A 144179-nucleotide genomic window follows, 5' to 3' on the forward strand; every position below is an offset into this window, starting at 1 on the left:
ACCACGGTCTGCATGCTGACGCACTGGCCGACAACAGTGCTGCAGAGGGGGGAGACACGATGTAGCGCAGTTTACCTCACACTCAAGTCAGTGCAGGACATACACCCAAAGCTACGGGAGAAGCTGGAGAGGCATAGCTTTCTCCCCACCGAATAAGGCTTATAAAGTAATGATTAAAAAAACACAAATGCTTGATCAAGGGCCCGGCCCGGCCCGGCCTGACCCGAGAATAGTGTCGTAAAATATCGGGTTCGGTTCGGGCTCGGGCAGAGAATTTAAACTCTAGCTGACAGACGCTAAAATGCCCTGTAGAGCTGAGGGGGACTGCATATTTGGGTAATAATTCTCATTATGAGTGACCCCTTTCACATAAATGTAGTATTATTAAAATATTGATTGTAGCTGCTTTAAATTACCTTAAAATCTGAAAGGGTGAGGAATATTTAACAATCTAAAAAGTCATCGGATTTTGTACAACACAGTCAGCAGAAGACATCCATCCAGGGTCAAACCTTACAGTCATTTACTGTATCCATCAATAGATTTGAAGCATTGCAGAGAGTGATTGGTACAGACAGACAGTGACGGAAACTTCTTCCCTGATGTCAGCAGTGATTTGTGTTTGCCTCAAGCAAGGATACTCTGTACCAACATAGATCTCTGCTGCTGTTGGTATTGCTGTTGTTGCTTAAGTAGCAGTAGTTGTTGTGGGGGGAATCACAGTTTATGTTTTAAGAGCGGTGGTCCCTCATACAAACTGGCTTAAATAATAAATACAGAGCTATAGGGGGTCTTGACCCGGACATATCAAATATGCATAACCACTACAGAGGAGTGAAGTACTGAGGATCTCTCTCTCTCTCTCTCTCTCTCTCTCTCTCTCTCTCTCGCACGCACGCATGCACGCACGCATGCACACACACACACACACACACGCACACGCACGCACACACACACACACACACACACGCGCACACACACACACTCACACACTGTGTATTCAACAAAACAACCATTGTACATCATGTACCCCTTACCCATTTCTTTAGTTGAACTTAGCACCAGTTCCCAAAAACACTTCAGCCATTTCCACAGTGTGGATATATGACTGTGTCTGTGTATTGAGTATGTGGCACAGTATTCTACTTCTTTCTTCCTACTTCTCTCCATCTTTCTCACAAACAAACTTATCGATTTCTATTTGGTTTGCCTATCTTTCTTTAGTCCTTCACGCCGCAAACAGCACCCACCACCCTTCCTCCTCCTCCTTCTCCCTCCTCTCTCTAATTCTGGTATTTCCCAGCGAAGCCCCCTCCTCACCTCCCTCCTTCCTCTCCCTCCCCTCTCTTCTCCCCCCTCCTCTCCTCAGATGGATTCTTCAGTCAGCCGAGTGGAACTGGTGCGGCTACTGGAGAGATAGGCAGAGAGGCAGAGAGGCTGTGGTGAACAGACGCTGGGTCAGAGCGCTCAGTTGCTTCAGACAATCACAGGGGAGCGAGAGACAGACACAGGAAAAGAGAGAGAGAGAAAGACCACATAGAAAGATAGATTGAAAAGAGAGAAAAGGGAGGGAGAGACAGGGGAGGGAGGTAAATATGTGACAGGATGTGGTTTCCCTGAGCTTGCAGAACATCGTTATACAGGCATACTTTGAGCATGACCTAAACACACCGAGCTTACAAGTGTGTTTGAGCTCCGTTAGGTGGCGAGGGGGAAGACGAAGCAAACCGCTGGAGCTGCTGCTGAGTCTGTAGACGCTCTGGTTTCTCTGTTGCCTGCCGGAGGATTGTGTTTCCTTTAAGCCAGCCAGCTCCACAACAACCTCAGTCAGCGTATCGGACAGGATCTGAGCCCGTCCTCCATCCTCCTTCCAAGTAGAATGCGTTTCTCTGCTAGAAGCTCTGGTCCAGTTGCTGCATTCGTGTCCAAGCAGTGAACTTTTCAACGTGATTTGTGAAACAGGTATGTTTGCTTCCTGTTTGTGTCCCAGCTTCTCAACATGTGTATGAATTTGAGCTTCCGAACAGATGTGTGACAGTACTTGCGCCTGATTCCCTGGGCAGCAGCCAGTGTAAACTTGGACTGCATGGTGGCAATTGTTTACCACAGAGAGTTGATTCATTAGACCCTGCCGCAAGCCACAAGTTTGGCTTCTGAGCAGTGTGTTCAACAACAAGCTCTAAATCCAGCGCCACCCCCACACACACACACACACACACACACACACACACACACACACATGTTCACATATTCACATGCTTGCAAGCACGCACACACTCTGACCATTCATCATGCACATCAATAGGTCTGGTTGTTTTGAAGTCACATGCGTGATGGTTGGTACAGAGCAGGGCTGAGAATGCCAAAAATGTCTACCTGGATCCAATCATAGACCCTGACAGTATTTCAAGATGTGTCCGGCACACCACTCCCACTAGTGAGGAGACAGGGGGAGTGTGTGATTTGAGCTACTGTACTGTACTGTACATATAAAGGGTAAAAGTCTGTCTGTCTGTGCAATTTGCGTGCTTATGTATCCGTATCCGTCAGTACAAGTGAATGTTTACATGCTTAGAATCAGTTCTCCGGTACATGAGTTCACCCAAGCATTCATGTTTATACGGAAGAAGGAGGTTTAAAGGGAAAAACAAGTTGAGGGATGGCAGGAGGTGAAGGAAGGGCGGGGGGAGTCAGGGAGAAGGAAGACGAGGGCATTAGAGAGAGGAAAAGCTGGGGGAAGAGGGGAGTGAGTGTGTGTGTGTGTGTGTGTGTGTGTGTGTGTGTGTGTGTGTGTGTGTGTGTGTGTGTGTGTGTGCGTGTGTGTAAGATAGAGAGAAAGTGAGTGAGTGAGTGAGTGAGTGAGAGAGCTCATTCTGACAGAACTGCTGTTAATTATTTCCAGCTGGTGAGCAGTGGAGCATCGGGCTGGGTTCGTTAACGCTACAGTGTTGGTGGGTCAGGAGTTGCCTCTGTCTCAGTCTGTCTGTTTCACACACACACACACACACACACACACACACACACACACACACGCACGCACGCACACACACACATGGAAAACATACACAGGTAAACACACATCCAGAAAAATTACAAAAAAAACACATAAAGGCAAAAAGCATATGGGCAGAACTGTGAATACAAACACTGAAACATAAAACTAACAGACACTAAAAGACACTAACAGATGTGACATGACAACACATGACATACAAAATACACAAATACAAATAAAAACACAAACACATTTATTATTCACTGACAAATGCACACTGTCCACACAAACGCACACATGCACAGGCAGTTGGCACAGGGTTAAAAACAGCCTTCTGCAGTATGTCAAGTTTGCATATCAAAGGGTTAATGTAGTGAACACATGTAACATGCAATAAACACATGCAGTACCACCACCGTGAGCGTGCATACACGCTTCACAAACGCAACATGATCACATAGGCACACACACACAGACACACTTAAAACGCACACACGCACGCACGCACATACACACACACACACACACACACACACACTTAAAACGCACACGCACGCACGCACGCACACACACAGGAAAACACAATAGAAACCCAATATGGCTGCACTATACACTGCTCTGCAGCTTGGCTGTTGGAAATGTGGAAGTAATTGTGGTTTGGGCTTCGCTACGCTACAATGTCATGTCAAAAAGAGAAACATTACACAGGGCAAAAGGTGAAGAAATAATTACCTTAAAGGCCTAAGTCACCCAAATTACAAAAAAATAATTTTCTATTACCTCTAGTTATATGTTGCTATCCAGATAGTTTGGGTTTCATTTGCTCAGGTTTGAAATATCTGTATTAGAGATTTATGTTGCTCTAATAAGGCTCCCTTAACAAAGACTTTATAAGTTCTAACTAATGACTTAAGGCTATTATTAAGAACACCAAATTTCCTATTTTTGGTAATTTTGGCTAGCTCTTTAGCTCAGAAGGAAGACCCCTCAAATGGATCATTCAACCACTCACATTCTGGAAATAGCTTCAGGGCATCGGAACCAAAATCCATTTACTAAAAAGTTATTAACCTTAATGTATTATGGTAAAAGCTTTTTAATGATTTATTAACATGTGTAACTGCAAATGACTTACTAATGTTTGGTGATGGCTTATTAGACAGTGATAAAGTCATGACTCTTTATTAATGACGTACTAGCATTTACAGAGATACTGCAGTGATTTACTACTGTGGTTCTATTAAGTTTAAGGACCTACAAGAGACAGACCTGAAGCAGCAGAGGCCAAATATCTTGACTTTTAGTCTCGCTTTGCCAGACTGTCCTCCAGTCGGATTACTGCTACCATTTCACCAGGAGGCATATGCGAGGAAACCCGTTTGCGGCTGGTTTACACCTGCTTTTAAGAGGGGGACAATTTTCACCGCAAAATAGAGGTGTGCTGTCACGGGAGGTCTTTGTACATACCGCGGAATACATAATTAGGCGCACTTTACACTTCCCCTCCCATCTCTTTATGGGAAACTCCCACTTTCCCCTTCACCCTCCCGTGAATGCATATGCATGACATGGAAAAGCGCAATTTGCCATTTTCAGTTCCTGCGACAGGCAGTCTGCGCTTTTACCTCAGTGTGGCCTGTTTGTACATACCTCGCCATGCTTTCACGCGCACATTGTGAGACAAATACGCCTGAGGTGGGCGCAAAAGCTTTAGTATATGAGGCCCACAGTGTTTTAGAGAAGAATTGCAAAGAGGGCAAGCAAAGAATGTTCTATTTTTTTACCAAGTATTCCTCTCTCCTGCTTTCTTGAAATGACAAAACGTCCTTCTTTCGCCGTGTTTCTTTGGATGAAGCTTGGAAACATCCAACATCACGTTTGTGCAGGTCGGGTTGAGATAATGTTTTGCTTCTCACTTGTGAGAACTGTACAAATCCCAGCATGGATAGATTGTGCATAACATAGTCTCGTATTGCCAGACCTTCCTCCACAGAGCTGCGGAGGAGGATCTGGCTAGTTCACACAGCATTCCGGGATAGGAGAAAAAAATGCTCTGGTTTATTGGCATTTCTTTAAACCAATCACAATCGTCATGGAGGCCCGGTGCCTACATGGTTGAACATGTGTACGTTCAAAAGTTGTTTTAGTCGTGCAACAGAGAACTCAGATTGGACAGATAGTCTAGCTAGCTGTCTGGATTTACCCCGCAGAGATCTGAGGAGCAGTTAACCATAGTCCTCATGAATCCACCGAAGTTTAGAACGTGACGCGTAAGGTAACGGACATCCGGCCGAAAAGAGGGACATGCAGCGAATTTTCCGTCGGCAGCGGAGCGATCCTGGAAGTGGAAGGTCGTGGATATAGACTAGTCTCTAAAAATCACTGGATTCCACACTTCCCATGATGCAACTCAATGGCAATTTAGGTCTTTCCTGACTAGTAAAAACCCACTTCTTTAAAGCCACACACTCGCAGGCTGAGTAGTACTCCTTGTGATGATTAAACTCAGCTTCATGTATAAAATCAGTGGCGTGCCCCTTTAACAGAGGATTTTTAAAACTTTGGCACACAAAGCCAAAACTCACGGCTAAATACGACTAAAGTAAATGAGAAAATATTCTTTTTGTAATTTGGGTGGACCAACTCTTTAAAATCAGTCCAAGATTATTTTCTTGAACACTGAAACACATGTCACAAGATGTTACAACATAGAGTCATTGTGATTCAGAGTTTTACTACCTGAATCTTCTATCAGCCATTATTTCATGGATTTTCTGAACCTTTGTTGATTTTCTTCTCCAGTCTTTTAGCAAACATGTATTTTAATCAACTTCTGTTTGCTATCTGATCCGGGCACAGTGAATCCCCCTGTGCCGTGTGAAATTTGATTAAGGTAATTGGCAAGCGTTGACTGGTGTAAAAACCATAATGTGTACTCCTCTCCACTCACTATGTATAGACAAACACCCACAGACACAACAAAATACCAGAACATTTTATACTCTGAAAAATGTAGGGTATATGTAATTGAAAAGGTAGTTATTTTTAAACCATCTTAATTTAATTCACTCTGATTCTATGCTGCTCCTGTTTGATGCCAGAGAAAACCTCACCCAAGTTTCACATTTGGAACATGCTGAAATATAAAAATATGAATGATTTAATTTTAAAATAAGATGCCGGCAGGTTACACTTATGAAATCAAAGTAAGTACAATGATTAGATAATTACAGCATATTAGTCTTTGGTTGGCAGAGTTATCTGTATTTTAGAGATATTCAGTGCTTAATTCCAGGTATTTTTTTATGGTTTAGATGGAAACTCTGGTGTGATTTGTTGAACAGAAATCTGATTTGGCATCCTTATTGGCAATAATTCAAACTTTGGGCAGTAAACACGGCTGAATGACACACTGGTAGATAAGGTGTGAGTTTTGCAGTTCTTATGACAGGGTGTCATCTTGATTGCAGCTTCTGCTGCAAGTCTCACATCTTTTCCCTCTGAAATGCTCAGTTACAAGATCTCGGGCATAGATTATTTTCCCCTTACTCCCCTGCTAGGTGACAGTGATCATGCTTTTGAAGATACTAAGTTATTCAAGCCTCTGGCATTGCCCTCAACCTAAGATGGCATATTAGGATGAATCCTCCAGGCAAGAAGGAAAACAAAAGAGCCAATATTCAGCCGAATGTGTAGTAGTTTAGCCTCGAAGCAAAAAAAAAGAAGGAAAAAAACATCCGCCTTGATATTTCTATGAGGCAAATTGACTCCTGTTGTAATGGGTGGTCAAGAAAATTGCAGCAGTATTGATTGGGTAATGTTCAACACGGACATGTCGATAGGGTGTCTGAAAACCTAAAAACTTGGTTTCGGCTGGCTTTAATAAAAAATGACCTGCCTGGAGCAAGTTCAAAGAAAGCAATGAGTAACTCATGGAAAGTCTCTTTAAAACCCTCAGTGTTTTAGGGAAGAATAGCAAAGAGGGCAAGCAAATCATTTTCAAGTATTCCTCTCTCCTGCTTTCTTGAAAGGACAAAACGTCCTTCTTTCACCGTGTTTCTTTGGATGCAGCTTGGAAACATCCAACAAGTGTTTGTGCAGGTTGGGTTGACATAATGTTTTGCTTCTCACTTGTGAGAACTGTACAAATCCCAGCATGGATAGATTGTGCATAACATAGTCTTGCATTGCCAGACCTTCCTCCACAGAGCTGCGGAGGAGGATCTGGCTAGTCCACATAGCATTTCGTGATGGGAGAAAAAAATGCTCTGGTTTATTGGCGTTATTTATTATTTCTTTAAACCAATCACAATTGTCATGGGGGGCACGAAGTGCCGGTTGAAGCCACGGTGCCGCTGCAAAATAGCCTTGGGAAGGAACTTGTTTTGGTGGAACATGTGTTGGTTCAACGATTGTTTTAGTCGTGCAACAGAAAACTGTCTGGATTTACCCTGCAGAGAAAAAAGTGACGTCTGGCGGAATTTCCGGCTGTACCAGAGCAATCCTGGAAGTAGAACGTTGTGGATATAGATTATGTATAACATATCAAACTCATGACAAGTCACGCAGAGAGGATACGGAGCGAAACAGGGGGACATGAGTGTTTGCTCCTGCACATGGAGGAGTGGGAAAGAGGAAGACAGTCCTGGTGGGGGAGGAACACTGAGTTTATAGCGACCAGAAAAGGAGAAAAAGAGAGAGAAACTGACAATGAAAGAGAAAGAGATTGAGAAAGATTGGTGCCTATTATTCTCCTAAGAAGGGAATAGTCATAGAGGGGTTGGTTCCCATGGCAATAGCTTTCTCTATGCATATGTGTGTGTGTGTGTGTGTGTGTGTGTGTGTGTGTGTGTGTGTGTGTGTGTGTGTGTGTGTGTGTGTGTGTGTGAGTGTGTGTGTGTGTGTGTGTGTGTGGACTGTAACCGGGCCTTGAGACCATACAGAGACAAGGTTGGCCGAGGCGGAGCCACCCGGAGCCTTGAAACGGCGGAGAATCTCAGACAGACACTATTGTTTACTCGCCTGTTCTCTACACCTCACTCGTCATCATTTTTGTCCTGCATGCTTTTCCGTTGTGTATTGTCCTTGGGCATTCAAAGCAAATGTAACAAATTCAGTGAGTTGAGAAAGCAATTCCACCTTTGGCACCCATGGCCTCCTTGTTGGTAGTGCGTAATGGTTTAGATGTGGAGATGTCTCCAAAAAGAAATTTGAAGCTTTTCTGTGGCATCTTTAATGTACAAATGTTTCAGGGCCTCTCTTTGTGTGATGACTTTTTTACAGTACATTTTGAATTTTGACCCAGTAATGTAACAAAATGTACTTCTGAATTTAAGACTCAAAATTATAGTGACTGATTTTTCTGCTTTATAAGTAAAATAAATTATAAAAGCTATGACGGTACTATGTTTCTCAATCCACTATGATCTATGAGCACCAGGCAGTTAACGTTTTATTACCTGACCTCCTGCCCAGGGTTGCTACTCGCAAAGTGACTTAAAGGAATACTCCACTGAAATTGTGTTTTAAACATCCAGTTTTAGCCCCCTGCATGTTAAATGGTGGCTCTGGAAAGTTTGTAGTTTTCTCTGTTGTGGGTGACAGACAGGCATAGTCAACACAGATTCACAACAGTTGATGGATTACAATAGCAACAGTTGCATATTAAAAATAAAAACGTCTATAGAAGCTTTTCAAGCCACTACACCAGAATCCACTTCTTCGTCTCTGTCCATTTGTATGCTCGGTATAGTCCGAAAAGTCATATTTATACTAAAATATGCCAAAATGTTGCTAAATACTTAGTTAATACTGCTAGCTAGCTAGTATATCTTTTTATGTCTGATGCTCACAAGTATTAGCAGGTGTAGAGTAGGTAAACAGCTCACTGTGTGAGTTATTAAGCCACATGGGACCAAGCCACATTTAAATCAGGCAGACAACACTATATTCACACCATAGGTTTTTGGTGGCTTATTTCATTAAACCAGTTTGACTAAAAGGGTCCTGTACGTACATGGCATGTACAGTATGTGTAGCTACACAGTGCTGGTCCCTCACTTAAAAGGACTGTGTTACAGCAAAGGTTACCGCATTAACATCCTGTCTCAGTGTCCATTGTTTTTCTCTCTCTCTCTTGAGTCCCCCTTTTTTACATCCTCTCTGTCACACTTAGGTAAGGATTCAAGGTGGTAAGGATGGACGGATGGAAGGAATGAAGAAAGGGAATAGTGGGGGATTTCCAAATAGAGTGTTAACATTTTTAGCTGACGCTGTCACCCAAAGCAGCAGAGGGTGAGGCTGAAGCTCAGAGAGTTAGTGAAGGATAGTGAAGGAGCGCTTGTTCCAGAAAAAACAACTGATGTGACCATTCTTTTTTGCCAGCTCAATAGTTAAGGTCTGGTTAAACTCAGGCACATGGTGCTTCACATACAATCTACTTGGTTTAGTTCAATCAATCAAACCACAGTTTCTTGGTTGAAAGCTAAACAGACCAACTATGGGATTTTATGACAGTAGATATGTGATCTTAGCGTGAATTCAAATGCTAAACTACTGTTAAATCCATCAGCTGATGGTGAACTGTCTAATCTGTAGGCTGCAAGCGATGTATAGCCTATATTTATGCAAGGTCATTTGGTAACCATGGTAACTCCTATGCGAATTAGCACATCAGTGCAGGGATTTTCCCCAATACACAAAAAGGTAAAAGTACTAGCAGAAGTGTGTTGTGCATGTTTCCTATTTGAAGTTGTAATTTAGCAGTTCCCCAATAAAAAGTGAGTGAAACCTAGCGAACAAACATCTGTTTGTCACTATTTATACACAATATGATATATGAGGTCCAGTTACAGTCTTGACTAATATTACTGATGATCAATCATTTCTGTGTGACGCATCAGAGAAGATAAGGTTCAGTAAAGTGCAGAATGACTTGCTGTCAGTGTACAGAATTTGATTTCCCCACGTGGGTCCATACAGTGCTAATGAAGCAGGATGGCAGCCACCAAAATTGTCCAATCAGTTACCTGTCAGTTGATATGAATTCACGATACAGTTTTTAGTTTGTTTATAAAAAGCCAGTGTGAACACAAAATGGACCCGAGCAAAAAGGAACAATGTGTTTTTCTTGGCCTGGAACAAATGAAGTAAACTACAGATGTGAAAGCACCCCAAAACATCATGGTTAGGGAAAGATTAATCTGGATCAACGACAGTTCATTTACCGGATAATCTGGATGTCCCTCGCTTTGCAAAACTCCGTTCTTTCGGGAAACAAACTTCGAGCTAGCATGCTACACACTGAAAATGCCAGGTTTTGAAGAATATTTGGATTGTGCAACAAGGCAGGGTTGCTTGTAACCTGACTCCGCCAGATGGATTGCTTCGCATTTGCTCGGCATATCCATCTGGGAACTTTCCGTTGGAGAACTTTTGGGAAGGGGCGAAAATACTGGTTAGCTGATTGGATAAACCATCTGTCTATCACCACCTGTTACCACCCATTTTCTTCACGACTAGCGGAGCCAGTTGATATATCAAACTCTTGTCGAAACCAGTCGGGAGAAGAGCAAAAACATCTTTTCCTCCGAGAAAAGCCTGCCATGTTGTTTAGACTGAACAGTCGCTTCTTGTTGCGTCACACCTAAACCCGCCTCAAAACCAACGCTGATTGGTCGATCGTTTGGCGAACGGCTCCAAATTTTCTCTATCTCAACATGCCAGACTGATCTGCGAGTGGAAAACTGGAGCTCGCGAGATCAGGACGGTCTCACAAGGCTAGGTTGCTTGGTTCTTTCAGTGAATGATTGTGTACATTTACAAAGAATATGTTTACCGTTACGGCATTTACCATCTAACTGAGACGTTTTGGGACAGATTGTGGCAGGATTGCTGTGGACGAAGTAACGTTTCACAGGGCAATACATAATGACGTTTAACCATGTATCCAGCTAATTTAAAAAGCTCACGTTACTGTATTGTGTGAACAGTTAACTTCATTTAATATTGTATGTGGCGTATTCTTTTATCGGGGTGCAAATCAATTCACCAAAACAAAAAAAAACATGTTCCTACCCGAGAACATTTTGCAGATCCACCGTCACTGTGTCCAGAGCTTACCGGCGCCCAAGACGATTGTGATTGGTTTAAAGAAATGTAAACAACCCAATCCTGGAATGAATGTGTGGAAGAGCCAGATATTACTCCATAGCGCTGTGGAGATCGTCTTCATGAATATTGCAAATGAGAATATGAGAAACCAACATTTGATCCAAAACTGGACTGACGTAATAGTGTACTGACCAGAGGATTCTCCACTGTGACTCTGTGTTTTGGATGAAGAAATATTGTATTAGCACACAACGGCCACTCAGACAACTTTTTGTTATGATATCATATTGTTACAAACACAGACTGAAATAGAAATACCAACACATTCCAAGCAGTCACCATGACTATTAATACATGACCAGCTGATCTGAGAGCTGTGTGGGAGAAGTGAGCTGTACGTTCTGTTATAACAACTGATTATATGTTTGCTATGTGATCACAAGCAACAGATGCCAAAATACACAATGCAACATATTCCCATTTTAAAGAAGTTATAAGACAAAATAATGCAGTCGGAGCACCTCCTTGTTGCTGAAAAGTATAAGGTGAATAGACCCATGATCCTCCCGACCCCTTCCCTGTTTTGCGGCAGTATGTCATGTTACCTCAGCCTCTTTTATTGGCCTCTTGAATGCCATTTCAAAAAAATTATTGAAATATATTTCTCAGGAGGTTGCTTGTCAGGAAAACATATGGCAAACAATGTGAAGCATTTCAACCGCTGCTGTGGTTTTTCCTGTGCGGTCAGTCTTGTTCTCTCATTTACATGATGGTTTCTCTAACCACTCTGGATTGGAGAGCCCTCGACTCTACTCTACTCCTCACAATAAACTACGGATGATACTGAACCAGTATCCACCACCAACATACGCAGCCTGGCTAGCGCTCCACTCTACTTGTCAGATTAAGAAGATCAAAAGTATGAAAAAGGCAAAGAGGGCTAGGGAGATAAAATGTGAGAGAGGAAGAGAGCGGGCTTAAAAGGGAGACTACATGGAGATGAACACAAGAACACAGTGTCCTAATTAATGTCCTCCTCCATTAATCCAATCTGAAGCTTCCCATGCTGCTGGTTTTGATCACAACAATGGTGCTATCAAAGCCTTGTAACATGGTCTTGTAATATGGGGGAGATCTCAGTCAGATAGCATTAAAATCATTCAGTGCAGTTGCTTTTTGTTGCTGATGCTGTGATGTCTGTAAGTGTAGACATCAGGTGGGGTTTTGTATGATCATCTTCTACATTGGTGTAAAAGGCATGACTATAAAGTCTCAATTCCACATAAGAATAATATAAAGCGCCAATACTCAGTAATTTAATGAACAGTGGATCAAATGAGTATGTGAAGACTATCGCTTGTAGTGACAAACCTACAAAGAACACAGTCTGCAGCTCTCTAAGGCAGACCTAAACCACGCCCGTAGCTGCCAGTAGCTTCTCACGGGACGCTGATTGGTCTGAGCCACTGGTGGATCGGACACAAACGCATTACTTGTGTGATCTTGTGACATAGCGAGAATCCAACTGCCGTGCAAGGTAATTAAAATTCGGCTCTCACCCCAGAAAGCTCCAACTGTACGCTGCTGGCTGAGCACCAAACGGGAGACAGACAATATTAGGGTCTAGCTTCAGCAGTTAGACAGGTATTTTTCTCAAGACAGTCACTAGGACCTGTTTTTAGCACACAAAAAATTCTGATCAACCCACTGTACGCTACCTGCCTGGCACAAAACAAACTAAGTCAGCGGCTAGCTAGTGAACATTGTGAAGCATTTAGCATCTAAAAAGCCTGATATGTCCCTTAGGAGTTGATGGTGACACAAACAGAGCTAAAAGGAGAGTGAATCTTAAACTTAAATTTGCTATACGTCAAGGCTTTGTGATTTTCAGCATGCAGTAGAGTTATTCTGCCCCAAAGTGGTCAATTATTTCAGCTTCAATAATGTGCTAAACCCCTTGGAGAAGCAACATGGCAATGACCCCAGTGATCAATGTGAGCACAGAAGACAAAGGAGTCCTTGGACTCACAAAATGTTGTTGACTGACAGATAGAAAACATTGCAGTGCAAGACAATCACTTCCCTGATGTTACCTTTCACATTCAGCACAATACAAAGTGCTGTGGGATGTTTTGGTTGCAAGGGCCAAAGCTAAGTGCATCTCAGCTACAACAAAGCTCTGAAAGTCAATCGGGGCTCACGAATAGAGAATCCTATCGAATAAAACCTCTTATCAAATAAAACCTCACAATGCCATTAGCAATAGAGAAAAGATAGAACAAAATGGCAAGAGGATCATTGCTAATTCAGCAAAAGGGAAATCGATGGCCCTTTTCCTGTTCTTTATTTTGTAGCTACCCAGAGTCTGTCTACCCTGTCAAGCATCCTTGACTCCCTGCCTGTCAATCTCTGGGTGTTGTGGGGGCTGCAACTGCCCAAAGCTCCCACCTCAGAGGAAAGGTTTGAGGCAACAAACAGTGACTCAAAAATCATAAACATTGCACATTTCCTCTGTCAGTTCAGCTCTAAAAATACTCCTGCTCGCCTTCGCCTCACATCTCCTCCTCCCTGGTCTCAAGGAGCTATGCAAATACAAGCCCCTCCATTTTTTTTCTCATCCAATTTGTTTTTTTTTCCACACCCCTCCCTCAAAGCCCTCCATCCTATTGTTCTGACTACCACTTCTCCAGCTCTTGTAGACTACATGACAGAGCCTCGCCTTCCCTCTTGTTGTTCCTACTTTCTCCAGGGTAGGGGGAGAAATGATAAAAGCTATTTACAAGTAACTGTAGGCAACAGTGTAAAAATCCAAGACTTGGAAAAATTCAAGCTTTTTTTTATTTAAAGACATTTGTGAAGCTGCTTGGTGAACTGCAGCACAGTGCAGTCCTGAGTGACAATTTAAGGGGGGACTGAAGCGCTTTTAGGGACTTTGACTATGCCAGCTTCTGCAGGTTGTGTTTGGCTTTTTTGTTCTTGAAAACGGAAGCAAGACATCAGTCGTGCTCGGCACGTGCAGAGAGGCGAAGACACAACTCCTCAGTATATCTAAGACACGTACAAACCTTTTAGAAGGCTTTTTGAAGTTTCAAGGCTTTGCAGCACACCGGATTGGAGTGTGTCAGCCCGTCGTCCATTTCAGGGAGCTGTTCTGAGACTTGTAGAGATATGATTGTGATGCACGTTGAGATTCATAAAGCCCAACAAAGACATTCATGTAAGTGTCACTGGAAACACTATGCTTTCATGACAGCCGTAATGAATCTCCAGCCTCATCTTTCACACTTTCTCTCGCCCCACTCCCTCGATGTGTTGATCACCCCTTTCCTTTTTAACTGACTCTAATTGCACGCCCTTTTTTCTCTCCAGACTCTACTTGCCATGCATTACCCGCTGCACCCCCCCCCCCAACCATTTTTCGACAAACAATCTCTAACACGGCCACCCCCATTTCCTCTCTCTCCCTTGATTGATTCTCACCTTTCCCATTCTTGCCGTTCACCTCATTAACGGAGACCCCGTCTGCTCGTTTCCTATTTCGTCTCCCACTCCTTCCTACATCCCAGCCCCCCGCCCCTCCGCACTTCCTGTCCTGTCTCTGAAGCGACGGCCGGCTCGGATTCGTAGTTTCCAGCCAAGGCCCTGCAACATTCTGTAATTAGTAAGGAGCATAATAGAGAGGGTTCCTCATCAGCCGAGGTGGGAGGGGGTGGGCAGGGTACCACTGCTATATATCCATCCATCCATCCTTGAGTTTAATCAGTGGCACACAATAGAATGTCACCTGCTCCCAGACGCAGTCGCTGAAGAGAGGCAGTGATGCTGTCACAAACCATTTGGAGTGAATCAGCGTCCACTTTAAGGCCTCCTCTTCTTCCACGGTTGTCTCTGCTAATTTGGTCTCCCTGGGAACGAGAGAGAGGGAACCCGTGAAAAATCAAGCTCATTTACTTGTGTTTATTTATTTATTTACAGACGCTTATCCAGCATGTTCTTCTTTATTGGTTTTCCTTCTGAAATCCCTGAGGAATCAGAGTGCATGGATGTTTGCTTTCATATATGTGTGTGTGTATATACATGTCTGTGTGTGTACAGTATGTCACAAAGAGGCTAATCTGGCTCACAATCAGTCATACCCGGTGGGGGGAAAAGAATAAGTACATTTATTCAAATGCTGTTCTTAAGTACAGTTTTGAGAAACTTGTACTTTACATCAGTTTTTTTCTTCCCTTTTGTATTATTTGAAACATGTACTTCAATTATTTAACTTCTACAGTTACTAGCTACTTTGACAATTAAGATTTTACATAAAAGACGTATAATCAGTTAAAAAACTAGATTAAATGATTTAATATATCATTATTAAGAATTAATTAAAATACATAATTATAAACATTGTGCTTGACGAGTACTTTTACTTGTGATCCTTCAATTACATTTTTCGTTCACATACTACAAACTGTATTGCTACTATGCAAACTAGCATTCCCCCGCAGCCATTGGCTTCCATTCACTTTGAACCATGGCCCATTGCTTATGCAAACAGTATTATTTGTAAAAGTTATATTATTGTTGTCAGGAAAGGATGATTATTAAGATTATTATGCTCCTAAATGTACCATATTCCCATTTAATTATAATGTAATGCAGATTTGTTGTTCAATGTGAATAATTACACAGCCTGCTAATTCATTTTCATACCATACATTTTCACCTGTACACAGGATTTAGAGTTAAAGAGCGCAAATACAAAAACACCTCCATAGTTATGTAAGTATTTTTTATACCAACAATAGATACAACTTTGGAAGGAATGAATTGTACATTGTGGTAATGCTACTTTTACTCAAATAAAGGATCGGAGTACTTCTTTTCACCAAAGGTTACCTCCGATTTTGAACACCATACACACACACTTATCCGGGTGCACTTAGTCATTTACTCGCTGGATATACACACAGACACACAAGTGACAATGAAACACTGTCTCAGTCTGTTTTAACTGGTTGGCAGGGTCCGTGAACAGAGAGACAGACACACTGTGGAGCCATGGGCTGCGGGCTGCGCAAGATGAAGCCGACGTCGGAGGAGAATAGTCCCGGGAAGATTTACTCCACCCTGAAGAGACCACAGGTGGAGACAAAGGTGGGCGTGGCCTACACCTACCGCTACCTGGATTTCCTCATTGGCAAAGATGGTAAGACATGAATTTCTATTGATCTGATAAAAAACTGCTTTTATATAATCAGTGACCTTTATTGTTTTTCGACAGGGAATATATCTATTCTCCTGTTTTTCGCACAACCCCCAATCCTTTTAATTTTAGTAGTAGGCTAGTTATTATACTAAATAGAGTATAACCCACCAAAACCTGAAATCTCAGCATAGTAATAGTAATCCCCACAGCCCCCTTTTGCAGATATGTGATGGTCTTTGTGTGCTGCCGGGTCGTAAAAATCGAAATTATTGCCTCTTCCACACGCATGGCTGAAATGATATGAATAGCTTAGGGCCTTTGGCATTTTGCGGCATCATACCTCACCGTGATAAGAAGGTAATATACTTCAAGTTTTGCAAGGGGCTGATCTGCACTTCAACTACAACTCTTTGCTGTGTGTAGTATTTCACTGAATGATACTTGAGTGTGATTAATCTGTCTACTCCCCCTCTGAAAATGCTATTATACCTGCGCATCCCCAATATAAAAATATTAAGGATTCAGATGCAGAAGAAATATCACTCATGTACATGAAATAACAGCACACTGGCTGTAATTTTCATCAGGATTGTTTTGTAATGATGGAGTGTTAATTAGCGCCTGCTCCCTGTATAGCAGCCACTGTTGTAATTTCTTTTCTCACAATTAGTCAGTCATGCTTTCACGTTGTGCTAATGATATCAAATTTTCCAGCCCAATCCACGCCAAACAGCCTGCTGGCGGCCATCAATTATGTATGGCACCAAATCCAACCCACTAGCAGGGGATGCAAACAAAGTAAAGAGTGGCCTGCAGGGTAGAAAGCCTGTTTTGTTCAAGGTTACAGGTTTGATCCTCACAAAACAAAAGTTTCAGCAAGTTTCAGTATGTTTCAGTTAAGGAGATACTGGGTCAACTGGCTTTGCGCTCTGACCAGCCTGTTGAGCTGTAAACAGCTGTAAACTGTTGACTATGAAGATGTTGCTGACGGTCAAACAGAATTTCAGGCTCCCTGTGCTGTGCATGAAAATATGGAAATAAATCAGTTCCCTTATCAAAGACAGCATCCCTCCACTGATACACGCACGCACGCACCCCACGCACGCACGCACGCACGCACGCACGCACACACAGACACACACGGAAGGCCGGTAGATCCCCCTCCTCTCCTTCCTTTCCTCAGTCTGAGGTGTTTATGAGATAGAAGATGGGTGTTGCTTCCCGAGATGCCGAGACCTGAAGTAACGTCTCAGGGTCTTTGTTGTGTGTGTGTGTGTGTGTGTGTGTGTGTGTGTGTGTGTGTGTGCGTGTGTGTTTTTGTGTCATTGTGTTCTAAACTTAGATTGAGATATTTGATTTGCTGCATGCTGATATATATATATATATATATATATATATATATATATATATATCTAACATGTTCAGCTTGTCTGATGAGACAGTCAGTATGTTTACATGCATGCAAATAGGTTGTTTGCCTTGATTGTCCAGAATAAGTGTGTAATACTAATGAACTTGCAAAGCACTTTAACACATCCAGTATTCCTGATGATAGTTGTAACAGGAAAGTAATTCTGCTAATCCCCCCATAAAGTAGACCCTGTTCGTCTTCCTCCACTGCTGGGCATACCACTCATTTTTCAGACACACTGCTGTGCTTCCAGTTTACTCCCTTGACATTTTTGCAGTTTGCACGCAGAACCACAACATAGAAAAGTAATTTTAAAGAGAAATCTAACTCCATTATTTGTCTATTAGAAAGATAACCTGGTGTTTCAATGACAGTTGCAATAATCAAAAGTATTGTGCTTACACGGATTATAATTGAAGTATTAGACTGCCTGTAAACACGCTGATTTCCTTCCTTCTGCCAGGAGCATGAAGCTGCCAAATATATTGATTTGCAAAGTAGAGTGTAATGTCATCTGCCAAAATCTACAGACTTTTTGAGCAGCTGATACTGTCACAGCACAGGGTCAAAGCAGTAAATGTAAGATTAGGGTTTGGAATTAGGATTAGATTAAGGTTGAATATATAATGTAGGCCATTAAGGTGAGCATATGGGAAATGATTTTAATGTGTTCAGGGACAATTCTGTGTGTGTTTGTGTTTGCTCTATAGGCCGGGTGCTATATATAGCCATCACTCTGATATTTCTGCTCATGACAGTTATAGCTGAAATGATGGTGGGAGGGGAGTTTGGTGGCGGCGGTGGGAGGGCACTGAGGTTGGGGAGGGGGGATGGCATACGGGAAGCCAGGAGATGTAGTGTGCGGCATGTTCGCCCTGACAGTTGATTAGTCTCCATTAGTTTGTCACGCTGAGTAGACTGGATGGATGAAGGAGCCGGGGAACATGGGCGTCTGGGGACCAGGCCGCCCTCCTCATATAGGACCTGACATAAGGGCGGGGCTGGAAGAGGAGGCCGGAGGTGGACGGGTGCTTCCTTTTTGTTGAACTGTGTGTTTCTTTGGCTCATGGCCACATTATTATCTTCAAGTTGTCCCTGTAATGGTAGGGGTTGGTACTTACTGTAATCACTTTCCTCTTACTCTGTCTGTCACTGTCAGTACGCCTCTGTCTATGTTTCTCTGTTGTTCATCTCTTCAAATGTGTGTGTGTGTGTGTGTGTGTGTGTGTGTGTGTGTGTGTGTGTGTGTGTGTGTGTGTGTGTGTGTTTCCCATAAGAGCACATTAAGTTTGAGGAATCAGAGTCTGGGAGTGCAGCCCCAGTGGCTGAATCATTTCACTGCGTCAGCAGATTTTCGGGTTGAAGGATTAGCATGTTACTCATGGCTTTAATTACCTTGTATAAGGTATGTAAGTATAGGTAATGATTCATGTGTCTGGCCTTTTTTCTGCAGGAAACCTGTAAAATATTTAAGACACAGTCAAAGATTATGAATATGAAAATAGTCTCTGGTAGAGCTGTAGGGCGTGCACATAAATTCAGATACTTACAGTGTGAGCTGCTACAAAAATCAGGGATCCTTTTTAACTTGACAATTGGCTCAAATAATAATAAAAAGGGGAACTAATCATTTACATGTTGCACCATAGCACTACTAGTGGTCAAAAACTCCACATTGTACCTTCTTAGCTAAATTTAAATGTAAAGACCGCTAAACTCAACTATAGTGACGTGACCGGTCGGCGATAATTTCGTTCGATATCATTCAAACCCGTTAATGAGAATGCATTGAGTGGATAAACTTCAAGATCAGAATCAAAGCCAACGACTACCTGTTCCCTGTGAGAGACTATCTAACTTTCGAAAAAAAAAAAAAAAAAGAAGCAACACAATCTTCCTTTGAGTTGAATTCTTGAGCCAAAAACTTACTTACTTACTCAACTCAATACACTCAGGGATTTTGCTTATACAGTCTTACTTGGTCTGGCATGACCATCAGCTTATGGCGGCTAATGTTAGCAAACTTTAGATAGATATTGCCGGTCTGTTCTTCTCTACTTGTAGTGCGATCACGGTGTTTGGTGTTTTAAGCCCCCAACGTCGTCTTCCAGGCAGCGCTGCCTGGAAGGCACTAGGATTAGGCAATGGTTAGGGTTAGGGTTAGGGTTAGGGTTAGGTGCCTTTAAGTCGATCGTCGCAGCACTGCCTTGAAGTCGACGTCCGGGGCTTAAAACACCATCAAGCTGCGATTACTCTGAGTTTGAAGAGAAATTCAGTGTGCCATTTTCCGTTTTATGACTCGGATATTCCTGTCATGTATTCAGATGAGGCACAAGGAATCTTCATATCACAACTTATCTGCATCACAACACTAATGTCCTAAAGGAAAGGTATTCTTTTCTTGTTAACTTCTGATTTGGGAATCAGTATCACTGTCTAATTTTGCATAACAAAAGAAAGCCTTTCTTTAAAAAAGTTATTGTACAGAAGCTGCAGAAAAATGTTCTGCATCAGCCTTTTTAACTGGGGACAAAATTAAAGCTGACTTTTTGCTTCCTCCTCATCTCTCTCTTCTTGGGAAATATGCCCTTGTGATGCTGAGTTTACTTCACCATAACTACTGAACTGTAAATAATGTTTGTAATAATTTCTTGCCACAGTGTTAGATCAAATCTTTCTGCAACCGCCACCACAATGGCCCCACAGGCTGCTAACCAGCCACCAAAAATAACAGCTTTCACTGCAGAAACAATGATGAAAGGAAGAGTAAATCGGCGGAAAGCTGTAGGTAATAAACCTCTTCTGCACCGAATATCAGCGTCAGCCCACCAATGAGTTGTTGCCTCATGTTGCTGTATCATTTTGGAGCACGCATTCAGCTTCATGGTCACTCTGCTACCATTCACTCGCCTCTAAAAGAACTGCAGAAAAACAAAACGCAGAGTCTGTTTTATATTGAGATCATGACCCTACAGGGAGCTGAGAAAGTGCCTTGATGTTGCTGTGTTAGATGGTGTGGAAAGAAGACATTTCATCATAAACGATCTCGGGGATGTGTAGCATGAATGTTTTTAGTTTTTCTTCCCAAAATGTGATTTTCAAATGTTAAAAATGTCAGGAGAAATGAAAAATTTAAAACATTCTCAATGCGTTGCGTCTTCTCTGCCGAGCAGGTTGGGAATACTGGAAATATAAAGATGTCGTCCTTGACATCAAAGCCAGGGCGCGCACACACACACACACACGCACACACACACACACACACACACACACACACACACGCGCACACACACACACACACACAGACAAAAAGACCCAGACACACACACACACACCGTTTGATATCATCTCAGGAGCTAGACACATCATTTATATGCAAAACCCCCGGAGCCCCGAGTCCCCTTGTTAATATGAGCTGTAGCAGTGGCGGCAGGTGAGTGACACGCAGGAGCAGCCTTCCCTCCCGTCACTCCACTCAGATACAAGACCGAGCTGCAGGAGAGGTCAGCAGGAACGCCGCACACCGGAGTGGCTTTCCGAGGGGAGATTAGTCCTTGGATGGCGGGGGAGCTGGGATTTATCCTCTAGCTCCTCAGCTTGAGAGGTGGAATTGAATCGCAGTTATTGAAGGGGAGAATGACATTGAAGACTGAATTCACGGTCGTCTGGTTTTTTACATTACATTTCCATTATATTCCTGCTGCCCAGGGTGTGGCTGCGCAGCTTAAATCACAACATGATTGGAAATTAGATGCAGGCAGAAGTGAGTTGAATGGGAAATATGTTTCTGATGGTGTGACAAATCAAAATGGGCAAGTGGTGATTATGTATTGGAAAATACTGAATTAATAATCCGGACCTCCTTTGGAAAAGGTCGGTCTTTGCACACTGAGTGTTCCTGATGAATGTATTCAACCTGATTACTGGTAATTTGTGGAATCTTTTAGGAATGTGCATGCAATATGCATTAGCTGCCGTCTAAACAGCACAAATTCAGACTTGTGTCGCCGCTTCTTGTTTCTGCCTCCATCCGTAGTTAGTGGCACACTAAGTGGATGCTACTTGTATTGTTTCGAAGCCAGTCAGGCAGCAAAATGCCAAGCCATCGTTTGCGGAGATGTCAGAGCAGCATTTTAGGCGTGTGACAGAGCCAGAGCTCAGCAGGTTCCATTCGTTAAGCTTCAAACGGCTGCAACTGCTGACAAAGTTTTCAGCAACAGGAAACGCAGATTTCGGTTTGGTTCCTTCCTCTTTCTTCCTCCATCCCTCACTCCCTGTCCCTCACTCAGCAGCATGTTTAAGATTAGCTTTCCCTGTAATGCTTCGTATTCTGTGCAGACTATTTCCTGTGTCTTGTTATTGTAGTTAACTGAACTCAGTTTACAGTATGAGGGGTATGTGTGTGTGTGTGTGTGTGTGTGTGTGTGTGTGTGTGTGTGTGTGTGTGTGTTGTTGCAGCAAATGCAATTTCCTTATGATTTGATTCATGTTGTTCAGGTCTGCACGACACAGGGATTTTAAGGAATATACTGTAAGATGGAGGGTCAGACGGTCAGGAAATAAGAGAAAAACAAACAAAGATAGCAGACGTACAAACACCAAGTTTGATTCAGAGACATTTTAAAGTTTGCTAAATCACCAAGACAATCACATTCCTGTCATTACTGCACTTTCGACTGTCACAGTGCTTGAGCAAAACAACGCATCCTGAGGCTGTCTGGGTTTTATTTTTGAAATGAGAATTCTGCATGTGGGTGGGGAACCTGCGTGCGTCATTAGATGAGTAAGTGAGTGTAAGTGTCTTGAAGAGAGAGGAAATGAGGGGAGAAAGATAGAAACCCAGATAGAGACTGTGTGTGGTGTGTATGGCCTTTATGTGAGTGTGTACACATGTAGTTGGCTGAAATGTCTTTTAAGTCTCAGAACGTCTGTGTCTGACTCTGTGTCGGTTTGTCTTGTGTGTTTGTATACTGCTGTGTATTATCCAGCCTGCCTGCTTATTGCCTCTTCTAACTTGGCCTCTGCTGCCTGACAGAAAAATACGCCCGAGTACCCCCTCAAAGCTTTATTGGCTCTTATTGCCATCTCACTCAGATCCAATATGTCACTATTGATTGTGTTGAAATGCAATCAGGGTCTCCACAGCAGAGGAGCAAACAATCTAAATTTAACAAAACACCTCTGCCGGCCATCAGCCCGGCCCTGATAGCACCTCCCAAAGAGGAACAAATGTATTTATGTGTGTAGAGAGAAATAGAGGATCTTTCACGCGGTCACAGCTATTGTTAGATGCTCTCTTAAGAAGCCTGTAAGGCAGCACAAGCAGAATGTGCAGGAAGTGACCTCCTCCTTGACCTCACTTCCTGCCAAGTGGGCGTTTACAGCGTGTTGTCGAAGCAAAAGAGATTTTTGGGTTTAGCATCAGATTCCAGAAGTCAGATGGCGGACAAACTCACTATTTAACGGGAAACTCTTTGTGTGCAAACTCTGTTTGGTGACCTGAAGTATAAAAAGGCTTGATTGGAGCTTTATGGAAAATGCATACTTGGCATTCCATCAGGCGTTTTTCAAAAGATTATTTTCTAGCTGAAGAGGTCAAACAATTTTCTCAGCTCATAGAGGAACAATGTGATCTCTCAGCTGAAGTGAAAACAAACAATCATCAAAAATATGAGTTATGAGTTTTCTCCCAACAGCCAAGTAATCGCAAAATGACATTACGAGGCACACTCTCAACATTTCCATACTTTTACTTGAGAGGAAGAAAATGCTGTGAACACTGAATAACTATCATATGTCAGCTCGATAATGAAATTCTAAACTGCCTCCCCACCGCTCAAACTTATAAATTGCACCTCCTGTAAAACTCGCTGTCCTTTTCAAATCAATTAACACGAAGGTAGGAGATGCTACATTTTTTTTTATAAAGTGTTAGATATTTGTTTTAAAATGCCATGAATTCATTTTGGGAAACATGTCCAGACCTGAAATTTAGCAATTTCAATTCAAAAACGACTTTGTAAGCAAGGATGACTTATAACATCAATATTAACCAGTTTGCTTTTCACTTTCTTATGGCTGCCATCAATCATTTTGTTAGAATAGGTGTCACTTTTCAGAAGCAGTTAGCTGAATGTGAAATGAAAGTCAGTTTTTCAACATAATAGACTCTAATTCAATTCAATTCAATTCAATTTTATTTATAGTGTCAAATCATAACAGGAATTATCTCAGGACACTTTACAGATAGAGTCGGTCTAGACCACACTCTATAATTTACCAGGACCCAACAATTCCAGTGATGTGACAGTGGCGAGGAAAAACTCCCTTTTAGGAAGGCAAGGCAAGGCAGCTTTATTTGTAGAGCACATTTCAGCAACAGGGCAATTCAAAGTGCTTTACATGAAAACAGATTAAAAAATTAAAAACAGATAAAATACGAGGAAAAAAAAAAGAAGTTACAGTGCAGTATAAGAAATTAAACATTGAAGAGCAGTTAAAACAGTTAAATATATAAAAGCAGATAAAATAACTTTCCTGGACTCAGTGATCCAGTTTTTGGAAAGCCAAAGCTTTTTGACCAATATGACAGATATCTCAAGCAGTCCGGTCCATACTTTCTAACCATCTCACCCACTATGGGTCCAGATGCGTCGCACGGCTTTGAGGTTTCATTCCCCATAGTTACAGAAGCTTTTCCTTTAGTGTACTCTTATCATTTTCGATGTGGTCGTCACCGCAAAGCTTAGTTCTTTTCTTCGGCAAACCTTGCAAAACCCGGTACAGCCCTGCAGACAAAAATCTCTTAATAGTCCAGAACGTGTTCTTAAACTATTTTATTTCTTCTGCAGTCTGTCTCTAAAAAAAAGGAAGAAACCTCGGACAGACCCAGGCTCTTGGTAGGCGCTGTCTGACGGTGCCGGTTGGGGGTATGATGAACAATGGCAATAATAGTCACAATAAAGATATTGTAATAGTTATAATAGTTCATGGTGTCGTAGGGCACAGCAGGGCGCAGCAGGGCGTAGCAGGGCGTTGGCCGGACATAGCAAGTTGAAGCCGGGCATTGCAGTGCGTAACAGGGTGTAATAGGGCACAGCAGGGCGTAGGGCATGACCACAGCGACAGCTGCCACCATGATGTAGGTGCCATCCTGATCCAAGATGATGATGCTGGGCGGAAAAAGAACATAAGGACGTAAGGAGCTATGTTAGTAACAAGCATTTCTGTGACACGAATACACACAGATGGAAAGAGAGAGGAGAGAGAAGCTCAGTGTGTCCAAGGAGGTACCCCGGTAGTCTTAAACTATAACCGCATAACTAAGAGCTGCAGAGAAGGGGAGATAGGGAGGCTGTGTTCCGTGATTGTGGCTACACACCTTCCCCCGCCGGTCTAGACTAACGCTGCGACTCATTACTCCCTAAGTATATGTAAGCTTTCTATGGGGAGAAGCAGAGATAGGGTGGGGGTGCACCATGACTGTGGCTACACACCCATCCCCGCCGGTCTAGGCGAACGCTGCAACTCCTCATACCCTAAATATAGTAAGCTTTCTATGAAGAAAAGCCAAGATAGGGAGGCGGTGCGTCATGACTGTGGCTACACACCTTCCCTCGCCGGTCTAGGCGAATGCTGCAACTCCTCACTCCCTAACTATAAGCTTCATCAAAGAGGAGAGTTTTAAGTTTACTCTTAAAGGTGGTGACGGTGTCTGCCTCCCAAACCCAGACTGGGAGCTGATTCCACAGGAGAGGAGCCTGATAGCTAAATGCTCTGGCTCCCATTCTACTTTTAGAGACTCTAGGAACCACAAGTAACTCTGAATTCTGGGAGCGTAGTGCTCTAGTGGGACAATAAGGTACTATGAGCTCTTCAAGCTATGATGGTGCTTGACCATTTAGAGCTTTATAGGTCAGCAGAAGGATTTTAAATTCAATCCTGGATTTTACAGGAAGCCAATGCAGAGAAGCCAACACAGGAGAAATATGATCTCCCCTCTTAGTTTTTGTCAGAACATGTGATGCAGCATTCTGGATCAGCTGGAGAGTCCTAAGAGTTTTATTTGGGCATCCTGATAATAGGGAGTTACAATAGTCCAGCCTGGAAGTAACGAATGCATGGACTAGTTTTTCAGCATCGTTTTGAGACAGGATGTTCCTAATTTTGGCAATGTTACGAAGATGAAAAAAGGCTGTTCTAGAGGTTTGTTTTAAGTGGGCATTAAAGGATATATCCTGATCAAAAATAACTCCTAGATTTCTGACAGTAGTGCTGGAGGCCATGGCAATGCCATCCAGAGTAATTATATTTTGGGATAAAGATGTTCGGAGGTGTTTAGGGCCCAGCACAATAACTTCAGTTTTGTTTGAGTTTAACATCAACTCTGACAACAAAACAAAGATTTGCTTTGATTAAGTTCAGTGCATGCGCCTTTCCATTAACATTGGCGATAACACAACACTGCTTATGTGGGGTATTGACTTTGCAGGCTGTGTCCTCAGTAGGGACAACAACATAGAGAAGTGTGATAAAACTGTAATTAGGAGGCATTGCTTTTCGCCTCTGCATCTCTAAAAATGGCACTAAATCATAAATACAACCAAAAAATGATTCTTGCATTGATCCAAGATCCGAGGCAGAAATCTTGTCATATATTTCACTCAATGATCCTGTTTTTCCTTTAACACTCTGGCTCTTTCTGAGTGTTGTGTTATGATATCAGTCTAGGTCTTTTAGGAAGTTATGTGGTTATAAGGGTCAGAACTGATATTACATATGACACATGAGGGGGCGTGTTTGTGTGAAGCTGATTCAACCCAGCCCACTGGCAGATGGGGGAGAGGAGATTTATTCAGGAGATTGTTTCCGGAGGGAGACAATCCAGAAGCAGCGAGCTGCAGGCTGACGCTAAAAACCACACGGAAAGACTACTGAAGACTAAGACTCTGAAAGACTATTCTTGTTTTCCCACAACACAACTTTTGTAAATTATACCTTCTAAAACCTGAAGTACGACACCGAAGAGCGGGCTGGTGCAGACCCGACAGCAGAGAGGCTGGAGCGGCACATCAAAGCGTGCTGGCCATCTCGACAAGGGAGACACCAAAAGCTAGCAGGCCTGGCTCCAGAAGGTGGAATGCGAAGTCAGTTTAACACAGCACAAAGCCCTCTATAAGTAGGAAAGACATACACTCATCCAGGCCAGCTTAGTCTCCTTCTCATGTTAAATGCAGCACACAGAGAGAGGAGACAATACAGTTATTGGCTAGATTTTTAGGGATCCTTTAGTAGCGGTGTTCCTTTGTTCTACGAGCCCAGGTGACTTAGCATTGTAACAGTTGGGTCTCCTGCATAGATGAGAGACCACGAAACAGCGATTAAGAGATATCCAAACCTTCCTTTTGTTTCTCCTAGAGCTAAAAGTCTATTCCCACTCCCATTAACCAGCTCCAGCTAAGAGCTTCTGAAGTTATGCGTACCCCTCCCACCACTCTGGATGTGTTAGGGAGTTGAAAACTTTCGTTTTTTTAAGATTCCTCTAGTTAGTATGAAATGGCAGAAGCAGTGTGCCTCATTCTGCTGCACCGCCTCCCCTGCTAGACCCTCTTTACTCGGAAAGCAGCTCTACGGTGAGGCCTACCGAACTCACAGCATCAATAAGTGAAAAAAGCAGCTGTTTTATTTAAGTGTGTTTGACAAATGGGGTGATAAATTCATGGAAAGTTTTGTTAAACAATGCTGAAATTGACTCTTTTCTGAAGCTCCACTGATGAGAATAGCATCTTTAGACAGCACTGTCAATCATGCTTCAACTAGCTGTGCACACTGTGGCCTCGCAGACCTTTAATGTGATTTCATTCTTGCAAGCATGGACTAACAATTTGCCCGAAGCCATTGTCAAACGGGAATGGAGACACTTTAAACCTGCATTTTCAACCCATCACATCAAAGGGTGGCATTCAAAAATAGCGTGCTGATTGGGGTCAATTTGCGTGCACGTTACAGTTTGATTGCACTGACACCCACGTGGGATGCAGACAGCGGTTTGTTGGTGTGATGAATTTGCAGTCATGGAAGAGAGATGAGGGAAAAGCAATCAGAGTTCACCATCTCCAGCTGCAACATGGACATATAATTCTCTATTCTTCTGTGACGACTTGTGATAGCACCCTGATGGGTAGAGTTTATACTGCGTGATGATATGTCTAAAAACACACTGTGCAGACACCACATGCAGTTGTACTGGCAGTATGTTTTTACAGATTTTTTACCATTCAAGTAATTAGTAATGAGCACAATTGAGAAAATCTCCTCAGTAAAAATAAAAATGAGCTTCTAATTATGCCCCCTTAATTCCCAGAATTTAACAAAATATTGATTTCTAAGTATGCCTGATAAGCCAGTGCAGGTGCAGTTTTTCTTTCGTTTCTCTCCTAAAAACAATACATGAAGACTTTCTGAACTATGCAAATGTAAAGCAGCCATTTGTGTGTAACTGTGCATCTCTTTTTCAGTCTATTGTTATCATCATGGACAAAAGAAAGAAACTAGGTGGCACAGAGGCACAGTAGGTAGTTAATCATGAAATAGATATCGCACATGTGCACTCACTCCGTCATAATTACACGTCCGTCTCATATTTCACTTGGTTGTCTGGCTCTCTTTGGATCCACCATTGTTTTCAAGGAGTCAAATGACAGTGGTGGGATGTAGGTTCGTATGAAGAGAGAGCCACCTGTTGCTCAGCAGGGTCCCCATCTGGTGGGAGATTAAGGTGTGAGTGCGGGGGCCGACTATAATTTGACTTAATTACTTCTGAAGAGACTGGGAGATGGATTAGCACTGTGTTTCTATTAGCATACGCTCGGTCTCTGGTTCCCCATGGCCCTCCAGTGCAGCCCAGTAAAACTCTCAATTGTCTAAAAGCATCCATCCATATTCCTCCATCTCCAAGTCTGAATCAGGATTAGATGATAAATTGTATCGTAAGGCTAAAATAAATTTTCTTTTAGCCGCACCAGTAGAAATATCTCAATAACTAGCAGATGCATTGCCCTGAGAGTACAGATATTCATGGTTCCCAAAGTATGAATCCTAATGACTTATCTGTCCCTTATAGCCTACTTTGGGTTATGACTAAAACCCTGCAAAACTAATGACACTCCCATCAGCCTCAGCTGCATTTTATGTTTAGTGCTAATCAGCTGATGTTAGCATGCATTCTACATTCTAAACTAAGACGTCACCATTGTAAACATTCTACCTCCTAAACATCAGCATGTTAGCATTGTCATTGTGAGCATGTTAGCATGCTGATGTTAGCCTCACATAGCTGCTAGCATGGCTGTAGTCATGTTACAGTAAGTACTGGATATATTGACCCTTGATGTCATCCACAACCAATGTAATGGATGCTTTAAACTTGATCACAGTGACATTAAAACTTGCCAGGAAATTTCATTGTCATATTTAATTTATCAATTTTCAACAAAATATAGTTTAAATGTTTAGTCTAAATCTTTCAATGCCTAATGTATTACCTTTGGACAGGTGTCCCTGACTTTAAAGCGATGTTAACTAACTCTAATGGTGTTTTTCCATTACACGGTACCTGCTCAACTCGCCTCGACTCGACTCAACGCACTGTGCGTCCGTTTTCCGTTGCAGATTTTAGTACCGCCTCAGCGTGGCTGGTCATCATAGCAGCGCCGCAGTAACCTGCCGTGACCTAACGCAACACACACACACACCGAATGTCGAAGGTGTGTTGTTGTTGCCACAGCCAGAAGACACATTTAGTTTCAAATGAAGCTGGAGGCAGCAAAAAAAAAACACAGCTGGCTAAACTATTTAAAAATGGCAGATTTGTTCAGGACACCCCCCTCTGTCGCTTTCAAGTCACCTTTTGGGATCGCCTCAGCTCGCTTGGAACCTCGACTGAGGTGGTATAAAAAAAAAGTACCTGTTAGCAGGTACCAGGTACTTTTTTTTGTAATGGAAAACCAAAAAAGGCGAGTAGAGTCGAGGCGAGTCGAGCAGGTACCATGTAATGGAAAAGTGCCATAAAAGAATGTAATCAGCTTTTGTTTAAAACCAAAGAGTCTTTGTTTCATATGAAGGTTAAAGTGAGATTATAACATTTGAAAAAACAAATAACACAACCTTCCTCTTACCAATGAAAGTTGAATTTATAATCAATTAAACACAGCTGTGTTCAATCCAATAGGGATTAGGTGCTACGTAGAACCTGGCTTGGTCCTGTCGCTTATGGTCCTGACTTTACAAGGACTTTATTGAAGTTAACACCTGATCTAACCACGGCCTCTTTCATTTACAATTTCTGTGGCAGGTGTTGCATTTCTTTTTGCAATAAACTTCGGGATAGTCAAGTCAAGTCATCTTTATTTAGGCTATATAGCACATTTAAAACAACAGAAGTTGACCCAAAGTGCTTTCCAGTCAAGGCAGATGGTTTAAGATCTGCCTGGACTCCATAGAGAATGTGTCACTTGACAAAACTGGATTTGCTACAGCTCATCATAAACAATAAAAACTCAATTTACATTAGGATGACATGCTTTAGTAACATACTTTGTATTAATAAGCAACAGCTATCTTATTGGTTGGCATATCAACATACCATCTGCTGAAACCATCCAACTAATCTCTACTTCAAACACTTCCTGCTGCACACAACAGGAGCTTTTGGCTTGTGTTCTTGCAACACAAATTACATACAATGATGGATCAGGGGTAGCCTGAATATTTCACGTTCAAACCTTATTCTTGCAGCTTGAAGATATGTAATAAAAGAAGAAAATAATCCTATGCTACGTTTTGGCTGGTGTTTAGAGACTCCAGGCACAACAGGCACAGATACCAACTTTAAACTGCTCTGCAACAAACAGGTCACCAGAGCCCTTGTACAGTTTCACAGTCAAGAGCAGTTTGCAAGCCTGAAACCATTTCACACCTTGTTGTTATTTTTAGGCCGACTCCTCATCCAAGTGTGAAACAGGCTGACTAAGAGTTAGCTGGTGGAGTATTTAAAGAAGAGACATATTTAGTGTTACATTGAGGGTTAAGGGTGCCTTTGCTTGGATTTTCAGTGGCACTTTGTAGTTCTTTTTAAATGCATTTTAAATGACCTATGCACATTGACTCATAAACACTCTGTCCCCAAGCAGTTCAATATTGGTTATTTTGCTTTTGTTGATGTGTTTGTGCAGGGTTTGCATTTTCTTTTGCTGCTACATATTATCAAGGGGTTGTACCACACTTGAATTATTATTATTATTATTATTATACACGCTCATTTCTAATTTTGCATCTTCTTTACCTATCAACAACTCTTTTTTTGTTTTCATTCTCCACATGCTCAACAGTATAGCATCACTAATAAAAAAGGATCAGAGGAGGTATAACTACTATCCTATGTTGTAAAAGTCTGGCTCAGATGTCAGAGGAAAGAGGGGAATGTGACAAGTGAGCTCCTACATGTTCAAGTTCCCAGATGTTTCTTTGAATCTGGATCACAACACAACCAGCAGTAAATCGTGATGTCCCTCAGCTACCTTTGACACTCCCGATCACACCCACGCTCGCCTTTACTCAACACTGACACTGCACTTCTCCCAGCCAGGTAGTTTCTGCTAGCAGAGTATCAGAAGTGACATGTTGGGTTCTTCTCCCGTCAGGGTTCCTGTGGTAATTGAAGAGACAAGCACAGCTCTCACTGCAAGACATTTCAACGGGTAACTGGAGGAATATCAAGGGCTCGGGACTGACTGCAAGAGTGTTTTTAAATGTGCGTGTCCAAGTCTGCATTGCTTCGTTTGTTTCAGGTCCTGCGTTGACTTTAACCACACTTGCAAACGTTGATATGCAGACAATTACATCAAACATTATGAAGTGCAGTTATTCTACTTAAATACAGATTTGAGGTACCCATACTTTACTTAAGCTACGTTATACCTATCCTCCACAACATTTATTTGTAAGCTGTAGTTACTACTAACATTCTACCTACTGAGACAGAGATATGTAGGCTGCATCTTCCTCATAATGTGTACGTTTAAGGTATATTCAGACAGCAAGAGGTTGTTGCGGTGCTGAAAAATGAAGCCAATGGGGAAGTGGCAAAAACTGAAGTTCCTTGAGTGGCCACTTGAGGCTGGCTTCAAAAGGGAGTTAATTCCCATAGACCCATATGTTCAAATGGCAGACTTTACAGCAGAAATAAAAAAATGTATAACCTGGTACTAAACACGGTTTTGCTCTCTATAGCCCAATTTCACTGTTCATGAATACTGTGGTGGGACTTTGCTAAGCTCTCTAAGCTTTTTTAGTTAACAGAATCAATTCACAAATGTGAAACAGAAACAGGAAATAACAACCGTACACCAAGTTTGTCTCTTTCACCGACCGGAGATGAGATTAATTAACGTTACCTTGTGAACTCATCATAAAACACACTTTATTCAAACTCAAAAAAACAGGACAGAAACTAAAAAAAAAAAATCACCATCCACCTTGGTAAGTCTTTCCATTGTTCCAACAATCACAAACTGTATTTTTGTCGAAATTAATCCTTGATTCACAGCTGTGAAGACAAACAATGTAGGCGCTCATTTTAGTGCTATCTGAATTTAATTATCTGGTTCTAGCCAAAACAGTGTATTTTATTTTTTATTTTATTTAACCAGGTAGGCCGTTGAGAACAGGTTCTCATTTGCAACGGCGACCTGGCCAAGAAAAGCACAAACGTACAAGACAACATACAGTTTCACATTCAATACAATACAGGAATACAGAATACAATAGGCTACATGAAGTGCACGGTGGACGGTGGATATGCGAAAGTGATATGGTAATAACACAATATACATGAATAGACAGTCTATATCACCACTGAGATGTATTAAAGAGTCAAAATACAGTTAGTGCAAATTGTGGTTAGTGATGTAAATCAGTTATAACGCAATATATATGAATAGACAGTCTATATAAATACTGAAAAGTAGTGACGAGTCAATATACAATTAGTGCAGGTTGTGGTCTAGTTAGTGATGTAGATCAGTAATAACACAGTGAACATGAAAAGACAGTCTATATGAATGCTGAATGTAGAAAAGAGTCAATATAAAGTTAGTGCAAATAGTGGTCTAGGTAGTGATGTAGATCAGTAATAACACAATATGCATGAATAGACAGTATATATAAATGCTGAGCTGTAGTAAAGAGTCAATATACAGTTAGTGCGGGTTGTGTGCAAAAACAGTGCATGAATGATGGAGAACAGTTAGCACGTACAGTGATCGCACAGGAGCTCAGACAGACGTGCTTTAAAGGCAGTTAGTGGGATAAGGATTTTGAGTTTCAGGGTTTTTTGTAGTTCATTCAAGTCATTTGCAGCTGAGAACCGGAAGGTATGATGTTGCTTAGCTAAACTGTTTGAATTGTGTCATATTGCTAACCATTTCCTCTATTTTAAGCTACAACTTGCTCTACAGTATTTGGCTATGAGAGATTAGAGTAGGATAGCAGCAGCATGTGTTGTATGACACAGGGTGTAGCCGGTAGCCACTGCTGAAGCCATTCAAAATACTGAACACAGACGTTGCATTGCAGCAGATTCAGTTGTAGGTGCTTTCTGTGTAAAAATCCCCTTTATTTTTTAGTTGTAATGGAAGATGTTTACATTGTGGTTTTTCCACTTTAGTAAAGGACCTGAATACTTCTTCTGTAGCATTTTACAGTAAACAGGTCTTCAAAACTGTTTCAGAATTTATAGAATGCTCATGAATTAACTTTAAAATAGTTTTTTTCCTCTCTGACACTTAACCTTTTTTGCCTGAAAGGTAACAACAATACTACAACACAGGTTGTTTGCTCTGGTTGCAGTCTTCAGAGTACAGAGCTCATTATGCACCACAATCATCAGCACAAAGCATTTAATAGCAAACCCGTGCCACCAAAACATCCCACGCCTGTCAGAGAACTTAATCATCGCAGAACCCCATGTTTTAAAATTCAAATGTGCACTCTTTTGCAATGCTAATGACAGAAAAAATCAATCAAGACGACACGTCTCTGCAGAAAACGCTTCACATGTGATTTTCGACAGGAGGCAATTTCAAGGTGTACTGAAAGGAAAAAGCCCGCAACTTGTAGTTAGCAGAGAACAGGAAGTCAAAGTGGTGTGCGTAGCAGTTGAGCCGTCTGGGGGGGACAATTTCCCACCGTTTGTTTCTCAAGCAGCGTCTCCAGGCAACGGAGGGCTGTCAGCGGAGGAGGTGCCGTTGAGCGGACAAAACGCACTCTGAAGGCCTCCTGTCAGCCTGAAGACAGACAGACTGTGACAGAGCCACACTTTCATTCCTGAGAAAGAGAATAAAACAGTGGGAAACGATAGACATCTTTTTCTTTCTGTATATAAACCTTTTTACTGGCTAAACAAATTACAGGTAGTTTTCCCTTATCAAGACATCAGGCGCCTTTTCATTTAGCCGTGCGCCTACAGAATACAGTGTTCCAGTCATTTAGCGAGGGGAACAGAAGATGAGTTTGCTCGCTTTTCTCCCCATCTCCAGTAAAAGCTTCCACCGGAGCTCTGGACACAGACTGAGGGATGCATATGTATTTAGAAATTTGCCCAGGCAGCCTTAAATGCTCTGTCTAGACAAAGAGAAAGCAACTACATTAGCATTTAGCCGGCCATGCAGTCTATTTGTATTTATCTTTATTTACCCAGAAAAGCTCTGCTGTGTGCTCTTATTGAGCAACACCCTTCACACTCACTCAGCTCCAGACATTAAGACCTGGGAGCTGCCCAGGACAAACAGTCTGGTGCCAGTCAGCAGCTCCATCTGAGCAGTCGGCCGTTAAGCACCTTGCTCAAGGGCATCTTAACAGGAGTTGTTGGAGGAGCAAAGAAGCGTGTCTCATTCGCTTCCCGCATCCAGATTTTCCTCGCTCCTCCGGTCATGAGTTTGCTTTCCGATTTTTTTTGCCTCGGGGCAGATGCTCCACCAATTTTCCAGTTCCCATTTTCCTCCTGTTTTTTCTCTCCTCACATTTTAAATCCATCCTTTGGTGCCCATTACACTAATGATAAGCTGGCAATGTGAATGTGAGGGAAGGACCCATAGAAATGTTATTCAAAAAATCTATAAAAATACTTGATCAAAAACCTTTGTCATTCCATCAGTGTAATATTTTGGGAAAATACAATATGCTCAACTTTGAAAATTGTATTCATTTTAAAAATAGCTGTTTAATTTTAAGTTTTTCATGGACTGGCCCCACCTTCACTTTCTACATACATTAAACCAAGATCTGACAGAGGTTGTTGTACCAGAGCTTCATTTAGAGGAGATATAGAGATAGACATAGACATAGACATAGAAAAACTACCTTTGGACAAACTGTTCTGTCTATCAGAGGAGGTCATTTTTGGAACAGCATCCCAACAAACATTAGAGAATGTCCAACTTACTGCACATTTAAAAAGCACCTTAAACAACTTCTTAAAAGTTCCCAGTTATGTCATCATAAATAAATTTAGAGGAGAAAAACTTTGTCTTGACACCTTTCACTTTTGTGAAATGGAGTTTATGTCACCAGTGTAAATCTTAGAAATGTATGGTAGAAATGAGTGGCTCTAAAAACATATATCTAATTTAGTTCTAATAAGAAACACTTTTTCCGTTAATTAAAAGCAAAGGTCATAAGAAAGCTGCTAAACTCAATATCTACCCACAACTTAATTTCCATTGCGGCAATGATCTTATTAAATAAGGGGGCCTTTTTTTCGAATAATGTCAGACTGATATGAGTGATATGAAAATCAATACTACTATGAAAACGTGATTAAATTCTGTTTCAGTGTAACATTCATGGTTGAACCGGTTCAATAAAAGCACTTCATGGCCGTGGGATTCGACCCCTGGCAGCAGTTCAGTCCGACATTATTAGCGCAGCAAGTGTCATCATGTCCGCTCGCAGCATCTGGGAACTGAACAGGAGCAGACTGTTCTGCTCTACATGCAGGTGTGATCCCATCCGTCTGCATGTTACTGTGTGAATCCGAAGTGGGAGAGCGCAGGAGGTGTGAAGGCACAGAGTCTGTGTGTGCAAGAAATTCTGCTCTATAATATAATTTCATTGGAATAACTGCACTGAAATGTACAGTATTAGTCTTTTGGGCATGGTGCATCTGATTGCTTCTCTTCACATGAGCTGAAGCAAGTGAGTGATTGAGTGAGTGATTAAGTAGGATATAGCAATAGAAAGAAGGTAAAAGCGATTGAGTCAATACATAAACGTGAATGAGTGGGGGAAAAAACGGTGTCCAAACCGAAAACAAAAACAGGCTGCATGGGTGGAGGCTTGTTGTTTCAAGACAATGAAATATGATACAAGGAGGCCTTTTTGAGTATTAAATTCATGAGTTTGAAGGTTAATCATACCACAAAACACTGCACAGTGGTTTAAAATATGAAGAGGAATTACTTTACAACTATGGAAAGTTATCCCAGCGACATCTCAGCGTTTTATCCTCTGTTGCAATGATAGTGAGGTAAACAGTAGAAGAACTCGAACAACCCTGCATACTGTAGTCTGTTTGAACATGGCCTGAGTGAGAGAGTGAGTGTAATCATGTCTACTCTCACGGCTTGTCACAGGAGGTTGGATCTTCTGTCTCACGCGCGTCCTGCGGAACAGACACTCTTCTATTTTAATCAATCCAGCTGTCTACAGAGGCTTCGTACTGGCTTGTGTTTCCCTTGCATGTAAATGCAACTTGGAGCATATTTTAGCATAAATGTTGGTAGTGTCTGTCACTTCATACAGGTGTGGATATTTGTTTGCCTGGTTAACAGGTAGCATCTGTGAGCTATTTTATGCTTTGTCCGCCGTCTGACAGCAGGAACTGAAAAATGAGAACAATTATATTGTTAATTTTAAAACATTGTAGGTGATGACAGAGAGAGAGAGAGAGAGAGAGAGAGAGAGAGAGAGAGAGAGGAGCGAGAACAGAGGATTATCCAACTGTCCAGCTCCATATAATACAGTCAGGTCCATAAATATTGGGACATCGACACAATTCTAATCTTTTTGGCTCTATACACCACCACAATGGAGTTGAAATGAAACGAACAAGATGTGCTTTAACTGCAGACTTTCAGCTTTAATTTGAGGGTATTTACATCCAAATCAGGTGAACGGTGTAGGAATTACAACAGTTTGTATATGTGCCTCCCACTTTTTAAGGGACCAAAAGTAATGGGACAGATTAACAATCATAAATCAAACTTTCACTTTTTAATACTTGGTTGCAAATCCTTTGCAATCAATTACAGCCTGAAGTCTGGAACGCATAGACATCACCAGACGCTGGGTTTCATCCCTGGTGATGCTCTGCCAGGCCTCTACTGCAACTGTCTTCAGTTCCTGCTTGTTCTTGGGGCATTTTCCCTTCAGTTTTGTCTTCAGCAAGTGAAATGCATGCTCAATCGGATTCAGGTCAGGTGATTGACTTGGCCATTGCGTAACATTCCACTTCTTTCCCTTAAAAGACTCTTTTTGGTTGCTTTCGCAGTATGCTTCGGGTCATTGTCCATCTGCACTGTGAAGCGCCGTCCAATGAGTTCTGAAGCATTTGGCTGAATATGAGCAGATAATATTGCCCGAAACACTTCAGAATTCATCCTGCTGCTTTTGTCAGCAGTCACATCATCAATAAATACAAGAGAACCAGTTCCATTGGCAGCCATACATGCCCACGCCATGACACTACCACCACCATACTTCACTGATGAGGTGGTATGCTTTGGATCATGAGCAGTTCCTTTCCTTCTCCATACTCTTCTCTTCCCATCACTCTGGTACAAGTTGATCTTTGTCTCATCTGTCCATAGGATGTTGTTCCAGAAATGTGAAGGCTTTTTTAGATGTTGTTTGGCAAACTCTAATCTGGCCTTCCTGTTTTTGAGGCTCACCAATTGTTTACATCTTGTAGTGAACCCTCTGTATTCACTCTGGTGAAGTCTTCTCTTGATTGTTGACTTTGACACACATACACCTACCCCCGTGGAGAGTGTTCTTGATCTGGCCAACTGTTTTGAAGGGTGTTTTCTTCACCAGGGAAAGTATTCTTCGGTCATCCACCACAGTTGTTTTCCGTGGTCTTCCGGGTCTTTTGGTGTTGCTGAGCTCACCGGTGCGTTCTTTCTTTTTAAGAATGTTCCAAACAGTTGATTTGGCCACACCTAATGTTTTTGCTATCTCTCTGATGGGTTTGTTTCGATTTTTCAGCCTAATGATGGCTTGCTTCACTGATAGTGACAGCTCTTTGGATCTCATATTGAGAGTTGACAGCAACAGATTCCAAATGCAAATAGCACACTTGAAATGAACTCTGGACCTTTTATCTGCTCCTTGTAAATGGGATAATGAGGGAATAACACACACCTGGCCATGGAACAGCTGAGCAGCCAATTGTCCCATTACTTTTGGTCCCTTAAAAAGTGGGAGGCACATATACAAACTGTTGTAATTCCTACACCGTTCACCTGATTTGGATGTAAATACCCTCAAATTAAAGCTGAAAGTCTGCAGTTAAAGAACATCTTGTTTGTTTCATTTCAACTCCATTGTGGTGGTGTATAGAGCCAAAAAGATTAGAATTGTGTCGATGTCCCAATATTTATGGACCTGACTGTATGTTGTCTGTGAGGTACAGTTATGTTGTTTGCCAAATGAAAGAGGAGGAAGAAGAAAAGATTCATCAAGTTTTGCTACAGTAACGGTTTATATAAACCCTACGGATCTATCCGTTTCACGTCAGATTTAGCTGGCTTAGTGTGGATGTAGACGGAGGGACCAAACAAGCAACTGAATAAGCGAATAATTACGTGTGTGAGTGTGTAAATCAGGCCAGGAGAGAGTGAGGAGGCAAGCGATTAAGTGATTGATTGAGTGAGTGAGTGAGTGAGTGAGTGAGTACAATTGCAGTCTAGATGTGGCAAGTGATTGAATGTGTGTGTGTGTGTGTGTGTGTGTGTGTGTGTGTGTGTGTGTGTGTGTGTGTACAAATGAGTGTGTAATTAGCATATATATGTCAAAAGAAGTAAAGTGAATACAGTGTGTGTATGTGTGTGTGTGAGAGAGAGAGAGAGAGAGAGAGAGAGAGAGAGAGAGAGAGAGAGACAGAGAGAGGGAGGAAGGCACCAGCAGGCCCAGTGACTTTCCCAATGACTCATTAGGTGGGTAATTAAGGCACAAAGCTTCGGCCCCAGGGCTCCACCGAGCTGCACTCTGAGCCCCGACTGCTAATGACGCTGTCCTGGACCTCAGAGAGATGGAGGGTGGGGGAGAGAGAGAGAGAGAGAGAGAGAGAGAGAGAGAGAGAAACAAAAATATAAGCAGAGCGACATAGATTAGTCCACACAGTAGGTGCACCGACTGTTCCTTACACAGTAACATGAAAAGACGGAGGGGTCGATGCTGTTCAAACCCTGCCGGGAAGTAATGGACAGTAAACCCACCTAAACTCTGGTTTTCTCTGCAGTGTCCCCTCACCTTTGTAACCTAAACAATGAAATGTAATTTACCCCAAAGAAGCGTCTATGTTGTAGGACGGTTAGGTCCTTTGGCGGTGCAACTTGTTGCATTTTAATACCGCACTAAATTGGCAAAATTACAATAATAATTGTTACAAACTTGTGTCTTCATCTTTAAAATTTTGAAAGCAAAACTTTGTTTTCTTCTTTGTCCAACTGCTCTATACTGTTGATTTTGAACACTTAAAGAATAAAAGGGGTTTTAGCTCAATGAAATACAGTGAATCATTCCACTTGTTGATCATATTCACATTACAAATTATTTAAAAAATGTTCCCTAGCAGCAATTACAGTCTCACCATTATATTGTTATACAGGCTATTAGTATAAAATAACACATTTGAGTTTGTCAGCATCACCCAGTGCTATCACAATGTATATCGCTATCATGAAATTAAATTGCATTGCACTCGTAGTAGTGCTAAAATTTCAGTTACGATGCTACTATACCCTGGATTTTAGCTATGCTAGCAGCTGTTGGTCACCGCTTTGGTCCACAATGAAAAATCTCAGCAACTATGGGATCAATTGCCATGAAATTAGGATGTATCCTCAAGACTTGATCGCCTGACTTTTCCCTCTAGCGCCATCATACTGTCAAATGTCAATTTGTTCAATATTTTGGTTTATGACCAAATACCTGCAAAACTAATGACATTCCCATCAGCCTCAGCTTTACGTTTAATGCTAATTGGCAAATGTTAGCATGCTAACACACTAAACCTAAGATGGTAAACTTTATACATCAGCATGTTAGCATGCCAATGTTAGCATTTTGCTCAAAGCATCACCGGGCCAGCCTCACAGAGCCGCTAGCATGACAGTAGTCTTGTTATATTGTACACGGCATCGGATGTATTTTGCAGGAATAAAAAGGCAATGCAATTACTTTATGGCACAAGATACAGAATACTATTGTTTAATAAAAAACAACAACTGAATTAACACACTTTTTTGAAAATATACTAGCTAATGTTTGACCATTTTTGTTTCATTTCACCATCATACCGCTGATACCTTGGCACTGGCTTGCTCCACTGTCCTGACACTGAGGAGAGGAGATGACAGAAAAATACAGAAGATAGACATTCACGTGTAGAGGCAGTGAAAGAGGTCAAGAGCACGAGAGATCCCTTCAAAGATTTTGCTCTTCTCTACACAGTGTAGGGAATAAATGGAGAGGGGTTTTAGGAGAGGGGCGGAGGTAACAGAAAGCAGTAGTGGTAAAAGGGAGGCAGAGAGAGAGAAGAAGAGAGTGGGGCAAATTCCCTGCAGAGAACAGAGGCAGAAAAATAGGCTAAATGTGCAGAGGACCCAAGCAGAGAAACGTCCCCCTCCTGTGGCAAAGGGGTGAGAGAAATCGGAGCTAAGGGAGAGGAGAGAAAAAATAAAAGTGGTGACGGCGGGGAGGACAGACATTTCCATTTTGAGCCTGTATGAAGGCTAATGACTCAGGGCAGGCTGCTGAGACCGGGCGAGGGTTCTGCAGGTGGTCCTCACAGGAGTGGAGAGCTCCTGAGGAGACTAAGGCCATTTTAATTGGACACTGAATAACGATATGACTGCTTCACAGAGACAATAGTGGGGTGGTGCTTTCAGTTCCAAAAGGCCAATTACAGTATATTCATGTTGCATTGCTTTTATTTAAGACTGTATGAAGGTGCACAACATCAGTTTGTAGGCTATTACGATTATTCCTCATGGGTTTTATGACCAACTCTGCTCTGGGGATATACAGTGCGGCATTGCAGAGTGATTGCTTTGGGAAAGAAAATAATTAGAAGGAGATTTAGATTATAATAGCCATCACCAAATGGCGGATTTCACTAATATAGTAGGCCTTTGCTCCGATGTTTTCATGTGTTCGTACCTCATGCTTTACTCGCATTACCCCTATTTTCCACTGGGCGCGTCTGCACTGCGTTCCGGAGGGGCCGCGGGATACCCATGGGAAGGAACTTGTTTTGGTGGAACGTGTACGTTCAAAGGATGTTTTAATCGTGGAACAGAAAACTCTGATTGGACAGATAGTTTAGCTAGCTGTCTGGATTTACCCTGCAGAGATCTGAGGAGCAGTTAACCATAGTCCTCAGAAATCCACCGGAGTTTAGAATGCCAACACAAAGAAAGAGGAAGGTAACGACATCTGGTCGAAATTAGGGACATCCGGCGTAATCTCCGGCGGCACCTGAGCAATCCTGGAAATGAAATGTCGTCGATATAGACTACGAGAATATTAAAGATACAAGACGAAACTGAAAGAAGGGCGGGACTCGCAATAACAAATCCGTCTGCTACTTCAGGACACAGACAGCACCATGGATTTATCAATACACAGTTAAGCTACTGATATTTCAGAGCCATGGTCAGGGCCATAGATTCTAACTTGCTCAAACCTCAGTCAGCCCGTCTGCCCCTGCACTCTCTCTGCTACTAGGTGACAGAGGGGATGGGATGTTGTATCGTACCAGAAATAAATTCCGCCTGTCTCTAGGGGCACAGCAGTTTTTTCCTCAACTTCTTTTCATCTGAAAGAAAACAAAAACACTCTGTTCTCTAAGATGCTGCGCACCAGTGTGAACACGTCAGCTGCTAATTGAGCGATTATTATTAGCAGAAACAAACACTTTTGTTATCATGATAAGGTGAGGCAATATCTGAGATGAGGTGGATAGGAGCAGCAGGATCAGAAATCAGTTGCAGCGGGTGGATAATATATGCCGGGCTATTTTCTCCCCGATGCAAATGTGGTCGAACCATTTCTCCCAAAGGCGGTGCATGGCGCGTGTGTGTGTAGAGCCTCAGCGCTCCAATCTTTCAGCTTATTAATTTCATATTTACTCATTTATTTTTAAATGTGTTGAGTGATGGAAATGCGGCAGACTGCAGCTCAGAGGTGCTTACATGGCAGATGGGTTTAAAAGGGGAAGTGAGCCAGTGTCAGAGGCAAGATTTCAATTCAAAGTTGAATGATCTTTTTTTCTTTTATTATTCATGGGAACTAAGAATTATCCATTCTTAGTCAGTTGACTGAGCATACATGGCGTCCTACTGTGCTCCCTATGCAATAGAAAGATTACAGTTTGGGGCTCAAATGCCCTGTTCACAGGCACAGTGACAACATCTTTCGAGATGAGGAAAAACGTTTCCAACGTATGTCTTGTTCGAAGCCTTTTGAAGAGTTCAAACTGGCAGCTTTACAGTAGCAATTGTCTCGCTTTGCCAGACCTTCCTCTACAGCACTGCGGAGGAGGGTCTGGCTAGTCCACACAGCATTCCAGGATGGAGAAAAATGTGCTCTGGTTTATTGGCATTTCTTTAAACCAATCACAATCATCATGGACGGTGCCAAGCTCCACACAGAGCCGCTGCAAAATAGTCGTGCGAGAGAAAACTTAGATTGGACAGAAAGTCTACCTTTACCCTGCAGAGATCTGAGGAGCAGTCAACCATAGTCCTTATAAATCCAACTGAGTTTAAAATTCCGACACAAAGAAAGCGGAAGGAAACGGAAATCGGCGAAAATACATGTATCCGGCGGAATTTTGAAGTGGAACGTCAAGGATATAGATTAGTTTAAACATGGCCTGAGTGAGAGAGTGAGTGTAATCATATCTACTCTCAGGGCTTATCACAGCAGGTTGGGTCTTCTGTCTCATGCGCATCCTGTGGAACAGATACTCTTCTATTTTAATACAAGCGCGGTTCAATCATGCGAGGTTCAGCTGCGGCTCATCTAGAGATTCGGCATCATTGCCGCTACAGCGCGTAGCGATGTGCCCCGGCCCTGGGCAAGGTAAGGAGACAGGCGCTGTAGCGGCTTCTCCAGCAGGCTGAACCGGCTTCCTCCCTCCCTTCCTCCCTTCCCTTGCCCGGGGCCGAGGCACATCGCTACGCACTGTAGCGGCTTCTCCAGCAGGCTGAACCGGCTTCCTCCCTCCCTTCCCTGCCCGGGCCACATCGCTACCTGGATATGTGGCTAGACGAAAAAAAGGGGACACGCCGAATCTCTATGAGCCGCAGCCAAGCTGCGAGATTCAAGAATTGATTGCTTTTTTCGTCTGCTATTTCACCACTAAATTCATTTCTGAGACTGTTTTATGCGAGAAATTAACTGTGTACAGTTTGAATATGGGCAGTTTTCAGATGGCCATTTACACATTTGCTCCAATATGTTGTCGGACTTGGAAGCTCCAGTCTTAGGTGACAGCCAGCTGGCGGTGGCCGGGATCTCTTGCTTACTGGTCGGCCAGTAATGCTCACAGCCCCCGATGTCACCTGGAAGTTGTTTCAGACCCTCCCACCAGCCGTTGGGCCACGCCTCCTCATTTAAATTGACACCTGTCACTTCTAAATGAAAAGCTTAATGTTAAATCGAAATGTAAAAGGTGAATCTTAAAATGTCAATGTCAAATGTAAAACGTAAAATTAAAAAGATAAAATGTCAAATTGAAAATTATAAAAGGCAAAGGTTAAAATAAAATTATTTCTTTTTTTCTATTTGACATTTTATTTTAAGTATTTCCATTTAAGCTTTTACATTTCACATTTAATTATGGCATGATTTTACCTAGTAGCGTAGTAAAATAATACTATTTTTAATTTGATCTTGCTTCGTTTTCTCTTTGGACTTTCAATTTGAATTATGAATAAATATATCCTCCATAGATATAGACCATAAGATACTAAACTCAAAACAGTGAAATTATTTATCTATGCATTACATTTTAAAGGTTTTGTCTCACTCATAACCCAATTATGCAAGTCACCCATGTGTCAATTGCTGGTTAGTTGTTAAAATGTTCTCCAACATTTTCCCCCACTTCTTTCCTATCCCCCTCCCTCTACTTCATTTCCTTGCTCTCCTCCTCTTCTTCACATCCTCTTTCTTCTTGTCTCTGTCCTTGTTCTCCGATTCACCCGCCTTCATATTCTTCTATTTGTATCATCTTCAACTCCAGCTCTCTATGTGTATTAAATCCAACCCGGTCTCACGGCAGTTGGTAAATAGTCACGATATTTTTATTTACTGATTCGTGTACAGGTCCCGATTTTCGCATTTATTTCGTGTACAGGTCGCGATTTTCAAACGTTACCATTTCACGAACTGCCACAACACTGGGCTGCTCTGAGGGACGCAACAACGGGGAAATTAAACGCCACAACGGGGAAATTAAACACCACGTGCCGGCGACAACAACAGGACAGACCGCCACAGACGGCCATAACGGGAAAATTAATTGCCACACGCCGGCGACTACAACCACACGGGGACGCGATCCCCGGGCGCAGGGACACGATCCGCGGTCTCTGTGGCACGCAACAACGGGGACATGAAATGCCACAACAACGGGACAGTTGAGGTTAGGAAAAGAAAAACTGGGAAAGGAACCGTAACACGCAGGACATGCCGACAACAATGGGACGGTTGTGGTTAGGAAGAGAATAACGCGGAAAGGAACTGCAACACACCGGACGCCATCCCCGGTCTCCAGGGGTGAAAGTCCTGTATTGTTTGACCCATCCACCACCCCGACCAACCTCCCTACATGGATTTTCTACTTTTCATACTACTCCCTACCGTTGTCGTGTTGTGATCACGAAATATGCTTCCCATTTAAATACATTACATTAAAATTCACCACACGTACAAAACGGCATAATCGTGTCCTGTTCACGAATCAATAGATTCAATTACGGAAACATTTCACGAACTGCCATGAGACTGGGCTGATTAAATCAGATTTGGATTTTGTCCAGATATAAGACACATGGAATTTAGGGCCGCTGCTAATTCCCAGTGATGAGTCAGTTAAATATGTGTGGCCATGTGGGGAAGGTCAGCATCAGAGAAACAAACTGAACTGGTGTTTGTTATTTATTCTGCTCCTTAGATGAACTCTCTTGTGCTTGCATATTCAAACTGCATGTTTACATCTTCACTCTGAACTAAAGGCTTGTTCCCACACACACACATCCTCCCTCTTTCTCTCTTTGAACACACACACAACCTGTCTGTCACCACTGAACTCTTTCCCCACAGTATATCAAGACTATTTCAATAACCTTCTCTCCATAAATTGTGTTGTCATTTTTCAAATAAATGACCTTAGTCTTCTTTGGTATTTTCTTTTCACTCTTTTAATTTATGGGCTTTTGTCAACCATGTTTTCATCTACAATTTTTGCAACTGGATATTCAAATGTTTCAGTCTGACCGTTGTTTAGAAAACAATCTTGCCACAAGCTCCATCTAATAGCTGTTCTGGAGCTTTTGATCATATCTCACGATCTTCTTCAACAGTTTGCTCAGTTGTCGTGGAGTTTTACAATTGTACATTTTATATCCCCCCCCCCCATTGTGTGTTTTATAAACAACATGTGTTTTGTGTGCAAAAATCTTAATTAAAAAGTAAAGTAACTAGTAACTAAAAATATTTCTCCCTGAAATGTAGCGGAGTAGAAGAAGAAAGTGGCATGAAAAGAAAAGACTCAAGTAAAGTACAAGTACCTCAAATTTGTACTTAAAGGGGTGATAGAATGCAAAACCGATTTTACCTTGTCATAGTTGAATAACGACAGTTCGGTGGGTAAATAGGACATACACAGAAGCTCAAAATCCCATTGATACCCCTTTACTATGCAACTCTCACATTTTGAAACTGCCGCTGAAAACGGGCGAATCTGAACAAAGCTAAAAGTTGATGTAAGCATCCCAAATCCTAGTCTTTGTCACGCCCCAACATTTGCATAGGCTACACCACTGACCTGAGGTCAGCTTAGTCTTCTGAATCTAGCTAGGTCATGCAGATCTCCAGCGGTCCGCTATTTAATTACTAAATTCACTTCTGAGACTTTTTTATGCAAGAAATCAACTATGTAGAGGTCAAATATGGGCTGTTTTATGAAAATTGATGGCTAATTGCAAATTTTGTCCGATTGTGTATCGCAGTTCAGCAGGAGCTCAGCAGGCTACGTGACAGCGGCCGGTGCTGCCTCCCCGCCCGGCGTGTCCTACTTAATAGACTCCGGCTCGCTGTGAGCTAGCTGGATCTCCGTCACAAAGGGAAGCCCGCGGCGCTCCATACCTGCGCAAAGTCACTGTTTCTGGGTTACTGGACTACAAAATGCCGAGGCCCTGATGGAGCTCCAGGGCCTGCAGCTAGCCGCGATCTCTACCCATAGGATTGAAGGGACAGTAGCAGCTAACAAAATCCCTAATGTTCACAAAAATACATTAAATTGAAATCGGACACCATTGTTAGCTTTATAAGACCTTGGGGTAGAAGTTATATAAGTGGCGTGACGAAATTCAAACTGTAAATATACTGTAATTATGCCGAAAGTGAAGCTAACTAGCCGCGATCTGTACACATAGGATTGAAGGGACAGTAGTAGTAGACGAAATTCAAACTGTAAATATACTCTAGTTATGCTGGCAGCCAGCCAGCTCCGCAGAGCCCCGAACCCTGGTAGTCCAGTAACCGAGAAACGGTGACTTTCACTGAGTATGGAGGTTGCCATTTTCTCGTCAGACTGTGTGGAGCTCCTAAAGTCCGACACATCTTACCAAATTTGCAATTAGCCATCAATTTTCGTAAAACGGCCCATATTTGAGCTTTATATAGTTGATTTCTCGCATTAAAAAGTCTCAGAAGTGAATTTAATAACGAAATAGCAGACAAACAATGTATAACTTTGCAGTGTCTGAAATATGAGACCTGCTGTCTAGTCTCCAATGGATGTGTATGTGGTTCGCTCAAACCAATCAGCACGCAGCTCATCTAAATATTCATGAGCATACCATATTTGAAAGAAAAGCTCTTGTTACAAATAGGGCCATATTCACAGGGTAGTTAAGGACCCATAAAATAGCATTCGAGCAATTTTCAGCCCAACCAATATTACATACCCTATTAGGAGACCTTAAGGAACAGTGTGAAATACCCTATATAATCATTATATCACCCCTTTAAGTACAGTACTTGAGTAAATGTACTAAATTACATTCCACCACTGAAAACAGCTAATAAAAAAAGAACCTTGTGGTGAGATTGTTTTCTGTGTCCAACGTCAAAAATGAATGTAAATCCTCAATCTAAATGTTGATTTGATAGGTAAATCCACAAAGAAATAATTTATGGATGTTTGTACAGTGGCAAAAAGCAGCAAACATCTCAAGAGCACAAAAAAATACATCACTCTATTTGATCAGTCAGCTGTGGGAACTACATCACCACAGCACTCAGCATATTGTTGTTGTTGTTGTTGCATATTTTGATGTGTTATTCACCCTAAATGACAGTGAGCTGTAAAACTGCATGAAAACTGCAACTTACAAACTCATACAGCATAAATGTTATTCTGACCCCTGACCTGTCATCCAACATGAACAGTAAGCAACTGATCTTTCCATTAGCCTGAAGACACAGCTATCACTCCCCCTTCATACATTCATACATACATTCCCCCCACTTTTATTTCCTCCTCTGTGTTTAATGGCGGTGTCTGTTTGACGGCTCTGCGCTAACACAATTTTCCAGAAAACCAATTTGTTGGTTGTCAGCCAGAAGCCCCTCTTTTCTCATTATTTGTCACGAAGCGATTTGTTTCTGTGAGTTTAGGGCTCCTCTTTGATGATATGAGAGGGACTTTTCTTCCAGGGTAAACAAAAAGACTGAGTGAAGTAATTGGCTGCCAGTTTGCCATGTAAGGTTTACCAGATTGCCAGTGTGATCGACCACAGACTGCTTCAAAGGCCTAAATATTCGCAGTATAAAACATCAACATTGACACTCGCAGCAGTTATACGGAAACTAATTTGCTCTCATCCGCGCAAACAAAGAGATTCTCCTCGGATTTCAGGGCATAGTAAATGTCTTTACAACAGCATGAGATTTAAAGAAACTTAGCACTGGGCAACACTTTGCTCTGGGAACAGAATGATAAATAAAATTTGGTCTGATAAGTAAATGTAGAGCCTATGTATTCAAAGGCCTCTGGATGAGATTATTAGCAGCTCACACAGCGATTAAAGCCAACTTAAAAAGTTGCCAGCGGCTGTGTTCCCACTGCCTAATTGAAACCATTCCTTATTTACTCATTTTAAGGGGATCAGAGAGCAAGCAAAGACGGTTTAATTTTCCACCTAATATCTAGCGCCTCGTGAACCATGCGCACACGCAATAGCATCCCTATGGGGAAAGGACAGGGTGTTCATGTCGCACCAAAACGAAGGGGGAATGAAAGAGAAAACAAAATTACAGATCCACAGGAGGATTAATTCCATTTCTACAGGCAGCCAGCAATGGAGGAAGGGGGAGGAGGAGTGTGTGTGTGTGTGTGTGTGTGTGTGTGTGTGTGTGTGTGTGTGTGTGTGTGTGTGTGTGTGTGTGTGTGTGTGTTAAAAGAATATGTTTCACGATGGCGGCCTATTTCTTTGTGTTAATTCCTCCATGCCTTTTAACTTCTAAAGCTCCTGCATTGTGGCGCAGTAGGACAGAGTGTGATTGAAAAATTTTGAGAAGTATTTTTAGCCTCACTTGCCCTGAGGGGACAGCATATGATTTTTTTTTCCTCTTCTTCTTCCTCTACTCCTTCTTTCGTGGTTTCACAATGAACCTCTGGATTTGTGCCCAGGAGGAAGTTAGAATCCAAACTGAATCAGCTCTCTAGCTACATCACAGGAGCTGCTGCCTGATTGGCGCTAGCAGGCTTGATCCAGAAATCCCTTTTTCCCTTCAATTGCATTCCTGATGATGTAGTGCAGCACTCAAGGCACGCCACACCATTGTGTTATACTGCCTGCACGAAATGGTTGAACAATGTCACACATATGAGCTTTAGCTTTGAATTTGTCTGTCACAGGAATGTGGTTTGACGAGCTGTAAAGGCTGGGGAGTGACAGACTCAATGCAAAAGGATAAGGATAATCTCATTCTGAAAGAAGTACGTGTTGTAATCAATTAGATATTACAAAGACACTGATCAGATTAGAAATCCAACCTGATGTTTAAACAGCTCAAAGACATTTAAAGTAAACTGAAATGTAAAATTATCAACAGTTAGTATAAATTAAGCTATGTCACTTTTAGATTGAACTTGAACATTTTTCACCTCTCTTTATTCATGCACGCCATTTACGCCTTGGCGGTGTATGTGCAGAGTACCTTCGCTGTGTTTGTGTGACAGCTCAGTCCCTAATCTCAAAAGTTGTCAGGAACCTTTTTTTTTTTATTTCAGATACATCCTCTTTTCTCGGTCTGTTGATAAATTGGACTCAAAAACAAGATTTGTCGAATTTTGTAGCTCAAACTGAAATATTTATACCTTGTGCTGATGCTTCTGTGCCCAGAGCCAATTTGCAGATGTTTGTGTCCACATACGTGTTAGCATTGACTTTAAAATAAACATCCCAACCCTGGGATATGCTTTGTACTGTGTCTAAACACACTAAAAAAGCATTAGACAAAATATGCATTGAATTATAACATTATGAAACTAAATACATTGGACTCAACTGGAGTCAATCAGACTGTGATTTGTTCTGTCTCAAGGTTGGTATCCAGTAGTCTTGAGCCTGTAAGTGATGCGCATACAATTATGCTTACACAAATTGCAATTCATATTGGATCTTGTCACACCACAATCATCCCAGGTACATGAGCAATAAAACGCTTCGATAGCTTCTTAGATAAATAATGTATGAAATGACACTGTGAATGTATAGACATGCAGAACACTCCACAGTAGACAGCAGAAAAGCATGCAGAATTATACATTAGCAGCACGTTATGTGCAGCTCAATAAATCACTCACTATTATATTAAGAACAACAGATCCACACGTTACGGTCACAGTAACGCAGGAGTTTGTCTGCACTGGCCAAATGTAATAAATGACACAAATGTTTTGCAGAGCTGCTTTACACACATTAACAAGACTTTAACATCAAACAAGCGACAACACTCAGTATGTGTGAGAGCATGGTGTCAGGAGTTTAAATGTGTGTGACTGACTGAACTCAATTTGGCCTCTGATGTCCTTGTGTTTGCACTGTGGGAAAAATAACTACACTAATGTGTGTATAGCATGAACACCATTTTACACAACTCATAATTGCAACTTTTGAAAGCATTTCCAGAGTCAATCAGAAAAAGATATTATACACATAGAGTCCATTATACTGTATCTACAGTTTTGGGGTTTTCAAATATTAAGTAATCTGTATCCAAATGCTAGTCTGGCTATCACCAGACCAAGCTCAACCTTTTAAGATTGAACATTAGTCTGGGGAGTCTGCTCTGTATTTTCTACTGCACAAGAGGCGTGATCAACGGACATAGTTCAAATGACTCTGTACGCAATTGGATAGTCCTTCAACCAATCAGACCAACGATCCGGGTGACGTAGCAGTGACAGCGGCATCAACGGGTTGCTGCGTTTCTCTGGCCGCTATGTTGAATGTAAACAAGAAGCTGCTTGGTCGCTTCTCTATCGTCATTGCGTTAAACCCGCCAATAGCACACCAGATGGATAAGCCAGTTTGTGATTGGTCCCCGCAAAATTGTAACGGAAGCAGGATAGATAAACGTACAGGTTTCCAGCCTGAGCTGCAGGGCGAAATAATCGCCGGCAGATCAGGTTGGGTTTACCCAGTCTATCCAAATGCACCTTGACAGCAGCTTTTCCAAGCTTGTCATACACAATACTTCCATTATTGGAAATTAAGCATTGCGATAGTTCATGCAAGACACGGAAGTCATACGCCCGCTGATTTAATTATCATGTCTATCAGTCACATGTCAATTACAGCCCATTCTCACAAGGCAGGCAATCTATGACGAGAGTGTTCCTGACCGAAAGTCTTGTTATTGTTGCTGACTCACCTGAGACCAAACACACAAAGAACCCAGCTGGCATGGTCTCACCACTATGCTCCACCCACACTGGCCCTCTCTCTGACCTTCCATTGAACTTCTGTACTTTGACTTTTCCCATGGATCCGAACGTTTCTTTCTGTATGGTCTCATTGACTCTAATTAGCCATAGCGGCATTTCCCACGTCTTGTGACAGCTTGTACAGACAACCAGACCTCCGCTCCCTCTCTCCCTCCTCTCCTCTCCTCTCCTCTCTCCCTCCCTGGTCTCTCGTTTTGCATCCAGCTCTTTGTGTTGGCGCTCTCCCACGCGCCCCAGCTGTTTGGCCTGCAGTAAATGTCGCCTCGTACAGCACACTGCTGGGATCCCAGCCGCCATGAACCCGGGGCCAAGCACCATCTCAATCCTGGTCTCTCCAACTTTCCCTCTCTTAGTCTCTGTTTTGACCTCTCTGCCGTCTCCATTTTTCCTCTCCTTCGCATTATCAAGCTCTCCATTTTCTAATCTAATTGCGGCCATTCCCGAACCTAAACCACTCTCCCTTCCCACTCTCATTACCATACATACTGATTGGCCGATGTTGCCTGACAGAAGCTACGTGTGGCTTGTTGTAACACAGCTGGTTTGCTCCCTGAAACAGGCCGTTGCCAGCGGCTGTCTGCTGCAGGTTGTCATCCTTCAGGGAGGTGTGGGGTGGTGGCTCGGAGAAAATATTGCTGAGAAAGAGCTTTGCGCAGCAACTCCGTCCCTAACTTTCTTTTGAAACAGCTGGTCACTCACTGATTGCAGCTCATTAATGTCAGGCCCCTGTCCGCTGTACTGTAAGTTGCACTGAGAGGGAATCAAAGGAAGTGTCAGAATATAGAGAGCTGCCGTGATACAGAGCCGAAGCAATCAGCTCTGATTGGATTTTGAGCCACACTTATTAACTCCAAGATTGAGGGGACGGAGTGAAAAGCATGATGCTAATTGCCAAAACAAACAGGGAATGACTCCAAAATCAGTGTTGGTATCTGAATTGCAAATCCTCACGTGGTGTTTGCTTTTTTGTTTTTGTAAAGCAATTTTCCTTCTCTCCTCCTCATCTCTGTTGAGCTGTTGGGTATTATCATTAAAGAATAAGTATAGCTGTACCGGAACCTTTGTACAATAATAAAGACCTCACACACAAATTAAATGGAAGCAATCAAAAAGAGGCTAACTGCTGTGTCATTTACATAATTTGCAGTGTGACAGAAATAGTCCAGATAGTAAGAACTGCAGGGGAACATTTTCCTTGTGTTCCTTACATCAGTTTATTTAGGAGTCACCTGAAACTTTATGCATTGGATATTTCTTGCTGAGCTGCATGAAGACTGGAATGCTAAATCTCACTAAGATTTTTTTTAAATGTCACAATTCAGGTGCAACAAGGAAGAAGACACTAATTCAGACACTGGCAGAACAGAACTAAAGAGCCTCCAATAGAGGCTATGGTTACAAAAAATGACTGCAAAAAGAAGGCAGGTGGCCGTCTATAATGAATATATGTGTAGGAGCCATTTAGGGAACAAAGAACAGGTGTGGGTTAGCAAGACGATGAGGGTCAGCTGCAGAGAGGAGCAGGATCAGGTGATGGCAAATGTCAGGAAAGTCCAATGACAAGGTCCATGAAAAGGCAGGGGGGAAAGGGAGGTTGTGAGGCTAAAGGGGAAGAATAAGCGACAGGGCAAGAGACATCATGACAGTATATTTCCATATAAATACTCGTTATTGCCAGTTAAAAGTGATTCGTACTGCTTCTAAATGCAAATGTGTCTTTTTCCTAAGAAAACAATCTTGTTGTTACTGACTAGGCTGTGATTTAGTTTGGAATAAACAGAAGAATAGGAGCATTATCGACATGAGCAGTGACCGCCACCATAGCTGACAGACAGAAATCAGAAATCCAAAGTAACAGTCCCGCTTTCTGCAAGCAAGAAAACTGTTAACTTTCTTCAGGAAAGTTCCGAGCAAAACAACAGCACAACCATCAGCACTTAGCAGCAAAGATATGTCCAAATAAACCCCACAAATGTTCAGTGATTCCACATACAAATTGTTTTGTCTCATACACTCTTTTCCCGTTTGGTGTCTCTCAGGTGGGACGTCCACGCTGCGGCTCTCGTCGGTGCGGGAGTTGCCCGACCAGCTGCAGGAGCTTTACCAGCAGGGTTTTGTTTTGGCATCTTTTCACCCGTTCATCCACCCCTGTGGTCCAGAGTCCAACAGCCCACAGCACCAGCTCTACCGGGCCATACTGATCCGACTCAACGACGGGTAAGAGCCACATGAGAGTGATTTCTGGCCATTAAAGGTGTAATTATCTGACATGGGAGTAAGGCTCAAAACATTAGTTTGCTCCCACCCTAAGCTAATGGAAACTGAAACATCCACCTACAGTTTCTGCAGACAATTTAGTCGTTAAAGGTTTCCAGTTAAATAATTCATGCAAGAGTATTATTAGTAAAGTATTTCCATTACAGTGTTGGCTCAAAGAAGATTAAGGTCATGTACTGTATAATTGTATATACTGGTACTTGAGGCTTATTTTTTTTCTTCTTTTACAGAAATGTACTGGAAAATATTCCAAGTAAAAAACAAAGTAAATTTGCAAATTTTTCAGAAAACTGAAAGTGAAATATAATAAATACTTACAACATTTATTTACACAAGTTAACAAAAAGTATGCTTTTTACAGTAATAACCGTCACTGTCATCAGTAGGGTGAAAGGTTGTGACAATTAAAAGGAGAGGGCCCTTATTAAAAGAAATACATTTTTTTCAACTAAGGCGGAGGGGGACGGGGACGGGGGGCTGACCCAGAGGAAATCACCTTTCAGGGGCCTCAGACTTCTTAGCTACACCCCTGAGAATAAGACCTCTGTGATTATAAAATGATGCAGCCATTGTAGTCACTTAAGAAAATATGTTGAGGTTGCTAATGCACCTTAATTGGTGTCATTATGCAGAGAAACACTTGATGGAACTCAGATTTTGCTTTATTTTCATGTGTTGGGTGGTTCAAAAATGGTATGATGGCTGGATGGTAAGTGACATTAGGGTTTATATAATGAGCATACATGTTTACAGCCACTGTTTCATTTTTTTTAGAAATTATTTTTGTTAATAATGCGGGATACATCTGAGCAGAAAGATCTCCACAACAGCTACAAACTTTTTTTTGTGTTGCATTTCTTATCAGTCGCACAACCTTTCGGTGTTGCTTCAGTATCGTCATCAGAGCATCACAACATCTGTTTGTGGCTCAGCAAGCTGTCCTGTGGGCAGCTGTAATTGGACGTGAGTCAGCAATAACCTCAATCCTCTATCTCCAGCCCATTCAATGCCTGGGCCAAAACCGGCTGCATGGCCCAAAGTCACCACCGCCCCCTACATCTGCCCTCCAGCCCTGTGCCTGAGCCCCTCTGTTCTGGGAAATATGGGGGTGGGCACACGTTTTGTGTCAGGGCAGGATGCCACGTAGTGGCTCCAAGGGTGGTTGAAGGGCATGTCGGGGGAGTGATGGACAATGGAGGTGGCTTTTTGTCTGGTCAGAATCCTTAAAAGGAGATAGCTTCCTCTGGACTCCAGCAGAAAAACTGCTTTACTTTTTGGAAATATTCATCCTGGGTTTTGAAAGGGTCTGACAGCCCCAGGGGTCATGGAACCTGATTATCTTATTCAGGACCATGTACTGTAAAGTCAGTTGAAGTAAAACCATGACAATCAAAAAGATTGAAGCTTCCCTGGCAGCAGTGACATGCAGACAGCCCCTGTGGCTGCTCTGTCTGACTCTGAAGTCCAGAAAACATCCAGGCCTGTTTACCAAAACACTGTTCCCATGGGTTTGTGTGTGTGTGTGTGTGTGTGTGTGTGTGTGTGTGTGTGTGTGTGTGTGTGTGTGTGTGTGTGTGTGTGTGTGTGTGTGTGTGTGTGTGTGTGAGGATGTCTTGCCTCTTTTTGAAGAGGTTAGAGATCCAGCACTTGAAGCTTTTTCTTTAGACAAGCCGGTCCAAAACATTCTCACTCCCAACTCGTCAATTTCTGGTCTTTAACACTACTCCCTACCATTGTCGCTCTTCATACTACAGTATATAAACATATAGCCCCCTGGTCAAGCAGTTGCTCTGCCCGGTGTGTCCTATACAGACGTTAAAGGGTGCACTGAGCATCAGTATCTGAAGCTGAGGGCCACTGACTAAAGGCCCGTCCACACCAACAACGATATACTATAACCATAACTATAACGATGTGAGCAATGCATCCACACTGCTAAACGATTATCTTCTGTTAACAGTGGTGTTAAGCACGCACTGCACGCTCCAGCTGATAATAATACATAACACAGCAAACATTGCAATGTAAGATAACTGGAATGTCTGTAGGAATACCCTACATATTCGTGAATTCAGAAAAAAGTCTACCAGCTGTCCCTGGGGCGCAGACATCGCTGCCTTCTCCAGGAAACAGCGGCGCACAGAGCTCCAGAGAGCCAGGGATCAGAGCAGGCGGGCGGCTGTTAGATCTGTGCAGAGCACAGGAACAAAAACACAGACAGTGTGATTTTAACTTTCAAACACAAGATTCACTCTCATTGGTTTCTGTGACATGAGAAATACTTTCAAAGTACTAAGGTTTAAAAATACAAAAATACACAGAGCGGGAGGGGAGGAGGATCGTAGCCCTGCTGAGAGGAAGTCACGTCACGCCACTAACCGCAAAACACATCTCTTCACAGTGTCTCTCGCCGCCGTGTCATGTTGTAAACTCAGATGGGTTTTGATTGGCTGTCAGTGTTTCTGTCGTTCATCAAATCACTTTGAAAGTGATCCGAAACGTATCGTTCGCCGCTGTCGTTGTCGTTATAGATGTAGTGTGAACTCTGTTGAGTTGTAACAATTTTTAAAACTTTATTTTTATAGTTACAGTATCTTTATGGTTATTGTTCTTGGTGTGGAGTGTCAGTATGTGATGCAGGGTTTCCCCCAGTGTATTGCAAGTCTGGTGGCCAACGAGGCCTAAGCCCCTGGGAATTATTTTTACTGTATTTTTAAGACGTTTTTTAAACTACAGTGACAGTGGGGGGGCTTGGTTGGAAATGTAGATGTAGTCATATTTTCTTCTTCTAACTTTGTGATTTTTTTTTGATCTGTCACTTTTTTGGTTAAGGTCTGGTTGAGTTTAGGCAACTAAAATGGCTTGGTTAAGGTTACGGAAAGATTGTGATCATGATTAAAAGACACAAACGTTGATTGTTGGAAGGAGATGGGATCCAAAGTCAAACAAATAATAATGCACATACAGTACCATTGTCTATGCAGAGAATGAATATGACTTTTACATTTGGAACCTGGGATAACTATTACTTTGCACCTATTTTGAAAATGTTTATAAAACAGGCAACTTTACGGTACCTAATAGTGGGTTGAAAACATGGCAGCCAGCCACGTTTTAGAAGGTCATATAGTTAAAATGCATGGCACCTTATCTGTCCTACCTTCCTGCAGATTGTGGCAGTTAGTAATCACCTCCCATGCTGTTGTGTAGAACACCTCAGGTTCACTTTCGGCATGCCCAGACATTCGCACAAAGCTCTTGTTGCTGCAATACTGGACAACAGAAATATTGATTCTGTATAAAAAGGCTACAGCTGAATGGACTGCATCTCTCGTTAAAAAAAAGAAATATATAAGACATCCTTGCCTTGCTCTGGAGAAAAAGACACCATGAGGGGGGAGAGAGGAAGAAACGAAAATCACAGCTGGAGTGTGAAGAAGTAGAGAGAGGCAGACAGGATGAGGCTGAATGGGATAAGAAAAAGGAGAGAGAAAGAGAGATATTGAGTAAAAAAGGGGCAGAGAAGTCTACCATCCTTTGATGGCCACGGCCAAAAGCGGGGCCCAGACTTTATCTCCAGCGTCTGTCACCGTGGAGACAGCTGCTCGCATCAGCACCAGCCCAGGGGAATCCAAATCTCCACCAGGGGAAAATGAGGGAAGAGAAATTAGAGAAACCAAAAGAGAAGAGCATTTCTTCACCAGTTCCCTTTCGCTGTCAGACCCAGAAATCCAAAGAAGTAGAAGAAGACAGGGTGGGGGTTGGGGCGGGATACAGTGAATGGGATTGAAAGCATGACAGCGAGCAGCCATTCATCCGTCGTTTCAAAAGCGAACAGCTTTTTGCAACTGCGCTGAAAACAAAGCAAAAGTGAAGGTAGAGCAGCTGACTGGTGTACAGCAGCTCTTAATTTAGCATGCACAGCATGTCTGTGGACACAATCACAGTCAAGTCTCTACAGTATTAGCCCCAGTGTGAAAGGCTTAGCCAACAAGGCACTTTACATGGAGGAAGTGACGCTGCAGGAATCCAGTGCACAGTCAGGTAGTACACAGAGGTTGTGAACATACAGTGTCGTATCATCTGTAAATAAGACACTGTCACCTTACTGACATGTCTGGTTAAGTGGGTTATAACTTTAGAAACCCTAGTAACCCCCCCCCCCCCTCCGGTTACACACTGCTGCAGGAACGAAGAAGAAAAAAACCTGCAATGCAGACAGAATGGATTGCACCGTTTGAAAATGTAAAATGTCAACTGTCAAATTTCCCAGTGTTCAATTTGATTGCGATGGAATAGGGTTACAGTTCAGCAGGCAATGTCTGATGGGATATATTCATCATTACTGGGTAATTGCAAGGAGCTCCTGCATGCTCAGGCAGTGTAAGAGAGGGATTGAAAGAGAGCGATGGGTTGAGAGGGAGAAGTAGGGTGGAGAGTGCAAGAGGGAGATGGAGAAAGAGGAAAATAAAGAGGTACGTACTAAAAACCATTAGAGGGGATTCGCTCCAGTGAAATTATTCACAAATGTGTGAAAATGTGACATTAGGAGAGGTATGCTCTATTATTAAAGCTCCACAGTGACAGAGTGCTAAACATGGGTTCAGTAGCTCCCTGACTGTGTCGTCATAGCAATAAGCAGATGGGTGGTGGGTGATGGAGGGGGGGGTCAGAGGTTTGACACAGCTCTGCTCCTGATGCAGAGAGAACAGCAGTGAATTCACATTTTCGCTCATTCACTGACTATTATGTGACAATGGTTTTATTCAGCCTTTTTATTTAATACAGCATAAGAAAAGCTTGTATTGAATACAGTACGTGCACATTTAACTCCTCTAAAGCCATTTACTGAAACAGGTAACATTAAAGTAATAGTTTAAAACGTTTTACTGAATGTGTACTTTGCTACTTTCTGGCAACAATTACTTCAAACAATATATAACCTGATTTGATTTCTTGTGTCAGCGACATCTTTCCTGTGAAATACAGTCCTGTGTTCAAGAAGTGACGCCAAGTAAAGTCACAAGTCTTCAAAAACATTACAAGTTATTTAGGTCTCACAGCATTGACCATTTACAGCTATAGTTTCTGTGTACCCCATGAGGAATCTTTTTTTTAATTATTATTATTATTATTATTATTATTATTATTATTATTATTATTTTTTTGGGCATTTTAGGCCTTTATTTCCAACAGGACAGCTTAGACTTGAAAGGGGAGAGAGAGGGGGAATGACATGCAGCAAAGGGCCGCGGCTGCTGCGTCAAGGACTAAGCCTCTTTATATGGGCGCGCGCTCTACCAGGTGAGCTACCCAGGCGCTGTAAAGGTGCAGCAGATACTCAAGGTCCCTGGTGGATAAATCCAAATTACTTGGGTACATTTTTCCTCTAGAGCTACCAGCAGGTCAACATTTTAACTTATTCCAGTTTAATATCTGCTAGAATGGATTGGCACAAACCTTTGGACAGACATTCATGATTCACAGGTAATTTATCCAAATGACTTGGTGATCAAAATCATCAAAATTTTACTTTGTCCAGTACTTTGGTTGATAATCAAATACAAAAAAATGGCAAAACTAATGACATTCCCATCAGCCTCAGCAGGCCTACTTTGCGTTTGACTGTTAGCATGATAACAAACTCAACCAAAACTTTGAACAAGTTAAGCATTATAACTGCTAAACATTAGCATTTAGCTCACTATGCTACGCACAGCCTCATGGAGCCACCTGGTACTTTTTTTTGGTACCACCTCGGTCTAGGTTCCAAGCGGGCTGAGCCGCTACGAAAAGGTGTTAAGGAGTTAAAACACTGCAAACCACTGATTGGTCAGAGAGAACCGTCACTAGCGTGAAACGGAACAGCCTGCACTATGGCTAAGCAGACAAATGAGTCTCAAAAGAGTGAAAACTTCATTAACAGAAACACCAAAGATTATTATTGCCACAAATGGTGCCAATGGATAAATTAATAAAAGAGGGTAAAATCTAATTGAGTGTGCAGGTTTGTTCTGAGAAGGTTTCCATTTAAAAAAAAAAAAGAAAGACAAAACTGGTTGTAGACATTTTTTTACAGTTTGACTTCCAGATAAAAACACTAACATGTCAACACAATCCCTTTTAATACCCCAGTCAACACTGCGTAATTGGAAACCGCACATTTACAAATGATGTAGCAACTACAATGCTAAAACAAATCCCAAAGCAAGCCATTAACAGGTAATTCACAATTAGTTACCATGTGAACGTTCAGCTCCAGTGGGAGTGATTAGTCTTACGCAAGATGTTCTATGGCGAAACAAAGCATGCGACCCATCTGTGGGGCAGACATGAAGAAGGGGGAGGGGGGCTTCGCAGGTGTATTCACCCAGGAGGGAGCTCCAGGTAGGTGGGCAGGCAGGCAGGCATTTGACACAAGTCTAACCACACGAGACCTCAGAGGTTGACAGCCGGTGCTGCACGCTGCATGAGAAGTCATTGTTTCACACAGAGAAGATGGACTGCAGGTGATGCAGCTGCTATTTTTAACCTGAGGCGTCCCTTCAGGACTGAGTGCACTGTTTCAATTCTTGTACCCACACATCTCTCTCCCTCTCTGATGCTCCTTCCATTCTGAGTTTTATTCAAAAATTAGTTATTTATCGTTTAAAAAGAAGTAAGTAGTACCTTCTGTGCGCAAAAGCTTTCAGGACTGAATTAATTTCTGTTTTACTGATAGAATATCATTGATGTACTGGAGTTTTAATTCCTCTGCAAAGTGAATTTATATCACTATGAAAAAAGGGCTTTTCATTTCATCATTTGAAGCGGCCTCTTAACTCGCAGCAAGCAGGGACACCTGCAGATCTTTCAGTACAGTACTGCCAAACATGTTGTATAAGGTCTGTAGTGTATTAGTATAAGTATAATCGTTTAGAATGTAAGAAAGGAAAGAAATGGTTTGCAGTTCACACTGTACTGGCTGTGAAGCCTGAAGATGTGCCTGGAGTACCAAGCTGGTTGGTTGTGATCTATGTTGCAACCAACAGAGGATGCATCCACCTTCTTTGACAGCGCCACCAGGCTTCTGCCATCATGCCTTTGACTGTTCTGACGCTGCGAAAAAACGAGCGGCGGCTCTCAGCTGAATGTTTCACAGAGCGTGTGAAGTTTGTACTTAACGAGTCAGTCGGCCCAGTTTCTGTTTCGCTGTGTGCTGCGACAGCGATCGGGTGTCAGTGACAGTAGAATAGAAGTGTGACGACTGTGTTTTTTTTGTTGTTTTTTTTTGTTTGGATGGATGACATAAGTGAGGGCCATTGGTTAGTCTGTGAAGTCTAACAGAAAGACTCAAGCCGAGGTTTAAAGTGATAACGCAGTGATTTTCAAACTGTGCGATTCTGATTCATGTGGGAATAATACAAGAGTGCTTTTGCTCTAATAAGCCTATGAAGATTCAGGTTAGCAACATTTATTCAGACAGTAAAATGACATTTGAGAGTGAAATATGGGCATATTTTAACAGGGTAGAAAAGAAAAGCAGGTAAGCCTCATCAAGCAAACACTCTGAGAAAATATAAAGAAGCTTATCTTGCTCTCTTTAAATGGGGCACTCCAACTGTATATGTCAAAGTGAATTACACAGCCCGTGAATCAGTTGAATAATGTCTTTTGTAGCTCTGGAAGGAGCTTTGTCAAGTCTGAGAAAATTACGATTCATCTCATCGTGGGCATGGAGACTACACATTTTAAATAGAAAGCCTGTGTCAAAAACTGGGGGCAGAAGTTTGAAAAATGGGTGTTTATAAGGCAGAGAGGGCCTAATGAAAGAGGCTATTGAGCTGCATTATGGGAAGTGTAGGATTCAATGTTTTGGATCCTGACTTATTCCACTGTAGGGACTAAAAGTTACTGATTGTGAGCTTTCCTTTTTTAAATCTGTCTTCTGCAAATCCCCTTGCTTTATGTTTCACTACATTATTAGATACATGGAGTGTCTTTAATTTGCATTTTTCATGTGAACAACGATAACACAATATAATAAATATTAAAGGAAAATGTTAGCTGGATTACTTGACAGGGTTTTTTTCTTCAGTAAAATCACATTGAAGGAATACTTTGACATAAATGAGATTCTCTTAAATGAGAAGATTGACTTTAATATCTGTATGCTAAACATAAAAAAGTCAAGCCAACAGATTGTTATAAATAATAAGCATAAACTATTCCTTTAAACTGTTGATTTGTAACTGATTTCCCAAATGTTATTCTTAATTGATACATCAAACAGCTCATTCTGCAGCCAATGGGGGGTCATGTCAAAAGAAATCACTGTGATAAAGTATTAGTAACACACAGACACGCACACAGTGACATGTATGTGCACTCAGAGGGAGTCTTTGAGTGGAACTGGGAAGCTGTAAGCACAGCCTGTAATACACCAACCAGCATGCACGCATGCATCTCTTACCCTCCCACACATCAGGTGTCCGTGTAAAGCCAGAACTATCGCAGAGCACACACACAGCCCTCACACGCAAAGACACACACCTACTGTATATGCACAAAGACTCTGAAGCACACTGAGGAAAAGGGCGTGTGGGGCTTCTTCCCCTTGTCAACAGGATGAGAAGCAGGGAGGTGGAAGCCGGGGCATTAGTCTTCTCAGGGCAAGCTCTGGGATTTCCTCCAGAGGACAGAATAGGAAAATACAACACCATATAAATAGATTCTCCTCACTCCAAATACAGACAAGGCCTCAGCGGGGAGGGATAACGGGGGTATGGGGTGCAAGACAAGATTTGCATTGAATTTCCTGCTTTCTGTGCTCCCCATGTGTTTTCTTTCATCCATGTGGATCTTTGTCTCACTTAAGTGTTTTATTGTATTTTTCCCTCGCCTCCCACAGGGCAACAATAACGTGTAGTGTAATTTGTTGATAGGGGGTTATTTTTGTATTACAGACTGATATAGTCTGTGAATAGCACCCTGTTTGTGATGTTTTATGGCTGTAATATTTTAAATTTAGGTCGATTGTCAATGTGTGGCTGCATGTGTGAATGCATGGGTACCCTCATGTGTCGTGAGCATGGCTGGCTTTGCTGAAAGGCTGAAGCTCATTGTCCTTTCTCCCCCACTGTGGTGTCTGCAGGGTGGAAAGGAGCCAGCCTATCTGCCCGCCATACAAACTACAGCTGGAAGAGTGTCTGTCTGCTGAGCAGGTGCCCACCGCAGAGCTCATCCAGGGCTACGTCAAGAAGGTAGGGCTGCTTTATGAATGCCAAGCTGAAGGGTTTTGTCAGTTTGTGCCCAGCTGGAAGTTGAGATGCAGGGTGGAAGGGAAGGGAGCAAGAGATAGGGAGGAATGAATGCAGAGAAACTGCATATTCTATCATCAGAGTCAGAGATCCAGAGCAGACAAAGAAGAGCATGTGAAAAAATGTCCAAAATTTTCAGTACCAGAGTATCAACTCAAGTCTGCTACCAAAACTTTGTTTAGCCTGTCATCCTTCTGGAGGTTCAGAGAACACAATGTTTGTATGTTTACAACAGTATACATTGTTAAAGCTGCCTGCAAGCACACTGCTGTCACACAGTGCATGGAGGCAGTTGCCAATGAAGTACACAATGTTGAAGGAGTGACAAAAAAAGGATTTCAAAAGATAAAGAAAACACAGGGGTGGTAGTGACGTGTGTATTTTTAAGCAGAAGTTGTCAGGTATGAATTAGTGATGGCTTAGATTGTGTTGCAACTCCTTTAACACGAGCCATGTCGACAGGCTTCTACTGCTACTAGAAACGTGCTTGTGGTAGATTATTATTAACAGTTTCAGCTTGAGCCAAAGTAACCCACAGAGTGTCAACACAGTCGTCTAAAATCTTTGATAGATGGTTTGCCATGCTGCAGTTTATCCTAAGTCGAATTCAGGAAGTATGCAGTCTGACAAGACCAAAGTGATCCGTGTGTTTTGTCGTTGTGAACTGAGCTATCATCGCAGCACGTCCAGTCTGAAATACCACTTGATGGCCAAGCACACAGCTGATGCCAATTCTCCGCCTCCTCGTCAAAGCCAGGCGACAAAAGCATAAAGCAAGCCGATCCACTTTTCCATATTGATAAGAGCATTCAAATGAGAAAAAATAATTGGACAAAAACAAATCTAGGGACATTTAGAATAGATAAAAATGTGCGATTAATTGCGAGTTAACTATGACATTAATGCGAATGATTGCGATTAAATATTTTAATCGTTTGACAGCACTACTTTAAACCAATCACAATCGTCATGGGCAGCGCTAAGCGCCGGACAGAGCCACAGTGCCACTGCAAAAATGGCCTTGTACTTGTTTTGGTGGTACATGTGTACATTCAAAAGTTGTTTTAGTCGTGAAACAAAAAACTCAGATTGGACAGATAGTCTAGCCAGCTGTCTGGATTTACCCTGCAGAGATCTGAGGAGCAGTTAACCATAATCCTCATAAATGGAACAGAGTTTTAAAATTACAACGCAAAGAAAGTGGAAGGTAACGGACATCCGGCCGAAAAGAGGGACATCTGGCGGAATTTCGAGCAGCACCAGAGCAATCCCGGAAGTGGAACGTCGTGGATATAGACTAGGCAGTATGTAAAAGCTGCGTTTCCTTAATGGTTTAAGGCTGATGTTAATTAGCAAACCAAATAGCTTAACATTGCTGTATTTTCTGTAGAGGGGAAAGCAGCGAACAGAAGCAAGAATCATACTCACTGATCTGATAATAAATTGTCTCTGCACTTATTGAATGCACTGCCGTAGAAGGCCTGTTTGAAATGGCACTTAAGTTCAGATGATGTATATGAACACACCCTCCTCTCTTGTGAGCTGGTTATGACACGTCATCATGATACAACCCCCTGCCACCCCCTCGCTTAATCTGTATATTACAGACCGTTATGTCGGCCTTTGAAGCCTCGCTCCTGAACCTTTCTGTACATTTTGCCCTTCGATTAGTCATGCAACCACAGTCCTGTAGGACCTCATTACTGTTGGTTATCATTTTAATCTACTGTGCTACTACAGGCTTGCTGGAGGAGGAGGTGGAGGAGGCCATGCTAGAAAGCTATTAAAAAGGGAAGTGGACATGGATGAGTGGTAGAGGAGTGAGTGGAGAAGTCCATTCCCTTTAGCCTCTCTCTCCTTTTCCTTTTGTTTTTCTCTCTTCATCTCTTTTTCTTTTTCCCCCCATCATCTTCGTCCCCTTCTCTTCATCACCGTCTCAATCTCTGCCGTTATCCCTGTGCCTCTCCTTCTGTCATCTCTTCCCTCCACTCTCTCTGCCCCGCTCAATCTCTCTCTCCGGGGTTCTCATCTTGACCTTCAGACACCTCGTCCTGTTGCCACTTTAATAACTTACGGAGGAAATAGGAAATGTGGTCTCAAGTCAAAATTGTAATGGTTTTTTTTCACTGCAGGCTGTTGATATTCTGGTGGCAGAATAAGGGAAGCTGCTTCCAGAAAATTTTTCATCAAGTTTGTGCTCTGCGTTCTTTCGTTTAATGAAGAGAAATGATGCGAAGAAAAGTTTCCTTCTTGACCTCAAAACCTCAGTGTGTTGACCTGAGGTGGTTCCATCTAAGCCAGCGCGACGTCTGTTCATTTAGATGAAGAAGTTTAGAAGAATGCTCATTTTTATTTTTATTTTGTCCTACATGTATTCTGTATTGATTCTGCAGAAAATGTCATATGGTAGATCCCAAAAGTGTATGTGCAACTAACAATTATTCTCATATTCAGTTAGCTGCTTCGCATCCAGGTTTCTCCTTTTGTTTCCCGTTAGCAGTTATTAAAATTGTGTTATTTCTGACTGTTTGATAGTATACATAATATAAATTCTGTATCATCTTGTTTCACATTTTAATTGAAGCTATATGATGTTTATACTGAGGGTAATACTCAAATCCAAAACCATCAAATGGACATATTCATCATTTGCAATGGTACAAAACACAGAACAGTGGCACATTCTCACATTTAAGAAGCTCAAACCAACAAATGTTTGGAATTTTTGCTTAATAAATAAATTACATACATTATTATCCATTAATCTTCTGTAGTTCAGTTAAACAACATTTCAGCACTGTCCTCTTATTTAAGCAGCTATTTATTTACTATTTCCACTTCCAAAAGACAAATCAGCACTACATTTACACATTTAGTGATTTATTCTTATGTTGTCGCTTATGTGCAATTACAGTATGTTTGTGGTTTATCTGCTGTCTTTGTAATGATATTGGACTGTTGCCTCAGGAAAAAGAAATCTAATCTGAATGGTTCTACTTTGTCAAACACAGGATTTGATAAAATTATAATGATAATGGTCCTAAAATAAATTCAATTATTACAGTACACTATTCAAATCTACTTTGCTATCAACTGCACCAACATTAGACTGTCAAAGCCATTCATCTCTCTCTCTCTCTGACTGCCTGCATTACCATTAAATGAGATACAACAGTTTTCTTTTATCTCAGCAATTCCATTTCAACATATTGGTATGGGGAATATGATGTAGACGCACCCAGAGAGCGTTCACCGATATTAAACAATACGGCTGGAAACAATGTGACTGTTTTCCAATTTAATTTAATAGTGAATAACCTGTGATTTGATTTGATGGTCCGAGATAGAGACGTGCACCGTCTTTGCTTGGGTGGTGAGGGTGAGGGTGGGGGTCATTGGTGGAGGGGTGCAGAAATGGAGAATGGCATCATTAACATTCTCTGACAGTTAAAGTTTCAATCTAGCTTTGTGGCAGAATCCCAATATTGACATAAAATGCCAGATGAAAATAGGACGGAGAGAAAAAAAAGTGCTAGATATGGGATGCGGCCCATCCCTGACTAGGGTTGTGGCCGCTCCAATCTAATCAACAACTGAGAGATTTGAGAAGCTGCTGGGACGAAAAGAAACAGAGAGGGGTAGAAAAAAACAAAGATCCAAGAGATGCAGAGGTCTCCATAAAAAGTATTATGGAAACAATTCCATTTCAAAGATAATTGATCTCAAACTTATTCTGAGAGTTTGGTTTCAGTTTCAGATCTCTTGGGAAATAACTTGTTGTCTATATTCTGCTTCATATGTTGTTCTTATTTTACAGCCTGAATTTACATTTTAGGCATTTCACCAACGCTCCAAACCTAACCCTAACCCTAAAAGTAATGAGTGCAACAGCAGCTTCAAACCCAAGATCTCCAACAGCACATGCAATCAAGTCAAGGGATGCACCATGCAACTAATAATTACTTTTATCATGATTAGTCTGCCAATCACGATCATTAATTCAGGTCATTAATCGATTAATTGTTTAGTCTGTAAACTGTAGAAAGAAATAGCAAAGAAATGCCCATCACAGTTTCTCAGAGAACAAGGTGACAGCTTCGTGTGTACCTGGATAGCTCAGTTGGTAGAGTGGGCGCCCATATATAGAGGTTCACTCCTCAATGCAGCGGGTCCGGCTTCAACTCAGACCTGCGGCCCTTTGCTGCATGTCATTCCCCCCTCTATCTCCCCTTTCATTTCTTCAGCTGTCCTGTCAAAAATAAAGGCCGAAAATGCCCCAAAAAAATAGCTTGACTTTGACTTGACCATGTAACAGTCCAAACCAAAAGATAATCAATTTACTGTCATATATGAGAAAGAAACGCAGCAAATTCTCACATTTGAGAATCTGGAAGCAGAGAATGTTTAGCATTTTTGCTTAAAAAATGACTGAAGCAATTAATTGATTATCAAAATATGGTAGTTGTCGATATGTCATTTTTGGTCAGCTGACTACCTGTTTTAGCTCGAATTAGATCAAAATCAGTGAATGCATAGAAGCAACAGTGGCATTACCTGTATTTATATCATTCAAACTTTTGCTCCCGACAGCAAATCCAGGATGCAGCTGACCAGGGGGTGATGTTCGTTGGCTTTGTCCAGGAACCCTATGGGGCCCCATGCACCAGGATCAGAGAACCAGACACCCCCTCCTTTTCCCTGCACTCCAGCCCCAGCTCTGTGCTTGGTTCCCTGGGCAGCTGTAGCCCCTCGAACCCCTCAAGCCCCATTAACCACGCAGCACCTGGAGCTGAAGCCGATGCAGTGGACAAAGAGGGCCATGAGGAGGCTTCATGCGAGGCTGGGGAAGGAGCACTGGGTGGGGAGAAGAATCATAGTGAGAACACTGGGAACCATTCAGGGAGCGGGGTGGAGGGCAGTCATGGCGTGGTCTCGCCTGTGGCGTCTCCAATACCAGAGGAAGATCTGGAGCAGAGTGAGGAGCTGACGGAGGAGGAGTCGCCATGTCACAATAACAACAAAGACAGAGATGCAAAGGAGAGGCCAAGATACCGAATGCGGAGGGGCGATGGTGAGTGGTCTCTATGGTTGCTATCATAAACTCAAGCTAAAATGAATTGTATTTAAAGGCTTCCTTCCTCCCATCCAAAAACCAATTTCCGCACTTTGTTTTTACAGTCTATAAAATGTAATTTTTCAGTGAGCACCACAAACAAAATTCTGTTCACCGCCATTGTACCCACGCTTAGAGGCAGAAATCTCAAATCGTGGGCGTATAAAACCTAAAGTATTTGCATGGCTACATTTGACTGAAGGTGAGTGAGTAAATATGCTATTTTGTTATTTGGGTGAACATATCCTTTAAAAGAAAATTACACTAATTGGCCCAATGGAGGCTTCACAATTTGAATGTCAAAAATAAAAAATTAAAAAACGCTTTAGAACTTGACAAGACTCCAAATGACAGGAGACCTGCCACACAGCTATCCTTCAGATTACACAGAAAGGCCTAATGAGGGATGCTAATTAAGAAAAGGTCAAAACTTGAAAGGCTCAGTGTTGATGGGTCTGGTTTTTGCATCATATATATACATTAGCTAAATGTTTTAGCATTTATCATTTCTAAAATGTTTTGTATGCTGCATATTAATACACGTTCACACCTGTGAGCTCCCTCATCAAACCAGTCAACTGCTGGTCCCAGAGCAGCTGAAGCAGTCAGGGGTTAAATCCTGCACTCCACTGTTAACTGTAGCTTCTTTCTCACATTCACAGATATTCAAACTGGCAGCTTCTAATCTTGAGCCAATATCTGTCTAGATATCTGTGTATATTTGGGTTTTGGTTTCATTTGAAGCTATACCTTTTGGCTGTTTAACTAAAGAACAGCGTGGCGCCATAAATCCTTCTTGAAACACTTGGCAAACGCAGAGTTGTCATTGTCTTGCTATTGCCTCAATGTTACACAACAATATGCTGCCTTGGGATATAATCCTCTCTATCCGTTACACAAAGGGAATCGTCTTATAGCCGTGGTGCACACAAATTCACACTCAAACCTAGCCGATAAAGCTAAGTCTGTGACATTTCATGGCTCGCTTTCTGTCTTCCCAGAAAGTGAGGTATATAGCTACACCTCTCTGAGTTATTTACGGCAGCCCCCTTTTCTGTGGGAACGTTGTTGAAATTAGCACGGACATGTATAGTTCCGGCTTTATTTGAGCATTTCGGATTGACAGATGGAGACACACACCATTATCACCCCCCTCCTACAGTCTCTCCTCCTCTCACCGAACCTATTTGTGATATGTGTCGATGCAATGTGTAAACTGTGCACTGGACACACATCCCAGTGGGAGTGTTAACGTGTGTGTGTTTGTGTATAATGTATATTTGTATGTACAGTACATTGTACAAAGCGATTAGTTTCAAAGCACCTAATACCGAGTGTTGCATAATGAATATACTCTTCGGTGTGCACATACTTTGTGCTTTTGTTTGTGTGTCTTTATGTATATGTGTGCAGTAACACGAACTTGGCATCACAGCAGACCACAGCCCACTGGTCCATCTGGGCCTCCCTACAGTGCATTTTGCAGCGAGATAATCCCCTACTGCCTCGTCCTCTACCTCCCTCAGCTTCGCCGCTTTCTCTCTACCCCCACCTTCATCCCCCTGAATCTATGTGACAACGCCAGCAGCACTGGTAGAGTGGCCAGCCGGGGTGGTAGGGGAGCCTGCCAAGCTCCCATGTCCCTCTCTACTAATGCCCAGTCTGCCGAGGAGGCCCAAGAGTCTCGGCTACCGCTGGCTTGTCCTTGCTAATCCTCAGATCTTGAGGTGAACGCCGTGCAAGTGTTGGCAGCGGAGCTGGCGAAAGTCTGTGGCTTACGATTGAAAGATGATCACTATCCCTGAGACTTAAGCTCTGGATAGAAACTGAGCCCATAAGTTTGGAGACTCAAATTCTTGAATGGTTTGAAGGAAAGGGATTCTGTTGAAAGGACCAAACGGAAAGTATAACATTGTAGTGACAGCTGTACATTTATGTCTGGATAAGACAACCCTGTGTCTACTTTCAGATACAACTAATTTGCATGAGCAAAAACGTTTTGTAGGGAATTAAATGCCACCTGGATAATTTTACATAAACATACCGAGGAAAGATTTATACTGCACCATATTTTGTCTCTTTTCCAGCCTTACTTTTTACATTAAGGTAGGCTTAAAACCTTTCCTGGATTTGAAAAACATTACAGACAATGCAAGTCAGTAGTATATGAATGTATTTTGTAGGAGAGAGTTGGGATAAGAACGTGTGCAGGAGACCTTGTGAAACTAAAAAAAGAGGATATTGATGTGCAGTCAATATTTGACAAGCTAAGTGTTTGATTGCAGCGGTATCTGTTCCTCTGATGCTAAGATGAATTGATTGAGTTTCTTGTCATGGTATAAGGTTGATCAAGCTTTAAATTAAGAGCTTTATCATAGGTGTAATCCTAAGGAAAATCAGTCTGAAATCATCTGAGTCAATGTGCAGAGGGGAGTCTTTTCAGCTGCTTGGTTTTCAAGCCTTGAGATCAGTGTTATCTCTGCTCTGATGGGATCAGCGTCCAGCTTCTTAGATTATAGAAACAGACGTTGAAATAATGACATGTCATGTTGGAAAGCTACGCTGCTAGGATCACTTTCAGGGTTACTGCGGCCGACCTCGTCGTTTGGGCAGCCGGCCTGCCATCAGATACGTCTTTGAAGCCACATGCTCTTAACGTCCTAACAAAACCCATGCGCTCATTTTCTTGTTAGCCGGACTGCCGTCAACCACAAGACTCAGGTTAGCTGCACAGACTTTATTCTGAAAGACTAAGCAGTCGTCTGTTGATGCTATTGATTTGTGATTAGGTTCAAAGGACTCTTTGAGTCATACTCTTTGGTGCATCTGTGTGTGTGTGTGTGTGTGTGTGTGTGTGTGTGTGTGTGTGTGTGTGTGTGTGTGTGTGATACTGTACGCACTTATAGCTATAAATATCAAATTATTGGGGCATTATGTAAGATTTTACTGCCCTATAGCACAAAAATGACCATAATAATTCTCTGAAACATTAATAAAGTTATTGATCAGGACTGTTTCTAGCCTCCAAATCTTGTTGGCTGATAACACAGCCAAAACGCAAATGAAACTACAGATTTATTACAACTGCTTCTTGGTAAAATATCACCTCTCCAGCAGATCTCTGCTCTGTTTCTATTAAACAGTTATGTTTGCTTGTGTCATTTACAGACCACTGCAGCACAAGGGGGCAGGGGGAGTGGTGAGCTTGGCAAGAGACTCGTTTTAGGGATTTATGTTGGTTACTAATGGAGTTCCTTAAAGGTCAAAGAATCTTAACCTAATATTCTTCCTAACAACAAAGTATCTGCTCATCTGCAGTTTGCACTCATTTTCTCAAAGGATGTCTAAGATGTTTGTGTAGTATCTCAAGTTTGTCATAGTCATTGGGAACATGCAATTGTTGGGTCACTGGTTTGAGTCCTTACTGGGAAATCCCACAGGGAGAAAGTAATGAGGAATGCAATCTGCTTATCATTCATTTCATGAATTCTGAGCAGTGTAAATTAAGACTTTTTTTTCATCTGAAACACATTGCAGACTGCAAATCAAAGTGGAAACAATCACCAGCTCCCATTTAGAATAATAAATAAAACATTCTTCTGATGCAGCTTTAACTTGCAAAGCTCAGCTACTTTAGCAATTCAACTTGCAGCTAGCTATGGGTTTTTTTCCCCTCTATGATGCATTGCAGTGATGCACCTAGTCAATCACAGCCCACCCTGACACAGAACAGCATGTTGTTTTTGAAAAGCAAGTGAAATTTAGTGATTTTAATGCAATGCATGTCAGCAAAAAAAAACAACAAAAAAAACAGGCAGTGATTTGACAAAGTGTAAGTCAACTCAGGTGCTTCTTTACTGATTATTTGAATCATAGACGTTTAGAGGGCAGCCCTACAGATTTCTATCAAAGTGATTTCTGAAATCCGTATGAATGCCAGGTGAAAGCACGGCCTCCAGTTTGACTCACTATTATCCTGCAGTTCAGAGTGATGGATATCAGCAAGACAAATTTGGTTTTATTCCTACATATACATTTCGTAATAATAGTCCTCATATCTTCTGGTACTGCCCCCTGCCCTGTTTTGCCCTGCTGAAGTTTCCTTGAGGCAAGGTACATAATCCCTCTGATGCTCCAGTATAGAGTATCTCCTGTGAACAGAGAACAGCTGAAATTGTGTTTACAGACACAGAAAGTCTTTTCTGAGCAAATAAAGGTTAGAAGATTAGCAACCTGCCCCTCCATCTAAATTACAGTCGCCCTAGTGCCATAGCCATAGTGAAATGAGACTGTAATGAAATATAACGCATGCAAAACTCTCAGCTATTACACAGAAAACATCTAATATTGTGAGCAAAACAGAGGCAGAGCAGCATGTTTTATGGCTAGTGGCTGTTATTTATTAAGGAACAACTCTGACATCCACCCATAACAGTCCCATCAGTAGCAACGGAATCATCTGTGTCAAATATGGTTTAATGTTGTCTTATTTAATTGCATCGTGATTACAGAAAATAAGAGTTGTGGACCAAAGCTTTACTGCAAAACTTTCCAAAAGCAGTCTTTTTCATGACCTACCCAAAGCTCTCTGAGATACAGAAAAGATTCATGGGACAAACCGTAGTGATACATCATCTCAGGCTTGTGCACATAAACTGTAAACCAGTTTATATGATACAGATTGCTACAAAATCATTCACAGCGAAGAAATGTGTTGTGTTTGCTGGTCAGAGGCATGTTGAATGGGAAGTCATTTCGTTGGTGTGTGGTTGTCCAAGATTTGTTTGCCATATTGTCCTTGTTGTAACATGGGCAACAGAGAGAGGGACGAGCGGAGGGTGCGTGTGAATATTCTGCTGTGATTCAACTTTTCTCAAGAGTGACAAATGACAAGATTTCGTGAATTCGGTGGCCAGCTGTCATATCAGTCAGACGAGCCAGACAAGAAATGGTTATAAATGATTCATTCTTCCTGTTTGTTTGCCCAACGTACGGATGGACGGATGGACAGACGGAAGAACCAAAGCGACTGAGACTTGACTCCCCCTACCAGCACCCCACATCAAAGTGTGTGTGTGTGTGTGTGTGTGTGTGTGTGTGTGTGTGTGTGTATGTAGGTGGAGGGGTGGGTGGCAGTGCCAACCATTTTGCTCATCCATCTGGTTCACTTGTGCAATGACAGTCTGACATTTGCAGTTAAAAGAAAGAGGGAAATGTTACCAGACTCGATTTGAATTGCTTTCTGCCCGATTCGAACCCAGCTCACATCTCACATTTGGTGTTTTTTTTTCAAAGCTAAGCAGAGCAAATATTTCACTCACTCACATCACAACAAATAAAACCCTTTCTACTTTGATTTAGTATGATATGAGCAAGGAGCAGTGACATACGTACCGTGGGCAAATTTCCAAACCTGTTTCTCTCTCCTGAGGCCCACTACATTATGTATATTTCTGCTTGATGTGAACAACAGCTAGCTGGAGAGCTTTTAATGCATTATTCAAGGTTATACTTGGAATTAACTCAGTTACAATAAAATGGTCCCTTTTACGTTCTGCATCAACAAAGTAACGTCACTTCTGGGAAACCTTAAAAGGAATATAAGGATGACTTGTAGCACGAATATGATCAAATTGCTTTTGATTTGCTTCACATTTGTTGTTGTTCAACCAAGTGAAAAAAGAGGCAACAGCCTTGGAAAGGATTTCGAGTTTATTAGTCCAGCTCGGGGCAACTCAAATCTCATCTTGTATTACTTTTTCATTTCTCGTCTATTTTGCACCTGCCAGGTGGAACTTGTGGTTATGATAATGATGATGTTGAAGTTTGTAATATAGCATCTAGCATACAAATTTGTCCTGCCCGCACAGGCTTACAAGACTTCAGAAATTAACAGAAAACAGCTGAAAATGCATCAAATGTAGGACACAAAAAGCCCTATAACTAAAAAACACAAGTTTCACATAAGTACATAATCAGATATGTATTGTTTAATCATTAGATACTGTACAAGAAACATTTTAAAGCAAAGGCAGCTGATGGAAACATCACAATTAAACCACACAATTAGACAACTGACAAGTCAGGGTCAAATTTATTGGAGGCTCTCAGTTACTTTTTTGTATTTTAGTTTAAGGTGTATCCAATTTTAGTGTACTAATTTCCGTTTCAATGCTGCCCAATTTTATATATATAGCCTATACTTTAGATCAGCTTTCTTATCTGTCCAAGGACCCATGCAAACCATCCACTTCACTGAGCTGTTTTTTAATATCATCCAGCGACCCATTTTTCACAGGACAAGAAAATCAAGAAAAAAACTAATGGTTATTTGTTGTTGACGACCAGGAACCCTGTGGCCAACTTTTCTTGGCCAAGAAGCTTTTTGACTTTCTTCACATTGGCTGAGTTTCCCTGTTTGCTTATCTCATAGGAAATAGATGTCCTTCCAATTGGTTGTTAACACGGTGCTCACAGTGTGGTTGTGTGGAAAGTAGATTCAAGAAGTTCATCAAGAAGTCCTTCAGAAGTGGTCCATAAACCAATACTGCAGATATTTGTTTGCAACAAAAAAGTATATATTTCAAACCAAAACTCTGCTGTTTCTGAGCCAGCCGTTTACCGGTCCATTTCTTATAACTTATGGCAGCTGAAGAGGGAAAGTGCTCCTACAGACAGTGCCAAATTGCACTTTGGATTGTGGCCAACGTACAGAAGTAGTTTAATAATCATGCAGTAAAACGTGGGAGTTCCACAGAGGCTACGTCTGTATTGTCACAACCCATATCATGTTAAATCAATGGGGGGGGGGTTTGTTTTCTGTCGTTTCCCAACAGGGGTGGAACTGCTCGCTTTGTACAACCACCCGCCAGTCCGAGAGGGCCAGGTGAAGTACTACACTGTAAAGGTGCCACTGCGGGTTCAAAACTGTGATGAGGGGGTCAAAGGCGTGGAGGCCAATTGGCTGGATCACATGACCCAGCACTTCAACAATGGAGCCTCACTCGTCGATGGATACTTCCATCTGGGCAACGTGAACGGTAAGCCAGCATCACTCACTGGTACTGCAAAAGAGTTTTCCAGGGAAATAGATGTGGGGCGAAATGTCTCATGAGGAAAAAAACTCACTGCAATTTGAATACCCACATTAGAAAGAGAGGTTTGTAATGTACGATTAAAACAGCTTTAACCTTTGGTCATGGCTTCTTAGACCCCCCCCAAAAAAAATGTAAAAACATCAAGCAGAAGTCTAATTCATATTGACATCTACAACATAAAAAGCCTGGGGCAGGTAATGATGCACCTAAGTCTGTGTGCCATTAATTATTCATTGGCTGGCATTCATTTTTCAATAGGAAACAATCAGAACATATATGACTCTGATTATACTTTGTTAGTGTCAGGAAGTGGTGCAATCCTTCAGGATTTTGTACAGCAAACTGGATCAACATTCACCAGATGCACTGACACTAGCGCCACCATGAAGTTGGCATTTGTGGCTTTAAATTAAACGTCTGACCAAACTACTAGATAGATCACCATTAAATTTGGTACTGACATTCATACTTTGGTTTATGACCAAATACCTGCAACACTAATGATATTCCTATCAGCCATAGCTGTACTTTGTGTTTAGTGCTAATTAGCAAATGTTAGCATGCTACCACGTTAAACTAAAATGGTCCATTCATCCATCCATCCATCCATCCATCCTTATCATCATCATTATCATTATCATTATCCTGGGTAGGGTCGAGGGGGCAGCATCTCCAGCAGGGGATCCCAAACTTCCCTTTCCCAAACCACATTAACCAGCTCCGACTGGGGGATCCCGAGGCGTTCCCTGGCCAGGTTGGAGATATCATCTCTCCACCTAGTCCTGGGTCTTCCCCGAGGCCTCATCCATCTTTACCAGATGCCCAAACTACCTCAGCTGGCTCCATTCGACACAAAGGAGCAGCGGCTCGACTCGGAGTTCCTCACAGATGACTTAGCTTCTCACCGTTTCTCTAAGGGAGACGCTAGCCACTCTCCTGAGAAAACATATTTTGGCCACTTGTTCCCGGGATCTAGTTCTTTCAGTCATGACTTAGATGATGGATTGGGATCATGGCAAATATAATATCATATATATATAAATATACCTGGTTACCATCAGCATGTCACTGTGAGCATATTGCTGACAAAATTGTGACCCTTTCACCACCTCAGTTTGGTATTTGCACCTATAAAAATGAATTGTTTTATTGCAATTATAAGGTTGGATGAAAACATAGCTAACATCAGAAGTTGGTCAGAGTCTTCCACAATGGCTTCACATCCTACGTCCACAGACTGTTAGCGAAATGTTAGCACTCTAAATTTCTAGAGGATTTAAGGAAAATTTAGACAGGTGTCTTACAAGTGACAGAAAGTCTATTTTCACCAGTGTGCTGTGTGGCTGACATACTGATTCTTTCTTTGTGGAGGATGCTTTAGAAGCTGGAGTTTATCTCTAGTTTATGTCTGGTATCCTCTTTTAAACTATCTCCTGTTTGGGTTTTCCTCTTCCATCAGACCCCGGCGGCTCTGTGCTTCGCTCTGACACTGGAGAAATCAGCCAGCCACAGTAAATAAGAGTCATAATTCATTAATCTGGGAAAGTGAACGCCTCAGCAACTCTGAAACATAGATAATTAACCTGATAACAAATTAGTGCCTCCTTGCATATTTTATGTCCTGAGAATGAAGTAATGAATTGTTTTATTATGATTCAATTTTTTCTGCTTATTAGGGTCCTCTAACATATTTTGCATTTTTCATGCGCTACTAAGATATGCGCTCTTGAACAGTGAAATTACTGGGTAAAATTGAATTCAGATCAGCTGCATTATGAAACTGTCTCTGCCTGCACTGACTTATAGGACTGAGCTCAGCCCACAGCTTTAGGCTCAGTCACTTTAGAAAACAGACAACTTTACAGAGGTGAATGCTGTACTTTGTGGATTTTGGTCTCTTGAGAGTAGCTGGCAGTATGACATCAAAGCGGCATCCCGTTTGTTGTTAGCAGCTAATTGCATCAAACTGCCGTGCAGCTCGGCTTCAGAATTAGTACCCATTCTTGCTGTTTCCAAATTTAGCAACTTCTTTGAGACAAGCTTCATTTTTCACTCAATTCATGATGAGATGCTCGACACGATGCAGGAGACCATCTCAACCTCATAAACATCAAGGACACGTTTGACAGTAAAACAGCACACTAAAGGACATGGACTGACAGAGACGGACGCAAGCAGTAGGATGGGTGATCGTTGTGACAGTGACAGCATTGTTTTCAGATACAGCGTGCTTCAGCTTTTATGTACTGACAGAAACACGGACAGTCTAATGAGTGCAATTTTGCAAAAAGACTGACCTTCTGCCCTACTGTTTTTAGTTTCATCCCGTTGTACTAATATTGTTTTTACATTATTTAACTCTTAGAGGGAGTGTTGCTGAGTCTGTCTGCTTTTTTATTATGGATGGCAATGGTCGGTCAGTCCACCACTTTGTCCCAGACTGAAATATCTTCACAACTGAACTTGATAAAGATAAATTTGATGCTGATATCAATTGTGCCAAGAGGGTGAATACTAACGCTTTTAGTTATCCTCTGACTTTTCCTCTGGAAGCACCAGGGGGTTGACATTTGTAAGGGGGTTATAATTTTTTTGGACAGATGAAGACATGAAAGGGGAGAGAGAAGGGGAATGACATGCAGCAAAGGGGGAGTAAGTGCGTCGGGGAGTAAACCTCTATATATGTTTGCCTGCTCTACCAACTGAGCTGACCGGGCCACGACATTTGTGGTTTTGAGTGAAATGTCGCCACATCTGTTGGATGCATAGCCATGAAAGTACAGATATCCATGTGGCCTTCAAGAAGAATTGTAATATCTTAGGTAATCCCTTCCTTTTTTGTCCAGTGCCATCATGATGTAAAATTTGGTCCAAGACTTTGGTTTTTGACCAAATATCTGTACATGGCAAACGTTAAACTGGCTAAACATCAGCATGTTATTTTGAGCATGTTAGCATGCTGACGTTAGCATTTAGCTCAAAGCACCACAAAGCACTACTTTGCCCAAATACAACTCGCAGAGCTGCTAGCATCGCTGTACTCTTAGTCCTGTTTAGTGATGTGTTGCTCTACATTTTATTGTATCTGGTAGTTGGCTGTTATATCTTCAACCTGCTACTACTAAAAGTAAGTGCCTTGCTCACAGGTAAATAACCTAAAGGATGGAAGTGATCTGAGAGAGGCTGGTTCTCGTTTGAACCAGAGAATATCATTCTAAAATCAAATGCAAAAATGCAAATATGTCTGATTGGAAAGTTTTAAGCAGTTGTAATGCTGTGTAATCTGAGACAGATTATAAAATCCAATTTGGCATCTTTGAAAATGCACCAGATTTCGCGTCAGTCATCCAACCAAATACAATAAAGATCTATTTTAGTGCCTATTTTTTAAACACCGTTTTTATTGTGAGTCAACAGTAACCACTAAAAACAATAAATGAACCATACATTAACAATTATTCATAATGGCGGTATTGTTATGCAAAGCCCATAATTCAGTAATTGATTGAAATTATCCATGCAGCTCTACATCTGATGCCTACATTCCAAGTAGTAACGTCATTTATAATTACCTTGAAAGCAATCAAAGAACTGCATACCTTAATCATGTGGGGTGATGGTGGGAATGGACAATGTGACCGAAAATGAGAAAATATTTGTTGTTGTTGTTTATATTGCTGATTGTCGACCTACTGTAGAGTTCATTGATTACCTGCCTTTTGTTTGAGCATGTGCATTACTGGTCATGTTCCTACAGTCAGTGTGCGACTCTGGCCTTCCTAAATACTGTGCTACCTTTCTATCGTCTGTCTCTGACAGTCGGCTGTTTGGCATGGTCCAGAGGGATGCACATTTGCACACAAAAACGCACCGTGTCCCCAAGCTCCATCAAAAGATGGGTTTCCATGGTGAAGCTGGATTAGAAAGCATTAGGGGGCATTGTTTGCATACGAGTGCGTGCGTGCGTGCGTGCGTGCGTGCGTGCGTGCGTGCGTGCGTGCGTGCGTGCGTGCGTGTGACAGACCGCTCAGAAGCCGAAAGTCTTGTCTGGTGTGGCAGCATTGTTTGAAGTGGAGACCTCGCCTGAGCCACAGGGTAGGATATTCTAGCAATATTGAATTTACAGATCCTAAGCTGCACGCAGGCCCCACTGTCATAAGACATGCATTAAAGATGTATACAAACTGTGGCACTGCCTCCAAACACACACACACATGCACAGTAGGCCTACATGCATCCACATTTACCTTCAAAGACACACCCACATACACCCATTTACACACACATGCGCAAACACAAAATACAAGTAAGTTCTCACTCCCTCCCTGGAGTTGGAAGCAGGGTGGGGGGTCGAGTTTGTTTGATGAAGAACTGACAGTAACAGTGTTGACGGAGAGTTTGCCTTTGTTACTTGTATAGCTTAAGCTATCTCCAGAGCCACAATGAGGATTTGTAGCTCGGTTGTGAGACATTGAGCTATTCATATGCATGACAGTCAGCCCTCACTGGTTTCTAAATTTGGGCAAAGCCAATGGAGGGAGAGAAAAAAAAGGGAGAGAGAGAGAGAGAGCAAGAGAGATCCAAAGAATATGAAATTCCATTTTTTTTTCTGTGAGAAGAAATTCAGGGATGGGAAACCACGTGCAAGTGTTTCTGAGACAAACGTTGAGGAGAGGTGGAATAAGAACTGCAATGTTAATACATGTGTGCGTTAACTTACAGTGTGTGCAAATCTACAGGATGCACACGTGCTTCTAAATAAAGGTTTTGACAATATAGCATGTGTCTCTTCCACCTCTGAGTTGCAGTCAGTTCTACCACTGTGTTCACTCAGCACTGGTAGTTCAAACTACAGTCAGGTCCATAAATATTGGGACATCGACACAATTCTAATCTTTTTGGCTCTATACACCACCACAATGGAGTTGAAATGAAACGAACAAGATGTGCTTTAACTGCAGACTTTCAGCTTTAATTTGAGGGTATTTACATCCAAATCAGGTGAACGGTGTAGGAATTACAACAGTTTGTATATGTGCCTCCCACTTTTTAAGGGACCAAAAGTAATGGGACAGATTAACAATCATAAATCAAACTTTCACTTTTTAATACTTGGTTGCAAATCCTTTGCATTCAATTACAGCCTGAAGTCTGGAACGCATAGACATCACCAGACGCTGGGTTTCATCCCTGGTGATGCTCTGCCAGGCCTCTACTGCAACTGTCTTCAGTTCCTGCTTGTTCTTGGGGCATTTTTCCCTTCAGTTTTGTCTTCAGCAAGTGAAATGCATGCTCAATCGGATTCATGTCAGGTGATTGACTTGGCCATTGCATAACATTCCACTTCTTTCCCTTAAAAGACTCTTTGGTTGCTTTCGCAGTATGCTTCGGGTCATTGTCCATCTGCACTGTGAAGCGCCGTCCAATGAGTTCTGAAGCATTTGGCTGAATATGAGCAGATAATATTGCCCGAAACACTTCAGAATTCATCCTGCTGCTTTTGTCAGCAGTCACATCATCAATAAATACAAGAGAACCAGTTCCATTGGCAGCCATACATGCCCACGCCATGACACTACCACCAGCATACTTCACTGATGAGGTGGTATGCTTTGGATCATGAGCAGTTCCTTTCCTTCTCCATACTCTTCTCTTCCCATCACTCTGGTACAAGTTGATCTTTGTCTCATCTGTCCATAGGATGTTGTTCCAGAAATGTGAAGGCTTTTTTAGATGTTGTTTGGCAAACTCTAATCTGGCCTGTTATTGAGGCTCACCAATGGTTTACATCTTGTAGTGAACCCTCTGTATTCACTCTGGTGAAGTCTTCTCTTGATTGTTGACTTTGACACACATACACCTACCTCCTGGAGAGTGTTCTTGATCTGGCCAACTGTTGTGAAGGGTGTTTTCTTCACCAGGGAAAGTATTCTTCGGTCATCCACCACAGTTGTTTCCCGTGGTCTTCCGGGTCTTTTGGTGTTGCTGAGCTCACCGGTGCGTCCTTTCTTTTTAAGAATGTTCCAAACAGTTGATTTGGCCACACCTAATGTTTTTGCTATCTCTCTGATGGGTTTGTTTAGATTTTTCAGCCTAATGATGGCTTGCTTCACTGATAGTGACAGCTCTTTGGCTCTCATATTGAGAGATGACAGCAACAGATTCCAAATGTAAATAGCACACTTGAAATGAACTCTGGACCTTTTATCTGCTCCTTGTAAATGGGATAATGAGGGAATAACACACACCTGGCCATGGGACAGCTGAGCAGCCAGTTGTCCCATTACTTTTGGTCCCTTAAAAAGTGGGAGGCACATATACAAACTGTTGTAATTCCTACACCGTTCACCTGATTTGGATGTAAATACCTTCAAATTAAAGCTGAAAGTCTGCAGTTAAAGCACATCTTCTTCGTTTCATTTCAACTCCATTGTGGTGGTGTATAGAGCCAAAAAGATTAGAATTGTGTCGATGTCCCAATATTTATGGACCTGACTGTATGCAGTTCAGTGTGTTTGGGCATAGTGCTGGGCGGTATGACCAAAAATGGATATCATGGTATTTTTCAAAATTCACACGGTTTCACGGTATAGGATGATTTTTTTTCATGCATAATCAGGTGTTCACAGCATTTTCTACTGGTTGAGAGAGGAATTACTGCACTAGATTGACTTAGGATGGTCTATTTTACTGTCACGATGAGTGAATATTGTAGAATAATTCCACACTAGTAGTAATACAGGTTTGCATGGCCCCAGAAAATGATGCTGTTTACAAAGAAGAGTCACTCATGATTCTAATGAAGTGAGGAATCAGAATGCAAAGACAATTGCAGTCAAAATACAGAACTTTTACTGTGCAAATTTCACAAACATCTTTTATAAAACCAATACAAAAAGTAGTACAACTTGCAATAATTATACTTTTGCTGCGAAGTGGCGGACGGTCGCCAGGTTTCGAGCTTAGCTTTGTGCTTTTGGTACAAGTTGGGGATAGCAACTTGGCTAAAGTACTTTCTGATCCAGATTACACAACGGAAGTTCTCCAGACCTCTAGAGTGAGCAGCTAGTGGAACAGCTTGATTTTCGACCCCACGGGGAGAGAGAGAGAGAGAGAGAGAGAGAGAGAGAGAGAGAAACTGCATAGACTCTAAATATTAAGTCTATGTTTGAGATATGTTTTCTCTTGTTTGGTGGGTGTGTCTCAGGTCACAGGTGATACTCAATCAGCAGAGACGTCTGTAAACTCGTGGTGATAAAACATTTAAAACTGCATCAGCGTTTAACGTTGACGTTTGTTTAAGCCATATTACATGAGAGGGTTTAATTTCGAGGTCCGAAAGGCGCATTACTGTAGCCTACAGGCCTCCTCAAGTGTAATATTGTGATTATACAACAACGGTTACCAACAAAATAAGTGATACATTTGTATTCATATTGTGGAGCAATTCGCTCTTGAAATACAAAAAACAGACAGGATTTATAGTCCCTCCCTGTTTAGTAAACCAGCCAATTTACCGTGGGATTTATCAATCTGAATAAATCCCGCTTGCACTTATAAACACAAAACTGCTTTGCTAACTCCATCGTGTTGTAAGTAAGACATCTGCTGAAAAAGTTATTGTATTCATTAGCATGATTGCCATACTGTTTAGTTCAAAAACATCCAACACACCAAAGTACAAACACATAGCGGACCAGACGCGAGCTTTTATTTTGAAAAGCCGAAGCTCGGGGACGGCACCAGCCGGGAGGGCATGAGACAGGAGCATAGACTGTATATTATTAATAGGCTATATTATGTTATTAATAATAATAATAATATGAATTTAATATCGGTTAATAACGGTCGAAAATCAAGCTGTTCCACTTAGCTGCTCCCTCTAGAGGTCTGGAGAACTTCCGTTGTGTAATCTGGATGCTGCGTTTTTTTGTTGCATTTGTTTTCTGGGTTTGTGTGCTTTTCTTTTTGCATTGTTTCATATTTGCAGCGCGTTTTATGTATTTGGTTGTGTTGTGTGCATTTGCAGTGCGTTTGCTGAATGCTGCACATGTGTTGTCACATTAATGAAGTTGTTTTCTTAATTTGCTTGTGTTTTGTCTAATTTCTTAAGTTGCAGGGCGTTTGCCCCTGTCGGCCACCGTAGAAATGCCCGTAAAAAAATCTAAAAATTAAAAAATTGAAAAAAGTACTTTCTGCTCGGTATTTCATACCTGGGATCCATCTGATCATCTTGATCATCTGCTTGAAGCTTTCTTTTTCGACTGTATTAAGCGGGACCATGTCTTTGGCTAGGTGGATAGTGATAGAGTTTGTAATCTCGATGCTTTTTCTGTCGTAAGGAGTCCCTCTAGCAAACGCGTCTTGAAGTGACATTTGGCTCGACTTTTCTTTTGCTTTCCCTGTGTTACCTGCTGATGTGGAGGGTGCTGACCTTAACTTCATACATTCTTGATATTCTGAGACGTGCTTGCTGCTAAGGTGGTGGAGCAAATTGCTTGTGTTGCCGCCTCACTTGCCAACACTTGCATAAAATGGTTGTTAGGTCGACGTCAGATTTTTTTAAACCAAAAAACCTCCAAACAACAGACACCGCTCCTCTTTTTGGCACAAGTTCTTCTGTGGCATCATGTTCTACTAGTTCTGCAGCTTCGATTTCGGAACTTTCAATGTCTATCCTATCCATCTTCACTGTAACGTAACGCTAGAGCACTACTGTTTACCCTCACCACCCCTCGCAGTCGCACCATGCGTGTTTAGAAGCGCAACATTGAAAAAGGGTCCCGTCTGAAACAGTGTCTCGCGGCGCAGCGTAGTGTTCCGAACGTTGTGTAATCAAATACACCGGTATGGCGGTATATTAAAAATTCATATCATAACGAAAATATACACCGGTATTCGGTGTAAACCGGTATACCGCCCAGCACTATTTGTTTCATTATTTCTTTATTATAATATTTCATATTATACTATATAAGTAAATTGCAAATGCACTCAGGTGGTTAAACTTAAACCTCTCATAAGCTTGGAAAGATTTGATCGGAGTAAGAACGCAAGCCAAATCAACTACAGGAATCACTGTGCTTTAGCTGGGCTAAACATGAGCATCCACTATCACACAAACCTGTTAAATAGAAATCATGTTCACAGATGCAGGGCTTAAATGACTGTGAAGTGGTGCCATTTATGTATTGAGATTATCATGAGCACTGTGATAATCCTTATAAATCAGTACCTCAGCAGGCACAAGTCCAACAGTGTTTTTTGACAGCGTTGGTGATGATCCAGAAATGTTAATTATGCTCCATTTTGTTTTGTTTTAAACTGAAAGACCACCCTCTGTGTCCAGTGAAGGAAATGATTGCTCCTACATACACTTTAGTCACAAAAATATAGTTATCTTGAAGTTTTACCTAGTTAAAAATGTAAAAAGTTAAGTGCATAATTGCCGGTGCATGTAATTCCCAGGTTGGATGGAGGATAAATCCCTTCCACAGCTGTAAGAAAGCAAATTTCTCACCCTCAACCTCCTGGTTCACTCTGGTGCACGTGGCTGGGCTAATACAATATAAGAACATAGCTGTAACTTAGTGGAAAATGGAAATGAATGAATTTTAATACAGAATAAATACAGTTAAAATGGCTTGCCAACCTGAAGTTTTCCACCCCTGTATCTTCTGTATTCAGACCAAAACAAACAGATTATAAATTTGGAAACACACCCCTGGTATCCAATCCTATGTTCCTTCTCTACCAGCTAAAGTCTGCCTGGTAACCCACAGGTACCAGCCTGTCAGCTGCTAAACCTTTGGCTCAGCAGGGAACGGCCACATCCAATCCACACATTAGACACCCTGGTCTCTTTTTCTCTGTCTGTCCCCTCTCCTGACGTCCACTCATCCTGTTTGAAATATAGATAAGCTGTCAGCAGCCTGTCTGCAGCTCTCTGAGGCAGCGCCTGGCACACATGTTTAAATCATGTCAGCAGACATGACCTTGGTCACTTTCCGGCTCGGCAGCAGGCAGCTGGACTTGAACACATATACACTGATCTAAGGCGCATGGACTTGTGAGCACAACAATGCACATGTTGTATTATGTTTTATGTGAGTACGCTTGATTTAATTATATTAAATACGTATATAAAAAAATCATGTCTTTCCTTTTGTAACAACCTAATGCTCTAAATGGTTATTTAAAGGACCATGCCAGTGTTTTTGCAGGTTTTAACTACTTAAAACACAACAGAGTAGTTTGAACTGTATCATGTTTGCTGGAATTAGAGCTATTAGAGCTACGTTTGTTAATAATCAATTATTCAATTATATAATTTGAGTCCTTTTTGAGGATTTGCTAGTTGTCCTTGGACAAAAACAAAACATCCAAAGACATCACCTTGAGCTTTTGGAAATTGGAATGTGCACTTTTCTGATGTTTTGAAGACCAAACGATTAATCGAGAAAATAATCCGTAGATGAATAAAAAAATCAAAAGAATTATTAGTTGCACTAGCTGGAATAATAACTAATTCCAAGGTGATACACAGCTTCATGGGAACTACTTCCTGTATGCCTTCTCTGCCATTTCCTCATTCGAAACACTGTGTGCTAGAAATCCATGTGCAACAGCAGGTTTGCATAACATGTCCATGAATACTAGGAACAAACTGCTTCCAAACTAACTTGATATGTGCAGCCAAAGACCTCCCGTCTCCATTCAAACACCCACACATACCAAAGACTACTACAAACTTAACACTTTAAGTTTCAGTCTCTGTGTGTTGGCATGTTGTACGCACACTGGGTGTCTGTTGGTGATCCTTTCATCTGTCACTTTGGGTGCTGATTTCAGCTGCTGTATGTCACCGGGTGTCACTGGCTGTGACCCTGCCACTCAAGCTATCTGACTCTCCCCCTCCATTTGCATATTTGTCTTTCAGTCTCAATGCTGTCACTTCCTGTTTTTAGTGACACTATTGGCATGTCTCGCCCAGCGACCTCGAGTGTGTGAGTCACGGGGAATGGAGAGCAATTTTACTGAGGTTGCACGGTGGTTTTTGCAAGTGTAAACAACTTATTCTCAGTCGGCCCGCTGGCTGCTCGGCTCAGCTCTCAGTCAATAGGCGCAAGATAATGTTTATTCGTGCACGCAACCGGTGCATTCCCCTGACGGACTCGACGCCCGCAGCAATCAACTCCTTCTCATCCACTTCCCTCGTTCTCCCTCTCTCTCTCTCCTCTGCTCAGCCTCTGTCTGCATTATCACCAGAGACAGGCTGCTCCCTCTAGAGCAGCAAGACAGAAACCCTGTGTCGATCTCTCTCAAGTGATCCCTGTCGTGCCAGGAGGGGACCAATGGTGTGCCTTGGTGCCTCACATTTGCTGGAAATGCTTCTTTCCAATTATATGCCAAGGGCTGATGAATGAGACGGAGAAGCCATGGACTGGGGGAGGAAGGAAGTGATGGAGGGAGTGGAGGAAGAGAAAAGGCAAATGGGTGGATGGGGTGAACGACAATGTCTGTATTTGAGAGAGTAGATGTCTGAGAGATGTCTTCAATTGAGCGTGCACGGGTCCTAAATAGGTCTTCAGGGAGGGGGAAAAAAAGAGCCTGTCATCCCTCCACTCCATCTCTCCTACTGTCTCCCTCCCTCTCTGTCCACGGGCTCTCCAGCCGCCTCCTATCCCCCTATTATTAGGGCCCAGTAATGAAATGTGGAGTGTCTGGTATTGGTGCCTGGGCCCCGGCAAACTGCATTAGTGTGTAAATGGTGTGGGAGTAATGAGAAAGCACTCAGGCCAGCCGGGAAGACTGGACCATGGGGCGTGTATTGTGTCCATGTGCGTGTTTGTGTGTGTACCTGCATGTAATGTGCACGTGCATCAAATGAATAACAAGAGACGTTGGGTGGAGAGGGGTCCCAGCTCATGGGGGGCGGAGTGGTGTTTCTGTCTCGGATGCCAATCCTGCGATTGTTAGCTTCCAACAGAAGAGAAGCTTAGAATATCTATTTGGTCAGCAGCACACAATCTCACTAGTGGCCTAAAGCATCAACGTCAATGTCTTCATGTAGCTTTTTTAAGGTGAATTATGCAGGCTTAGCAAAAGGATTTATGCTTTAATCCCTTATGGACTGACTTCATTAAATCACTAGCTACATTTTGCCATCGCTAAAATCTGTCCATCTTTATTAAAGCAGATGCTCTCAGTCCTGATCCTCTGAATCCTATCTGCTATTGCATTCACCTTGTTTCCCAGCTGTAATTAGCTTTTGTTTAGCTGTCAAGCATGAAAACCAGCAGGGCTCCAGGTTCTGAAAAACACTGATGTAGCGCATAATGTCTCCTCTTCTTTTTTAACATCCCAGAAGGGGAATACCTGCTCTTTTCTTTTACACGGTCGCCTTGCATAATGTATAAGTGCACATTGCTCATACAAATGGCCCACACCACTGGCTATGTAATAAAGGGTTGTGTGTGAATGTGGCTGAGTGATATCATTCCATTTCCTCTGGCCTGGAGGGCCGAAAGGAGCCGCAGAGACAAGACAGACACGCTCCATCCAGTAAATTCTCTTTTCACGGCTGTTTTTTTTTCCTTCTCCTCTGCAGATATGCTGCCTAAGTCGGTGGAAAGTGTCTTCATCTTCCAGGAGGCGAGCGAGGGCGAGCCAAACGTGGCAACCCCGACATACGATGCCATTGTGGTGGAGCAATGGACTGTCATTAATGTGAGTAGAGAGATTTTTCTTTTCCTTATAGTTTCACAGGTTTTGTGCTCTCGTCTAAAAGGTTGCATACAAATATTCTGCTGTCCAAATTTAATGATTTCAGGCTATTTGTAACAGCTTAATATCCAAGGAATTAGACATCCAAATTACTGGTTGATTATACACCTCAGGATTCACATCCAATGCGGGGAACTAGAGTGACCTATATGGATGGGAGGGTAAGTGTGTAGAGGTTAGGTGTCTACAATAACTGTCCCACCACCACAGACCTGAGGTCAACATTAGCCACATTTTAATATAGCTGTGACCTATTAAAGATAAATGAGAGGAATGCAGATGTTTCCTACTATGCCCAAGGGCTCACTGAATGGTTGGATGACAATTAAAGCTGTGGCCTTCGCAGTCCCCACATCTCTCTAGCCAAATGAACACGAATGGGGGATTTTGAAATTGTGTGTCAGACAGTGCTTTACACCACATCAAAACACCAAATGAGCGAATATCTTTCAGAAGAATAGTGTTTAACCTGCAGTAGAGGTTCAGAGACTTATGCCAAGGGCTGTTGAAGTTGTTCTGAAGGCTTGTAGCAGCCCAACACCTTACTAGGACTCTTTACAACATGTTGTTTTTCTCTCAATTTCTCGCCAACCAATATCGCAAAAAACATTCATTTTGATATTGTGTTATTCAACAATATATTTAAGTCACATTGCCCAGCCCTGTTTAGGGCACATCCTTCTAAAAAGTCTAGTCATCTTGCATTGAAATCAGTTGTCACTCAGATATTGTGCCCTTTCACACCTTCTTTACTCTATAGCCAACCTTTCCCGCAACAACCCCAAAGGTAAATCTGGAAAATCTCAATTTATGGGACAAGTGTCGCGGTCACTTGTCTTATCGGGAGCAAACAAGCCCTTATCTGGCCACCGATTAGCGTCTCTCCTCAGCACAACTTCCAAGTTTGAAATTGATTTCTGTCTAGAGTTGAAGGGCTTGCGGCCATTTCATTGCCTTTCATCCGTATGTGTGTATGTGTATACATGTTTGTGCATGCAGCTGTAGGTGCATGCGTTTGTGTGGATAAGTTGGGTTTTGTGTGTCTGTATGTGTTCGTCGATGCTATCTCTGTAATTGAATTTAGACTTTTTTGCGGCCCGTGGCTGTCCAAGTGTGAAAGGACGCTTTTGTCCCCCAAATGTGGCTCTCTGATTGTCCATCCCAGTGCTGATGGCCACATGTGCCAATAAAAAGACTCCTGCAGTTGTCTGGCGGCAGCAGGAGAGCCTCCCTTCCTCTGAGATGGATAGTAATACTGTTACAGCCTAATGGATTTCAAGGCTTCCTCAGAAGCGTCAACAGTGAACGACGCCGAGCCGACACCCAGTGCTCCAGGCGATCCAATCAACTGTTCCACTGGGACTTTATCAAAAACTGTTTCACCCGAGCAATCTGCACCATGCCAAATCAGATTGACAACACACTCCTTCACAAATGGCGATCAGGGCCTCACATCATCTCCATTCATTGTGATAACTGCCTAAAATTGATATGCAAAGTATCCTCACAGCTCATTATTGTTTCAGTGCAAGGATAATTACAATGAAAAATAAGGCAGAATATTGATTGCGAGTGGGGTTTTTTTTCTTCTTCTTTATATACGTCAATTTTAATTTTTTTCCTAGTGCTTTACAGTTGTATTTATCCAAAGGTCTGACAGGTGGTTGGATGTATGAAGCTCAGAGAAGAAGAGGAAAACAAGCCATTTCACTGAGAGCAAGCAATCACTTCTATTGTCGTCAAGTGGGAGTGTAACTATTGTCTTAGGGACAGTGCTTGTTCATTACTGAACTAGGTTTTAATTGTTCCATGTATGAATGAGTAATAACTAATCAGAGGATTTGCATGTGAAAAGTGCTGAGTTTCTAATGGCATCAGATCTACAGGTGTTAGCAAACAGTAGAGTGGTGATGAGCTGCACATCAGATTACTACTGAATATGGACGCATAATTACTGTTTATAACACTGATATTTTAAAGTTATTTTATTTTCAATGAGATGTTAAATGTGTGATGTGTGGAGGCTTTGGAGTTGTAATGCACCTGAGTAATGAAAATGACGTATGACGACCATCCATCTGCCATCTTCGTCCGCTTATCCGGTAACGGGTCTCGGGGGTAGCAGCTCCAGCAGGGGACCCCAAACTTCCCTTTCCCAAGCCACATTAACCAGCTCCGACTGGGGGATCCCGAAGCGTTCCCAGGCCAGGTTGGAGATATAATCCCTCCACCTAGTCCTGGGTCTTCCCCGAGGCCTCCTCCCAGCTGGACGTGCCTGGAACACCTCCCTAGGGAGGGGGCATCCTTACCAGATGCCCGAACCACCTCAACTGGCTCCTTTCGACACAAAGGAGCAGCGGCTCTACTTCGAGCTCCTCACGGATGACTGAGCTTCTCAGCCTATCTCTAAGGGAGACGCCAGCTACCCTCCTGAGGAAACCCATTTCGGCCGCTTGTACCCTGGATCTTGTTCTTTCGGTCGTGACCCAGCCTTCATGACCATAGGTGAGGGTAGGAACAAAAACTGACCGGTAGATTGAGAGCTTTGCCTTCTGGCTCAGCTCTCTTTTCGTCACAACAGTGCGATAAATTGAATGTAATACCGCACCCGCTGCGCCGATTCTCCGACCAATCACCCGCTCCATTGTCCCCTCACTCGCGAACATCACCCCAAGGTACTTGAACTCCTTCACTTGGGGTAAGGACTCATTCCCTACCTGGAGAAGGCACTCCATCAGTTTCCTGCTGAGAACCATGGCCTCCGATTTAGAGGTGCTGATCCTCATCCCAGCCGCTTCACACTCGGCTGCGAACCGATCCAGTGAGTGCTGAAGGTCACAGGCCGATGATGCCATCAGGACCACATCATCTGCAAAAAAGCAGCGATGAGATCCCCAGCCCACCGAACTGCAACCCCTCTCCACCCCGACTACGCCTCGATATCCTGTCCATAAATACTACAAACAGGATTGGTGACAAAGCGCAGCCCTGGCGGAGGCCAACTCTCACCTGAAACGAGTCCGACTTACTGCCGAGAACCCGGACACAGCTCTCGCTTTGGTCGTACAGAGATTGGATGGCCCTGAGAAGGGACCCCCCTCACCCCATACTCCCGCAGCACCTCCCACAGTATCTCCCGGGGGCACCCGGTCATACGCCTTCTCCAGATCCACAAAACACATGTAGACCGGTTGGGCATACTCCCAGGCTCCCTCCAGGATCCTTGCGAGAGTAAAGATCTGGTCCGTTGTTCCACGACCAGGACGGAATCCGCATTGTTCCTCTTCAACCTGAGGTTCGACTATCGACCGAACCCTCCTTTCCAGCACCTTGGAGTAGACTTTACCGGGGAGGCTGAGAAGTGTGATACCCCTGTAATTGGCACACACCCTCTGGTCCCCCCTTTTTAAAAAAGGGGAACCACCACCCCGGTCTGCCACTCCTTAGGCACCGTCCCAGACTTCCACGCAATGTTGAAGAGGCGTGTCAACCAAGACAACCCCTCCACACCCAGAGCTTTAAGCATTTCTGGACGGATCTCATCAATCCCTGGGGCTTTGCCACTGTGGAGTTGTTTAACTACCTCAGCAACTTCCACCAGGGAAATTGATGACAATCCCCCCCCCCATCATCCTCCAGCTCTGCCTCTACCATAGAGGGCGTATTAGTCGGATTTAGGAGTTCCTCAAAGTGCTCCTTCCACCGCCCTATTACCTCCTCAGTTGAGGTCAACAGCGTCCCATCCTTACTGTACACAGCTTGGATGGTTCCCCGCTTCCCCCCTCCTGAGGTGGCGAACGGTTTTCCAGAAGCACCTTGGTGCCGACCGAAAGTCCTTCTCCATGTCTTCTCCGAACTTCTCCCACACCCGCTGCTTTGCCTCTTTCACGGCAGAGGCTGCAGCCCTTCGGGCCCTTCGGTACCTTGCAACTGCCTCCGGAGTCCTCTGGGATAACATATCCCGGAAAGACTCCTTCTTCAGTCGGACGGCTTCCCTGACCACCGGTGTCCACCACGGTGTTCGTGGGTTACCGCCCCTTGAGGCACCTAAGACCCTAAGACCACAGCTCCTCGCCGCAGCTTCAGCAATGGAAACTTTGAACATTGTCCACTCGGGTTCAATGCCCCCCCCCCAGCCTCCACAGGGATGCACGAAAAGCTCCGCCGGAGGTGTGAGTTGAAAGTCTGTCGGACAGGGGCCTCCTCCAGACGTTCCCAATTTACCCGCACTACCCGTTTGGGCTTACCAGGTCTGTCCAGAGTCTTCCCCCCACCCCCCTGACCCAACTCACCACCAGATGGTGATCGGTTGACAGCTCTGCCCCTCTCTTCACCCGAGTGTCCAAAACATACGGCCTCAGATCAGATGAAACGATTATAAAATCGATCATTGACCTTTGGCCTAGGGTGCTCTGGTACCAAGTACACTTATGAGCATCCCTATGTTCGAACATGGTGTTCGTTATAGACAATCCATGACTAGCACAGAAGTCCAACAATAAACAACCACTCTGGTTTAGATCAGGTAGGCCGTTCCTCCCAATCACGCCTCTCCATGTGTCTCCATCATTGCCCACATGCGCGTTGAAGTCCCCCAGCAGAACTATGGAGTCCCCCACTGGAGCCCCATGCAGGACTCCACTCAAGGTCTCCAAGAAGGCCGAATACTCCGAACTCTTGTTTGGTGCATATGCACAAACAACAGTCAGAGTTTCCCCCCCCCCACAACCCGCAGGCGTAGGGCGGCGACCCTCTCGTCCACCGGGTTAAACTCCAATGTAGCGGCGCTCAGCCGGGGGCTTGTGAGTATCCCCACACCCGCCCGGCGCCTCACACCCTGGGCAACTCCGGAGAAGAAAAGAGTCCAACCCCTATCCAGGAGTATGGTTCCAGAACCGAGACTGTGCGTAGAGGTAAGCCTCACCAGATCTAACCGGTAGCGCTCCACCTCCCGCACAAGTTCCGGCTCCTTCCCCCACAGAGAGGTGACATTCCACATCCCCAGAGCCAACGTCTGCTGCCCGGGTCTGGTCCATCGAGGCCCCTGACCTTCACTGCCACCCGTGTGGCAGCGCACCCGACCCCAGCGGTTCCTCCCACAGGTGGTGGGCCCATGGGATGGAGAGATGTATGCCACGTAGCTTTTTCGGGCTGTGCCCGGCCGGGCTCCGTGGCAAACCCAGCCACCAGACGCTCGCTGACGAGCCCTCCATCTGGGCCTGGCTCCAGACGGGGGCCCCGGGCTTCCTCCGGGCAGGGTCACTCCATCTCTTCCTCGGTCACTCATAAGGTTTTTGAACCATTCTTTGTCTGGCCCCTCACCTGAGACCACTTTGCCTTGGGAGACCCTACCAGGAGCACAAAGCTCCAGACAACACAGCCCTCAGGTTCATAGGGACACACAAACCTCTCCACCACGATAAGGTGATGGTTCCCGGAGAGGATGAGTAATGTGTAATGAGTAATTCATAACATTTTTCAGGTAACTTGCCCAAAACTGGTGAAAAACATTACATACACTCCAGTCTATACTGAAACATAGTTTCAATCATTCTAAACAGTTTGATAACAATTAGAGTTACAATAAGTATATCCCAAGACTGACGTTGTAAGATGGGACAATGACACTAAGAGACTGCCGTATAAAAAGGATTCATCTTATTAGGTCAAATATTGAGTTTATTGCAATGGAAATACGCATATACAGAGTGTTCAATATGTGAAAGGCTGCATATATTCTGCATAAAAATACCATCAGTGCTAAAGAGTTGATACAGACATGTCTTATAGCTTCACCATGAAAAGCAAAATAACACAGAGTTTTGACAGATGTTCTTCTGAATACGTTTGAAGATGCAGCAGTTGCGTGAAGATGACAATGACCTGAATAGGAACCATATGGAGTGGTGAAGTGCTCCAAAAGAATCACTCATCAAGGGTCTGTGCTATGAAACTCCAATTAGGACTAGCTTCGCATCTCTTGTGTCCTATGGGAAAATCAATACAGGAGCTGCCTTGAAACTAATGTACTGAAAGCCCTCTTTCCTTTCATTGAGTTTTAAAGGAGCAATAACCAAGCAAAACATGTCGTCCTTCAGACCTCAGCTAGGGTTGGTTGTAATATGTTGGCTCGATCTGCTGCAGTCACATTTTTTTTATCAATTGGGACAAAGTGCATTAGCGGGAGGGCGTTGTTTCAGTATTTCTGTACCCAGATAAAACAGTGAAGTAGCACCAGAGTCACAAAAACATCCACGTATGTGTGTTATATTAGAAGATGAACTGATATTAACCTGAGCACAGCTGACGTCTTAGAGGAGATTGAGGTTTCTTAGAAGCTTCTCATCCTCTTTTATTAATATGTTGTTTATAGCACCATTATCCACTTCAACTCTGCCAGACACAGCGACAGCGTAGGTCCATTACGACAAATCTATGTTGTGCAAAGTGCAGTATTTTAAATTCTCAAAATAATACTAACATTTTACAAATATATTGAACATGTCATGCTGAAGGGGAAATGTTTATTTGATTGTGCACTGACATGTAGAATATTTCCGATCTGATGGTGCAGCCTTCACAAACATCTAATCTCCTGTTTTAATATTTTACTCAAACATAAGCTTCAAAGAATTCTTTGCGTTTACCGGACCTCTGTAGCCTGCTACTCACTTTTTTTTTTAAGATTATTTTTGGGGCTTTTCCGTCTTTAATTGATAGGACCGCTGGGTGAGAAAGGGAAAAGAGAGGGGGAAGACATGTAGGAAATCGTCACAGGTTGGACTCGAATCCTGGACGTCTGCGTTGAGGCATAAGCCTTTCAGTATATGTGCGCCTGCTCTAACCACTGAGTCAACCCGGCCAGACCCTGCTACTCGTTTCTGCTTGAGGCTAGCAGCTCGAGGCTACAATACATAACATACTGAAAACTGTATGTGTTACGGTTGCACTGCGGATAATGTAAGAGCCAGAATTTGACAAGGAAGAAGAATGTGTAAAACAAAAGAGTTGATATATCTAATTCTACAGCAGCATTTTTTTTTTTTAAATCATTTTTTAAAAACTGTGTCCATTGTGAGTCTGACAGTGTTATACAAGTGCAATGCAGAATCAGTGGAGTACTCATTTAAATGGGCATGCAAGCAATTTAGTATTGCACCTCCATATACTTCCGTTGGGAGACATATTAAATGTAGATATCATGACGTTCAGTCACTTGTATGGGTCAAGCTTAAAAATGCTGAATCCTTAATTTCTCATCATGCAGCCAAGTATTTTCTTAAATCCTCACTGCCTCATTTTCAAGCCCCATGCTCACAGTGTGTAATGCATATTTTCTATTAAAAATTGCAGTTTCAAGTCCAAAATGAGATTACTCAAATTTTCTCAGACTTGACAGAGCCACGGAGGACATTTACAAACAATTTTTACAGGTTGTGTGGTACTCCCTACAACTAGTAAATTGACTTTGACATGTAATCTTGGTGAAGTGCTAACCTTGTGAGACCGTCCTGATCTTGCGAGCTCCAGTTTTCCACTCGCAGATCAGTCTGGCATCTTGAGACAGAGAAAATTTAGAGCCGTTCGCCAAACGGTTGACCAATCAGCGTTGGTTTTGAGGCGGGTTTAGGTGTGACACAACGAGAAGCGACTGTTCAGTCTAAACAACATGGCGGCTTCCACGGATGAGATGAGTGTAGCTATCACGCAAGTTTTATCCAAATTAGAAAGTATTCCTTCATTGAAAGAAGAGCAAAAAACGGCACTGGAGGCTTTTCTCGGCGATAAATAAAATGTATCTTTACTCCTAAATCGGATCCAAAAGTAATAATGAAAAGGTCATTTAGAAGATTCAATCAGTTACAATATGAAGATGATGTTAGAAATGCAAACTGGTCAGAGGTATTTCTGTAATGTGTAATGTGAAGTAATGTCTGTGTGTGTATGGTGTGTAATGTGATGTCGTAAATTGTATTGTCACATGACAGATTGAAGGACCCCAGGAAGAATAGCTTTTAGCTTATTCTGAAGCTAATGGGGATCCAAATAAAACCAACAAACAAACAAAACCTTTTGGTATCGCCTCAGCTCGCTTGGAACCTCGATGATACTAAAAAAAGTACCTGTTGGCAGGTACCAGGTACTTTTTTTCATAATGGAAAACCAAAAAAGGTGAGCAGAGTCGAGCTGAGTCGAGCAGGTACCATGTAGTAGAAAAACGGCATTAGGTCCATTCAATTTACTGGAGCAGTGAACAACGTTTGCATTGCATTGGAACTTATGGGATGGTAATGATTGTTCCAGGTATTAGTCCAACCCTCAGGTGTTACCAGGGAAACTGAGTTATTGTAATAAACACATGAAAATATAAATTAATGGTCTATTTTTTTTTTCCTTTGGAAACTGACCATTGTATAATCGGGATAAGGCCTTTTGCCATGTCCATAATCAGGAATTAATGGACTCCCGTTGTGCATTAATTCCTGATTATGGACACCTCGTTGGACATTATCCATTACACTTATCCAGCCACGCACATAATCTTGGGTGTGTTAAGTGCTGTCTCCTCAATAAAAAGAAGGTGAATGAAAAAGTATATTCACCTCCATTTCAGGGTGGCAGCACAAATCTCCAAACCTCCGCACATGAAACTGAAAATGTCCTGTAAGGTAACTGAACTGGAGGTAAATGAAAAAGTTTGGCTTTTGGTCCTTTTTGTTACTGGCCCTTTGAAATATTCCTTACATGGGTGTTTGTTACACTAATTAGGTACAGCAGAGATGCAGCTAGGCTTTACTACTGAACCTATAAACCTGCAAGAAAATGATGGCACTGCTTTATGTTTAACTTAGAAAAATGGTAAGCGCAGATAGCAAGACCGATTGCAAAGTAGCTCCCTGGTTACCGCAAGAAAAGCAGTGTTTATGGGTATTATTAGTGCAGCTATAACATTACAAATACTGTAACTGTTGTTTTATGAGTTTGGTGTTCACAAAATGATTTAAAGCTAGGATCTAATGGCAGATTTAATAAGGAACTGTGTATGCTTTATTTTCTCAAGATTTACAGCTTTTTGAGAATATAAAGTCACATAACACAATTTTAGATAACATAGCATATGATTGTCAGTGTTGTGCATGCGTGTGCAAGTGAAGTACTATATATGTGTGCCCAAGTGAAGTATCCATGTATGCGCAAGTGAAGTATACATGTATCTGCAAATGAAGTATTTATGTATGTGCAAGTAAAGTATATATATGTATGTGCAAGTAAAGTATTCAACTCTGGCCTAAGCGGCTTCTCATACACTCCTTGATCTTGACAACTCGTAATCCAATAGACAAACCAGAAAAGCTGCAAGAAGAGTTAAGAGAGTGTGTCTACTCCTGTGGAAAGACACCATAAAAGTTGATATCAGTGGAGTTCAAATTTAAGAAATGGCAGTCCAAAGTCAAAGCAAGTGAAATGAGCTTAATAGAGCTGACATTGTTGTCACTCATTCCAAGAATTCACTTGCATCCTCGGCTTTTAAGAGCAGCACAAGGGCCCCACAGCATTGGTATGGTAGGGAGAAGGCTTTGAAGAAATAGTTTTAGACATAGACAAGGACACTTCAGTCACACACACACATACACACACATGTGAACATACTGTATTGCGTGTGTTCAGTCACTCCTTTCTTCTTGAAATCAAATTCACACAAAAGCCACCGGATACAGAGTGTGTTCCTCTGAGTTCGCTCGAATCACTTCAGTGGTTGATGCAAAGAACACAGGATGCAGATTTGTTTTCTTTTGTTTTTTTTCTGTAACATCAAGCCTGGTGCTTTTATAACACAGAATATTATTTCTTATGTGCTCTGTGTGTGTGCATGCTGTGGCCTGAAATGTTGTGCAGAGAGCTGATCGAATGTGTATCGCCTGTCCATGATATCTCCATTGTCTCTGACTGAGGTGAGAGGAGAGGTGACCTAGATAGAAGGAGAGTAATTGGCACTGTCCCTGCAAGTGAGAGATCGCTTGCAGGGACAGATCACACAATTTTCACACAACGTGACGATTGCGCTGATAGATCCGGGGTGGAGGGAGAGATTTTGGTTTATAGGGTGTAGTTGTTTATCAGGTGTAGTACTGTGAGGTATTAGAGACAAATAATAGCATGTAAGTGGCAGAATATAGGCTTAGCACTGGTGAAAGGTATTTACTAAAGTACTGTAGTTAAGTACAATTTTGAGGTACTTGATTGTTTCCATTTTTTGCTACTTTATACTTCTACTTACTTACTTTTCAGATCAAGATTTTACTCTTTTTTTTTAAACTATGATAAGATTATTTAGTACTGTACCTTGAGTTTGTGGCTTGTGACCCATTACAAAAAAGCAATGTCCAGTTCCTTTCAGATGTTTATTAGCAGTTAAGTTATTAGCAGTGCACCAAAGATACATTTCCCCTCTAAACGTATCAGATGGTTTTATTTAATAACTGTTTGAGACCCAAAGAGGTCAAATTTATCTAAATATATCTATTTTACAAAAAAGAAGCAGCACCGATTATATAAATGTCCAGTCATCTCACTACTCCCAGATTTATCTTGTGACGCTTTGCCAGACCATCCACACGCTGTGGGGCTAGTCCACACAGCATGCCGGGATGGGAGAAAAACGTGCTTTGGTTTATTGCCATTTCTTTAAACCAATCACAATCGTCATGGGCGGCGTTAAGCTCCGCACTGAGCGGCTGTAAAATAGTCGTGCCACAGAAAAATCAGATTGGACAGATAGTCTAGCTAGCTGTCTGGATTTACCCTGCAGAGATCTGAGGAGCAGTTAACCATAGTCCTCAGAAACCCACCGGAGTTTAGAATTCCAACACGGAGAAAGCGGAAGGAAACGGTCATCGGCAAAAATACATGCATCCGGTGGAGTTTCCTGTGGCACCGGAGCAATCCCGGAAGTGGAATGTCAAGGATATAGACTACCACAAGACTAACCTGACTGTATATAAAGTAGTAAAAAATAGCTCCACCTCGACCAGTTAAAACAGTGGAATACCGCTTACGTATCAGTAAAATATAATAATATATCAGTCACAGGGGCCATTTTTCTGTAGAGAACAAATATTTCACTTTGGATGCTTTGAGTTCATTTTGCTGATGATACTTAGGCCTACATACTTTTACTTTTTAGTTTGAATGCAGAACTTTCACTAGTAATTGGGTATTTTAACATTACTGTATTGATACTTTTACTTATGTAAAACATCTGAGTATCTCTTCCACCAATGCAACCGTATCGTGGAGGTCCTCAGGAAATGGCTTAACACAGGTACCAGGCTAAAGAGACATCAGAGACGAACAGGGCCACGTTCAGCCCCAACAAAACGTAGAAACACATTTTTTAAAACTGAAACGGGGGTGCGTTGAACAAGTTTACATACACATCTCTGCCGATTGGGTACACATTGTGACTCATCCAATAAACGAGAGACACGCCAACCAAACGAGAGAAAACTTATCTCAAAGCCGTTGCACACCGTTGTTTTTGAGATTGAACGTGCTCCTGGTGTGGTGTGGGTGGAGTCATGAGCAAAAGAGGCAGATTTTTGAGTCCAAACTGAGGTTGACATGACACATAAACTGGCATGTCTTTATCTCATGCTCCTCTGTTCTCCAAAGTAGGTTGTGGTAAAAAAAAAGTCAGCTCAGTTAACCTAAAAAAAAACATCTGCGTTTTACTTAACTAGCCTGCAGGCTAATTTAACAAAGCAGTAAACAAAAAAAGGCAAGGAGGAACTCTGAGCCCTCTCCCTTTAAAAAAAAAAGAGTAAAATAATTAGAACTGCTGCTTTTAACTTGATGGTATGTCTGGTGATCTGTCTCTGAAACCCCCATTTGAGTCATCAGTTTCAATCATCAAATACTAATGTTTTACTTCCCCCTGCAAAAGTACATGATAAAAGCTTTTTCTGACACGGGAGGAACAGAAACAACTCCAGGCACTGGCTAAGCCTTTGTTTTTCTAACTACCTCACCATGTGTTATCAGGCTACATAGTTTAGTTTCGACTCAAAGGTACCTCGTAAAAGTTTGGATGCACTTTGCATGTCTGTAATTTACTATATTATTGTAGCAGCAGAGCAATTTTAGGCAGGCAAAAGGTCCCTTGATGGTCGGTAGGTGGCCTTGGAAGGGAAGGAAAACCAAAGTATTAGCTCAAGCACAATCTAAACAATCAATCAATTATCTAAACACAGAACTGATCAGATGTAACCGTGAGGAAAATATGTATATAAAAACAAATAGCACAAATTAAGTTTTTTTAAATGCTTTTGAAACAGCCAATCACACTTAGACAGGAAAGTTTATTGCACTGCTTTAAAACATAGTGGATGCTGAATTTTTTGTTGCTGTGACAACGCTCCAGGTTGAGGAAGCCTATCAGGAACAGTATCTGAATGCCCTTTTTTAAAAAAGGTATTTGCTTCATCATTACAAGGCTGTGTCTGCAAACCTGTCGACCCTGGTAGTCTGCAAAATTACAGCTATATTCAGAGCTGGTACAAAACAGAATTATGGTTTGTTATGTCTACCTTACAGAGTCTGTGGAGGGGGTTTAAAGAAAAACAACATACTGGTGTTTTTGTTGAGCTAGTCTAACTCCCAGAGTGAACTCTGAACCTCCAGTTGACCTGCAGCTGCACCCTCGTCTGCCATAGGCCTGAAAACAAATTTTGTTTTACAGGAGGTCCAAGTTCCCAAACACTGGATAATATTAGGGCTGCATGATATGAGGAAAATATCTAATTGCAATTATTTTGACTGATATTACGATTGGGATATGATCCATGATATTGGAGGGAATGATAATCATCATCATTATTCCTATTTTCATTGAAAAAAACTAAAAATTAAAAAAAAAATAATAATAATTATAGGGTGATTTGTATGAGGATCTGTACAAAACAGTTTTTCTTTAGTCTGTAGGATACAATTTGTAGGCTGGGACGTCTCTGCAGCATTTGGATATTGCAAGAGTTTTAATTAATTGTAGGAATGGGCCGGTATTTGAGTCTGACGGTTTGATAACCTTTAGCAAAAATATCACGGTATTGCAATTACAGCTTTAAAATGTATTATTTGTAAAAAATAAAAATAAAAAATCCATTGAACACAATGTATTTGATTTTTTAAGCACACTGCACACTGGCAGGGAGACGGATTACTAAACTGCAGTTTCTCTCTTTGACCACAAACAGTGGTTTTGAAATCTTGACGTTGTCAAACCTGTATGTATACCTTGAAAACAGTAACCGGCCAATGCCTAATTAATTGTGCAGCTCTAGATAATATATATCCCCATACCTTCTCTGCAAATGATAGAGGTTTAACATAAAAAATATTAAGATTTGATGTGGGTTATTGTTATTAGTTACCACCATCAGATGGGAAAACTGTGACAGTGAAAGTCACTGACATATTCTCCTCTTCCTGCGGAGATGCCCTTTAACAAGGTGGTTGGAGCCCATCACTCCAAGGTACAAATGTGTTTATCTGTGCAACGAGATGATCTCAGGGAAAACCTGGATTTAATTTAAAGTAGCTTTAACCGAGGTGGTTGAACTACAGCTCCTCTCTCTACCGTGTGGACCTCCTTCTTTATAGTCACTCAGATAACATTGAAGACAAAGATGGTGATCTGATAACTTTGTTTTTTAGGCTTACAGATTGGTGCTGGAGTGCTGATACAGCAAGGTGGCCCTGCATAATAAGTCAGGACGAGCGAGGGGAGACAGACTCCAGGGACTGTGATTAACTCTCACCTACTCCAAAGAACAGCAAGCCATTACAGAAAAATTATTTCTCAATTTTCTTTCCGGGCAGGCTTTGAAAGAGAGCCTGTTTCTGGGAGTGGTTCCAACATAAACCCCCGAAAAAATGTAGATGTGCCGCTCCCTGAAAGTAATGCTTGTGTAAATAATGTCTGGAGCGGTGTCTTGTATTCTAACGATTAGCTTTTTGCAACTTACAACTTACAACTTGATATGAGACTGCGGTATGTCTGTTTGTGCATGTTCTGTCATCCTGGTCAATAAGAATCTGCGGAAGAAAAATGAGGCGTTGTGCAGTGGAGTGGGTTTAATTGTTTTGACTTGAGGTCTGTCTCATGGCAGACAATGAGTGCTGCATGCTGATCAGTCTCTGGCTTTACTCTCGCTCTTTAGTCTCCCTGTGTGACCACCCACTGGACCCTGATGGATAATTAGTAGAGGCAATAGTAGTATAGAAGTCAAGCAGTAGTTTTTACAGTGAAGAAATGTATGTTAAAGCAATACATATATAAAACTTAGAACACTGGTAAGAGCAGAAACAAGACAAAATTAAAAACTGGCACCCTGGTTACCACAACAAAAGCTTTTCTGATCTGTGATACTTTCTACAAAAATACAGAAAGTGATGGTCCTGCTTTGCTTTTGTATTTCACTCTGAAGTGTTTATGTCACCAGATGTTCATGAATCTGTGGTGTGGCTCCTTAAGAGATGAAAAAGGGTTTGAATCTGACTTGTGGCCCTTTGCTGCATGTCATCCCCTTTCTCTGCCCCTTTCTATATGTAATATCTAATAAAAATGTAATACAAAAAGCTTAAACAAATGATCTTAAAGGTCGTCTGGGACAGGTCTGCTTGTTGTCCCCAGAGTCAGAACTAAACAGGGGGAAGCAGCATTTAGTTTTTATGCTCCACATATCTGGAACAAACTCCCAGAAAACTGCAGGTCCGCTGCAACTCTCAGTTCTTTTAAATCAAAGCTAAAGACCTATCTTTTTGATGTTGCCTTTCTTTAAATAACTGTTCATTTGTTATACTGAATATGCATTGATGACACTGTATAACAATCTATATAAGCATATAAAGAGAAATTCCTATTTGATCTGTTTTTTATATATTTAACTGTTTTAACTGCTCTTCAATGTTTAATTTCTTATACTGCACTGTAACTTTTTTTCTCGTATTTTGTGTTTTTAATTTTTTAATCTGTTTTCATGTAAAGCACTTTGAATTGCCCTGTTGCTGAAATGTGCTGCCTTGCCTTGCCTTGCCTTGCCTTAAAAAAGAGGCATACTTTTCTAATGTAGCCTCTCGGTGATAGAGGCTACATTAGAAGGCGAGTGTAAAGTATATTCTCATAAAAACCTCGCCTGGTGCAGCTTTAATTAGACAAGATTTCCACAGTTCACAGTACAGTGAAGGCTAATGTAGCGTGTGTAGGTGTGATGTATTTGCAAGTCTCTGTTCTTGTACAGTTGATCATTGCACTATGAATAGACTCACTGCCTTCCTGACTCATATCAATACCCAACGTTCTGGAATTTATGTATAAAAGGTAACGGCCTGAATACTGAGACTTACTACTCTCGTCTTTCAAAAGATTTTTTGCTTTGCATAATCCAAAAATTCAGGCATCCTTTTGGAAATTATGGCACCGCCCCTTGAGGTCTCTTAATAACTGGCAGCTCTGTGGGTGGGTGGGTACGTGTGTGTGTGTGTGTGTGTGTGTGTGTGTGTGTGTGTGTGTGTGTGTGTGTGTGTGTGTGTGTGTGTGTGTGTGTGTGTGTGTGTGTGTGCGTGCGAATGGATATGTTGTTGTAGATATGAGCAATCTGATTGACATGCTTTGTGGTTTTTCATTTTCAGCAGGTGCCTAACATGACAAGAACAGGGTGTGCTCTGAAAGTCTGTGTCTTTCAGTTTGAATTAATAACAAGCTATTTTTTACCCAAAGTCAAAATAAGCATAGAAATGTTTGTGTGTTTCATCCATTCTTGATTTAAATACTGTATGCCATTAAGAGAATGGCTCATTTGATTGTGTTTTAATAGCACAAACAGCATTTAAATGTTTACCACAAAGTGAGCAGTTTCACATGAGCAGTCTATTTGCTCAAGGACTTACTGTGCTGACAAATGCTTGTCATAAATAGAGATGGTTACCATGTTGACTCATGGCAACCAGGGAGTTTCTGCAGCAGTTTGTGTCACAGATTTTTATTCTTTACGGTGTACATTGCTTTAGAAAACAACCTCTCAGACGGCACACATTCTTCGTATTAAAGTCGTTAAATCTGATGTTTCTGTTTTTTTCTTAACTGAGATTTGAAGTGATGCTGACAGCGCTTGATTGCATCTTATACCTTGATGCTTCACAGCTGTAATCACAGTGAATGCACTGTGCTACATGATATGCATGTGTACTGTTCACTGTGCGGCGTACGTGGTGTTTAAATGGAGATGGACGGGGATTATGTGCAGGTTTCAGGTGGTTTGTGTTGATTGCAGGTTGTAATGGACACCTTGTTTTTTTCCACAGGGTTTGCAGGTGAAGGCAGATTATGTTCCTCTGCTACAGTCCCTGGCCACGTATGGATGGAGGCTCACCTGTGTGCTGCCAACTCCTGTAATCAAGACTAACAGGTAATGGCCCTCACCTGACTATTAAAGGGACATTATGGTCCATGCATGGTTCTTGTTTAATAAAGATTGATAGAATAATTCTTATTCCAATCTAATTAGGCTACTAAAAAGGGATATTAAGTAATCTATGACCATGTAATGACCCCTGTTGGCAACCAGAAGAAATTGCAACAAGAGCAACCGCAAACCTTGTTGCTTTGTGCTTGTAAAAAAGTATTCAGAACACACATCTTAACTATTCATGTGGTTTATTAAACCAATTGGCTGCAACACTGATGATATATGTCTCCTATGGGGTCAACACTTATGTACACATGTATTTTTTATTTTTAAAAAGATTTAAAAAAAAAAAAAAATTATGATTAAGATTAGGATTAAGGTTTTTAGATGTTCTAAAAAGCAAATGGAATAAAAAATTAATACAATAGAATGCAGTGAAAGGTTTGAATAAATAACCCTCAAAGTACAAGTACTTAAGTAGGTTTTACTTACTGTAGTACTTGAGTAAATGTACTTTATTATGCTCTTGAATTACTTAAAAACCCACTGGATTATCCCCAAAGTGCACAGTCACCAAGTTTGAAACAAGAGTCTTTTTTTTTTTTAGTTCATAATAAAAGTTGACATTTGGGAGTTTTCACAAGATAACAATGTTTTTTATAACTGAAGTGACAGCTCTGTCACTGCAGGGTTTACAAAGAATACACATACTTTCATGTTTTTGTTTTTCTGTGGATGAAAATTAAAATGGAAAATGTCACTACTGCCATCTTTTAGTTTTGTTGTGGGGATTCAACTCTGAAGTTCAGACAAAACCTACAAAGAGTTTCTTAAGAAATGTGAAGCTGATAACTCGGCTGAAATCTCTTAAAATCCAAAGATATTATAAAGTTAACACGCACACCTTATCTGTTCAAGTTATTGTTCAAAGAAATATGACGGCTTTTAGAAAAAATTTACCTAAATCTGTGCCAATTTAGGCTGAGCTTCAAGCCGAGCAGCAGCAGCTGTGGAAGTTTAAAAGCAGCAGCTCTGACTGTTGGTGGAAAATCTCTTCACTGAAATGTAACGGTTCCTCAGCTAAGCCTGTGCTGACTCATCACTCATGGCTGCTTTATGAGTGTACATCCGCTTATGGTCAAAGGCCTCGCATGTTCTTCAAGCACCCTGAAGAGCTTCAATTCAAGACATAATTTGATCTTCAACATGCTGATAACGTAACTGTACCAGTCAAATATGTCACTGCAGTATGGTTAAGACTCTTCAAACCAGTCTTAGAAACAACTCATGCTGTAGGTGTTTTAAAAGAAATTGTGTAAAAGATGAAAAAACAATTTAGTCAAAGGCCTCCAATGTCTAACAGAGCTACTTTGCTTTAAATGCAGTCAAATAATGTTTAACACAAGGTTAAGGGACAGCAGCTGGCCTTTGAAGTCTTTACTTGAAGGAAATGTGAAACGTTAAAAACTTTATTGGACAACAAATTCAATGATAGCCATTGCAAATCAGAAAAGAGCAGATAAACATATGTATTGTAACAATAAATTAGTGAAGTAACAAGGAAACTGGATTTACTAAGTATATGCTAGCTAGCTGTCAAATTAGTTGTATTGTGCCCCATGCTAGGAAGAAACAAAGTATCACAGGGAAAATATCAACACTAACTCCCCATGTAGGGTAGAATAAATGCCTAATTAATCTAGTAAACATAGAATTCACAAAGTAAAAGTAAAAACAGCGAAAATACATAACAGTTAGCCCAATAGTAATTCAACAGAATGTTGTATTAGCAACACATTAGCCTCTGACAGCTAATGGCTATCTTATTTAGCAGTAGACAACTAAAACTACTAAATTCTACTACACAAATCAACACAACAGGTGTAGTAAATGAGTACCCACAGATAATGCTTCAGCGCATTTAGATAAAAGATGTCTGTCAATATTTGCTTGGTCACAGAAAAAGGTGGACTTAATAATATCAGTTAGGGCGCTTTCACACCCATAGTTCGGTGGACTCGGTGCGATTCAGTGTTTTAAGCCCCCAACGTCGTCTTCCAGGCAGCGCTGCCTGGAAGACACTAGGATTAGGCAATGGTTAGGGTTAGGGTTAGATGCCTTGAAGTCGACGGTCTCAGCGCTGCCTAGAAGTCGACGTTGGGAGCTTAAAACACCATTGAGCGTGCGATTCTGGGGTGAAGTTTTTTCATTTGGTTTGTTTTGCTTTCACATTGCACTTTGTCAAACGCACCAAACACTGTAAACACTAAACTTTAGATTTTTTTTTACAAAGAACGCGGACAGGAAAGGGATCCTTTGGACAGGAGGAATGATTACAGCAACACGTAATTTAAATATACATACGGGAGTATTGTTTTAAGATAGACTTTACAAATGTGAAACTATTTTTATTATATAACGTGTCAAACTGATGAAGTGTACATGCAGTATTTCTATCAGTACACTGAGCGATTGTTTGCTCTGATCCCATCTCAGCTGGTCATGTTTACTAGTATAGCTGATTAATTACCTCTCTATTTTCATCCTTTGTTTTTTTTCTACATTCCCTCTCTCCCTCTCTCTCAAAATGCCACAACAGAACAGCACAACATGGCTAATTAATCAGAGTCGGCCTAGATACAGTACAAGACGGAGCTCATTTCTCCCCCTTCCTTGAAAATATTTTGCGCACCGAAATAATGGTTGATGATCTATTTCAGATTAGCAATACTCATTACACTTGTTTTTGTGCTGTTGACTCCTGCATTTTTAAATAGCAAAATTTGATAATGCACGCTTTTATGTAGTCTGTAGGGTTTGCAGACTGCACTTCATCTGGAGGGGTCGGATAAGTGTCAGTGATCTCAGCCGTGTCTGAAATTAATGCTAACTGGTGCTCAGCGGCTTCTCCACACAACATTAATTCATGTAGTTGTCTCAGAGCATGCATTTCTGTTTGCCGCATTCAATTAATGTAGATGGTAATTACATTTTAGAGCCATTAACAACAGTAAATGTGAATTTCTCTACATTAACGGTGGAACAAGAGAACAAGGAAACAACAAGGTTCAGACAAATTAGTTCATTATTGCAGGTATCTAAATTAGCTGGAGACAAAATAGTGATCAACATATATACATTATAGAGTCTTAATCTCAGTCGTTTCAGAAGAAAAGTTAGCATTTTTGAGTGCAGCATTTGATTTGTCAGGCTTTTCTCTTTAAAGTGTCAGTTTGCAGCAGAGGTGTGCAGTAGACTTTTTCCCTAAAGATGAAGCCGCCAACAGGTACATTCACCCATAAATAGAAACAGGACATTGCTGTTCTATATGGTTTCAGGTTATAATAGTGCGGCTGACACTGACAGCCGAGAGTAGGTTCAGTAAAGACCTGTAATTTTCTGAGCTATCCACTCCTCTCTGCCTTAATGGGCTAGGGCTTTTTGCTAGGAACTCTGGTTAGTTTTCAGCTTTGATTTGCCAGGAAGCAGTCCAGCATTCTTGACAGCCTCGAAAATGGGTTATGGATAAATGGTGGAAGGAAGAAGGTAATGGAAAAAAGAAGTTGTGGTGGGCTTTGGATAGTTTAGATAGTAAGCCTTCTGCTGGAAGAGACTCAAGTCCATTTGATGTTGAGAAAGGGAAGATTTGTAGCAGGCTTTTAGGGTTCTGTAGCGATCATAAACCTGCCATCTTTCCTCGTGTGCAAGGTTGAGCTGGCAGCTTAACGTTAGCCAGCACCTAACGCTTGTGTGTATGTGTGTTGTGCGTGCGTGTGTGCATGTGTTATTAAACTTGTGTCAGATAGCAGCACAGGACAACATATCTCCTTTTAAGCCATGTCCAATAATAGCAAAAGATAAATAGAAGGAATAAAGAAGAAACAAACAATAAAACTGTGCTGTCACCGGAGATAAAAGCAGAGAGGTAAAACTGAGCAGGCAGCTAGTTGAAAAGAGAACACTGCACTATAAAAAGGGGCTGTATGAATGACGAAGATGAGCAGACAAAGGAGTGAGAGTGAGAGTGAGTGTGAGAGACAGGAAGCCCACTCAGAAATGAACCTGCATTTTCTGCCGCGTTTAATCTGTCAGCGCGGGTACTTGTGCAGATTATCCTTCTCAGAACACAGGAGTGTATCATGTGCATGGGATGGAAGATTATGTTTGGGGAATTTAAGGAAAAGAGAAGAAATACATGTTTTAAGAAGTTGCTGTTCACAAGCTGCACAATTTGCCTCCTTGGGTGTGAAATATCGGTTTCCTTACGAGACTCAAACATAAGGGGGGAAACAGATGACAAGCAGTGAAGAGGTTGGGCCACAAACGTGAGCCTATATCCTTCAGTCAGTGTCAGATAAGAGTGTAAAGCATGAGCGGCGGCCAGCAATCATTTGACTATCTTGATGGAAGGTTGGAGAGAGAGTGTGGATCAATCTGTGTTATCCCAGGATTTAACTCAAATGAATTATACATATTCATCTTGGAGTTCTGCGGCACATTTTCAAGCAAAGAAATTAATAAATTATAAAGAGTCCGTCAATGTTTGTAACATTGTTTCTAAATGTTTAAAAGCAATTGGGGAAAGTGTCTTTCCATCTCCCATTCTCATTTTATGTTTAATCATTTCTAGATAAATAAGTACCAAAACATAAAAGTATTTGATTAAAGAAATAAAATTGTCTTGTTGAATTGACAATATTTTCCACTAATGTCCTCTCCTCTTTCCCTTTCTCTCCCTGTCCTCATCTTTTAGTGATGGAAGTTTGTCCACCAAACAGATTGTTTTCCTGCAGAGACCCGTCTTGGGCCGAAAGAGAAGGGAATCCAAGGTACACAACTTTACATTCCTCTCTGTATTTCTTGGCTAATGTGGATGTGGAGTCTCAAACCAGTCGGTCTGTCACCTGCAGAGGCGATTCCAAGATTTTTTAAGTGGGGTGGCACGGGGGGGGGACCAATAATCAGTAAGGGGGGGCCGGGGGGGTCACCTGCTCACTAGGGCTGCACGATTAATCTAATCGCAATCGAGATGTCACTTTGTGCGATTACATAACCGCAAAAATTGTGCGATTTAAGTCAACAAAAAGGTGTACTGTGTGCGTGACACTCTGTGTCCACGTCTCCACGTTGTAACACCCTTTACTTTACCAACAGTATTAACAGCAGATGGAGCCACCGTGTCTTAAGAAGCTTGGTGTTCACTGTTAACTCACTTTACATCATCTTTGCCATCTCTTTTTTCCTCTGCTTTTCCCTCACACAGCCGCTACGCTAACTCTGACACCGCTCACCGGCGGCCGCTCTCCTCGCTTCACCACTCAGGCACTGACGTCACTCACTCTCCTGCCATTCTTGCTCTCACTAATGCCTGATTTATGGTTCTATGTTGAATCTGCCCTCTGAATTACGGTACCCCAGGGATGTATTAAGCGCGCCCCTCGTAACAACGTCCACAAAAGATAACCAGTGACCAGTCAGTGTGTGTTTTTTTTCCAAGATTTTTTTGGGGCATTTTAGGCCTTTATTTATAGGGCAGCTGAAGACATAAAAGGAGAGAGAGAGAGAGAGAGAGGGGGAATGACATGCAGCAAAGGGCCACAGGTTGGAGTATAAAGTATATAAGTAAAAAAAATACACATTTCAAAATGTTAGTAGCTTATTTTCTGCATTTTCCTTGATAATCAAGAAAACTTATGATACCATTAAATCGCAACTGCAGCATCGCAATCGCAATATGACTTTTTCTCCAAATCGTGCAGGCCTACTGCTCTCCATATATCGAAGGCCAACATCACCTTTTTCCACTTCCAATTCCACAGCTGTTTTTGTTTTAAGTAGCCAAACACACACAGTGCTGGACAAATGAGAACGGACTCCTCTCTGTCTGAGATATCGGGAATTCCTCAGCAACAGACAAATGTGTTGTTTGGAGAAGCAGGCTTGGTAATGCTTTATTGGCGACCCTGAATAGTGGCGATAACCTCTAAAGCTAACCTTTATCCACAGTGGAATGAATCCATGTGATGCTTTCTGTGACCCGACTTTAAACTGCCATCACAACAACAAATTTAATAGGCCCTAAGACTCAGGGAATTGCTAGCGTTAACAAGATTTTCTTGGCCATTTCTTTGCCGTCTATCTCAGTTCTCTATGTCCTCGCAGTGTGTTGGACCCTGCAGAAGTTGTTCAAATAATTGAGGACATATTGCATAAAATTGTTTGGCCAGACTGCAGGCCTGGAGGCCACCAATAACTCCCCTCAAAATGGCCTCAATTTCCTTCTCGGCATCAATGAGACTCATTTGAATTAGCTCGTTATACCAGTGCAATATTAGATCCACTGTGATCTATTCTTAATAAAGTCTGTGCGTACTGCTTTGTGCCCAAAAGCATATTTAAAGAGTTACAATGTATTCCACTAATATGCTTACGTAAACTTTGAATATTTCAGAAATTGATCTTCAAGCCCCGAAGCAAGTCCAACAAGAACTGCATCAAAGACACGGCAAAGAACAAGAAGAAGAAGAAAACAAAAATTGAGAAGGATGCGGAGGATCCTAAGATTCTTGATGACAGAGAAACGGTTGAGAAAGAGGAAGAGGAGAAGAGAAAGGATGAAAAAGGGAACGCAACAGATGTAGAGGCAGCAAGAGAAAGTGAGACCTTGAAAGAAAGGGAAATGAGGTGTGAGAAAAATAGAATGATTGATGATGGGATTGAAATCAGCATAGAGACTGTTGAAAAGAAAGATGGAGGAGCAGAGACAGAGGACAAGGGAGCAGAAAACTGCACAGAAGAAGAGGGAGAAGAAAAGATAACACTGGATGAAGAGGGATCAAAAGAGAACGGAGAGCCTTTAGAAAACGGAAAGGTCCAGGAAGCCACGGAAATCGTTGCGACTGTCGAAACACAGAGCGGGACCAAAGAAGAGGACGAGGGCATAGCAGAAGTTGTAAGCGAAAACGGGGTCGAGACAGATGAGGACAAAGACAAGGGCGAAGAGATTGCGATCAAGCGCAAGATAGAAGAACCAGCAGGCGTGGAGGTCAATGCCAAGGAGATGGTGGCAGAGTCACAGGCCAAGCCAACTAATCAAAGCCCAGAAGAGACTCTAGAGTAACCCCAAGTAGTCCAAATCAAGGTTTTTTCCCACCCTACCTCTCTATTCCCCATCTTAAGAACTGGTTCACAGTGTCGTCCCTGATCCAAATTAAAGGGGCTTCAATCCCCATCGCTGCAGCATTCTCCAAACCTACCATCACCACCGACAATTCCCCTGCAACCTGCCATATTGTAGCTACAGAGCGATTTCATGTAACTGCAGACATCAGCCCTACTGTATAACCACGTATACTGAATGTATATATCCATAACAGGAGATGTTGTTGCAGGATAGACTATGTGGAGACACTGGAATATCTGGATGAGGATCGACAGGGGGTTGAATATTTTGAACAATGCCATGATCAGATTGGGAGCGTTTTCCTGTTTCTTAAGAAAAATGAGAAACAGTTTAAAGGCCTCGTCACATCGGTGAAATTCCGCGGCAAAAAGCATTTCCTGTCAATGGAATCACAGAGATTAGTGGGTTCATTTGTCGGGGCGAAGTAAATCTGTGTGAATTTCTCACAACGAGTTTGACATAAATTTGCACCCATAGTAAGCCATTATATTTTGTGTTAAACTTTGAGGGCACTGAGACTCGGAGAGCCAAAATGGAGGAAGCTATAGTAGCTTGTTAGCTGTGTTGCACAATCTACTTTTATTTCAGCTCCTCTGTCAGAAACTGCTCCACAAAAGAGGCATACAGTTATGAGACAGGAGTCAAGGCTCCAAATACGTCTTTTGAATAAACTGTGTGAACTCCCGTTAGCGACCAAGATAACTAGCTTGCTAACTGACAGTTAGCATTTCATTATTGGATGAAGTGGTGTACAAACCTGAAAACAAAATGTGAGAGGGGAGTGACCGCCCCAGTATAGAGAAAATAAAAAGAAGCTAGGAGAGCTATTGCGACGCTAGTTTTTTTTAGCATTTTTAGTTTTACCAACTAGCCTTGTAAATAGTTCCTACATCACCAAGCCTCTAAATTAGACTGTGCCACTTTCTGGTGTGATCAGGACCTTAAGGGAGTAAGGAGCGTTACATGATTCTCAATGCAATGTAATGTAAGGGTTAATTAAAACAGCAGTGATCATGGATCAAAGAGCATTTGTTTCCCCCCAAAACGTTGTTTCGCCCGGTGGCAACGAGGGCCCGGCTGGGGCCAGTTACAGACTGATGGCAGCATTAATGTAGAGCCCAATAGTTTCTGTGATAACAGAATCAAGGACAGTATCGCAAAATTGAGAATTTAAAAAACTATAAGACAGATTCCATATGGCCCTAGATTAGGTCAGTGCTAAAAGCTAACTGGACATTTGAAGATATGACTGTCTAAGTTTCCAACCGAGCCGCAAAGAAACTGTAGTTTAAAAAAAACACATCTTAAAATTATTATAAATATATAATAATAAATTATATAAATTATAAAATATTAAAAACATTTAAAAAGAATTCCCAGTGGCTTAGGCCTGGTGGCGGGCAACTTAGACCTGGTGGGCCACCAGGCTTACAATACACTGGGGGAAACACTGGCGTTCTCTGCTTGCTTTTGAAGAATAGTTTGAGAAGCATAAGTCCTAATAGTCGTACCCAGATACTTGTACTAAGCAGCTTTTTTTTTAGTTTGTGAAGCTAAGAAAAGACAAGTCAGCTCCAAAATCTGAGAGGTAGTATCTTGACAGGTCACAGCCCTCATCCACACGACTGACATGCTCAGAAAAGCATCTTTATGTGATCACAGACTATTACTGTTTCCCGTTCCTTCGTTCTGTGCACCATAGTAAGTTGTGAGGTGGAGGGAACTTCGAAAACGCTGTTAGAGGTGATGGGAAAGGCGTTTGTTGCGACAGGCAATCCAAAGTAGGGTGAAGAGATAATTGTTTACGCTGAGCTCTAAGCCATCAAGTGCTTCAAAGAGAGCTGATAATCACTCTTTGGTGTGGTGTGCTAAGCTCACCTTGCATACAGAATGTTCATATTCAAAGCTGAGTCAGATAACGATGTGAAATTCAGAACTCATATTTAGAGGCACCTAGTTAGCTTTTACATACAGGAGTGAGGCTTTATTAAATTACATTTCCAGTCAAAGGCCACAAACAAAAGCTCTCATCAGTGTGGAGATGAGAATAAGCTGTGTGGTCAGGACTGGGCCTTGTTGTTTACGGAGAGACCAAACCTAAAGATTGAGAGAGAGAAATTGAGACATAGAAAACCGTTGAGAGTGAAAGAGAAGGCCCACCGAGCATAAGAGAGTCAAATAAAAGAAATGAATAGGCTCATTTAAAGTTACAGCCATTTGCGTTCCACATTCCCTGTTGAGATTTTCTTCATTATTTTACCTCCAGCTCTTTAAGCACCTCATTTCAGACATCATTTCTGACAATAACGGAGTCATAATGTGCTGTTTCATGGCATCAAGTAGCTTTCCATTTTAAGAAAGAGGGATGGGGGGAGGTGAAATGGAGGGAGAAAGGTGTAGGGCTCTCATTAGCTCACTAATGGGTTTTAGTCAGTGGGGTATCTGTCAGGAATCATGCATTTATAATGAGGGTCACTTATTGGGGGATGTATTGACAGCAAAACACCTCAACATGTCAAGCAAATAGCCTTCAGATTTAACGGTGATGTCATGGGGAATCATTTGCACTGAGGAGGAAGAGTCTGTGTTAACAATGTTAAATTTTGCAAAGAATTTACAAACAATACATTATAAAATATGTCAGAAAACCTATTTATTAGAATGTTAGCATTAACTTAATGAAGAACTTAAACTACCTGCTGTCCTGATTCACACTGGTCATAATTTGGATCTTTTATTTTATGAGTAATACATGATACTTTGGTCAAGAAAAATGTCTCCTTTTTGGAGATGAAACTCTTCAATTACACAGAAGTAAGGTTGATTATGCTGAATAAGTGCTCTCCTTAATTAATCCACCCGCCGCTGAGATTTTTTTCAATGTAAAATGGCAAGTGATTTTGTGTAGAGTAGAATTTAAAAACTGTGACCAGCTTAGCCTTACTACTATACTGTAAATGCCCCACAATCTGCTTTTAGAAATGTTGTATAGAGGCACAATGGTGAATAAAGTGTTATATGTTTGTTATAGTCAAACAGGAAAGATTTGAAACAGTCAGTGTTGGTATTTTGAAGCTGTTGTTCCCTGTTTTATGACTGGAATTCAGAGTGAGGGGATACAAGTGTTTGTCTATATGAAGGTAATATGTTTTGGAAGAACATTTTGTTTTATTATTGTGAATGTTCTGTTTTTGAGTCAAGAGATCTTACTGTGGGCTTTGTGATGCCTCTGCTTTTCCGCCAGCTTGCTAAAATGTATTTCTGACTGACGCTTTGAGCTACCTCCCGAGGGCCTTTGGTGGTTTTAAAATGAGGGGTCGCCGTGTGTGTGACCCCCAAAACATATGCTCCTTGTCCTCTCGCCCTCCACTATGACGGAGTCCAGACCCGTGAGGGCTAATGGCAGAAAAGGTCAAGAGTCATATTTGAGCCAGAATGGATTTTCCACAGCTGTACACAGGAGATGGCACGAGCACATGACAAATAACCACTCTGATAATATCGAAATTAAGATATGAAGTCATATCATAATATTTTCTGTAGTGTTTTATTTTTATTGTCTTTTTGTTTAACGCCATTATCTCAGCAGCTTTTAGCTTTTGGCTGTTTGAGCTTTAATAAGCACTTATTGTATTCAAGAAATATGTTATGCTCCCACTAGCATCAGAGCTGCTGGGGAGCAAATAAGACTCAGCTGTCACTTTCACGTTTGTCAGAATGTGACAAATATGAATATGAATGACAAGGCAATACCAAAAGACGCCTTTTGATAGCTGACAAGATCATTTATGAATATTTGAGAAATATCCCAACTGAATCCTGGTCCATTTATTTCGTCAGATTTAATCAATTTCTTCATTTTCCCCAGCGTCATGAAAAAACATCTTAACTGTCATATATCCGTTTTATGAATATGAATTTGTTGCAGTATTCCTGCCTTTCTACTTTTGTTGTTGTTTTTAATCAGAAACTGTGATATTTATTCCCCTTTGGCATCCTGCAAAAACAGGCAGATCGTATTCCACTTTATCTAGAAGAGCAGAGTTTGGAATATCAGTTAAGCGGCGAGGTGATCTCATGTGACATGACTGTGTTTTCGACTCCTACTACATTCCTGTTGGACATCCTCAAACAACAAAACTTGACAAAAGTTACAAACAGCCCTGTATCCGCCTGTCCTACCTGAGGCCGCGGCCTTCAGGGCCCCATCTCTTCCTGATAAGGGCTGATTGGTGGCAGTGCAGTCTAACCTTTGACATCCAGGGACTGTGGGTAATTGTGATTTTTTTTTTTTTTTTGTCTGGTAGAAAGAAAAAAAGAAGAACACAGACAGGGAGAGAAAAGCGAGGCAGGATCTCACACTTCATCAGTTAAATGATGCTGAACCATGTTACCTTAGCCATCTGTGAAAAGGAGACCTTTGACTAATGTTAAGACTTAAATATACATCTGCAGCTCTCTGTATTTGTGTAAAAAAAAAAAAAATGAATATACATTTTCCTGGCTTCTATCGGCATAATTGTCTCTGATCATCAATAGTGGCGCTGGTGCAATTGTTCTTGGTAATGCTATAAAGAAACATAATGGTTCATTTCCTGTCCTGTGTGCTACATGATGTGAAATGGGCAGAGTAGAAATGACAGAACATGATATAATAAGATGCCATCATTTTCTTCTTCTGTGTTGTCACTTTAGCTTGCTCACAGCCTCTGGAAAATGTGTTCTTAGGTTTTTGTCTCTGCTGTTTTTTTATCACCTTGGCTGCCATCTTGAATGTTGAGTATCTTTGATCATGTGCAGTTGTCACTTGCATAGCAGTGTTTGCTATCGAGGAAGAAAAAGTATTCTTTATCTTTGCTATCCTGAGTATGTCCACATTCCTATTGTTCATGACATCTGTACAATTTGTATATTATAAAATGATTTATATTTAATGTGTACATGTGTCTTTGCTTCTTTTGTGTCAAAGGGAATACAGGGCCTGTTTGGTTTAGCTCTAGATTTGACTCATGAGCTCATCAATGCTGTTTCATTTTTTTTAGAGTTGGAAGAGAAAAATGTACACAGATGCATAATGTACGTTCTGTAATCAGGGATGTAGTCAGGTCCACTTAAATTGAGTCCAAGTGAAAGATTGAGTCAAGATCATGTCCAAAAAAAAACAAAAAAAACAGGGCCCATTCCTTCGTCCTTCTCGTTGTCTTATTATTGTTCACAATGAGAGAAAACTGACTTCAATCAATCAGTAGTACAATGTTTGAAATGCAATAGCAACAGGGAACAACATCTATTTGCTGCAACTTAATTATTTGGCAAAATAAATCAGGACTAAATCTAATAATTATAGAAACCAAATGTTCTTGCAGAATTTTACAATATGACACTGCATAGTATGATATCTTTCCACACCAAATGAGGATGCTTGATTGCCACATAGCAAAGTCACACTGTGAGAAACCAGCAATACCTGCATTGTATGTGACATTAAAGGATTTATACTTATTTGTCACTTCAATGGGGAACTGACCACATAGCTGCCTTACCAGTCTGCGAGATACTTACAAGACAGAGAGAAAAACAAAATCTGAAGACAGAGAAACAATTTGAGTGTACGGCTTTACCTCAAACCTTGAGAATAAGCTGACACAAAGGTCAATGCTCAAGCTATCTCTGTGTCATTAACCAGCAAAAATAAAGTTTTTAGAACGTTTCTGTTCTAGTTGTTTACAAGAACAGTCCATGCTGCCCTTGGAGAAATACAGAATGTAACTAACAGATGAAATGACAGCTTCAGTCCACTGAACACAGTGAAAATACAAAAAGAAGCAGAATGAGAGAACTGGGGGTTTTTCAAATCTGCTCCATCTGGTTATTACCTTCATTACTGTGGGAACCTTGCAATAGATCAACTTTATAGCTATTTGCACCCAAACACCACAGCAATACCATTCATCTAGCCCTTACATCAAAACAATGCCATTCAGTCCCAAAACTGTCCCTCATGCATCAATATTTCACTTAAAAACAGAGGCTGGCAGCCACAATAATAACCCTACAGTGTTTTATGAATAGAAGTATATTTACAGTTGAGTCAACACAGCCGGTGTGATCAATAAGTCATGAGCTCGAAGCCCAGAGGAGCATAAGGTCATTAGGAGTAGGGCTTTGCCTTCAACCAAAACCACCAACACCAGATCCATTCTGTTCACTACAGGAGGCGTTAACTGCACTTGAGGCAGATTGGGGACCGCTGGCGAACCGCTAAGCTAGTCAGAAACACATTGAGCGTGCGGTTTGGACATTAGACATATGTCCCGCAGCTATACATCCTTAAGGTTCCACACGAGGACACAGAGGTAACAACTTGCTGAGCTTGCAGCGTGTTTGGAACGATGAAGTTCCTTCTGAGAGTTGAAGAAATCTTGTTTTCATGATTGTGGTACAGGATGCCATAACAGCATTCAGGCCGGGTTTGATGTTGATTCAATGCAGGTTTGAGGCCTTCGTGCCCAGAGGGCCGCTGTGGTTCACTGAGAGGTGGGAGCTGCATGGCTGAGCCATGTGTTCAATAGGGGTGGGGGGAAAAAATCCATACAGCATAGTATCATGATATTCTCCGTGGCAATACTGTATCGATACACAGCAACAAGTATCAATCTATTATTATATATGTGTTGGTCAGTTTGTCAGCTTTACAATCCCATTTTGCAGCAATAAAATTGAAGCGAGATGAACAAACAGTAGTAGTAGTAGTAGTTTATTTTGAACATGTAAAAAAAAATTTATATACACACATACATACATACACATATATAAAATTAAAATGACAGATAAATAAGGATATGTAGTTCTCAGCACAATCTACTAAATTATTATAAGAAATTCAAATAAGAAATACCCATGTTCAAAAGGGAGTAGGAAGAAGTTCATAAACAAACTTTTCTAGTCTTACCCCCTTTCTCTATTGTTATCCTTTAGTTAAATACAAAACAATTCAACACAACTCTTCTTTACATACACGTACACCGTATAACTACCTACCTACAGCTCACATATACCCATGCATACACAGAGAAATGTATGTTTTTAGATAAAACAGATGCTGACAAAGTTTCCTTTTGGGGACATCATTTAATTTTGGGAAAAAATTTGAAGTTGGAAAAAAAGGTAATAAATTGCGATATATCGCAGAATATTGCAGTGTGTTTAAATTCACAATATCGTATCGTGACAAAAGTATTGTGATGATATCGTATCGTGAGGCCTCTGGTGATTCCCACCCCTAGTGTTCCATAATTCATAACACTTTAAAATCATGCTAAGATGTTCATATTAAATGTGTTAAGTAATACAAGTCATTGTTTCTAGTGAGATGTGGGTTTAAATTCCAGTTGATGTAGCACTGCCATCTAGTGGCTGGTTAAGGCATCATGTGCAATGAAATAGACCTCAAAATACAGTACTGAAGTTATTTGTCAGTTGATAGTTGAGTATTTGATCAAGAAAAAATTAATCTCCAGCAATTGTAATTTTCTAATATCTCAATTTTTTTATACAAATCATCAACCTTTTACAAGTTCCAGCTTTTCTAATAAGATGATTTGGAACTTTTCTCAATTTCATAGCATTATAAAATATATCCCTTTGGGTTTTTAAATGTTTGATTTCCTGATATTAGGCTACCCTTAAAAGATCCAAACACTTCTAGGGGGAACTAGAATATTATACTTAAGTAAAAGTGCAATTAGCCTACTTTTAAGAAAGGTTACTCATGTCCTGTAAAAGTAAAAGAGATGAGAGTAAAAGGAAAAGTCAGAATTGCAATTAGCCTACTTTTAAGAAATGTTACTAATGTACTGTAAAAATAAAAGAGATAAGAGTAAAAGAAAAAGTCAGTTAAAATGCCCTTATGTCCAAACCCAACAACAGATAGCCTACCGTTTCTATAGTCAGACATTTGCAGCCTGTGTAACTGCCTTTCTCTGTGTAGCCTCACTTGAATTAACCAGCAGGAAATAGACAAAATTCAGACAATTACACAATATTGACCAAAATAAATGAACACCGCGGTGGGTGCAAAAAGCGTCACTAGGCTACATACAGTACATAACCTGCCACTTCTCATTGGATCAACAGCAGAATAAAACAACACCAAAGCAGACAACACAGACATGTAAAAATATAAACTCCATAGTGACGGGACAAACAAACAGATTATATATTTTATTATTATTATATTTTATTTTGTTCCACTCTAATAGTTCATGTGATATTTGGTTGTAGGCCTACTCTGTAACGGATGCCACTTGATATAATTGTTATAGTGAAATAGTGGAATTACAGAATTTTAAAATACTCCAAATAGTACAAGTACACAAAAAACGACTTTGTTACAGTAACAAGAGTAAATGTCATTTGTCACTTCACGGTCTGAGTAAAGGTCAGTTTATGGAGAGTGCCACTAGGCTTCTGAAATCAGCAGTGTAATGAAAATAACCCTAAAAATGTCATCGTGATGTCATCAGGGTTATCTTGAGTTAGGTTTGAGACTGAGATTAAACCAATTGTGTTCCAAACTTGGGGTTTAAAGATTGAAAGATGAGGGCATATAACAGGCAGGGAAGGTCCAATGAAAGACGCTACTGATGTGCATTATGGGAAATGTAGTATCCAGCATTTTTTAAGCTCCACCTATTCTAAAAGTTTGGAGATCTCGTCTCTGTTGTTTCTATTTTTACCAATCCATACAGTCCCCCCAACTGTATGGAAGTGGAATACCCCTTCAAGTAGAATCAGGTTATTAAAAATGATCTTATTCCACACTATGTGATAGTATCACATATTTAATGTATCAGCTTGTTCCAACACTTTATTGAGATTATGTTATCTATACAGTATATCTATATATCTTTATCTAAACCTCCATGTTTTTATGTTATTAGTGGATATATTGTAGATGCCTTGTTATGTATTATTTTATACACATTTATGGTATCTTTGGAAACTTTCAGATCGCCAGTGCAATTTAAAGTAAAGTTCTGTGAGTTTGGCTGCGCAGCATGCATTTGTACTGACTGTCACACTAGTGAGTCAGTGAGTTTTGTTGTTCAGACACATCAAGCCGTTTGAAGATGACACCTTGGGCTCTCAGAACTTAAATAGGCATTTGTCTATACTTTTTAGACAAAACAAATGATGGACAGAGTTGTATTTTACAATACATAGTTTCCTTGTCAACCCTCCTCCTGCAGATCCGAGCATATCTGCTTTCCCAAGCAAGCCAACAAGTGCACTTGAGCATCTAACTCCAATAAGTACACTTTGAACTTAGATATGAGGTCAGCTTGAGTGTATGCATTACCATAATAGAGAGGCACTAGCTGTGACTATAATCACTTTGCCCTGACTTGCAAAATCTTCTGAAAACCATTACCGCAGTGTTTGATAACGTCCTTGAGTTCCCTCCCCAAACCTCCACACACACTTGTGTTAGCAAATTAAACACTCACCGATTAATTAACAGAATTACCTCTGTGTGTGCCAATCAGTGTCTTATCAACCTTTGCCAGGCCTTAAACTGTGAATTAATTAATATCCCCTCTCTTGTCGTTTCTTAATTACCTAAGTTCCAGCAGGAATTCTGGGAAACGCCTGTGTCAGCGGCTCTGTTTTGTGCTCACGTTTATTATGACTTTGCTGCGCTCATGCTGATGAGAGGTGATGAGGGGATGACATGATGTAAAAAGAGGCTCTTCAGACGAGCTCTTGATTTGGAGCAGCGCTCCTTAATCTTTCTGTTTTTCCTGCCGAACGTGACACTCAACGAGCATTATTGCTGTCTGCTCTAAACTCCGACCTCAGTCGTATTTAAGTTTTCATAAAGGAAAGAACTGACACACAACACATCAAGACCTTCAGGTTCTGGGAAATCACTATAGAGACAGCAGCAATTCAAATGACCTTTTTATTATTTGTCAGCTTTGAATTCAGGGCGTTGGATCAAACTGCTCAGGCGTGCTGATATTCACCTGCCGATCACTGTCAATAAAAACACCAAACACAAGTTCATGAACAGTAATGAAATGTACTGTATATACAGAATATATAACATTTGACATTTGAATTGTTTTATATATTCCTGCAAACTTCTTATACCTTAAAAATGTAAGACACAGTCCCAAATTGTACATCCCCTATGACAAAACAATCTCACCTCAACATCCATTTAGTAATCTGTTCTGTACTTTTAAGCCAACATGGACAAGAAGTCCTTAAAGTGCTCAGATAAAAATTGTTTGTTGGATTGTCTTGCATCTTGCAGCATGTTAGTGTGAGAGATTAGTGTTGCACATGTTTGGCCACAGACTTTATAAAAACAAAAACGTCTGTACTTTGTGGGGATGTGTCATTAAAACCCTCAACTGTTTCAGCTGCGGGCCCTCAGAGTGTGGATGGACCCCTCATTTACGGTTCCATGGAGAGAAATAGAGGAAAACCTCACTGGAAGTCTAAGACTGCAAGACCTTGCCTTTGCAGGTGTGTGTCCAAAAAAGTGTATGCTAGCCTATGGCCCTATTATCACCAACACATTGACCAACTTTAAACAGGTGGAGGAGCAACTATGCTTCACCAATAAGTGGCATTTGAATACCCCAATATGGCACAATGCACACTTAATGTCTGGTAACAAACCCTTTGTTTGTAACCAGTGGAGTGACAGATGTATTTATACTTTAGACCAGCTATTCAATGAGAAAGGTATGTTGAGTTTTGAATACATGAGAGCTAGTTTTGAGGTCCCCAGGACATCCTTCTTCTTTTATCTTCGCTTAAGATCAGCTCTAAAATGTTATGGAGTGCCATGGGGAAACAGTCTTGAGGCGCACCCAGTCATTAAATGGTTTGTTGATTTTCCTGTGAGAGGATTAGTGTCCAAGATGTATGCTAAACTGATGCAAGGATCCATAGGAGAACTCCCAATAGTAAAGAAATGGGAGCGAGAGCTGAGCCCTGAGGGGAACGCAATTAATTGGGAGACAGTTTGGAACATTTTCCACTGTTCCAAGAACCCAAATCACCAGCAGATCCACTTCAACATATGTCATAGGACATATTGGACTCCTCAGAAGAGATACGTCTCTAAAGTCATTCCCACTCCCTATTGCACATTCTGTCAACCTGAACAAACTGGAACTTTCCTGCATATGGTCTGGGAATGTGAATAGGTGCATGAGTTCTGGAATAAAACAACATCAATAATATCTGATGTGATAGGCCCGATTGTTTTGTTACTTAATGACGACTCTAAATTATTAAATAGGAAAATTTGGCTATCCGGCTCAACTGCAACCAAGAAAATGATAGCTCAACGCTGGCTCCCCCCTCACTCGCTTTGTATAAAACAGTGGTTGGCGTATTTTCTAGACGTAGTTATGCTTGAGCTCTCTACAGCAAGGATTAACAAAGCCAAATCCCCGACTATCAACCTATGGAAAAGCACAGCAGCACAAATATCAGTCCTAATGACCTCAGCGCCACAAGAAATAGAGGAGAGTGACTAGGCAAGGTGTGATTTGTTTGTTTATTTGTTCTGTTTTCCTCGAGACTGCAGAGGGTAGAGGGTGGGAGAGGGTTTTTGTTCTTGTTCAATTTGTGTTTCTCTGTTCTGTATGTCTAATGATAAAAAAACAATAAGAAATGTATCTTAAAAAACTGTTTCTGGGCTTTGGTTTATCAAAATATAACCCTCTGTCTTACCTGCTGAGGCTTGGCACAGCAATGGAAGCGCACATCATTGAGGCTGGAGTCGTCCAGGCCATACTGGTATTCCTCCATCTTTGTCTCGATGCCACAGATTCCTCCATCGTGACACTCCTGGCTCCAGTGGCCGTACTCTCCCCAGTCCATTCCAGCCCCCTCCAGCGTTGGGTTGCTGCTGCAGCGGAACTTGATGTTGTTGATGGCCGTGTCATCACCGAAAAGACCCTGATGGGGCTCCACGCGGATCTGGAAAGAGGAGAGCATGCCACTGGGGCAGTACTGGGGCTGGGTCCAGTCACCGAAACTGGACAGGAGAGGAAGAAATACAAGATGAGTGCTGGAAGTAGGCAAAGGAAACTATGGTTACACTTTACTTAAATGCATCTACATAAGAGTGACATGACACTGTCATGAACGTGTCATAAACATTATAAACAAGTCATAAACGTTTATGACATAACGCTTCTTTTAGTAAGTGTCATTCGGTTTTTGTCATGACAAGTTGGTTAGGGTTAGGGTTAATGTGTCATGACAGTGTCATGTGTTCATGACAGTGTTATGTCACTCTTATGTGGATACCTTCAAGTAAAGTGTTACCGAAAGTATTTCTATTGATATGTTCATTGCTGTCTAACATTGGAATTCCTCCTGCTGAATGCTGGCTCCCTGAAATAAAAATCACTGTGTTAAAGGGGACATATTGAACCCAAAATTTTGATAAGGCACCATTGTAGTTGTAACCAATGGCTTTATTAATGATTAATATGACTTTTACTAATACTTTATACATCAGTTATGATACATACAAAAATGGGAATTATTAGTGTAATATAACTGACCTGTAAAGCATTAACATATTATTTCTAAACCATTAATACATCTCATTTTAAGCCCTTTATAAAGGGTGATGATGATGATGATGATGATGATGATGAATAATTTTATTTCAGTTAACATAAATGAAAGAAACAATTTTTTCCCACAATTTGCCACCATAGTTAATTTGGCTTATTTTTGTCTATCCTATCCCATAATCCCTATAGAATCACCCAGAAATCCAACAAAACTAAATGAAACCAAATACTTGAGTATAATCCTAGTAATACATTTTACAATTTACATTTTGTTCAAATTACTTCATAACCGTTAATTAATTTAGATTTTAAAGCTTTTTTGAAACTAAACAAAGAAGTACACATTTTCAATTTATCATTAAGTTCATTCCATAATTGAACCTCCAAAACTGAAACACATCAATATTTAACATTAGAAGGTGGTACCGTTGGGAGCTACTCACTAGCCAGTGTGGGATTCAATTGAGTACAGGAAGCTTCGGCTCCCGTCTTTGGCACAAATGAGGCGGATTCCATTCAGAGCGGTGTCATCCGCCGCATACTGGTTAGACTCCACCTGAGGAAACAGAAAACAGTTCCCAGGACAGCTATCGTCAAATCAACTTATGTTATGTTATTCTGGTGAAGTAGCTGCCAAATCTGAAAGTGCATACCAGGTGAAAGCGTAGATTGTTTTTAGCGTTTGCAGTCTATGCGGAGAAATGGGGGTTAGTATCTCAGTGACAATGGTTTTGCATGCAGGTTTACACACACATAAAGGATTATTTTTCAGTGCAGTTTTCTTAGGTCTGTCAAGATTATTTTCTCTTTTGTTGCTACTTTTAAACAGATATTTCCCGCCACTCTAAAGGAAAGGGTTTGCATTTTTTCACATCTATCTTAAAACTACTACTCACATGCAGCCCATTAATTGCAGACCTGTAATTGTTCCTACTCTCCTTGTTGGCTGTGAAGTCATCTCTTCCTAACTCAACTCCAATATAAGATGGGAGACGAGATTGGTGTCTCTTTCAAAGTCTATTCAGTACGAATTCCCTGTTGGTGTTGTTGCTGAGCTGCAATGGAAGAGTAGTAACACAACGAGGGGAATTTTGAACTCCAAACATTGCAACTTTGGAAGATACTCATTTGATTTGACTACCTCAAACTGCTGAAGCCTCATTAGCTTCGGGTGAATTTAGGAATGCATTTTTGCGTAGAATGAGGACTGAGAAGTTTGTCCTTCATCTTTTACGTTAAAATCACGTTAGCAAAAGAGAGGAGGAAAAATTACAGCAACCAAAAAACGGTTTTCATTTACATGAACCTATGCCTTCTAGCTTCTCCACAAGGATATATGTACATATTATATATACATATAATATTGAAATGATATTCCTTTTCTAATCTGTAAAACTGTAATGCGTTTATTCAGCTTTAGCAAACAGTTCTCATCATCAGCATCTTCTGTTTCTTTTCTTATCTTCAGGATAAGAACTGCAGCCATCTGACTGGTATTTATTTTGACCAGGACAGATGTTTCAAATCAAGGCAATCAACTTGAGGCCAATGGAGGGGGCCATCACCTGATCCCCATTATCAAGAAAACAAGCACAAATCAGATGGCAACAGTCAAAATACGAAACATCCTACATTCAAGCCAGGGAAAGAATTCTGAAAACACAAATCTATATCTACACAAATAAAGCTTTAATTTGATATTAAAGTTAAAAAAAAAATACATTTACAATATAAAAAAAAGATGAGGCAAAAGTTACCAAATAGAAAAACCCTGGTATATTAACCAGACAAACCCCAGTGGTGAAAGAAGTATTGAGATCCTTTACTTAAGTAAAAGTACAAATACCACACTGTACACATTCTCTGTTACAAGTAAGTAAGTAAGTCCTGCATTGAAAATGTTACCTAAGTAAAAGTGTGTAAGTATCATCAAGAAAATGCACTTAAAGTGTTAAAAAAAACACATTTTAGAAACTGGAAACAATGAAAACAGTTCTGTCAATCAAGTAAGTGTTTAATTGGCAAATCATTTTAGCTGTACTTGTAAGCCTGTATATTGTTATGTAGTTACATTTATAATAAAACATTGTATATCATAAACTACATGCGTTTTGTGTACAAAAATCTTAATTTATAAAGTAACTATTAACTAAAGTTGTCAGATGAATGTAGTGGAGTAAGAAGTACAATATTTCCCTCTGAAATGTAGTGGAGTAGAAGTAGAAAGTGCCATGAAAAGAAAAGACTTCAAGTACAAGTAGGCTACCTCAAATACAGTACTTGAGTAAATGTACTTACAGTAGTTACATTCCACCGCTGACAAAGCCGATATATGTAAATAGAAAAATATCATCTACATTAATCTCAGAGATTCAGCGATTTGATTGCCTTGATTTGTAGCACCTGTCCTGACTAGTACAAATGCTGGTCAGATTAGTGTTTACAAGTAGAAATAAATGCATTAGCGTTACTGTATGTATGTGTGACTTTCCTTTCTTTGTTTCTTTCATTCTCCCTCTTTCTTTTTTAGGCTATCTGCCTGTTGCATGTGTTGTGTCCCTCCGTTTTTTTCTTTACCTTGCCATATAAAATAGAACATTTATATGTGAGAGAGTCAGTGTCTTTACCCTAACACTGAAGCCAACAGCGAAGAACTTTTCAGGACACATCTCGGGCCAGGTCCAGTTTCCAAACTGCTCTCCGTTGTTCACAGTAAGCAGAGAACTGTACTGTCTGCTGTTAAAGGCCACACCAGCTCGCTGCAGAAAGGTTTTCTCCTCACATAACCCACTGGACAACACCGCCAGCATGGCCACAACGGTGAAAAGACTTGCCATATTGACAGCAATCAGGCAGTGTCTCACTCTGAAATGCCAACAAACAAGTACCGGGGGTTCAGGCTCAAAGCTCTTATAGCTCCCCAGTCAATTCCAAAATAGAGCACTCATATCAGTTTGAATCATTTACAGAGTGGCGTGGGATTGAACAGCTGGTGTTTGAGAAATAAAATGTTTTTTTTCCCAATGAAGTTCAGAGTCACAGAGTCTCTGCTATAGGCTTCTAACAATGCATTCATCTTTCACATTACGACCTGCAGTGAATCTACAGGAATTTAACATTTCTACATCACAAAAGAAACCACAGGTCTGCGCTACCTTTACAAATGTAATTCATAGGATAAGGTTCAGCAGCAACAGAACCTTTTACACTCATGAAGTCTTGTAATCGATGTTGCAAAGACTGCTGTTGTCCAGGAGTAATAGTATATAGATTGAGAACTGCAGTGACAGCAAATAAGAGATTACTAAAGGTTTATTTTGTCTCGCCGGGATATGCAGACATCACACCCTACTGTATATCACCGGGGACTGAGAAAGCCCATGTTTACTGAATTAAGGAAAACAGCGTTACACTCTGATTATGGTGATCAAGATATCACTGTATACATACATCTTTACACACTGACACTCATATTTACACATGAACATACAAATAATACCAATTATCTTACATTATCTACATATATAGGACAAATAATAGCAAGGACGGTAGGCTGAAAACACTTTTACAGACTGCATGAACTTTAACTTTTAGCATCTTCTAGAATATTACGTAAGTGTACATGCCACTGTATAGTTATTCTCAATGCATTAATATACCGAGAGAATCGTAGCTACCAACTGATGTCATGTCTACATTATAGTACCTGAGAGTTTGGGACCTGAGGAGAAGTTTGCAAATTACACATGGTGTGAGGCTGATTATGATGTTATTCAGACTCAATATCTTTTAAAGCTACAAGAATACATTTGTTGGGCTGCTTGGGTGCAGCAGTAACAGGCCGTAATCACCATCTTATGACCGTTTAAGTTAATATGGCGAACTTGTTAGCAAACAGTTCCTTATTTACACAACCACTAGATACAGAGAAACATTATCATTCTTTTCAGGCCACCTGATGAATGTAGTTTTTTTGGTCTCTACCAACTCTTGAGGGAAATATCTGGCTTTTTATCTTCAAAATACTTTTTATCTTCAAAATACTAGGTTTGTAGAGTTTTTCCGTTGGTAACAGCTGCCTGTCTTGTCTGAAAACAAGGCTTCAGAAAACTAAACCATTCTCTGAAAGACGCTGAAACACTCCGTAGAGTTGAGGGGAACTACAGAGTCCAGTGATAATCCTCGGTGGGTTCCTCACTATGACCGACACCTTTAAAAACACATGTTGTCATGTGATCCATTATTAATATAAAAAAATATTGATTAGAGCAGCTTTAAATCAGTTTTTTTGCAGTGTGGAAGTGTAGAGAAGTCACAATGCCACAGTGTTTAGATTATCATATAGTGAAAGGGAAACCTTAAGAATATATAATTGAACCGTTAAATGAATGAATTCAATACAAAATAAATGAATTGCATGTCATGTGAAGATGATAAGTCTTAAACCAAGGTGAAACAGTTATTGTAAGTGACAACTCTGACACCTAATCCTACAAAAGGATCGTAACACATCGTTGAAACAATTTATGGCACTTTGTTTTGAAGGATAACATGTCGGTTAAGTCCTTGGTTGACAAAAATGATAAAGGAGGTGCTCCACCAAACAACAGCATGTCATCTTCCCACGATGTCGTTTTTCTCCTTCCACTGTAGGTCAGGCATGCTGAGAGGGACAATTTTCTTTTTTGTGGGCTGAAGGGGTCACCAGCCTTAATACTTTATTAATTTATTAATACTTTATTCATATCTTCAGCAGAGCTTTATCTTATTCTGTTAACTCAACAATTCTGAGGGATCACATGGAGTTTGTGCTTGTCTGCCTGATGGGCTGAAGTCAAACCTGAAACATGAAAACAACGTGTTATAAAACCTGAAGACTTTCATTCATTTTATGACATAACTACACTAATTGTCACAGTCTAACAATGGAAACAATTAAACTGGCACAGAAGAAAAGCGATTGGTTTCACAATACAGACACTGACGTCAACACACCTCTGTTTCCACCAGTAGTAAGCTGCTCCACCGGTAGCTGCAGTGAAGCCGATGAAGAAGAAGATGATCCCCACAGCCATCTTCAGGTATTTAGCATTGAGTGAAAAGGTGTCTAAGTGAGAGAAATAATGAGTGAATCTGCTCACAGGTACAAGATCATCCACTTAGTTACGTATTCGATACTTTTCTAGGCCAGGAATCAAATGTTGTATGTTGTATATGAATTAGTTCATATTAAGGTAAACTGTGGACTAAGTGAAGTTTCTTTCTATTCTAGAAAACACACAACCGTGGGTATGAAGATAAGAAAAGGTGTCCTTCTCATTGTAGAAGGAAATTTCACCACGATTCCATTTTTACATCTGATGAAGCTTTTGCGAAATCTCAAGGATTACCTTTTTTCCTCCCTTTCACCTTTATTTTACTGGTGAATTTCAACTCACTCTTTCCCAAGCTGCTCCTTCCATTCAAAAATCTCACGTTTCAACACAGCTGGCAAACCAACCCATTGTTCGATGGTGTCAATATCTGCCACTCAGACTGAGTAGGTGACAATTCTGGTAGTAGTTATTTGAACTAAAGCGAGGGGGGCAGAGCAGGCAAGGTAGTTGAGCTTGAATCTTGGTTCAAAGCAGAGGTCGGCAACAGGCAGTCGATCAGCACAGGCAAATAAATCCAAAAAGGGAGTAGGCGGGGGGAACAACAGGCAGGCAGCCAAACAAGTACAGCAGTTGTAATGTTATGGCTACAGGGGGCACAATAGGCAACACTGGCATAAGGTATAATGATGGAATGAGGAGAAGGTGAGCAGGTGGGTGTGGAGGTCCAGTGCTGTGAAAACATAGGAACAACACACCAGGGACAACTGCTGGACAGAGAGAGATCAGCAGGTTTGGAAAGTTGTGTAAAATGGCTCGGGCCTGAGGTAAAGTAAGAATGTCTGAAGCTGAAGGGAGGGACAGAGAGAGATTGCTCATGACAACCCACCAACTTCCATCCCAACCAATATGCTGCATTCATGTCACATCAGAACAATGGAGGACTCTGTCTGTCTGAAGGGCGGGGGCAAGCACTCTAGAGAGAACGTTATTATTATAAATAATAATTGGGGCACCAGTGTATCAGAGTGATCATAATTACAAGTTTCCCACTTGTTAATAGTATTCACGTCAAAAGTGAAGCTCTCATATATCCGGCTTGGAGCTTAACCCTTGTGTTGTCCTCGGGTCAAATTTGACCTGTTTTCCAAAAAATATTATATCAGAAATATGTTTCTTTCAACCAAGTTGCACGCAAAAATAAATTAGATGCAAGCATGTACGTTGTATGGAACTCAAAACAAATTACTTTTATTTAATTTTGGGTGTTTGATATTCACTTTTATAGCAAAATGGTTAAAATGGTTTCAAAACAGACACACTGAAAACCAAGCAAATGTGGATGCCTAATGTTCAAAGTCTATCGTTATTGTAATTATCGTAATTAAACTCTAATTTAATAGATTCTGATTGTTCCATGAGATTTAACCAATGCGATTCCATCTGACTGCAATTCAATAAAGATAGATTCATTGGCAATTAATAACAATATTTACAGAATGAAGTTACATTTTGACAATTAGACACATTTTCATACAATGCAGGCCTATGATGAGAGGAGATAGGACAGCATTCCCCGTCTAGACTCTGGTAATGGGGAAGAGCCAGCAGGTGGAAGATGGAATCGCATTGGTTAAATCTCATGGAACAATCAGAATCTATTAAATTAGAGTTTAATTACGATAATTACAATAACGATAGACTTTGAACATTAGGCATCCACATTTGCTTGGTTTTCAAGCAAGACTCAGTTATAACATGTGTGGTATTTAAATTTCATCACTAGTTGAGCGTGTTTTCTCTTCCAGGCTGACCCTTACCCCAGTCCACCTCCAGGCTCTCTCTGAGGCTGCTGTGCTCCACCCTGCAGCTCACCCTCTCCCCTCTTCTGGGTGTGAACTCCAGGTAAGAGTGCAGCTGGAAGCTCCAGTCTCCATTGGCCAAGACATCTGTAGACGACACATCAGTGGTGACCTCTACGCCATCTCTCAGCCAACTCAGCTTCACTTCCTGAGGGAAGAACCCAATAACGCTGCACTCAAGCATGGACCGCTTCCCGTAGTCAGCTGGCTTGGTCTCATGGACCTTGACAACCGGAGCCACTGGAGTGTAGAAATGATTAGAGCAAAAAATTAGCTGAATGACCTGCTGGATGTAGGGCCTGCTTCAAGGTAGAGTGCAGAAAAGTGAGTTAGGGGCTAAACAGTTTTCTTCAAACCATTTAATTAAATAATGGGGAGAGAACAATTGTTTCTTTTTTCCAATGAAGCAAATCAAACCAGAAGAAGTGGTGCTGTTAGGAGTGCAATATCCTGCTTTAAACCCTCCTCTACAAATCAGAACCTTACCTTTTCGATCCAGTGTGCTCCTTCTGAAGAATCTTGCGTTGTATCTGCAAAGAGTCTCCACTTCAACTTTTCTTTCATCCATTTTCCACTTCTGGCTGTTATAATGAGCAGCGTTCGTCATGCCATATTCTCCAAAGCCAACATACTTCCCAACCCGAGAGTCATACAGGGTGTTAATCTTCTGGTTAAATAGGTTTTTTACAAAGAAGACCATGTCGGTGATGTTGTCACCATACTCACAGTCATATATCATCTGATATACATAGCCACCTGTAACATACAGAAAACCAGTAAGTACAGACAACTGTGCAGGGGTGTCGGGAATGGGGGTGGAGGGGACTGAGTAGAGATAATTTGGCGCTAAAGCTGAAACGTTGATGTTGGCTTTTTGGAAATTCCTCAAATCTCTTTTTGAAAACAAACCTTATGTTATGATGTGTTGTACAATTGTTTCGGTGCTTGAAGTTAGTTAGTTAGTTCACCAAAGTCTTAGGGTTATATATGATTAAAGTAGGAAATAAATGTCGGAAATTAATTTTTGTAACATCGCTTTTTGAGTAGGAGTTTTGTCAAACATCGTTTGGATGCGCCGCTGCGTCTTTTGTCCTCAGAGGGTTAACTAAGACTAACCAATAGTATCACACATAGGATGGGACAAAATAAACATCCTATGTGTGAACACCTTCCAATGAAATTATAGTTCTGCTATAATTGATAAAGCTCATGTTTTGGGTTTGGTAAGACCATTAAGAGGTTTGAATGAGTTTTGAGTTCATAGTTTGTGATGCTGTTAAGGTACAGTATCAGCCAGGTAAATGTGAATACATTCCCATAAACAACCCAAAACTGCAACAACTCATGAGCCAAAACACCTATAGATTAGATGTAGAGCACCACTTACAATACTTAAACCAAACCTGCCTAAGCACAATGTATCATAACATTTAATCCATTTAACGATAGCACTGACACTTTACTAACATTAGCTTGCATTCGTTTGGGAACCTGATACTAGAGTTTAGATTCTCTGCCCGAGCCCGAGCCCAACCCGAGCCCGGAGCCCAGCCGTTATTTTCCGCCACTATCCTCAGGCCGGGCCCTTGATCGAGCATTTGTGTTTTTTTTAATCATTACTTTATTAGCCTAATTGGGTGGGGAGAAAGCTATGCCATAATCAGAAATATTATCTATATAGGCTATATTTAGGCCAAAGTAACAAATGTGTCCAAAAAGGTTACACAAGTTGGACTACAGTTACAAAATGCAACACGTGTCACGCACCGAGTCTCCTCCTCTCGCACACATCACGCCGGGCCTGCTGGGCTGTATGGTGTAGCTTAAGTGCAACATGGAGCTTGAGGATGTAAAGAAAAAAAGAAAAACAGAAGAATTACCTTTGAGCAAGTTTGGAGGAAAGTCGGAGGTATGGAACCATTTTAAACAAGTCGAGGCAGTGACAACATATGTGTCAGCTTTGTCGAGTGCATTAGGCTAAGTGCAGCACGCTGCTCGCCTATGACAGCAAATAAAACGGGGAATAAAACTCTTTTGTTACTTCTCCAAGCATGAGGGCGAAGCAAGCCCTCACAGAGAAATGCGTCGAGTTCAAACAACTCTGAATTGTAGTTGAGAACGTCAGTTATAACGGCCCACGTATTAAAAAAGTGTCGGGTTGAAATCGGGCTCGGGCTCATAATTCCAGTTAATGTGTCGGGCCGGGCCGGTCTCGGACACAACGTGCACGGGCTCGGGTTGGGTCGGGCTTGATTTTTTGGGCCAGATCTAAGCTCTACCTGATACCTGTTAGCAATGAAATGATACCAAAATAACGAAAACGTAAAACTATTATTCATTTTACATAGAGGTCATAACCAACATGTTAACTGAATAAATAAATGCAAATTTGTAATTGTTTTCTAAAGTAACCTCATCACTGGAAGGAACACTCATGGACGAAGTCGTTCTGGAAGCCATGTTAATCTTGGCATGAAGATAAAACACACTCAGAATGGGAGGGGCTAGAAAGTAATATTCAGTTGGTTGTCATATACAATTTCACCGCTAGATGGGAGTAATTCTTACACAATGTAGCTTTAATGATCACATATATACTACAGGGTACAAGAAGCATTATGTAAAAGGGGAAGCTGCTGCTTTTCCCTCTTATCAAATTCTTTATATTCAGGGGTTATGTCTAGCTTGCCATGGCACATATAATCATTTTTTAAACTTATTCTCTTGTCACATTTATTTGTGTTTTTAACTGATGTATGGGCAGTTCAGTCAACATAGGGCTATTTACAAAGGTACAAAGAGGCTAGATAGTTGCTGATGGTCACAAACACAACAAAAGTATGTGATGTGGCAAGAAGTAAGAAACATTCAAAATGACATATACAGTAAAAAAAATATAGCAGTATAGAGTATATAGAGTATCAGCAGCTCAGTTTTACAGTACTTTTTTTTTAATTGCATTGTTAGGCATGTCTATCAACCTTTACCACTCATTAAACTAGCATAAATAATATAGCATACTTAAATAAAAGCTAAAAAAAAGACAGGAATACATGAAGAAGCCTACCTGCTGGTGTACTGCAGAGTAAAACAGCAGAGATTGTGAGTTTGAGCAGAAAATAAAGTGCCATCATCTCTTAAACACTGAAATCATCACATGCTGCATGCAGACTCACTACTAAAACCCTTTCAAACCCTGAAACTAAACTACATCCTCTTTTCCCATAAATCAAGTGACTCAAATGCTTATGCAGAGATGAACAGGTCTTTCAGGTTTCGTCACAGTCATTGTTTTTGTTGTTGGTATGAAACAATCCGATCACGATTGTTTGTGGTTCGTATCGTCACATCTACTGGCTTGACCTCTGTGAGTTGATTCTGAAACCAGTTACGAGATCTTGGAGAACAAAGCGACACATAGCAGGGTTCAGTTCACAATGTTTTGAAGGTTTAATGAGACACACAAGAATATTTACATTTTCTAACAATCCCTCCATTCACTTTAATGACGTGAAAGTAGATAGATAAGAAAGAGGCTCGACAGAAAAGAAGGACTGGTTCAAGGTAGGTTCATGCAGATAAATATTCAGGAAGGAAAATAGTGTAACAATTTATGATACTAATTTATGATACCTATTAAAACAGATGAGAGAGGCTTTGTTTGGCAGTTTTTAGAGCTGTCGTGCTAAAAATTATTTAATAGGAGATACATCTCAGCACCACAATTACATGCAAATGAGAAAAACAGAAACGTGGTCAGTGTAGTTTTACTTTTCTCATGCAGTGCCACGTCCGTTATTGGGGAAGTCAATTTCACTTCTGTACGCTTACTTGTCATTTATCTCTCTGCTAACCACTGAATATTTACTTAGATCTATTTTCAGTGTTTGAGATCTCAAATCCATCCTTCAGAAGCTCCACACACTTCCTCATTAAAAATGTGGCAGCTATCACTGTGGAAATAATTAGATTTAGGCCCGAGCCAAATAATTTCCGCAGAGAAAAGAGGCAGTGTAGAGCGTTGCCATTCTGTGCCAGTATTAACACACGCGCAAGCAGACATGACAAACATTATTTACTTATTATTCGTGTTAGACGGTCACCGTAGGAGCAGCAATATGCCCAAAAGCTAATTCTGTGCTGTGATAATTGATGGTGATTTTGTGAATGTGCCAGTGCTTGCACAGGCTGTTGTAATGAAAGGTTAATCAACACATGATCAAGACTGTAAAGGGGCGCCTGGGTAGCTCACCTGGTGGAGCGCGATACTGTAAGGAAACTGTTCTCTTTCATTTTACTGTGGTTTGCTTAGAACAGGAACAGAAATGTTCCACTTCCCTTTATGTGCTTTATTTGTACATGACAAACACATAAGCAGCAAACCTGATACTGTGCTACAATATGGCAAAACATGCATTTTCTCATATTATAAAAAAAAAAAAAAATACACTCTTCTGTAAAGTGAAAGACAATCGTGTTAGACTATCTGTGCTAAGTCGATAATTTCTACTCCTTTAAAGCATAGAGTCCACTGCATACATTTTTTCAAGCAAATTTAGAAATAGAAACGGGAGCCTAAACTAATGATTCCTCAAATTCTTAAAGGAATAGTTAAACATTTTGGGATAATTCACCGGCACCTCTAAGCTAAAAAATGAACTTGTTAGCTAAAAAGCTATTGCGTAAAAAAACAACAATATTCCGTTTTATGGGGGGTTATGTTCTGGAATATTTCTTTCTAACTAGTGAGCGTTAAAGGTGCTGGTAGGTGGACTTTGTTGCTGTTGGACAGAGCCAGGCTAGTCGTTTCCCCCTGTTTCCAGTCTTTGAGCTAAGCTAAGCTAAGCATCTCATGACTGTAGCTTTATATTTAGAATACAGACAGGAGAGTGTTATTGTTCTTCTCATCTAAATCTCTGCCATAAAGCGAAAAAAGCGTGTTTGCCAAAATGTCAAACTATAGCTTTAAGTGATGTGGTTTTAGCTCAGGTTTACATTCAGTGTTGTTGTGCATGTGAAAGAAAAACATACAGATACAGACAACATAAAACATTGCAGGTTTAAAAAAATAGATAAAGCTAAGATGAAAAATACATTTCACTCCACCTCGCAACCAGAGGAAAAACACATGGGGAAAAAGATAACGTGATTACACATCTGACATCGAAATTCAGATGTCAATTGTCTTAATGCGTGTTACGCCTGTCAGGACTTGTTGGCTTTCATGATGAACCAGAGTCCTGTGACAACTCCAATCAGCCCCAGGATCACACCAGCAACACACACTGCTGTCTCTACAACCTGCTGGTCTGTGGGTACTGTGGCAACCTCTGTGGAAAACAAACAGACAGAAAGCAAAAGGGGGTTTTACACATAGGATTTTTTGAAAGCTGAATCCAGTCGTCACTAAAGCTACTTGTAGCCAACATTTTGTGTCAATAAAATCCTGCCAAATATCACTTGCTGATATTAAATATCTAACAAAAGTCCTAAGTTACCATCTATCACCTGAAGCCATTGAAAAGTCAAGTCAGTGTTTATTGTCATATGCATGGTTAAAAGCAAGTCTCCATGTACAATGAAATTCTTCCTTTGCCTTCCAGTCTGAATGCCATTTACAAGGAAACATGAGGTATAAAGAATTAAATACAAGAAAATAATAAAGAAAACTACGTATAATATACAGACATTTCTGTGCAACATTCTTTGCATTCTACTACAGTTAAAAATGATTAATGTATTTAATAAATTGCGTTGAGCAAAAGATGCCACTAGATGAAAAATGAAGAATTACACAAAGTGGTTCATCCTGAGGTAGACAAGAATATGTGTACTGTACCAAATATCATGGAAAATCTGTCCAATAGTTGTTGAAGCTTTTACTAAAAACTAAATATGTCAACCTGGTTGGTTTACAGGAGAAGTCAGAAGATCACCAATCAGTAGGATTCATCCTCTGGGGACCATAAATGTCTGCACAAAAGTCCATGCCAACCCATCCAATAGTTAGATATTTCAGTCTGGACCCGTAGTGGACGACAAACCGGCACACAGACATTACCGTCATTATGGGCCAGCTACATTGCACGCGTAACATATGCAGAGCAGATGTTCCGACATTACGCTTCTACTATAATCAATGAAACTGGCTACTGGCATAGTGGTGCGTATGCTCTGCGGAAATCCGTTCTAAAAGCGTAAAAATAGGACAGTCTTCTATTTATATTTTTTAACGCAAGGTGTGTGCGGCCCTTTTACACAGAAATGGATCATAAAGTGTCTCTATTTCTTTTAAATTACATTACCGATATACAGGAAACGACTTAATGACTGTCAATGAGTGTATTATTTCATTTTGTTTTTATTTCTTGTTATCCTCACCTGCGTCCTTTTGATTGACGTTTTCACAACGCTGTGCCGGCTCCAAAAACGGAAGAAACAACAACAGTCCCAGAGGGAAAGCTCACCGTGTCTCCTGTGTATCACACGATCCTACGCCATGTGTGCGCAGCAGGTGTAACCAGTTAAAAGATACATTCCGCGGCACATACGCTCCGCGAACGGTCCACTTTTGTTACGAGTGCAGTGTAGCCAAAGCGTTAGAGAGCCACAGCACTCGCACAGCGATAATTGTGAATAGATTGTCACTTTTTCTACATTTTAATTTTAATTTGGGCTCATCTATTTCTACACATCGTCATCTCTAAGTGATATCAGCCAACATAGACCTCAGCAGTAAGGGCTGCAATGGCCGTGAAACTAATGATTATTTAAAGAGCCCCTAGTAGACTCCTTTTCAGCATCATATTTTGACTCTTGGGGTCTACTAGAATAGGGTTTACACACTTTAATGTTCAAAAAACATATTATGGTTATCATACTGCCCATTGCTGCAGCTCCCTTGCCTGAAACACCTGGCTGGCATTCTCAATTAATGACATCACTAACTGAGGAATTTCAAACAGGAATGTGGGTGAGGCGTTTGTAGGCAGTTGAGAAAAAGTGCACTTTTTGTACTTTATACATCTATTACATACACAAAAAAAACTATATAACACACTAAAAGATGGGGGAGATAAAAAAAAAAGCATAACAGGGGCTCTTTAATATTTGTCAAAATTTCAATATCATACAGCCTTCTCTATTTTCTACATATCTTTCATTTTCCACCTCTTTGCTCTTCTGTTTCATACCAAACAAACATCCCCTCTGTTACTTTTACACCCACTGACTCGTCACATTATGACTAGTCTCGATTTGCCAGACCCTCCTCCACAACGTCGCGGAGGAGGGTCTGGCTAGTCCACACAGCATTCCGGGATGGGAAAAAAAACGTGCTCTGGTTTATTGGCATTACTTTAAACCAATCACAATCGTCTTGGGCGGTGCTAAGCGCCAGACGGAGCCCTGGTGCCGCTGCAAAATAGTCTCGGGAAGGAACTTTGTTTTGGTGGAACATGAGTACGTTTCTGGAGTTTAAAATTACAACACAAAGAAAGCGGAAGGCTTGAAAACGGACATCTGGCCGAAAAGAGTGACATCCGGCGGAATTTCCGGCGGCACTGGAGCAATTCCGGAAGTGGAACGTCGTGGATATAGAATACATTATGATTGACCTACCCCAGAACTTGGTGAGAGGCGCCCGCAGGCTGATGTGGTCCACGCTGCAGGAGTAGATGTCGTTCTCCTGCGGAGTGAAGTCCAGGTAGGAGGAGATGCAGAAGCTGAAGTCGCTGTTGGAGTAGTACTGAGTCTGGCTGACCTCACTCTGGTCCACCAGCTGGCCATTCCTGGTCCAGGTGATGGTGACTGTAGGCGGATGGAAGTCGTTGACAAAGCAGATGAGGGTGTTGGGGACCTCCAGTTCCATCTCCTGCTTGGGGTAGATTATGGAGGTGGGACTGGCTGCAGATCCATGGATTGATGTTTGACAGAGAACGAAAGATAAAGTTACACATCATGGCCGAATGTACAGTATGTGGACATCGCAACAAAACACCCATACAATATTTTTGAACATTTCATCATCACATGCTGTAATTAATTCTTAACCCAGAGGAAGACTGTCATTGATACACACCCCAGTGTCATGGAACACATGCTAATAAATGAAACTCCCCAGTGCACAGCGACAATACAAGCCTGATTACACACCCAGAGAGGTTAATTGCACATCACGAAGATTAACTCATGTTTAACAACATAGCTTACTGTTGCTCCCATTGCAGTATTTCACTGACTTGTTGTTCTTGTGATTAGGCTATATCTAGTTCTTTGGAAAGATGAACCTAGCAGCATGACTTTTTTTACTGGCTGTTTCAACAGAAGTTTGTTGCGTTCTTGGCATTTAATAGCCTTTATTTGCAGCTTCAGAGACTCAGACTGAGATCGTCTAACCTCCGCCCTGGTTCAAGATTAAAGGCAGTGGTGGGAAGTAACTAAGTACATTTACTTAAGTACTGGATTTTAGGATGATTTGAGGTGCTTGTATCTTATTTATTTTTCATATTTCTATTTTAGATATAATTTCTACTTCTATTATACTACATTTCAAAGGAAACTATTGTACTTTTTACTCCACAACATATATTTGACAGCAGCTGTAGTTACTAGTTACTTTGTAGATTAACATGTTACATAAAAAAAAACATATTATAAGCTTTAAGAATTAAACACATTGTCAAAGATTAAACCAGTGGTTCCCACCCTTTTTGGCTTGTTGCCTCTTAATTAAGAAGCAGAGTTGGATCCCCTTGATACATTTTAGATGTCTTCAGATGTTAGCAGTTTCATCAAAGAGACATTTAGCCTCTAAACTACTCACATAGTTTCATTTAAATAGCTGTTACAGGCACAAAGAGGCCAAACTTATCCACTATTTTCTAAAACAAAAACCAAAGATTGGATTGGAGGAAGTCCAAAAAATGATGAGAAATTGTGTTGCAGAAATAAGTTTCCTTTCCCATTAATCATCTCAGATTTATCTTGTGACCCTTAGGAGGGGGCCCGACCCAGGTTGGGAACTACTGAACTAAAGTGACATAAAGTGGTTAAAATTCACTCCACCTTGACCAGCTACACCAGTAAAATGCTGCTTACACAATGATTCATCAGTATTAATCTAATCATGTACAATAATATATCAGTCACAGGGGACACTATAAGTACATTTTGCTGATAATGCTTCTGCACTTTCATTTACGTGGGATTTTTCACATTGTTGTATTGGTTCTTTTACTTAACTAAAAGATCTGACTATTTCTTCCACCACTGACTCAAGGTGACTATTAATCAGGCTTGCAGATTCAGCAACATCCTACTCAGATAAGTATTCATATCAATGTTCCAGCTACTTCACCTATGGCCTCTGGAGGATGATTTTCTCCCTTTATGGCTCGTGGGATGTTGTACTTGCAGGTAGCCAGGGACAAGAATGTGTCTTGGGGTAGTTCAGGATCAGGAATCCACTGCTCTGCAAACTCTGGCAGACGCTGAACTGTCTGATAGGTGACCGGGTCAACGTAGAGGAGCTGATCGCCGTCAAATTCAATATCATACTGGCCGTCACTTGTCACATTCCTTTGACAGAAGGTCAGAAAACGAAGCAAGTGTTTACCTGCAGTTTGTATATATATATATATATATATATATATATATATATATATATATATATATATATATATATATATATATAAATATTACAGGTACATAAACGTACATGTTTTCAACGTGCTGTCAAGTTGTTTTGTGAGCAAATGTGGTGTTTATGCTTAGGAGAGTTAAAACCAGACATCATTCAAGCTGCTACTAAAATTGTGTCAGTTTCTGTCTCTATCAGCAACACTGGCAGGTTACCAACCCTGATGATTTCTGTTGTAAAAATGTAGCTGGCTTGCAAAATAGTTAAATGGAAGAAAATGCAGAGGCAGAAGTATAAAAAAATTGTGATTATAGTGTATAACTGATCAAAATATAATGGTACTTCTTGTCCATTTGTAAAACCTACTGCATTGTCAATGTTGAACTTACTTTCCTTAATATTCATATCTGAAAACAAAATCTTTTAATGCCTCCTTACAATCATGAATAATGTTCTTTACAAAAAACTTACCATGGCTCCATTTTGGAAGACAAATAACCAGCAGCACTAGGAACAGATTTATTGCCATGTTGCATTTCTGGTTTTCCAAAACGCAAACTGAGCAGATTTCACTGACACCAACGATTCACATGCTGAGAGGACTTCCTGACAACACAAACCAGTCAATGCTTCAGTGACAACGTTTCCACCTTGAAAACAATGAAGAAACATGTCACTCTGATTTTAGCATGAGTAACTGCTGCCACCTAGTGGAGGACAATCATAATCACAATTTTTGCACCTGTCTGGAGAAAACCTAAATTGGACACATCTTTTTCACTTAAAATAAAAATTTACAGTGTTTATCTTGTTTGTTTTTTTAAGCTATGGAATGCCCTGTTAACTTAATGTCATATCGTACTTCAGTATATTACAAGGAAATATTTATTTGTGTAGCAGCCGAGTAATTAAAAAGAAAAATCACAAAAATGAGGGGTCATTTGTGATCCAGCTTTAAGACAATGGTTGTTTTCATCTTGATTAATCAGATTTTTCCCATTTATCATTTCTTTTCAGAAAACAAAACATCCCATCACAATTTCCCAGCCTCCGAGGTAGTCTTAATTGCTCGTTTTGTCCAACCGACAGTTAAAACAAATTCAAATTTAAAAGAATATTCAAAATTAGAGATAACAAAAAAGCTTCACATTTGAGAAAATGAAATATCACACTGCCACTGATCCCAGACAGCCAGACAAAACTCAAAAACTCTTTTCTACAGAAGACAATATTTTAATAAACACACTTGTCAAATGAAAGGTATGCTTCGGAGAGGCAACGACCTGCTTGACCAGAGGCAGAGATGCTCATGTGAACTCTCTTCAGGAAACAACTAAGACAGTTAACTGGAATGAGAAATTAACAGCATGTCAAAAAGGAAACAAGATAACTGAAAATAAAATAAAGACTTGAACAGCAGAAATACAATAGTTTGTGCAACAGCAAATACAGTTTAAGTATATACAAGCATATATTCTTTACTGAACATTCAACAACAGCTTCAACTATGCATTGGGCTACAAGGACTTTGTGGTCTCTTTATGGGAAACTTGTGGCGTTATTCAGTCAACACCATTTGTTTCAGTAAGTGCCAAACAGCTGAAAGCTTTCTTTTAGAAACAAGTCACTGAGTTTCTAAGTGCTAGAGATGTCTTCAAAAACAGTAATGCAATACTTCACATGTTGAGGAGAATAAAGTGGAAATCAGAAACCTGCACGAATATCTGATAACATTCAGCAGCCTGTGTTCAGCTCTTATAAAATAGATGCACACTTCAGTTGCAGTTTGATGTAATGAAGAGAAATGTTGAGAACAATATCCGAAGTCCAACAGTAAAGCGCTGATTTAAAAAACACTGAAGACAGGACTTCAATTAGTGTCATATTTATAAGACTGGCGGTCTAAAAATGGCTGGAGGACTTTAGAAGAATAGTGCAGCCATCAAAATCAATACAAACAGAGAGAGTATGTTACTTAATTACAAACTTTGTAATTACAGTATGTTAAGCCATTTCTATACTGTACTTTGAACCCACTTTGTTTTCAAAAAACAAGAACTACAGTACATGCTGTAAAACAGACTGCATAAACTTGCAGCATAAAGCTCAATGTCAAACTGAGATTAAACCGCAACAATATAGTATTTTCCCAAATAATCTAACTGTTATTAACAATCTGGATGATTAAGGCTGAGTCTAGGGGACAATCTAAAAATCTAAGCGTGGCAGAAGGCCAGATGTTAGAAAAGCAAGGCTTGTGACCAAAATGGTTGCTGGTTCAAATTCCAGTAATGTCTGAGGAAATGTGGGTGAACAGAAACAAATAAATAAACACTTTTCCATTCCCTCACCACAGAGGACACAGCGCAAGGCCAGCCAAAGCACATTTGGAGTAAGGCCCGTCTTTCCACATCCTATTTTTATTACCCCGCTTCCCTCTTTGGGGGATCACCATAAAATTCTTCTTTATAAAAGAAACATACATTTGTACAAGTATTTACAAAAGGGAGAGGAGGGGGAAACCAAGGCATTTAGTGTTTGGGTTCTACGATTATCCACAGAGACGTTTCCCATCCCTCCATCCCACATTCCAAAAAATTTTCGGAGTCCACTCGGAGTGTTTTTCGCCATGGTATCCAATATCTCAGCCCACTACTGTTTCAGGGTGTGTTGTGTCCTGGGCCAGCCCAAGTCCCTGAGTTGTCAGTGTTTTCTCTCTCAGCCTTTGCTAAGGATCTCAACCAGAGTCTGAATCACTGGTGTCTGAGGACGAGGACGAGGAGGAGGAGGAAGATGAGTCGGAGCTGGAGCTGCTGCCACTGAGGCGTGAGGGCTGGGTGTGAGTCTCCACAGCGCTGGGCTTGTCCACTGAGAACACAACAATAAGAGTACTTAAATAAATACAGATAGAGTCAGGTAGAGACGGAAAGTAAGGGAAATATGAATGTACCCTGTAAAATTGTTTATAAGAGACAGACAATAATCAAGTTTACATATAGTGTGCATGGTGTGCATGAGAAAACATGCACATACAGAAGAAGGTGTGGGCTCACCTTTAGGTTTCGTAGGTTTCTTGACAGAATTGAGTTGCCCGCTGACGTCTTGCAGCCTCTTCTCCAGCTCCCTCCTCTTCTCCAGAGTCAGCTCCTCTTTAGACTTGGCAACACCACCTTTCTTTCCTGCTGCAACTGAAAAGATGACATTGTTGTTGGAATTAATAACCCTGGCTGTACATTGGTTTAGTGTAGCTTGTATAGTCAGTGTGGGAAATTCCGCCTCATGATGTGACCCAACATTTCACAACTTTTGTCATTGATTAAAGCACTGTGTTGCCATACTGTACACACTAACTTAGCGTAATTCATAAACTTTCCTCATCACTGTATTGACCTTAAGGAGCTTATCAGGCAGCGTTTACTCAGGAGGAAAACTAACCCTTCAGTCA

The 144179-nt window shown here is 41.3% G+C and overlaps 5 protein-coding genes across 8 annotated transcripts in view; 1 reads left to right on the forward strand and 4 right to left on the reverse strand.

Moving 5' to 3' along the window:
* Positions 1–1570: 1570 nt before the first annotated feature.
* Positions 1571–111483, forward strand: rftn1b (raftlin, lipid raft linker 1b). Its single transcript, XM_078252215.1, has 10 exons — positions 1571–1962; positions 16121–16304; positions 53344–53521; positions 62715–62823; positions 67471–67951; positions 74830–75033; positions 87701–87819; positions 104239–104342; positions 109096–109171; positions 110794–111483. Exons 2-10 carry the CDS (start codon positions 16157–16159, stop codon positions 111460–111462), a joined length of 2088 nt encoding a protein of 695 aa, XP_078108341.1. The 5' UTR covers positions 1571–1962; positions 16121–16156; the 3' UTR covers positions 111463–111483.
* A 9991-nt stretch (positions 111484–121474) lies between these two features.
* Positions 121475–127334, reverse strand: LOC144519221 (vitelline membrane outer layer protein 1-like). The gene is made up of 4 exons (XM_078252220.1): positions 126767–127334; positions 124583–124695; positions 123283–123589; positions 121475–121563 (listed from the first exon to the last, which is right to left on the reverse strand). The coding sequence occupies exons 1-4, from the start codon at positions 126974–126976 to the stop codon at positions 121561–121563; spliced, it is 633 nt and encodes a 210-aa protein (XP_078108346.1). The 5' UTR covers positions 126977–127334; the 3' UTR covers positions 121475–121560.
* Positions 127335–127433: 99 nt separating this feature from the next.
* On the reverse strand, positions 127434–134337 carry LOC144519218 (HLA class II histocompatibility antigen, DR beta 4 chain-like). Of its 2 annotated transcripts, XM_078252217.1 has the most exons (6): positions 134162–134269; positions 132862–132934; positions 131581–131850; positions 131053–131334; positions 129135–129246; positions 127434–128979 (listed from the first exon to the last, which is right to left on the reverse strand). In XM_078252217.1, exons 3-6 carry the CDS (start codon positions 131831–131833, stop codon positions 128913–128915), a joined length of 714 nt encoding a protein of 237 aa, XP_078108343.1. In that variant the 5' UTR covers positions 131834–131850; positions 132862–132934; positions 134162–134269; the 3' UTR covers positions 127434–128912. The 2 variants fall into 2 exon arrangements, with proteins under 2 accessions (XP_078108343.1, XP_078108342.1); XM_078252216.1 differs by lacking the exon at positions 132862–132934 and having other exon boundaries at positions 134162–134337.
* Positions 134338–136135: 1798 nt separating this feature from the next.
* Positions 136136–141331, reverse strand: LOC144519219 (H-2 class II histocompatibility antigen, A-U alpha chain-like). 2 transcript variants are annotated; one of them, XM_078252218.1, is made up of 4 exons: positions 141206–141331; positions 140453–140710; positions 138715–138999; positions 136136–136424 (listed from the first exon to the last, which is right to left on the reverse strand). In XM_078252218.1, the coding sequence occupies exons 1-4, from the start codon at positions 141261–141263 to the stop codon at positions 136300–136302; spliced, it is 726 nt and encodes a 241-aa protein (XP_078108344.1). In that variant the 5' UTR covers positions 141264–141331; the 3' UTR covers positions 136136–136299. The 2 variants fall into 2 exon arrangements, with proteins under 2 accessions (XP_078108344.1, XP_078108345.1); XM_078252219.1 differs by having other exon boundaries at positions 140453–140673; positions 141206–141287.
* A 615-nt stretch (positions 141332–141946) lies between these two features.
* Positions 141947–144179, reverse strand: part of brd2b (bromodomain containing 2b) — a 64122-nt gene continuing 61889 nt past the window's right edge. For both annotated transcript variants that reach the window (XM_078252221.1, XM_078252222.1), the window contains 2 exons: positions 143788–143922; positions 141947–143602 (listed from right to left, as the gene is read on the reverse strand). In XM_078252221.1, the coding sequence (XP_078108347.1) occupies positions 143472–143602; positions 143788–143922 (266 nt within the window). In that variant the 3' untranslated portion in view covers positions 141947–143471. The remainder of the gene's footprint in view (positions 143603–143787; positions 143923–144179) is intronic.

Source organism: Sander vitreus, chromosome 6 (genome assembly GCF_031162955.1).
Source record: "Sander vitreus isolate 19-12246 chromosome 6, sanVit1, whole genome shotgun sequence".
NCBI lineage: Eukaryota > Metazoa > Chordata > Actinopteri > Perciformes > Percidae > Sander > Sander vitreus.

What these genes read in the sequence shown, in the direction of transcription:
- rftn1b (XM_078252215.1), top strand. Translation starts at nt 16,157, where the DNA reads ATGGGCTGCGGGCTGCGCAAGATGAAGCCGACGTCGGAGGAGAATAGT. An exon ending in TTTCCTCATTGGCAAAGATG is followed by an intron (nt 16,305 to 53,343) that starts GTAAGACATGAA and finishes GGTGTCTCTCAG; the next exon opens with GTGGGACGTCCACGCTGCGG. An exon ending in GAAAGAGAAGGGAATCCAAG is followed by an intron (nt 109,172 to 110,793) that starts GTACACAACTTT and finishes TGAATATTTCAG; the next exon opens with AAATTGATCTTCAAGCCCCG.
- LOC144519221 (XM_078252220.1), bottom strand. Translation starts at nt 126,976, where the DNA reads ATGGCAAGTCTTTTCACCGTTGTGGCCATGCTGGCGGTGTTGTCCAGT. An exon ending in CTGTTGGCTTCAGTGTTAGG is followed by an intron (nt 124,696 to 126,766) that starts GTAAAGACACTG and finishes CTGTTTCCTCAG; the next exon opens with GTGGAGTCTAACCAGTATGC. An exon ending in ATTGAATCCCACACTGGCTA is followed by an intron (nt 123,590 to 124,582) that starts GTGAGTAGCTCC and finishes TCTCCTGTCCAG; the next exon opens with TTTCGGTGACTGGACCCAGC.
- LOC144519218 (XM_078252216.1), bottom strand. Translation starts at nt 134,228, where the DNA reads ATGATGGCACTTTATTTTCTGCTCAAACTCACAATCTCTGCTGTTTTA. An exon ending in GAGCCTGGAGGTGGACTGGG is followed by an intron (nt 129,247 to 131,052) that starts GTAAGGGTCAGC and finishes TCTCTCACTTAG; the next exon opens with ACACCTTTTCACTCAATGCT. An exon ending in TACTACTGGTGGAAACAGAG is followed by an intron (nt 128,980 to 129,134) that starts GTGTGTTGACGT and finishes TTCATGTTTCAG; the next exon opens with GTTTGACTTCAGCCCATCAG.
- LOC144519219 (XM_078252218.1), bottom strand. Translation starts at nt 141,263, where the DNA reads ATGGCAATAAATCTGTTCCTAGTGCTGCTGGTTATTTGTCTTCCAAAA. An exon ending in TCTTCCAAAATGGAGCCATG is followed by an intron (nt 140,711 to 141,205) that starts GTAAGTTTTTTG and finishes TACAAACTGCAG; the next exon opens with GTAAACACTTGCTTCGTTTT. An exon ending in GCCTCTCACCAAGTTCTGGG is followed by an intron (nt 136,425 to 138,714) that starts GTAGGTCAATCA and finishes TGTTTTCCACAG; the next exon opens with AGGTTGCCACAGTACCCACA.